The sequence below is a fragment of the Notothenia rossii genome, assembly GCF_949606895.1.
Source record: "Notothenia rossii genome assembly, chromosome: 8".
Lineage (NCBI taxonomy): Eukaryota > Metazoa > Chordata > Actinopteri > Perciformes > Nototheniidae > Notothenia > Notothenia rossii.
The window spans coordinates 35,197,891-35,319,786 of record NC_136906.1 but is presented as its reverse complement, the minus strand read 5'-3'; the positions used below and the strand labels follow the sequence as shown (position 1 = coordinate 35,319,786).

The window sequence follows — 121,896 nt, the reverse complement described above, 5'->3', positions numbered from 1 at the left end:
GTAGTTCTTTCTTTTCCTTTAACTCCCTTTGTATATTGAGGTCTACACTTGGCAATGGGAATAACCAGGGTGGAATGGACGAGATTGGAACTGTGGGGCAATACTGTATTTGATTCAAACATATACTTGCTGCTTTAACATCGCCAATCCATTCAAAACGTATTAAATGTGACTCATTGTGCTCCCAGCTGTCTTTCAAAAATACTTTTCGCAGGATGACTATCACTGTGCCCCTGAAGGTTTACCCAGTATGGCAACATTAACTTCACTCTTCTTATCTTTAAAGGCATTTCTCCCATTTCCACCTGTATTGCTGATACTGGAGATGTTTTAAAAGCTCCACTACAAATTCTCAGGTCCTGAGCTTGTAGGACATCAAGTTTTTTAAGGTTTGATTCTGCTGCTGCCATGAACGCTATACACCCATAATCGAATACAGGTCTCATGAGTGCTCAATATATATTCAGAAGTGATGACCTACTTGCTCCCCACTCCTGTCCCGCCAAACACCGAAGTACATTGTTGACTTTTTTACATTTATTTTGAACTTTTCCTATATGATTGCTCCATGTTAACTTTCTGTCAAACCAAACACCAAGAAATCTTATTTTATTAACCTGTTCAAGAGGTTGCTCATAACATTTTAACGATATAGGAGCAATGTTATGCCGTTTTGTAAAACAAATGACCTGCGTCTTAGCTACTGACAGTTTGAATCCCCATTTATTTGTCCATTTCTCCACTTCCACTATTGCAGCTTGTATTTTCTTTCCAACATATGCTACATTGCGGCCTTTTGCCCACAAAGCCCCATCATCTGCATACAAAGATTTTCCCATACTTGGATGAACTTGATTAAAAATGTCATGTATCACTATATTGAAAAGCAACGGACTACACACACTACCTTGCGGAGTACCATTTCCCACAGCATAAACACTTGAATATTCTGCACCTACTCTTACTTGTATTTTTCTGTCCAGTAAAAAATTCATAACCCAATTATATGCTTTACCACCAATTCCCAATGATTTTAACTTGATTAGTAGTCCTTCCTTCCAGAGCATGTCATAAGCCTTTTCAATATCAAAGAAGACTGCAATCACTACTTCCTTGTTGGTCTGTGCTTTCCTGATGTCTGATTCTAAGCACAATATAGAATCCATTGTATTCCGACCCCTACGGAACCCACTTTGATATGGGGACAACAGAGCTTTACTTTCTAAGATATATGTTAACCTTTCTGTAACCATTCTTTCCATGATTTTGCATAAATTAGATGTCAGGGCAATAGGCCTGTAGCTAGATGGATCTGAAGGGGCTTTCCCTGGCTTTAGAATGGGCACTATTATCGCTTGTTTCCACACTGAAGGAAGTTGGCCAGAATCCCACACCCTATTAAACAACCTTAACACAATGACTAGAGTGTTATCTGTCATGTGTTCCAACATTTTGTAACAAACACCATCTTTCCCAGGAGTGGTTTGACGAGCACTAATAATTGCTCTTCTCAACTCAAACATACTAAAATGCAGGTCCAACTGATCCCCTAACACTTCTACTCTATCCAATATTCTCGGGTTTTCCATGAGTGTATTATTTCTGCACTGCCTGGCTTCCTCTGTAAGGTTATCTGAACTATGAACTTTCCTAAATGTTTGAGCTAGAAGTTCCGCCTTTCCTAAGTTTGTGACAGCCATTTTGTCCCCTCTGCTCAAAACTGGCAACTCATAATTCCTTCGAATTCCCCCCATTCTCCTAATCATGCTCCAAACATCTGCAAGCTGCACTTCTCTTCCAATACTATTGCAATATTGCCTCCAAAAAGTGCTTTTTTGCGTTCTTATTGTTCTCCTTACTATTGCCGGGGCCCTTTGATACTGATTCAAAGCTTCCTGGGAATGGAGTTTTTTGAGTTGCCTGAATGCTTTATTTCTGTCTTTAAAGAGCAAATTCCAGGTTAAAGACACCTGTGAATAAATGTGTAGGAAAATTATGAATACACTAGATTTTCAAAAACATATACAGGAATATACACTACAGTGACATCTGGCGTCGTTTTTGTAAGAAATGTTCACTTCCGCATAAAAAAGCCTCGGCACGTGACCTCCCGCGTGTGACGTAAGATGGGGGAAACAAGGAGGAGAGCGGCCGGTGTAACGTATTAATAAACATGGATCCCAATGCTAGTTTTGACACAGAAGACACAGAAGAAGTTGAACATGAATATTCGAATGCATATGACGGACCACAACCTTATAATTATGAGCCTGCTAGGTGTCCAAGAGACCAGGAGCAGCCAAGGATTAGAAGAAATAACGGCCATCGGAGAGAAATTTAGCTGTGGTGTGAGGAGAACCAGTGGAGAACTGGGCAGCTATCTTGGTGAGTGACCGGCGTTAGCTACAGAATGTAAGCTAACGTCACATCACAACATTGTGAAGTTAGCTATCATATATCAGGCTATAACTAACGTAGCATTGATAATATAGTAACGTTACTGGCAGGACTGTTGATACTGATCCATAACAGAAACTAATGCGCAAGTATCAGCCGTATCTCGCGTTACCTAATGCAACTCCACACTACGGTGCTGTGTACCGGAAGAGAGACGCGAGATACGGCTGATACTTGACGATCTGGCGGAGAAAGGTTGTGGAGCCTCCGTTGATATGCCGTTGTAAATGGCTTGATGGAAAGCAGGTGTGTAGTCGGGCAGGGTGCACAGCTGATTGCAGCAGGTGAGTGGAGGTTGAGCCGGGAGCCAGGAGTGACAGTCACCACGCACACACAAAAAACACAGACAGGGGGAAACAAACAAACACAAAGGAGACGGCTGGAGCAGTACAGCCACCACAGCGTTACCTAATGGAACTCCACACTACATCTTACGGTGCTGTGTACCGGAGGGGAGAGAGAAGTAATACGGTTTCCTGATAAAGCTGTGGAGAGTATGTGCTGCAGGGAGGTGGATGCACAACGCACCCAGGAACGAACGCTAGCTCCGGTCCTTTTTACTGTGGACTCGATGTCCTGACAGGCTGGTATTTGTGCAACCTGCACAAACACAATACTGCACCATGATTACAAATGGTGAAATACAATGTAAAACTACCGAAAAATACCAGCTCACTAAAACACAACCGCTCAACTCAACGCAACTATTAACTATACCCGCGGTCAGAGAGCGGAGATGTTTCCCCTTTGTTATGTAATATGACGCGTTTGACGTATGACCTTAAAAAAAGCCGTTTTTAAGAGCAGAGCTCAAAATTGCTCCTTTCCCTCTGAATTCCTGCCCTTATGTCTCGTAAAACATATCAAATCCTACACTCACTTTTTTAATTGTAATTTTCAAGCAAGTTTAAGCATAAATGTAGAAAAAAAAAAAACCTGCAAGATGCTCTTTAATGGATTTCCTACATTCACCATTCCACCAGGGTACACTCTTGGTACACCTAACTCCTGCAATTTCCGGAATTGTTTCTTTAGCTGAATGAATGATAACCTTAACCAGCTCATCATTGAATTTATTTATGTCATCATAATTTTCCTCTTGAAGTGTTTTACATCTATTCGTACTTACAACTTGGAAGGCATCCCAATTAGCTTTTTCCCAATTTCCATCTAGGAATTTTCTTTTCCTTTTCAAACCTTATGTTGGTCCCAACTTTAATCATTACCGGATAATGATCGTTGCCCACTGTAGTATGCTTTATCACATTCCATGGACTTATACCTGCTAAAGCACTAGATACAAATGTCAGATCGAGCACTGTTTCTATATTCTTCATGCAATTATATCGTGTTCCTTCCCCAGTGTTAATACACACTAGCCCGTGGTCATCTATAAATTCCTCAACTACTGCACCATTTGCATCTGTGCTACTGCTTCCCCATAGCGAGTCATGTGAATTAAAATCCCCACACCATATTACTTTGTCTTGCAGTAAACCCCCAACATCCTCTAATATACTTTGATCTAATTTCCCACACGGATTATAATAATTTACTATATCTATAGGTCCTCTGTCATTCCATACCCTTATAACTATTGCTTCATGATCTGTACTTACATGCATAACTTTGTAACTTATACCACTCTGTATGAACGTTGCAACTCCTCCCCCTCTGCCAGAGTCCCTATCTCGTCTAACTACAGTATATCCCTTCACAATAAAATCCAGTTGTGGTTTCAGCCATGTTTCCTGAATACAAAGTACATTACGTTTCTCTCCCAGGTTTTCAATATATTTTTTGAACTCTTGTCCATTTGCAATTAAACTTCTAGCATTCCACTGCAGTACAACTAACACCATCATGATGATCCAGTCCATGTCTGAGGTTGTTGGACGTCATCATTTAGGATATCTTTCACATTTTCCCAGTGCATCCCTTTCACATCAAGGTACTTTTCAGCTGATTTGACAATTATTTTTGATTCTTTCATTCTGGCTTGTAGTCTGCGCTGAACAGTTGATAATCTCGGCCATAAACAGGACAAACTCTCTTTTACTCACTATCAGAGTGTCCTCCTTCAACTTAACACAGTTGTGGATTTTTCCTGTTTCTTTGCTCTTATTGTTGTTTCCCATTGTAACCTGCGTGCCTCCTGAAACTGTCTTTGCTGCCTCTGCATAGCTTACTCCCTGCGTCACCCTGACTCGCTGCACCTCTTCTGCTTTCTTGCTAACCTCACATCCACGGTAAACTGAGCTATGCTCCCCTCCGCAATTGCAACATTTCAGTTTTGCCCCTTCTTCGCATTTTCCGTATTCATGATCTCCACCACATCTGCCACACCTTTGTTTTCCCTTGCACACTGCCGCCACATGTCCAAATCTCTGACATTTAAAACATCTTATTGGTGGTGGAACATACGGTCTCACATCATAACACATATATCCAATAAGTATCTTTTCCGGAATCCTTTTCTCATCAAAGGTGATCAAAACCGAAAGACTATCTTCTTTAATCCCATTGCGGTTTGCTTTCATGCGTTTGACATCACTTATTTTTGCATTTGTTATATTCTCTTTCACATCATCAGCTGATATTCTGACGGGGATTCCTGTCACAACTCCCCTGACTAGCTTTTTACCACTGAAAAGTGAACATTCCACTTTCTTACCCTCCACGGTACTCATCTTTATTGCTCTCCCCTGTTGCTCTCTATCCCTACATTTGATCAACATTGATCCATTCCTCAATACTTTAGCACTCATTACCTCCCCGATTTCTTTACTGATGGATTTAGTTAAGCGTATAGGGTTTCACACGCCGAACGAAGCTCCCTCTTGCGCAAGTAGCGGCTAGCTAGTAATTATGCTAATGTAGACATCAATCGTTATGTACTTTTATATTACGCTGATGTAACAGGATCTAGTGATATCCAAGCAACAGAGCTGAATTTAGCATGATACTTATGTGGGTTGTACATGAAACCACTTGGTAATATATACAAATATGTATTTTGAATTATGATCAATTGTGATTTAAATCTTTATCTAAAAAGTAAAGCTGATGATGGATTACTGTGGTGGAGTTAAAATAACAATAGCCTATTTCTCTTTGAAATATGATGGAGTAAAAGGATAGTAACTGTGATGATTATGCATGTTAAGTAACCAACAAGCCACTAAAACGTATAATACTTGAAGGAAAGGTGTAAAATGTTTCCATAAATACCAATATCACAGTACAACACCCCTTGTTATTAAATACCAACCATGTATATCTATATGTATATATGCATATGCCACTAAAACTGTAATATAGCTGGCTGCTAAATCCTCCAAACTGTTACAGGATGTGTATTTTGTAAAATGTGTAACTTTTTTATTATAATTTCTTGTTTTTAATCTTTAATACTTTTTTATGCATACTTTAATTAATATTAGGCTTTCTTAGGCTCTTTTCTGCTGTAACAATGTAAATGTATTCTGATTCTGATCTAATTGATATGTTTTTGTCAGTTTGTTTCCCTATATTGAGACACTTGTTTTGTTTAAGATTATTTCTCCTTTTTTTACAGACATCCCCAACCATAGTGGAATGCTGTTGTAAAGGATTGCATTGATCCGTGCATCAATACCTTCACCCAGCTTTGAGGCCTCCAATGAATGAAATCATCTTGTGGCTGGGAAAAATGTGAACAAATAAATCTCACAAAGAGTGACTTTCTGGTGTAATCATTATAATGTCAAAGACAAATACTTCCAGTAACAATATATAAAATCATTCAGCAGCAGAGGTTGGGGTGGAAACAGCATTTCTAACTAAGATGATTAAAATATTACAAGTTAAACATCAAGATGAACCTACTATTATTAATTTAAAAAGTACATGGGAAACTTAAATATCCTGCAATAGGAACAAATGTGCCAAAATATTTCTAACATAAACATAAACTGAGGGCTTTCTTCCTGAGCCGCTGGGAGTAAAGGTCCTCCATGGATGGCAGCTCCGTCCTGGTGATGTGCTGTGCAGTTTTGACCACTCCCTGTAAAGCCTTAAGATTAAGGGCGGTGCAGCTGCCGTACCAGGCCATGATGCAGCCGTGTCCGTGATGGACCCCGAGGAACCTGAAGCTGCTGACTCTCTCCACCGTAGTCCAATTGATGGCGATGGGGGCGTGTCCCTCTCTTTGCTGCTTCCTGTAATCCACAATCAGCTCCTTGGTTTAGTTTACGTTGAGATGGAGGTTGTTATCCTGGCACCAAGATGTCAGGTTTTCGACCTCCTCTCTGTACGCCGTCTCGTCGCCGTCTGTGATCTGGCCGATGACGGTCATGTCGTCAGCACGCAGGCCCATACCAGTGTCTTGAAGTGGCTGCGCTTCCTCCTGGGCCACATCCAAAATTGAGAAGAAAGAGAACAGACACACCACAGCTGGGTGAGGCTGGGGAAAATGAGTGCGGGAAAGACAGAAACAAAACAGGGGGGCTAAGATGAGTGAGGGAAAGAGAGAAACAAGACAGGGGGACTAAAGTTTAAGAGAGAGGAAGAACACAGAATGTGAGTGAACAGTTTAATTCAATTACCCATTTAAAAAAAATAGTGTGAGTAAGTGAAGACATCCTTACAAGGAGGACTGCCCTGTCAAATGTAAAAGTTATTTTTGTTAAATATACATATCCTGTTGAGGCTAGAATCCAAAATCCTGCTTCATCGCTGTGACAAGCTCCACACCTTTGATGTTGCCAAGGTCGTTGCCGCCACAGTGGATGAGCAGGACATCCGGGACTGTTCTTCCTCTCAAGGACTGATAGAAAAAGGGAAGAAGGTTCCTCCACCTCAGACCACCCTTGCCAAACCACCACACACGGCAATTGAGACCCAGGTTGCTTCCCATGCTGTGTCTGGCTCTTTCCCCACGTCGGACGTAGCTGCTCCCTATTATCCACACATTGGGACCTAGATAGAATAGAATATATTGAAAAAGGAAAAAAAAGTGGTTACTGGTGATCATCTTTTAGAAAAAGGTGAGTTGATATATTGTTTTACAAAGACTACAAGTTTAATGTTTATATTATATATAACTCTATAATTGTATATAGAATCATGATGAAACTTTATAAGGATTAAGATTACATATTAATATTACATTAATTAATGCATGACTCATGACGATTGCATGCATTATTACGAAGAAGGATGTATTAAGTCACTGACTTTTTGTGATAAGGTCACAATCAACGTATTTCACTTATCAGATGTAAACATAAGGTACATATGAAATTAAAGGGTATGCAATCAACAAATTACTGAAATAAAATGAATACAAATGCTTTTAAGAATTATACAGCACCTTGTCCAAGTATTGGCGGGCTGCCCACTCTCCTTCAGGATTGTATTGCATCTTGATCCGGCTATTTTTGCCATCTATAAATAAAGTACAAATGATTAGCTCTTCACGCCTCTTTAAAAATAATATGTGTTCTTGAAGATTCTGTATGCATCGTCGTTTACAATGGTAGGGACATTGCATTGGACATTTGTTGTGACAAAGATATGTCATTTTTAGTTTTTTCATCTCACATTTATAGATTTTAAATAAAAAAATATATATAAAACGAATTATAAATTCAAAGTCTGGTTTCTAGAAAGTTAGCTAATGCATACAGAGTTAACATTGCAGAACTGCTGGCATGCATACATTTCTAGCATTTTGGTTAACTATGAAAAGTATGGAAAACTACTGAGCAAACACCCAACATTAGCTTAGCCACAGTAGCGGTTGCTGTTGAGTAGTTTGGCTTATTTTTCTATTTTATATGAGAACATGTTACATTACATACAGACATTAAGGAGGCAGGTTACAAAATCAATATGTTTCCGTCTCTTACCTTTTGGAGCAAACTGTCAAAGTTGTTGATTCATGTGATGTGACACGTCACATAACGTTCATAATGCAGAGGGGAATAACTCTCAGAATAACGTTATTAGCACATTTGTACAACTTGAGGAACGAATGTTTTTAATAAGGGCTATACAAGTGTTCATACTGGGTAGTTTATCTAGTTTAAAAAACATTATCCAACGATTTACAGACCATTCTTTCCCCATGTAGGTCAATGGGAAAAAGTGTTTCCGGGCCTGGCAACCAAACGGAAGTGTAGTACCGCCGTTTGGCCAGCACGAATATTTTCATCTGAGTCCGGCGCACTTCCTGGGGGCTTGGTCTGTAGCCACACTCGCAGCTCAGCGAGGCTCCCTCCTGTCAGATGGAGGGAGTAAATACAGAAGCAAGCTTTGGGACGTACTCCGGCAGAAACAGGAAATGCCGTAATTGTATGTAACAACGGTTTCAAATCAACATCTCTTTGACAAAAAATGTAAATTAATAACTCAAATAAAATTCCAAACATCTTTAATTGAGTTACTTTTTTGTAAAGCTCTTTTAGTTTTAAACCTGATGTTTATAAGCTTCTTAGTTTTTGCAACAGTGTGTAAATATACACAACTTTATAATAAAATGCACACATTTACCTTTTTCTAGACTAAACACTATATGATCCTAAGTTAAAACATTATGAGGTTATCAATAGGATGTTAACATCGCAGTTTATCAGTGGATGTTTGCTGGAACTACTTGTAAACAGCTTGTTTCCTGACGGGGACACACAGCTTGACTCCGGTCAGGTCAGATAGAGACCGGTCTCAAGTCAGCACCGCTGCAAACTCGCTGTTTGAGGGCTTGATAGCCCACTCCTCCTCCACACCACTCCACACTCGTTGGTTTGGAACAGCCCTCAATATGGCGGACCCTCCGCGTGAACGCGCAAACGGAGGGGTAGGGTGTAGGGGGCGGTTTGGGAATGGGCCTTAGTAGGGTAAAAAGCAAAAAGGCCTCTCAGATGCTCTTCCGTTTGCGTGTTTAATAAAGAAAAACAATTGGACGGTAGATACACAGATTCAATACCATGCTCGGCATATACTGTTATTGTCAGTTAATTTGTTCATGCATGTAACATCATAATGATAGCAGAGTAGCCTATACATGGTTGTCCTAATGTAGTTATCTGAGATAATGTCAAATGTTTTATATAACAGTCAGTGAAATTCAGAGAACATCCCAAGACTATGATGGACATGTGGACCTCAAGAAATTCTGGGATGCTGTGGCTGTGGAAGTGCTCAGTCTGGGTTTCATTCGATGTAGGTCATGCAGAATGAAAAGCCAGCTATTGAGACCTAAACGTTTGTCTGAATTATATGCATGTATGAAAATTAGAATGGTTTCTGAAACAATGCATTTTACAATTGTCCCTAAAGATGGTAAGAAGAACCCCTTTGTTGTGCCTCTGAGTTACAACAACTGGGCACCATGGATCGGGCCACAAACCAGGCAGTCTGACCTCATCCTGAACACTGAATTAAAAAAGATCCCTACAATACAATGTCAGATGATAGTGAGTACCTGGAGGTCACTGAGGAGCGGCTTTCTGATGAGATCATCAAGTTGAAGGTGATTATAATGTGAAATAATTTGCTAAATGCACCATGCATGTAATTAAAGTATACTTTATTTGCAGAATTGGCTTACTAATTAATTTCTACAACAGGTAGAGGAAGTAACGGCACTCTGCAAAAAATGTGGTCTGGACACCAAAGGCTCCAAGACAGATCTTGTCCTCAGACTTAGAGATAAGATGTCCAATAGAGTGACTTATAACAAAGTCTTTGAGAAAGTTTGGTTGGCCTCAGGTTAGTGAAATAACATTATAATTATATTCTAAGCTGATTACACCTGTTCATATATCTCACGCTGTTTCTACACGGACCACTATTGCGGTAAGCAGGTTGTAACGTCCGGTTGTTGTTGTCATCTCCGGGTATCCCGTGTGCCTGTTCTGTTGCTGATAGCGTACTATCTTAACTTAATCGATCGTTTTAAAATTCTTGATCACGGCAACTGCCTGAGGTTTTAATCACACGTTACTACAGCTTAAGCACTCACAACTCTCCTTCTCTTAGCGACTGTAACTCCACAGTTGCCTACACTCTTTTCGGGTTTGCTAACGGTAGCTACTTTAGCTTGATAGCTAGCCATGGCTCTTTCCCCACCCTCGGGTGCTATTTCCTGCTCTACATGTCTCATGTTTGGTTACTTCCCTACCTCCTTTACTGGTACCGATACATGTGTTAAATAGTTGTTAGTAGTGATGGCGAGATGAAGCCTCATGAAGCTTTCCAGCCAATTGGTTCGCAAAAGGGTTCATCTCATGAGGCTTCATCATGGGCTTCATTTGAACACAAACCCCCTGTTGGTCAAAGTGTGTAAAACAGGCATATTGGACATCTCAACAGTGTGCTCTATCTCATACCGAGTTCCCAATGAGTAAAGCCTTAGAATAACTCTAAACAACGAACATTAAATTATGTTTTCATGTTAACAATATTGTTTTTATTCCAGTTGAATGATTGTGATTGAAAAGCCTAATGAGCCTGGTAAACATTGCAAAAGAGGGATTTGTATTCCTTAATAATATTCATACACTTAACCATGTTGTAGCCTGAGAAAGGCTAAACCATATCAAAGAATACATTTATTAACTACATTATTTCATTTAGCTGTAGCTTTTATAAACAACAAAAAAGACGTATTGTTCAGTCGTTGAACAGGGGACCCTGTGGTCGTGAGTCAAAGTGCTTTCCAGCTGAGCCACAGCACACGCACTGAATCTCACTGAAAACACTGCACCATGTTTATTCCTGTATTTATTCATTTATAAATTCATGTTTTTATTCCTACATTTATTTATGCTTGTATCTATTTACACTTATGACATGTTCCGACCTCTATATAAGCAGGGTTGCCAACTTTGGGTACCTGGCTGGAGTGAGATTTTGATATCATGGGTTTAATTACACATATGCGCACAAAATGACTGCTATTGTGTCAGCAGCGGGACCTTAGCATATACGTATATAGGATATATATATATACAAATACACAATATTAGACACAGACCATAAAGGGCACACAGTTTCATTCACAAATGAAAGTCAAACACATGTTTGTTTCCACTGTTTTATTGTGTGCCTGTCGCGATAAGCAATTAATTGAGTTATCGTACGATAAATAAAAATGAACTCGATAAATTGCCATTTTCTTGAGGATGTGACTAGCAGTTTGAAAGGATGTACCTGAATTATTATTATATATTATGATTATGTCAGTGGTCTCAAATGGTCATATCGGTGCCGACAATATTATCGTTTATCGCAATAATTTCCGGGAAAATGTATCCAACAAAATAAATTATCGTGAGAGGCCTATACATGAAACACACAAACACAAACAAATCTACAGACTTACTCCAAACTGCCAAATATATTAATTAACACTCTTACTCTCATATACTCTTTGACTCTATTTTGGCCTATAATTTCTACTGGATCTTAGATCAATGCGGGTCGGCAGTTGCGGCTCCAGAGTATTTTTGTTGGGTAATCTATGGTACGGCTAACCCATACAGTGGTGGGGCTCAAGTCAGTATTCACAATGTAATTACATACACGCTCCCCTTGACAGTGAAACGCCACGCGTGAGGTTTAGATTATTTCCCCATCTCAATCCAAATTGAACTGTATGAGATAAAAAGGCACATTTGTCTTGTAGTAAATAAAAAGGGTGACCTGGAGCCAATCCTGCAACTTCCCCACAGTTGATAGAGTTAACATGCTGAAAACCCAACCCCTGCAGGGCGGTCTGGGGGGATTTTCCCCCAGGAGATTTTTTGAAATACTAACATAAAATAAACATTCTGGTGCTCTCTTGAAAAGAAAAGAAATGCATCTATTAGGCTACTACACGACATATTTCAAAAAATGAATGCCATTTTAGTTTTCTGTTACTTTGTTCTGAAAGCTGAACCTGCTGCTCCTCACAGAGAGAAGAGGGAAGAGGCTGTGTGAATTACTTTACATTGTGGATAAGGGCGGATAGCCCCCATTGTTCTGTGTGTCAAAATGAAAGACAGCCCACACACCTATAAATCATCAAACCGTGGGGTCTTATTTCATTACGTGTTGATTTCTATCAACACGTAATGTTGTATCGATGTATATCGAGATGTACTACAGCAAAAGTATTCTCCGTCGGGACTTCCTGCAACAACACCACGCCGTTATCTTGATTCTGATTGGCCAGAAGACATTATCAAAGATGTTTTATTGAGAAGACGATCACTACGTGACAAAAGTTTTCAAAACCGTTTATAGTCTTCGGTATTCTTGTTTTTGGCGTGAGAATAGTTTGGGCAGCGTGAGAGCGTGAGATTGAGAGTGAAAGCGTGTGTCACACGCCAGATGCGTGAGAGTTGGCAACCCTGATATAAGTGAGGGTCTGAATCATAGCCATAGAAGTCCGGCTCCGCATTTTTGAAAGTAACTCAGCTACAGTAAAGCCCATGTTAGCCGGTGCGGACCGGCAAAAGGTAACTCCTCTTAGCCGTCCCCCGGCAACTCCCGAGCAGCAGAGAGACTGGGTGACTGTTCAGAAGGGGCATAACGCGAAACCCGCAGGTCCCAACCCGTTCACGTATCTAACAGATATTCCCCACTCAGCGAGACACCCGCTGAGAAGCCAACTCTGGTTATTGGTAGCTCTATTATGAGACACGTGAATTTAGAGACCGAAGCCTCCACAGTCACATGCATTCCGGGGCCAGAGCGGGCAATGTTGAGGCGCATCTTAAACTGCTGGCTAAATATAAACGTAAATACAGTAGGATTATTATTCACGTCGGTGGTAATGATGTTCGTTTACGCCAATCAGAATGCACCAAACTTAATGTGGAGTCGGTGTGTAGTTATGCTAAAACAATGTCGGACACCGTAATCTTCTCTGGTCCCCTCCCCAATCTGATCAATGATGACATGTATAGCCGCATTTCATCATTTCAGCGCTGGTTGTCTTGGTGGTGCCCAGCAAACAATGTGGGCTTCGTAAATAATTGGACAGCCTTCTGGGGAAAACCTGGTCTGATTAAGAGAGACCGTATTCATCCTAATTTGGAAGGTGCAAATCTCATTTCGGCAAACATTTCAGGGCTTTGTGGACTTAGTCGCAGTTTTACACGCTTCTCTGCGCTCTCTCCTAGTAGGCAGTCATCCATAGGAATCCCGAACCCAATAAAATACCCAATATTAACGGTGTGTGCGTGTCTGCCCAAGGACAATTTAAGGTAAAACCTAATAGAGGTAATAATAACCGAATAAAAGTAAATGTAACAACTACTTCAGTGCAACAAAACAGGAAGATTAAAAGTGGACTCTTAAACATAAGATCTCTAGCATCTAAAGCAAAATTGGTAAATGATTTAATATCAGATTATAATATTGATATATGCTGTCTCACTGAAACTTGGTTGAGACATGAAGAATATGTCAGCATGTCCACCCAGCCATATCAATACTCATATTGCCCGAGGCATGGGCCGAGGAGGTGGAGTTGCAGCAATTGTATTACCAAAATTAAATTATACCTCCTTTGAAAGTCTCGTTTTTAGTCTTACGCATCCGACCTGGAAAACATTGCTGCCAATCTTATTTGTTACAGTGTACCGTGCACCAGGTCCTTATTCAGAATTCTTATCAGAATTCTCTGAGTTTTTATCAACTTTGGTACTTAAAACAGAGTAATTATCATAGGTGACTTTAATATTCATGTTGACGATGATAAAAATAGCCTTACTGTTGCATTTAACTCTATATTAGATTCTGTTGGTGTCTGTCAGAGTGTATATAAACCAACCCACTGCTATAATCACACTCTCGACCTTGTTCTGACTTATGGTATTGAAATTGAGCAACTATTAGTTGAACCGCATAATCCTGCTTCATCCGACCATTTCTTAGTAACTTTTTAAGTACTGTTACTACAAAGCATTAGTCAAAAGCTCCTGCAGCAGAAACCTATCTGTTAGTGCTATAGCCACATTTAAGGAAGATATTCCACCAATACTTAACTCGATAGCATGTCTGCATGTAAGGGAGGAAACTTATACAAAATGTACACCACCCCATATTGATCATGTTGTTGATAGTGCTACAGATGCGCTGCGAATAAAATTAGACTCTGTTGCTCCTTTGAAAAAGAAGAAAATAAAACAACACTGATTAGCTCCATGGCATAATGCCGAAACCCGCAAAATAAAGCAAAAGTCGAGACAACTTGAATGGATATGGCGTTCCACTAAACTTGAAGAATCTAGTTTAATTTGGCATATTACTCTCAATGAATATAAGAAAGCACTGCGTAAAGCGAGAGCAGCCTACTACTCTTCATTAATAGATGAGAATAAGAATAATGCAAGATTTCTTTTCAGCACTAGCCAGGCTGACAGAGAGCCATAGTTCGATTGAGCCTTCTATTCCCATAGCACTCAGTAGTAATGATTTTATGCGCTTTTTTAAGGATAAAATTGTTACTCTTAGAAAGAAAATTAATGACCTCTTGCCTTTGACCAGTATAGTGTTATCAACAGCTCCCGGAAACGTAAGTTCTAATATTACACTAGATACTAAACTAGAATGCTTTTCAGCCATAAACCTTGAACAATTAAATTAAATGATTCTCTCTTCTAAACCATCAACGTGGATGTTAGACCCAATTCCAACTAAGCTGTTGAAGGAAGTTTTTCCATTAATTAGCACTTCTTTATTAAATATTATGAATATGTCTTTATTATCAGGCTATGTTCCACAATCATTCAAAGTAGCAGTGATAAAACCGCTTCTTAAAAAGTACAACCTTGATCCAGAGGTTTTAGCCAAATATAGACCTATTTCTAATCTTCCATTTCTCTCAAAAATTATTGAGAAAGCAGTCACAAAACAATTGTGTGATTACTTAAAAAACAATGATTTATTTGAAGATGTTCAGTCAGGCTTTATACACATGATAGCACAGAGACAGCTCTTGTTAAAGTCACAAATGACATTCTAATAGCCTCAGACAAGGGACTTGTCTCTATTCTTGTTTTGCTCGATCTCAGCGCTGCATTTGATACTATCGACCATGATATCCTATTGCAAAGACTAGAGCACTTAGTTGGCATACAGGGAACTGCCTTAGGCTGGTTTAGGTCCTATCTATCTGAACGCTCTCAGTTTGTACTTGTCAACTATGAATCTTCCATGCAAACCAAAGTTAGCCATGGAGTGCCACAGGGCTCAGCGCTCGGACCTATTTTGTTCACATTATATATGCTTCCGTTAGGCAATATTATAAGGAATCATTCTTTACATTTTCATTGTTATGCGGATGATACTCAACTATATTTATCAATCAAGCCTGATGAAATTAATCATCTAAATAAAATTCAAGACTGCCTCAAGGACTTAAAAACGTGGATGACCTTAAACTTTTTGATGTTGAACACGACCAAAACTGAAGTTATGTACTTGGCCCGAAGAATCTACGAAACAAATTATCTAAAGACTAACTATGGATGGCATTAATTTGACCTCCAGTGAGACTGTAAGGAATCTTGGTGTTATATTTGATCAGTATTTATCCTTTAACGCCCACATAAAATCAATTTCAAGGACCGCCTACTTCCATCTATGTAACATTGCAAAAAATCAGGCATATCTTGCCTCAAAACGATGCAGAGAAACTAGTCCATGCATTTGTTACTTCAAGGCTGGATTATTGTAACTCCTTATTATCAGGGTGTACCAAGAAGTCAGTTAAGTCGCTTCAGCTGATTCAAAAATGCTGCAGCCCGTGTACTAGCCAGAGTTAGGAAAAGGGACCACATTACTCCTGTTCTGGCTGCCTTACACTGGTTCCCTATAGAACACAGGATAGAATTTAAAATTATTCTTCTCGCCTACAAAGCCCTTAATGGGCAGGCGCCATCTTACCTTAAAGAACTCATTATACCCTACTGTCCTACTAGGGCATTGCGTTCCAAGAATGCAGGGTTGTTGGTTGTTCCTAGAGTCTCTAAAAGTACAATGGGAGCCAGAGCCTTTTCTTATCAAGCTCCACATTTGTGGAATCAGCTTCCAGTTTGTTTTCGGGCGGCAGACACCCTATCTGTTTTTAAGAGTGCGCTTAAGACCTTCCTTTTTAATAAAGCTTATAGTTAGGGCTGATTAGATTCAGCCCCTAGTTTTGCTGATATAGGCTTAGTTTGCCGGGGGACATCTTACTTCTTCCTTCTCTCTGTCTATACCTCTCATGTTCCGATTAACCCAGCTTCCCCAAATGTCTTTCTTTTTGGTGTCTATATACGCCGGGATCCGGAGTCATGGATGATCCTGCGGTCCTGTGTCCTGGATCGCGAGCCCTGGATCTTGAGTCGTGGCTGTGGTCCTGGATCATAGGTCCTGGATGGATATCCTCGTGGATTCATCTTCCTATTATACACACATGCATTTCCAAACATTTGGACTACCTATGTTGCAAATGTATTATCTTTTCAATTTACACACGGCATCTATTGCACGTCTGTCCGTCCTGGGAGAGGGATCCCTCCTCTGTTGCTCTCCCTGAGGTTTCTCCCATGTTTCCCTTTAAACTGTGGGTTTTCTCTGGAGGTTTTTCCTTGTACGATGTGAGGGTCTAAGGACAGAGGGTGTCGTATTGTCATACTGATATTCTGTACAAACTGTGAAGTCCACTGAGACAAATGTAACATTTGTGATATTGGGCTATATAAATAAACATTGATTGATTGATTGATATTTCTTGATTTGCATCGTTTTTCACACAGATCATGGAGTTATGTATTTGAATACATTTCATCCCCAAAGATCACTACCCTAATGTTACTAACTTAAACCTCTGCTTTCAGGTGGCTGGGCGGTGATTACTTGCCCATGTGGGGTTGTCTACTCAGTTACATTTAACCTCAGAGCAGAGAGCCCACGGGATTATGTGGATCTTTGGCTGTCGTGGAAACACTTTCCCAATGTCACTGTGTATGACTATTCAAGGGGAGTGGTGGTGCATGGTAACCATCGACAGCCAGAGACATTTCATTCTTTTCAAGGAAGGTTAATGGAGCCTACTCCGGAGAACACGAAGCAGGCTTCAGAGGGCAAGCTTCATGTGAATATGCCATGGTTGAAACACCCCAAAGTTCCAACAGATGAAAATGGCCACCCTCTCACTGGTTCTTCGGAGCATTATGCACTGAGTGATGTATTCCACCAGGGGAATAGCAAAGATGAAAGGGATGTTCTCAGAAGGGTAGAGCTTGTGCCAGAGCTGGCGGGAAGCATAAACAGTCAATGTGCGGAACAAATGTTCTCAGGAATGAGGAAAAACAATTACTTTTTGAACATGACAACACCCTCAACACACATATTTCTGCAAAGAAATATACGACACCACTACAATGTGACAAAAAACAACAAAGCTAGAGAGCCATACAGAAAAATCATCCCAGCAGATATGGAAATACAGCTTGATGTCAATGGGAGGATATCATTAGGTGAAGCATTTCTTAGAATCATTATGTTCTTCTTCTTTTATGTGATTATATGGAGATATCTACTAAAAACTAATATTATTTAATTTCAACAGCTCCTCCTTCACAAGTTGGGATGGCCACTACATTTTCAGAACACCACAGAGATGGTCAGGAGCAACAGGAGCGTAAGTTACCTGCTTGATATTGGCAACTTGTATTCATGCAAATCATACTGTATAAAGACATACATTTTGTGTTGTTGATTTTTGATCAAGTGAATGATGCCAAGGACCAGGGAGACTTTAGTAATATCAATACAATTATGGCAAGTAAAGGTTGCTGGGGACAGGAGCTTCAGGAGGTTAAAAAAAAAACAGTAAAATTAAGTAGTCAGCAGTTCAAAATATTGTCTGTATGCTAAATATTACTTAAAATGTTATTTTTTCTTCCTTTAGCTGGCACAGGTTCTGGACAAGACCCAAAGTCCAAACACACATCTAGCCTCTGTGAGCAAGATGGTTCTCACGCGGTCAGATTTTTGGAGTTTGGGTTTGGCTAATGACATGGATGGGATGGTAATCAGAGTGATCACGCTCTTTGTTTCTTGTACTTTTTCTAACTGATTTTGTTTTAATTGTTGGCATGTTCCATCTACTCTGTATTTTACTGACTGTGTGTTTGTATTCTGCCAGATTATTGAGAAGGTATTGAAGGTGTTCTAAAATATGTAAATATATGTATAAAACATACTATCAGGGCCGGCCCTAGACTTATTTTTCTTATATTTTACAAATCACTCCCCTTTTAAACTGTATTCTTGTTTTGTCATATAGTATTTCACAACTGTTTTTCATTTATTCTCTCTGGCTGTCCATGTCCTAATGTTCAGATAGAAACTAGCTGTCAATAGGAATATCATTCAGAATAATTATAATTTCATGTAAAAATCCGTCACAAAAAGAGGTTGCACAATTAAATGTAGGTGTTGTTATGGCAACATCATTGGCCAAACAGCCACATTTACTGCTGCAAATACGTTCAAACATGTTGTCGACACGTAAAGCAGTGGCATGCCACCATTTCAGCTGACCTTTTCTCAGAAATACTGTCACATAACATCATTTCATTGCTAGGTTGATGCTTAGCTAAGCTAACTATGAAACACTTTAACTGACAGAACTCAGTATCAACTGTGTACTGTAAGGTAGCTTCTAGCTTCATGTCGAACAGTAAGTCAACATTTTCCAGAGAGCTTTCTTTGAAATCACCAGGTAACGCTAAAAAACATTACATTTAGATGTTATGATTAAGTGCTTATTTAAAGTGGACCCATCATGCTATATTTGAATAATATAGAGTAGGACTATAGCTATATAAGGCATATTTATACTTTTTATTTTTCAAAATACCAAACAGATCATGCATTTTAGCCATTCCTCATTTCGCTCAATTTAACACTCTCTTTGCATGGGCTGATTCTTTGAGAAAAGCACCATCTACAGGCCTGGCACATGTACTACAGCGTCTCCAGCGCGTTCGAACGGCAATTTCCGTGGCTGTCTCCTCCTGATTGGTTGAGTTGGCCCAATAGCCGTAGCGCCACTTCTGTGACGTCACAGAAGTGTTCAAATCTGGATCAGTCTGTATCAGATCCGTTGCAGCCCCTTTTTAAGAGATTTGGATATGGAGGAAAATAGAAAGGGTTGTGTTTTCTGACACTTGGTGAGTTCCCTGGAACACTGGGGACACATATTCATGTATAAAAGACGTACAAAAGTGCATTTTGCATGATAGGGCACCTTTAATATATCTGGCTAGCTATAGCTACTTGCTAACGGTTTAGCTTACCCCCGCGATTCAAAGTAACTTCAACGTAGCTGTAATTTATGCTTTGCTTACATGTTCGCATATCTTGGAAGTTTACTGACATTTACATACCATTTACCTAGCTCAAGTGGTGGCTCTGGGGTTGTTGTGTGAGCCACCACTTGAGAATTGTCGTCTTTTTTAAGAAAAGATGTTCTTATGTCCATCTTCAAAAACTCTGAGTCCGACTGACAGTTTAAACATTGTCACAGCTCACAGGATGGGTACCTGTCAGCCAATAAGACAGATGTTTATTTCCATTCAACTCTCTGGTTGGTCTAGTGCAGGGGTCGGCAACCCGCGGCCCACGGGCCGCATGCGGCCCTTTAAGCCCTCTACTCTGGCTCCCTTGAGCTTAGACAAAAATAAGAAGGAAATAAAATAAAAGTATTTGTAGGACTATTTATATTTTGTTGCATGGTTGAAAATGTTTCGTATCTTGTATTTTGAGGTGATACTGCGACACATAAATAAAAAACAAAACGGTTTTAATTAGGTTAACTCAAATATGCGTCACATCCTGCTATGGTCCCGCGCGAGCGGCCGAGCGCCTTTTCCTCCGGGTGAATAACCTGACCCCCGGCTCGATGAGCGAACTATGGATAAATCAAAGTAAAGTACCGGAGGAACACAGGATTTAATTCTGTGTGGACTGAGTTATATGCTTTCAAAGCAAACGATGCTGGTTTACCGATATGTTTGATATGTAGAGAGAGAAGTTGTCAACGGTGTTGCAGCCATACTTGCCAACCTTTAGACCTCAGAAATCGGGAGCATTTTAAAATGCAAAATTTGGGGGGGGATGCTAGTGGATCGCCGGAGCTGTTAGATTAACATTAACATGCTTATTGTAGTTTTAAGTGCACTGCCATGCGGCCTGTAACACCGTCCTTCACGGAGCATATGTGTGGGCTGAACCTGTATTTTACAGGAAACGAGTGAGCAGAGAGTAGAGTAGTTGTCGATTCTTGTTCTGTTTTCTGTGAATATCTGCCTCACCCTCTCAGACTTTGAGTTGAGCGCGCTACTAAAGAGACGTGTTACCATGGAAACCAAACAATGGTGTAGCTGTATTAAAGACCGAGTGGAAACAGTCGTGTGTGATTTGGTCAGAAATCGGGAGAAATGCGGGAGAAATATGACCCCGGGAGGAAACCGGGAGAGGGCAATGACATCGGGAGTCTCCCGCGAAAATCGGGGGGGTTCTAGCGCACTCGAGCTGGTTTCTCCATTCTTAACTACCCTACCTTTAACTCTTTTTAGGGTGCAGCTATCTGTTTTATTTATTTCAAAGTGGGCCGATTTTAATAATATTTGTTTTTCCTTCAAATGTGCAGAGGACTCCCCAAGTGCTGTGTTTAATTTATTTTAAAGTAGGCCTGTGTATTATTTTTAATTATCCTTTTAGGAGTTCTTTGTTTCTTATTAGAGGTTAACAGTTTTATATAATGTAATAAATAGCCTAATAAATGCAAAAAACTGTAGTTTTTGTCCGATATAACAATAAATACAACTTTATTAGCTATCAAGCTATGAAATATGTTTTGCGGCTCCAGACAAAAACATTTTTGGGAAAAAGGAGCACAATGGCTCTTTTGGTCAAAAAGGTTGCAGACCCCTGGTCTAGTGTCTTGCCTCTGTTGCATTCACTGAACACGGGAAATTACAATTCTGCCGTCCTCTCTAGTGTCATGATGAGGTTCAGGTAAAGCATGGTGGATGTATTATATGATTGACTCAATCATATAATACATGACTTTGAGAGTAGGCAATCTAGGCATATTAACACAATTAATTAAACATACTTAGCACGGCGACGATGTACTGAGATTATTATTTTTTAAATGTTATTATTATTATTTTTCTTTTTTGCTAGGGGACCCCTAGTGGCTGCGGGGCCCTAAGCGGCCGCTTATGTCGCTTAATGGGTCGGGCCGGCTCTGCATACTATATTATACTAAACAATTATAAGATATTACATGATGAAACTACATATGTTACAGAGAGTAGATGGCGTCTTTGCTGCCAACAGCCATGTTATAGCTGCCTGGTTTCCACCATCTTCGCTGAATCCGATGCAACAGCTACCGGTATTTTTATCATGATTATCCATGTTGCTGCTCCATATTCTTGTACCAACTCATTACTGTAGTCACATCAACACAACTGTTTTTTTGCTTTTCCAGGAAAATGCAGCAAATCTCCAATGGCTTCTCCTTCCAGTGTGGGAACCTGGACACTGGACTCTCTGTGTAAGTACATGTAGTTCAGTCTTTGCTATTGTTTGTTTACTGTACAATGAAGTTTGCCACGCCGCAAATAGTGTTTCTATCTTTCAATTCAACGCTTAATTTAGTTGTATAATACAGATCCTACAACTTTATAATATAACGTTTGTATGTCAAAGTATACCTGTTGATATTAGAACATGTGATATTAACAGATACTGAGGCCACAAGCTAGGGAGATTTTCTTTCTAGATCCCCTCCGTGGCGCTGGCTGGAGAGATGATAGTCACAGCCAACCATTCAGGTATTTTGATGCACAGTTACATCACATCCGGATAGTGGTAGTTCTGTTTTAGACCACTTGTCTATCTTTTTTTAATCTATGGCTCTGTTTTATTTGAACTAACATACATTGTATTAAATAAAAGGCATTGAACAGAAACATAGATGCCATTTGACAGCGGGGCTGTTCTGTTGAATTAAACAGTGTTCAACAAAGTTGAATTAAATTGTACTTATTCTTAACTTTCACATGCATTGTGTTCACAGAAACCTTGCTCAGATCTTGTGCCCTGGGCCTTGGGCAAGTCTTGGTGTGGATGATGTCCAGGTTAGATATGTTAAAATTATTCTACTGAAGAGTATGATGTAATTGTCATTTTTGACACTTTTGACTTTTCACACTACAGGGCCTACCAAGACAAGGGTTCTCGAACAACTGTGGGGTGTTTGTTTTCATGGTAAGATACTGGATATACAGTATACATACTGTATAGTAGTCCTATTTTTCTGTTTATAATAATGTATACAAATGTATAATGCTTTCAGCATGCTATGCACTCCATTATTGCTCATAGTTTGAGACATGCTGTGATTTATTTATATCCAAAACAACATTCACGGAGGAATATTATTTGTCAATGAACACCATAGAATCACAACAACCTAACATAATATACTATTTCTTTATTTACAGTACGCATTTTACATTGTGGCAAGAGCCCAATTTGATTTCAATGAGGTATGTATAAATAAGGGTTTCATATTTCAGTTTTTCATTGATTTCACTTCTGGATACAAGACTTTTCAGGACATAATGTTGTTGACCCATCTGGTTGTGTGCTTTTTATATTCCAAGACAAACACGCAGCAAATTAGGTACTGGTGGTGCCTAGTTCTCCTCAAACTTTCCCATGCTGTATGTTTCTTTAATTTTACAATTTACATTTGCATTCTTGAAACTATTTGTTACACTGACCAGACTATATCATTTTTAATGAATGTTTTTAATGTTTGTCTTTCATTCACCAAGGTCTGAAGAAGAGAGGTCGCAAGAGTGCAAGAGGCGACGGGAGGAAAAGGCAATGCAGGTAGAAGTTGTTGAATCAAATGATAAAGTCTTGAACCAGTGTGAGTGTTAAACATTTAACCTCTCTTTGTCAAACATATTTCAGGATGAAGAGGTTGTGAGGTTCCACAAAAGAAGCAGGCCATAATTTGAAGGCCGCTGGGAATTAAGATGGGGTCATGAGTGACCGCTGCTGGGGGTGAACTGTTACAATCAGCTGTATTAGGTTCACTAATGACTCAAAATGTATTAGTTGTCACGATCTCTCTATGTTTTATTTTGTCCCGTCTTGTCTGTTGCTTCCTGTCCCTATGTTCAATACAATTGAAAGTCCTGAATTCAAAGTGTTTCTTAAGTAAAAGAATAGAAGTATTATCAGCTAAATGTACTCAAAGAATCAAAAGTACAGTATGCGGAATGGCTCTGTTCCCTGTATTACATATGATATTATCCTGTCAATAACAAATACATGGAAGAGCATGTTCATTTGTCAATACGATGGCACCTTTTTAATATATTTTTTAAAATACTGGTTGGTATATATATATATTAGGAAATACAGTACTATATGATTTCATTTATATCACATGTTTTGTATCTGTAAAAAGTGAGTAAATATACAATATTGCCTCTGGAATGCAGTGATTATTGAAATTAAAAAGGTATACTTTAAAAAACAAAGGAAGGCCCTTTCTTGAAGTCATAACTGATGCAATTAACATGCAAATAGACATTAAAATATGCTTTGAAGGCTGTTAATGTGTTTAATTTGAGTTTAAACTGTTATGTTGATATGATAAAAACATTTGAACTCAAATGTAACACAAACCTCAAGATATCATTATAGGCCTATTACATGATATATAATATAAGATATAATATGTTACTTTTGTCACTGGGTAAGTAGCCTACATAACGCGGGAGTCGAGACGTCACGTGCCTCAAAGGTTGAGAAAGGTTGAGCCCTCGTCCACGTTGAGCTGAGCTCCCGCCCACGTTGAGACGTTGAGGCATTCGTACTGCATTGAGGGGTAGGCTAGCTACTACGCATGTGTCAGGTCTATCCGGATGTATATATTTTCAGCGCATGGTTCAGCGCTGCCCGCTCAGGGTTTACTTTAAGACGGGACTCCAAGAACTTCCCTTTCGGCTTTTTCTATTAAAGGACCATTGTTGGTATTTCATGTGAACAGTGTTACATTTATTTCAAATACCGTCTCAAGTTTTTGAGGGCGGTTTTATCTGGCAGTAAAGGGAAGAGGCAGAGTTTCTTCAAGAGTTTCTCTCAACTTTAAATCCCGGTCTTTAAGCCATGGCGTGCGAAGTAAACGGTATGTCGGGTAAGTTTCTCATTTTTAATGTACAGCTCGAGTCCAAATGAAGTTGCAGAAGTTAAGAATTGTTATTATTTTTGCCTAATTTTTTTATATCGCCCGCGGCTTTCAAAACACAGTAGCCTACTCGTTTAGACAGGGTATGAGGTCATTTGAAAGTAACTATAGCTGTTTTACCCTCCACAGATGCGAGGATAGGAGAAGCCCTGATCAAAGAGTAAGTTCCTTCACTCATAATAATCATTATAATAAGTTGTATTAGAAAAGGCTTTTAAAATATATTCGAAGGCATTTTACATAATAAAACATGTATTAGCAATAAACAGTAACAATAATAACCGCCCTTGTAAATAGATTTTATTCAACCACAGTTAAAGACTTTTAATGATTCAGTTTACAATAATGTTCAACCAAAAAAACACACATTAAAATCAAAACATTTACCAATAAATAGGGCTGATTGGTTGATTAATCATTATGCTAGTTCTGATTTAATAGATATTTTTTTAAATACAAATGTAAAAGGGTCCATTTCCTGCCACCTGTAAAGACATTTTCTACGATCACGCCCGAATGATCAGCATGCTTAACAATAATGATAACTGGTTTTAGCTCTTTTTGTCTACCAGACTGCCATTTTTATATATTTATTGTTATGCTCATGTGTATATATATATATATATATAAATTAAATATTTGGGAAGATGGGGAAACAGCATTTCAGTCTCTCTGTTTGTAAAACACTCAGAGATATTGATAATTGAGTTGACTTTGACTTGTTGCCCTGACCTGTAACTAGTTACTTCCTCAGCCCAGTATCTAAAGCACAGCGGAAAACACTCTTGAAAACATAAAATGTATGTTCATTTTTTAACTTTCACTTCCCTTATTTTATTCAACTCTGCATGTCACCTTTTTTAATGAACAATATAGCATTTTCTACCTAAATCAGTCGTTTAATTCCTTATCCAAAGCCAGTTTTAGTTTCAGTGCACGTTAACAGATAACGCACTTACAGTAAATCACACTTCTTTGAACTTTGTGATCATGACAGGAGATACGAAATGGAATTGGTGTTACACTGTAACCCTGGCAGGATGCACGTTATGAGCATCTTGGTTTATCTTGATCTATTCTTGCAGCTGAACACACAGTCAGCTGTTAAAAACACACCTCACACATCAACATCAAACTCTTCAACTGTTTTAAAATGTATATTTCTACATTTACATGGACTCATGGTAGAGTGGACGACCTAGTACCACAATGTTTACCCCCCATGTCATTACCTGCTGGCACTATACTTACATCACCACCTGCGGCCAAACTCTCTTAGACTCATCAGCATTATATCTTATTCATATGAATACACCACAGTTATACATTGTAATAAACATATTATATATTGTAGTTCAATGTGCACATTTTTACTCTAACTTGTCATGTTAATATGCATATCTTTATTTTATGTTATCTGTTCATTTTAATTTCTTACTTTAACTTCTTGTGTTTATATACATATGTATATTTAAAAAATAATTCTGATTCTCACTTCAGCTTTACTAATAAAGGCAGAAGTAGAAAACATTTTATTTTATACTTTTTTGTATTTTATATATTTATATGTCTATTAATGAGAAATGTTGCATATATTATTAAGAAAAAGGGCAAATATAATCTATAATAATAATAATAATAATATAATAACAATACATTTCATTTATATAGCACACTTTAAAAACAATGTCATCTCAAGGTGAGAATGACAGAAAATGGTCATAAAATGGTGAGAATTGTTGTCATAGCCTTAACAATGACACAGTGTACAATAAAGTAAAAGGAGCCACACATTTGTACTACTTAGCTTTATTCATTTGTTTCAAATAAACACATACATGAATTCAACACAGACCAGACTGCCTTTTTTCCAGATACAGAGTTAAAACGGGGAAACCAACGTACTTGGGGGCGGGGACTGAGTGGGAACGGGACGCCATCTCAAACCACTGAGTTATCCGGCGGCCCCCCAGTGAGATTTTTAACGTCCTGTTCTCTTCCAGGGTCATAGAGGAGGAGCTGAAGGACATGCCCCCAGAGGAGGTCCCGCCCCTCACTCCGCTCGCTGCCAGAGTAGAGAGTGAGCAGGAGCAGAGGCTGGTGACTCAGCTGGCCAAAATGGTGTGCATCATCGGGGACCGGGTCGCAGGCGACCAGGAGCTCCGAGAGTGAGTCTCAGGGTAGAATACTGACAACGTCCATGGAACTGTGTTTTATATGAATTGGTGCAGGGATGATGTATCTCTTCACGCCGGTTCGGAAGTTAGAACTGTCAGGCGTCCCTCAACAAAAAGCAATGGGATTTCTGCTTTGGTTTTTGGAATATGGCAATACAATTTAATATATGGGTAACACAAGTTTATGATACTTAGATAGATTAGATAGATAAATAGATAGATATATACTTTATTCCTACAAAGTTGGTATATTGCTTTGTCACAGCAGCTTTTTGACGGTCAATCGACAAAAATGTCCAAATAATACAAAAAAATATCAAAATAAAAGTATTTTACACATTATTACACATTATAAAATATACAGAATAAATTAAAAATACTCTCTAATATACCAATCTACTAAACATATAAAACATATACAAATATTGTACTATATACATTAAAGAATTGTGCACAGCTTTGAATTGAAAGTGAAATATATCCTGTGAGACTACATTATGTAAGTGCAAATTGTTCATGATAATAGAAAGGGAGAACCTGAGCAAACTATGGAGCAGTGAGTTCTCTGCTGTCAGAGGTGAGGTGTTATTGTCTGAGGCAAGAATGACTTCCTGTGTCTGTCTTTGTGACAACAGAGCTGGAGCAGACTGTTCACATGTCTTGTTCAGCAGGATAATCTCCACATATTAACACCACACTATGCAATCAGCAGAAGTAAAAAGCTAACAGTAGGCATTAAGATGGTCTTCAAGTCCCCATCACTAAGCTAGAGGTGGCTAATGTTGTTGATGACGTATACTAGTCTCATTTAGTCCCTTCTGTTCTAACAAAGAACACGTTAAAAAAAACAGGAAGTGCTAAAATGCTAACTAATTTCCGAGTTTAGGACTCATTCCTGCACCTGTATAACCCCTCCTCTCTTGTGTCTGTTGCAGTGTTATAGATGGGATCGCTGTTTCCTCCGGCTCTAAGCGAGACAACTTTAAGATGGTGGCAGACAAAGTGTTTGAGCATGGGATCACCTGGGAGAGGATCGCTGTGCTCTTCTACGTCGCCGGCAAGCTGGCTGTGAAGGTGGGTTAGCCTGTTAGTGCCGCACATCAGAGTGTTAATAAATGGTCTTTCGAGCACATATGTACAGATGTAGCACTGAATTTCAGACTCCAGCTTACAGCTTCCTGCCTACGACCTGCCTAAAACCAGTATAGAGGAATGTTAAGCCCTCCCACTATTTTCCAAGAGGGCGTTGCCAGATTTTCAATTTCAGGTTTTAACCAGGAGATGGCGCTTCATTCACAAATACAGAAAGACAAGTTTCATGGACTTTCAGTTGTGTTTTGAAGAGCATTTGAACACATCAATATTTTAGATCAACTAAAGTATATCTAATCTTGTAATTCAATAATATATAGTCTTTATATATTAAATAATCATAATTATAATGTAAATGTTTACATTACACTTCTTTATTTGTTATGCTCATACTTTTACCTTTACAATCGTTTGCTTTAATATGCAGTATATTTTTTGTATATTTTTGTGTTTGCTTCCTCCTGCTCCCTTTCGGACACATACTGTATGATTTATTATTATTATTAATATGAAGATATTATTAAGATAAGATAAGATGTTACTTTATTGATTGAACATTTTAGTTTAGAATGTGCTGTCCCACGGTAATTCAGAAGGCTCACAGGTCACATTCCGACCATTATTTAAAACAATAGGTGCTTTCACACCGTCTACAGTTTGATTTGTATAGAGGGAGCTCTGTCAGTTTTCGAATTACCCATTTGCTTTCGGGGAGCCCTATTTTTCAGAGCACATACTGCTACTAAATATGTCACACGCACGCTCTGTTGACTGGCGCAGCAACGCGGATGCGATCAATTGCTATAAAAACACTCTTCTACTAATACAGACGGTGTCACTATGCCGGCGGATGTGGCCGTTGTTGAAGCCTCTTCAGGCTCCGCATCGGCAGGCCTCTCCCTCGGTGTGGAGCTGTCAAGCTCGACCCTAACGCCGCTTACAGCCGGCCAACTAAAAGTTGTTTTCCGTTCACGTTGTCATTTTTAGACTCCTTCGCTTCTTTGCTTGTGAATCCAAAAGCTGTGACGCTTGGCTGTTTTCGTTTTGCCATATTTTTTATTACAAAGCCAGAGTTAAAAAAATATCAATATGAACATTTCAAAAACCGCGCCGGCATCACCGCCGTAACCATGGCAACGTAAGTAAGAATGCAGCGCCACCACGTACAGATGGCAACACCCAGACATATTCACAAATATAAAACAAATATTCAGAAACTGTAATGAACAATAACTATTATTTATTTCAAGAACTGTTATTTACAGAAACTCAACATTTCTAATCTGTGTGACACAAATATGCACGATTGTTTTGGGCTCCCCCTATTTATCTCAAAGTCAGCCTTCAGGGGAGCTCCCTCCCTCTTCGGGGGAGCCAAGCTCCTCCTAGCTCCCCCCCATTTCGAACAGTGCCTGTGGCTGAATGGCCAGCGATTAGGTGTGGCGCATTTATCTTAGGTGATCAGAGCTAACTGCCTGCCATCAGATTTCATTTAAAAAACAGATCTGATTTTAAGACTATTTCTGCGCTCATAAAGAATGATAAGAATAAGAATAATGCGTATTGAACTGGTTTCATTAATTAGTGAGTTTATTTAAAACTAGAACCGCCAATCGGGTCAATTTGTGTGATGTGTGTTGTGTGTGTGCAATGTAACTTTTTTTCAATAAAATATTAAAGTCTCCCAGTCCGTGACTTTTCCTGAAAGTGTGTTATGTAGCACCCTATGTTGTTAAAAATTGCATTCTAATAGCGGGATTCGACAGGTTTAGGTAGGCCTATACAAAAACCTCTGGCGGTTCTAGTGTTAAGGTAATTAGGTACAGTAGAAGCCCTTTTTTATCAGTAACGAATTTAGCAGTTGAACATAAAAGTCAACTAACTGAGTGTCACTTGCAATGAAAGTGTTGTGTCTAACTGTAAGCTTGTCACTCAGAGTAACCTACAGTTAATTTAGCTGCTGGAGAAGAAAGATCAAGGGGGGAGGGGGGGAGAGAGCTGTGGTTGATGGGCCATTAGTTGTGTAAATACACAGCTGAGAGCTGCCGTTTCATTCAGACTGTTTAAAAAACGGTAACAACGGACTATTTTTCTTAGCGGATGCATGTCAATTTAAATCAATACATACAACTATTTTTTAAATCAATACAACTATTTTTTAAATCAATACAACTATTTTTTAAATCAATAAAAACACTTTCTAAATCCATAAAAGCATTTAAATTAATATTGGGAGTCATGTCGTTACTTTGTTGAGAATGTGGCCGTGTAATAAGCGGGATAATTTGGAGCGACTTGTTCCTTATGGGGAAAATAACACCCTTCATGTGTGTGTAGAGGTGTGTGTGGTTAAAACACTTTCATGAAGTGAAGGAATTTCCTTCTATAAAACAGCTGTGGGCAGCAGTGAGTGTCACGGACATGAATTCATAGATCAAGGCAGACTGGTGCACACACTCTCCTGTCCTGCCAGGCGACACGCCCGTTCTAAGCCGTGTCCCTCACTCCTCACATCCCAAGCATCCCCACAAGTGTATTATGTTGTTACATCGTTTCAGATGTTATGTTTCAGTTGTGCTCTGTCTATGTTCAGTGATGCAAACTTGTCACCTTTCGGCGAAATTCGCCGCTTTGAATCCAAAATAAGTCGTTTGTGTGATGCATGTAGATCTGCAATACAAATATTTTTGGGGTATGGGGGGGTCTGGGACCCGGAGTAATCTGCGGCCGTGAGCTGTTATGTGCCATCATGACACGCATGGTGTTCTTTTTTTATATATTATAATGAAGTACGAGCTGTGTGCTCGAGTCTTCCTGCCTGTCGGCTCTGCTCATGGATGTATAATAAGGCTCTGCTGCTCCGAGATGATGGTCTAGCTTCAGCAGCTACATTACCTACGGGTGCGTTCGTTAATATTAACTGCGCGTCCGGAGTCACTGTGGCACAGACTGGACCGCTGGTGAACAGCTGTTAGAACGGGCCGTTCAGGTGTCAGAGCAGAGCTCCCTGTCGGAGCGGCAGAGCGTGATGTGAACTGAAACGTTTTTCTGTGGCAATATTATTTAAGGAATCGTTGAGCTAGCTAGCTAGCATATATTGTCACTATCTGCTAACGTTAGCTTTAGCCTTCTATTTCTAATACATTTTTTCATAGGCTATAAACCGAGGTGGTATAAGTATATATATATTGTACTTGAGTAAAAGTAGAAGTACTCAGATCTTGTACTTGAGTAAAAGTAGAAGTACTCAAATCTTGTACTTGAGTAAAAGTAGTAGTACTCAGATCTTGTATTTGAGTAAAAGTAGTAGTACTCAGATCTTGTACTTGAGTAAAAGTAGAAGTACACAGATCTTGTACTTGAGTAAAAGTAGAAGTACTCAAATCTTGTACTTGAGTAAAAGTAGAAGCACACAGATCTTGTACTTGAGTAAAAGTAGTCGTACTCAGATCTTGTACTTGAGTAAAAGTAGAAGTACTCAAATCTTGTACTTGAGTAAAAGTAGAAGCACACAGATCTTGTACTTGAGTAAAAGTAGAAGTACTCAGATCTTGTACTTGAGTAAAAGTAGAAGTACCAGAGTGTAGGAATACTCTGTTACAGTAAAAGTCCTGCATTCAAAATGTTCCTCAAGTGAAAGTAGAAAAGTATTCTCATCAAAATATAGTGAAAGTAGCGACAGTAAAAGTAGTCATTGTGCAGATTGGTCCATTTCAGAATAATAGATATGATATGTTTTATAATGATTGATCATGAAAGTGTTCTCAAAGCTGGTAAAGGTGCAGCTACTTTGAATGACTTTGTATACTGCAGGGTAGCTTGTGGATTTACTCCAGGTGGAACTAAAGTCTGATTTAACACTTGATTACATTTCACATCATTCATCCACATCTGTAAAGTAACTAAAGGTATTAAATACATGTAGTGGAGTAGAAGTACACCATGTACCTCTGAACTGTAGTGGGGTAGAAGAACAAAGTAGCAAAACATTGAAATACTTAAATAAAGTACAAGTATCTAAAAATTGTGCCCATGTACAGTACTTGTTGAGTTTATGAACTTAGTTACTTTACACCATGTGGCTATAAAGATAAAAAGACTTAAGCCTTGCACAGAGGCATGAAAATACATTTTCAAAATGCTCAACAGTGCTACCAAAATTATAAACTGACTGCTAAATTAAAATAAATGCTTTTATATATTTCTATTAGATGTGACTCTTTGGCGTTTCTGTTATTATTAACACTGCTGCTTTAGTTGTTCTGACTGCTAAAATCCTCTGTCATTCCGTGGGGTGGGGGAGCCGGGGGCTCGGATCCTTGTCACCTTTTTCATACCTGATGAGTTTGCATCCCTGTATGTTAAAAAGCCTCAGTCACCTTAATTCATGTAATAAAAACATCTCAGGTCAGTAACACTCAAAGCTAAATGTGCAATACCATGTTCAGCTATGTTACTATTTATAATGTTATTGTTGTTAGATCAGAAGATGTACATATTGGAATGATTTCTTAACTTACAGTAGGCTATTTTTTACAATGTGTGTTGGAAGGATTTATTAAATTACAATGAATATTGTCATTGTTGAAGGCTTTTAGAGAAGGGTGAACTATAAGCCTGAATTACATAACATTTTATACTTAAAAACATAAAACACCAGCTTTTATGGTGTTGTTACGTCACTAACTGTAAGCTTGTCACATACAGTCTATGGTCACTCAGAGTAACCTACTGTTAATTTAGCTGCTGGAGAAGAAAGATCAGGTGGGGAGGGGGGGAGAGAGCTGTGGTTGATGGGCCATTAGTTGTGTAAATACACAGCTGAGAGCTGCTGTTTCATTCAGACTGTTTAAAAAACGGTAACAACGGACAATTTTTCTTAGCGGATGCATGTCAATTTAAATCAATCCATACAACTATTTTTTAAATCAATAAAAACATTTTCTAAATCGATAAAAGCATTTCAATTAATATTGGGAGTCATGTCGTTACTTTGTTGAGAATGTGGCCATGTAATAAGCCGGATAATTTGCAGCGACTTGTTCCTTATGGGGAAAATAACACCCTTCATCCAGATGAGGATCCCTCCCCTACACTTTGGGATCCTGATCGACCGACGAGGCTCCATTAAAATATACATATTTTTCGTGAATTACTGAGTTTAGGCACGTTCATAACGTTTTATTGAAGTTGAATACAGTATATTCATATGTGTCAGTGATTTCATGTCAATTCGGCGAACATAAACATAAATGATCGTGGTGAAGATGATGATTAAATTAGGATTAAAAATCGAGAGCCGGGCTGCATTTCCTCCCGTTCGTTTTTTTCGAATAACAAAATTATTTTGTTAAATAACAACATGTTGATGTTTTGTAAATGATTACATGTCTCTTATTTAGCACAGTAGTATGATATCCGTGACATATGGATCTTAACAAAGTTCCGCTGTACATCCAGCGTACTGTATCTGACTTTATTTCAGATGAGCTCCAGTGTGGAAACCGACTGCACCCCCTGGTGGATCAATGATCCATTGCAGCTGGCTTCATTATAATTACATTTATCTATCACGGGGGCGGTCTCAAGTCAAGCTGGAGGTTTTCCCTTGAGCAAGGGCAGATCACGTACCAATCACGGCCCTCGCGTTTCAAACTGTCTGAAATGAATCGCTACATCTGTATGCACCACATATACCAAAGAAAAATCCTTGTATGTGTTCCTCGTATGTGTAAACCTAATTGGTAATGAAACCGATTCTGATCACCTCTTGAGTGATTTGTTATCAGAGGAGGCTTTCAGTACCAAAGCTTACTACCAGAGTATTTTAGGTTCTCACTTTCTATGCACTAAAGGATTTTTCTACTTGACACCCTGTGTTTAGAGGGAACAGGTATTAGCTTAGCTTGAAGTGACTATCCACCAAAAACCTAGCTCTGCTGTACTATTTAGCCTTTTAACTACCTTTCTCTAAAATAAGTGAAATTGTGTTGACTCTACTTTTTAAAATATATTATTTGCGTTTTTGTATATGTTTAATAGGATGAGGATAGTTATTCTTGATCAATAGAGTTCTGTAGGACAGTGGTTCTCCACTGGTCAGGCCTCGGGACCCTGCACTTTTTCCTTTGTCAATAGATCGCGACCCAACATTTTGAACGACTCAAATCTATTCAACAAAAAATTGTGCTGTAATATATACGCTTTTCAGCATACAATATTAATGAAAGTGAAGTACCGTGCTTATATCCCTTATATCCCTTCACATAACTAAATAATGCTTTTAAATAAGGTTCAAGATTTTTAGAAATACTAACATATAAACTATGCATTCTGATACACTCTGAGAATAAATAAATACATCTATTACTACCTGACATATTAAGAATATTTTCTGCCATTGTTTGTTTGTCACTTAGTTCTGAAGCTGAATTTACTGCTCCACACATAGAGAAGAGCAAAGAGGAGATAGTCTGTGTGAATTACTTTAAATTGTGGGTAAGGGTAGATAGTGACCTGTCATATATCAAACCGGGGGTCATGTTTCGTTATGTGTTCATTTATCAGAAGTTGTACCCATGGATGTATAAAGAAGAGTTCTACCACAAAGTTATTCTCTGGGGACTTCCGGCCACAATCTTCGTTCTGATTGGCCAGAAGACTCGAAAAATCATTAGCAAAGATGTTTTATTGAGAAGATGATCACTACGTGACAGAAGTTTTCAAAACCGTTTATGGTCTCCGGTACTTCCAGTCCAATGCCTACTGCATGCACAGCGTTAGAAAATCGGGCCTTCAAAATAAAAGTTTGACTTTTTTCAAAAAAAGAAAAACAATTTAAAAAAAAAAAGGTTTTTCTTCACTCACACATCTGCGACCCAGTCGAAACGGGTGACCCACCAGTTGAGAAATACTGCTGTAGGGATCACATAGTTTTATTAGAAGGTTCTCTTGTTCCCTCTGCAAAATAAATTGAGGTAAACAAGCATTTATGATATTTACAATTCTTTTTCAGCAAAATGATGCTCAAAAATAAAAGCAAATGTTGTGAATGTTGCGTAAATGTAATGTCTAGCAATAAAAAGCTTATGCTAGACTATTAACAAACTACATCCAGTGCCTGACATTAAGGATTTTGGGAGATGGCCCTGTGGGCCATCTAAGCTAATTTACAGATGGCCCTGAGCCCAATAGAGATTGCCCTGAAAAATGCGCGCGGACGAAATGACGCACGAAGGGTTTGGGGGGCCTCCCCCTAGAACATTTAGATTTTTGCAGGTCTTAGATGCTGTCTGGTGCATTCTCTAGACTGAATTATAAGATGAACCACCACAATATTACATTTCAATTGTATTCTTCATTTCACTTGTTTGTGTTTGCTCGCTTGCATGCCCTGCATAGCTATAATAAATACTTAAGTTGTTTTTCAAGACACTTTCCATCTGATGAAGGCAAATGCCTTCCCAGATGTAAAAAAGTAGAAAACATTACATGCAGCTATAACTGCCAAAACAAACATTATTTACGCTATTATGCCCCCTGTTAAAAATGTTTGTAATGTTATCTACTGTAAGTTGGTCGAAGGAATGCCTCCTCATCCAGAAGCTGACCGAGCAGACCCGAGCAGCCGAGTGCATCCGCGAAGCACACACAATGGCGACGTCAGAGTTCCCGTTAGCAAGCAAATCTAAATCTCTTCGGTCAAAATGTCCGGTCAAAAATAATTTCCCTTTAGCGCAATGCCGCTTCAGTTGCGCCACTTATGTGACAGACAAGAAGAGTATGTGACAGACAAGAGTAGTCCATTCTAATGTGTAACACTTAATGTGGAGAAAGAGATGTGCTGTGTGGGTTGATTGTGCGTTGATCTGTTGGTAATGCCTCGGGGTTCCGGTAGGCATGTAAACAAATGCATAATGCTGCGCTATACTTTGTGGCCTCACCCAGTTGCATAGCGACACTTATTGTATAGGTCACGGTTTCTTTTAATAAGCAGGTAGTCATATCATTAGCTAGAACTAGCTGGATCTGATCGATCTGGACATAAACGCGAGTGAAGTCTAATCTGATGGGAGAGAGAGATCAGCTGCTGCTGACGAGTCGACACGCAGCTCTGCATGATCACATGCAGCGGTGAGCGGACAAAACACACACTTCAGGTTAGAATATCACACGTAGCTATTTTAATCACCTCTCAAACTACCTTAACTAGTTATAGATATGTTTAGTTTTACTGTCGGGTCACTCATTACTGGATCCGCGAGCTGCATGATACTGGTATAATAGATTGCCCGATCGGGCAACCAGCGGGTGAGGCTTCATTGCCCGAGCTAAATACTAGATGGCCCCGGGCCATCGGGCAGCCCTTAATGTCGAGCCCTGTACATCACACTCCCATGACTTGACATTAACATCACTAAGCTAAAGGTGGCTAATGTTAGGTTTGATGATGATAAAAACATCACACATTATTTTGTTCAGCAGTCTCAATTAGCTACTTGTTGTTAACCACCATTCTTTAGAGACATAAAAGCTTCTAAATGTATGAGTGGGATATTTACTGACAAATGTACGTCGTAGAACAAAACATTTGACTTGCGATAACCGAAAACCCATCGGCTTCCACACGAGGGAACTGGAATTGCAAACATCTAGAATTATTTCAAGGTTTAATTTAGAGACTTTGCAAGTTTGTTTGTGATGGTAGCATTAGGTTTAGATTAGCATGATATTAGCTAGCATGCTAAGCTTACCATCGATGGTTATCAATGATCCAGCAATGTCATTCAAATAAACCACAGTTTGGCAGCCGCTTCACCTTGTGTATGTACTTTATCTGTGTGTGTGCATCAGATGGTGGAGGCTCACCTCCCAGAGTCAGTGATGGAGATCCTGAGATGGACTGTGGATTTCTTCAAAAATAATCTACTAGCCTGGATTCGGGATCAAGGAGGATGGGTATGTCAGAACTTCATTTCTTCCTTATTTCTTTTAACTTTTTGAGGATTTTCCCTTTCCTGTACAGGGGTAGACATTAAGGGTAAAATGCCACTGGCCCTCCGGGTCGGTGGAATTGTATTATCACTGGCCCCACCATTGTAAATACTGTCCCGGAGCATTCGTCCAAAATAAATCGACTTATAATGAAGAAAATTAACACATTTGTTGCCATAGTAATGTATGCACTAACTACATTACTACTTGTACTACAACATTTTAATCATCAGTTCTTCCTCATTTTCCTCAATTGTTCATATTTGGTTTATTAAAATAAAGATATTGTGGTCATTGTTAAAAAATGTCTGCTATTATTATGAGTATTATTATTTGTATAATGCACTTTCTGCCTTCCTGTCATTAGAAGTTGGAAATCTAATGGCTATGTAATAGATTAGATTAGAACCTTCATTATCCTAAACTGCTGGGACATTTCCCTATAGCCAATACCTTTATATTTTCTACTCTTCACTTACTTGTCAGCATAGGTCGACATTGATGTACAGAGCCGACAGAAGACCTTGTTTATATTGGCATCATATTGAGAGGTGCAGTGACGCGTCATTTAACCAGGAAGTAAGCTGCTGGTTCCCTCGACAAAAAGCAATGGGATTTCTCCACAGGGTTTTGGTAAATAGCTGGAAATAAGATCTGTGGAAAACAAACCTGTTTGATAAATGCACGTTTTGTTCAGCCGGATAATCTCCACATGTCTACCCTACTTTTATAATTTTCGAATCATAAATCTAATCGATAGATTATAAAAGGGTTTTAGGACGCGTCACTGCACTAGAAGCCAACTCCATCGATCAATCTGGCTGAAACTTTCTCTCCCTCTTCTTCTCATGCTCCCTGTCACTCTCCTTTAACTCCTCCGGTGACTTTCTTTTATTTGAAGATAGTTTTTTGCCCGGCTACCGCTGGTATAAAAACATTTTGGCGAATGGTTAGGTGGCGCGATAGTCTGTAGTGAAGGAGCGCGCTCCCGCTCACGGGAGCCTGCTCGCGCTGCGCTCCCGCTCACGGGAGCCTGCTCGCGCTGCGCTCCCGCTCACGGGAGCCTGCTCGCGCTGCGCTCCGCAGCAAACAGCTGTTTGCTTTTCACCCAACAACGACAACCGACTCACGAAACGCTATGTTGTAGCGTTGATAAACGAAACAATTTAACTAAATTGCTAGTCAAAATACCAATACCACAGGACCATTTTTAAAAAAAAGCAATATATTTAGTGGCCCGAGCGGGCAAGTGTAATTTACGTTATGCTGGCCCGGGGTGTCTAAATAGTGCTTCCGGGCCAGCGGGCCATTTATAATGTTGAGCGCTGCTGTAGTGTGTTCAGTGGTGGTTCTAAAACAGGGGTGGGGAACCTTTTTCCTCTCAAGGGCCATTTCAATTTTTTAAACATCCTCCGAGGGCCGTACAAATTATTGACCTCTGCTTAAAAATACTAAAATCACAGCCCATTCATTTCGCCTTTCTTTCATGCTGTGCAAAGAAACAGCAAACTCTGAATCCAGATATCTCACCATGACCCGTGCATGCATGCACGTGCACGGTTGTGGCATGACCACCAAAACAGAAAGATATGGACACAAGATGTGTGCAAATGCATTTAGTATCCTATCCATGTGAACATGATTTAAGTGGGGGGGGGACCGAACCTCCTCTAGGGGTGGTCCATCCTTCCCCGGGAAGATTTTTTTTTTAAATGTTGAAGTTAAAAGCATCAATCTGGTGCACTTTGAGAGCAACATGAAGAGATCTATGGATACATCTCTCAACACCCATATGAAACAGAACTGTAAGCAGATTTCTTTTTCTTTATGGATATTTTACAAATCACTCCCCTTTCAAACTGTATTCTTGTTTATTAATAACAACTTTTTTTACTGTCATATAGTATTTTATACCTGTTTACTTTATTCTCTTATTTTTTTATAACTATAATGATCATATAAAGATGTGCCTTTACCTCACTGGTTGGAGAAAAAGCTTCTTATATTCGTTAGCATAGCTAGCTAACCAGATGCTAATAACTAGAAAGTTATTGACTGTATGATCAGTATGACAGATGAACAGATCGCCTCTTGGCTTTCAACTAAAGACACAGCCACCGAGCCACACAGAAACTGCAGCATGTGTTCGGCTCCTTATGGGTAGGCCTACTGCAATTTGTGAAGTGTTGGAGCCGTGTTCTGGTGCTCTCCGTCAGAACTGCACTCCTGTCAGACGAGATATAGATCACGTGATGACACGTTAGGCTCGTGTTGTGTTCAAGGACCCTGACCTTGGCCAGGAAAAACAGGCACTTGCTTGTTTAATTTTTTTTGCGGTCTAGATTTCTTTAATTTTTTTATTTTTTTGCGTGTGTTTATAAATTATCTCGAGGGCCGTACCAAATGGTCTCGCGGGCCGTATACGGCCCGGAGGCCGGAGGTTCCCCACCCCTGTTCTAGAACATTTTACATGGGGTGGCAAAGGGGGGTTAAGAGGTCATGCCAGGGTGGCATGGGAGGACGGACAGTACGTGGTATTTGATACTGTATACCAGTGGTTCTCAACTGGTGGGTCGCGACCCAAAAGTGGGTCGCCCTGTCATTAAGCCTGGCTTTAGTGACAGGGCGAGATATAAATATATGGTTGATACTTGTCAATGTCTCTAGGTGTGTAAATGTAGCCCTGTAAATACGATGTCCTTTTGTGTTATCTGTTGTTTTATTTTCATGTTGTAACCTACTTGCTGCCATGTTAGACAGGTCTCTCTTGAAAAAGAGATCGATGATCTCAATGGAACCACCTGGTTAAATAAAGGTTTAAAAAAAAAAAAGTGTTTAAATTTTTTTTTTTTTTTTTTTTTTTAAATCGTGGTAGATTTTGTCAGTCTCATGACGGTATTGGAAAGTTTATTTACCGCGATATTCGGTATATCGTTACATCCCTAATGATGACGCAATAGCCCCGCCTCTCCCCACCTCTGCTGCTCACCCCCGCATCAAAGTAAACTGCACACTGAATTCAGATTATTTATCTTTCTCTCGATATGGACATAAATGCGAGTGAAGTCTAATCGGACAGGACGGAGACACGCAGCTCTGCTCACCTGCAGCTCCTCCCGCTGTGATGCAGCGGGGAACGGAGCAAAACACACACTTCAAGTCAGATCATCACCATTAGCTATTTTAATTAACTCTCAAACTACCTAAAGTAGTTATAAATATGTTTATTTTTACTGTCGGCCGGGTCAGTCATTACTGGATCAGCTGCTGCATGAGACAGACACTGACGCTGTCTGAAGAGAGGGAGGAAAAAGAGAGGCTCCGTGTATTTTATTATTATATTATATAGAGTCGTTATTCATTTGTGTTAAAGCTCAATAAATAACAAAGAAGACCTTTGACTGGCACTTTTATAATTTTGTCTGGAAGATTTAAACTTTAATACACGTTGACTGGCGAAAAACTCTGCCCGGTTCCCTCGGCCACCACCGCGGAGAATAAACAGAAGGGCAACCATGACAACCATGCTTCTTCGCTGCTTTTGTGGAGGAAGTTACAGCGCCACGTACAGGCTCCTGCATATGTACTGCAGCTTCTCCAGCGGTTGGAGCTAAACGGAGCTGTCTCGTGTGGACAGACACTATCCGGTGAATATTGCGTGTGGACGGAAGCTTTTTTGCGATTGCGTTTGCGTTAATACTATGCGTTTAGCCGTATGCGTCCTCGTGGGGCCGGGGCCTCAGATTTGTCTTTTTGTTGTTGTTGAATCACTCCAGCTACTCTGGCCTGCAAGAGTCTACTTGTGAAAAGCACTGGTACTAATGCTTGTATAACTTTACACGTTATGGCCATGTAGCTGATAAGTAGCATAGCCTATAATAAATATAAAATCAGAAAGTATTTATCAAGCGCACACAGGCAGCTGCGTTTAGATCCAGTTTGATGGTAAAGGATGTATCCTGGTTTAATTTATCTGGCCTCATTGCTGTGATGTGTAATTTACGTGGATTTAATAGTAGGCTACCGGATAGTTTAGCAAATCAAGTGATCGATCTCCCAGCTAGCGCTGTCTGCGTTGTATTTTGTAACGTAACGTCCCAAACAGCGATCGTCTGTTAAACGCCATCGATTCAAACGGCAGCGTTTTATTAATATTTTGTTTCAAGCTTTCGTCCTTATTAAAAACAAAACCAGTCGAAGGGGAAATGCTCCCAGGGGAAGCTGATCCACCTTCAGGTGCTGGGACAGCTCGGTCTCTCTGCAGCTGTGTGAGCCGCGGTCTTTGTGAACGCCGCTCCGCAGTTTAATGCAGGGCCGTAGCTACGCTTTTAACGGGCGTAAGATGATATTTTAAATGATTAACTTTTAATTAATGAACTGCTTGTTTCGTTGCTTGAGAAGCTTGTGGACATAGTGTAGGTTGTTTCTACAAGTACAGTTTTTTTTTTAGGGACACAAAAGTTAGGGGGGCAGCTGGGGGGGCAAGGCTCTACAGTGGGGGGGGGCAGCTGCCCCCCCTTGCCCCCCGTAGATCCGCCCCTGAGTGTGTTATAGGTTTTAGTGCATGTAAATGGTCTGCAAAGACGACAATCCCTGTGGTCCCTCCAGAGGAAGTTTCTCTCCCACATACTCCCCCTGCCTGAAACGCCTCCATTGGACTCCCTTGTTTACTTACATCACTATGTAACACTCGCATTTCTATTGGCTATTGCTCCAACACATTATACGTGATAGGCTAAGGGGCGGGACATCACTAAGCGGTTGACCAATCACAACAGAGCCGGCCAGCTAACCAATCAGAGCAGACTGGGCTCTGGTTTCAGACAGAGGGTGAAAAGAGGTGCCGCAGCACAGGCAGTATGAGAAAAACAATGGACACATGTCCCAGTAGAGACACCAAAGACTGATATGAAGCTGAAAATGAGCAGAATAGGAACACTTTAATAAATACAAAAAATACAACTTGTTCACTTGTATAATGTAAGTATATTTTACCAATGTTTATATAGTTTGTTTTAATAATAAGTTGGTCTATAACAGTGTATAACTTATTCTGTATTTTATATTATGTTATCTAAAATAGTCTCTTGATATATAAAATAAATGTTTAACCCTGTTTATGTATATCATTATTTTTATAAACCAATTTTCCAATTTGGAATCAGATTTTGAAAGTCAGTTAGTTGATACATTTTCCGAATCTGATCTTTTCTAAATATGTTCTCCCGAGTCATTACGATGGACCACAGTATTGAACCTGTCTCTCACAGATTTACAGCTTCCCTGAGCTGGCCCAGTTGTCGATGCAGAGCGTGTCCATGATGAGCCCCCACAGCTACGGCCTCGTCGTCATCTTCGTCGCCGGCCTGGCTATAGGAAGCATCATCACCTGGAGACTAAGCAGAAACTGAGGCACACACACACACACACACACACACACACACACACACACACACACACACACACACACACACACACACACACACACACACACACACACACACACACACACACACACACACACACACACACACACACACACACACACACACACACACAGACACACACACACACACACACACACACACACACACACACTTTGCAACATCTTCACTGCAAGACCGTTTGAGTGTGTGTGGACGGGGTAGCAAGAGGTAGGTCACAATAGCGTGATGCAGTGATAAGTCCTAAACCCACAAATCCAATTTGAGCACTTTCAGGTTCCCTCGTCTGTTAGTCAACGTCTTTTTAATTCATGTTTGGTTAGATGCCTTAAATGGGGCGAAGCCTGCGAGCTAGTTCAGGCAGTCAACTCGAGCACTAATGCTGCATTCATACATAACGCCCCTTGCCACTCTACAACCAACCAAACAGAGTTCTCCTAATACACCGCTCTATTTAACCTGCCAGATATATCTCTATGCATTGCTTGCTGCTGCTTTGCTGCAGCTACTTCACATCGCTGCTGCTTGCCTGCCCCACCACCACCCTAGCTTCTACCCCAGCTTCCACCTGTAGGCTCGGAGGTTAGTTATTTAATCATCACTCATGGTGCTATGTAAATCTGTGGAGTGATGAGGCACGCCCGAGCCTTGTATATGCTGCTTCTAATAAACATGTTAAAGAAACACGTGAGTTGTCTGACTGAAATAATATCTGTGATTAACACAAGCTGAAGAGATTTTTTGCTCTACGACCTAAAATACAAAAGTAACTATATGGTGAATGTCTGAAGCTGTTACATTTCTTGAAAATGGTAGTTGCTATCGAGTCGCTAAATGAGGCTCCTAAAAGCAGAATATTAGCACGCCTTTCGCTTAGTCCTGCGACAGTGTAGTTCTGAAGTTTATTAGCTTTTTTTATTCTGTCGATTGCGTTTACGCTTCAAGAATCATAAAATGGTTTTAATATGTGGAGATTATCCAGCTGATTAAAACGAAATGTTGTGTTTTCCAGTGTTCTTATTTTTTGCAATATTCAGAAAATTGAGCCATTACGATGCCTACTTCAAGTTCGGCCTGCAAAAATACGTCATCACTGCATCACTCGATATTGACACTAAAGTAATTCTGTCCTTTTGCCAAATAGATCAGAGCGGTTGTCATATCATGTCCTGATCGCATGTTGCCATGAGATGCCATCCACACAGGCTACCTTCTCTAATGTTCATCTATTAGACCCTCCAGAAAAACGCGATTCTGCGATCGCAGAATTTACCGCATAATCAGCCAAATGGCGCAGATTTTTAAAAAGCCGCATATTTATCAAAAGGCCGCATAATCCCCGCATTTTTCCACACAAAGTTGAGAAGAAAAAAAAGTTAACTCGTCTTGACGTGACGTCATCAGCTCGCGCATCACAGAATGTAAACAACACTGTATAGAGCTAATTTACCAACGAACATTTCTACTAAAGACCGGGCAAAAAGTGGGGCGAAACTATTCTGCACCCCGTGCAACTGTGTGTTGCAGCATAAGAGAAAATCGACGGTGGCGACCCACTTTGATTCATTCAAACATTCGAAAATGCTTTCTGCTGCTGCGGACAAGAAAGCCATTCAACTCCCGTTCACCGAGGGATCAACCTCCAAAACCCTTTCGAGGGCTACAAGAAACGAAGTGAGTAGCCTACAAGATTGAAGCTGGTCAGATAACGAACGAGTAAATGAAAACAGAATGAGGCGGAGAAGTGTGTGTGTGTGTGTGTGTGTGTGGGGGGGGGGGTGGTGTGTGTGTGAGATTAAATTAGCCCAATTGCTTTTACAATAAATAAACATTGAATGTGTTTAATTGAATAGTAAAGGGGTTTAACGTTAGTGGCAGGTTGTGTGTGAGAGAGAATAAATAAGACAGCCCAATATTTAAAAAAATTGTTATTCTTTTCCCCCGCCTATTTAGCATATTTCGCAACTTTCCGCATATTTCCTAACGTCCCGCAATTTCACCGCATAAAATCACATAAAACCCTGCATGTTTAATCGCATAATCAAGGATTTTAGCCCGCATAATCAAGGAATTTAGCCCGCATAATCAAGGATTTTTGCCCGCATTTTTCTGGAGGGTCTAATCTATGCAAACTTGAAATAATCAGTATCAGAATGTCAACACCACCCTGAAGCTTTATACCAGACCAAATAACACATCCTACTCAGGTATCTCATGTTAAGATGTTTCTTTTTTTTCCTAATATACAGAAGGCTTCCATCTTCTTGTAGAGATGTGGATCTTTAGTTTGGCTGAGTGACAGCAGTTTATTCAGTAATAAACATTTCATTATCTTAAGGGAGCATTTTCATTCAGTCACGTATAAAACACTGTGCCTCAGGTAGAAACTGTATTCAATGTTAATGATAACCTGGATTATTAAATAATATAATAAGAATAATACACAAATAAAATATCAGTGAAAGATGCAAATAATTACTCTGTTCGCTAGAGACAGCAGTAAAGTCTATTTTTGACATATAGATTTAATGTTTAACGCAAATAATCTTAGTCCTTGAAAAATGGTGCCCTTCAATAAGTAAACCATGACGTAAAAAAAAAAATCCTATTTATATCTTCTGTATTCCACTGGTTTACTGTTATGGTGATTTTACAGTTTATTTGCACAATAAAAAACCTCAAGTTAAATTACTTTAACACGGGCAGATACAGGTTCCTTCTGTCATTGGAGAATCTTAAGAAAAATTGTGTGCATGTGAACTTTTACATTTAACAAGTGTGAATTGCACTTGTTGCCTTTGTATGGGAGCTTTGGTGTAAAGTAACTAAGTATTGTATTGTTGTATTGCATAACGTGTACTTTTACTTTTGGTACGTTTGATTCTTATACTTTTGTACTTTTAGTTGATTCCCAGACTTTGACTTGTAACAGAGTAGTCTTATTTTTCAACAAGTACAAGATCGGAGTACTTGTATTGTACCTCTGTATTGGAGATTACAAATAAAATCATGGACTTCAAAGATTCTAAATTCTTTGTGTAGCACACTTATTTGTATTGGTTCTGGTTTTATTTAATGCAATTATTAGGGTCTGAGACCTAGGTCGGCGAAGACCCTATTGAAATTGGTCGCTACGCGACCGATAAACCTGCGAAACACACACAAAACAGGGAAAACGACCGGCAAAAGCACAGAAAAGGTTCGGAAATCATGACGGGTGATAGGCCGCGTGAGCCCAGCCACTGGCAGTCACGCGAAGCCCACGTGACTGCAACTCGCATGATTGATATCGGTAGGATCAATTTAGTCGCTCGCAATGCGAGCGATAACCATGCAAAACCCACACAAAACAGGGCAAAAGACGGGCAAAAGTGGCCTAAATCATGACAGTAGGTAGCCCACGCCAACCGAGTCACATGGGCGCTCGCATGCGCATCAGAAGTCGTGAAAATAGCGATGTGTAATTGGTACCGGAACTTTGCGTAAAAAATTGCGTAGACCACGCCCACTTCCGTTTTTAACGTTAACTCCCCCTACTTTAACTTTCACGTAAACCAACGAAACTCGCTACGCATATCTAGGGTGCGGAGACGAGCAAAAAAGCCTCTTGGAGGGGTATAAAATAACCTACAGCAAGTCGGCCATTTTGAATTTGGCGTTGGAAAAACGCGATTTATCGCGTTTTTCGTCCACCGCACTTTAACGAACTCCTCCTAGGGACTTTATCCGTACGACTCCAAATTCGTCTGGTAGCTTCTCGACAAATGGGCGATCTAAAGTTATCACGGAACTTCTGTTCTTTCGCACGGCGCAGCCGTGATTTGGCGCCAAAGTTCGCGTTCGCTCGATGCTAGGTCATCCCTCGCCATGGAACACGATGATGTCATAATTCAAACTGACATGCTCAGAACGCCACCAAAATTCACATGATGATTAACACTGCGGCCCTGAACAGCTCTACGTCAAATCCGATGTTACTTAATATGGCGTTACCATGGCAACGGATCCCTCGCCATAACACACGGTGTCGTTGTAACTCCAATGGACACGGTCCCATCGTCCCCCAATCTTCACTTTTATATCACCGGTGAATGCCTCAACAGCTCTACATGAAATCTGAGATCTCATCGTATGCCGTTTCCATGGCAACGAATCCCTCGCCAAAAAACACGATGTTCTGTTAACTCAATGGAAAATCGTCCAAACGGCACCAGACTTCATATGATGGGTGATGGTCAGGCCCTAAACAGCTCTATGCCAATTATGGGATGTCATCGTATGCCGTTTCCATGTCAACGCATCCCTCGCCATACAACTCTATGTTGTCGTAATTCAATGGAAAATCGTCCAAACGCCACCAGACTTCATATGATGGGTGATGGTCAGGACCTAAACAGCTCTATGCCAATTATGGGATGTCATCATTTGCCGTTTCCATGGCAACGCATCCCCCTCCATAAAACCCAATGTTGTCTTAACTCAATGGAAAATGGTCCAAACGGCACCAGACTTCAGATCACAGTTAATGGTCCGGCCCTCAACACCTCAATGTGACAATAGTGAGTTTTCCTCAAAAGCTGTTGCCATGGCAACGCATCCCTCACCGTTAAGCACGATATTGCTAAAACTCCTGTTTAAATGTTCAAAAAGTGTTCAAATTTCACATGTGTTCTAACGGTCAACCCCTCGAGACATATATGTGTCAGTTTTGAGATTTCGTCAAATGTCGTTGCTATGGTAACTAAATGGTCGCCGTGAAACACGGTTCTCTCATAACTCCAGTTAACTTGCTCCAAACGGCCCAAAACTTCACAGGTTTGATAACGATGCAGCCCTCAACACATCTAGGCGTATTATGGGGTGTCATCAAATTCCGTTGCCATGGCGACAGATCACTCCCCATCAAACACAATGTTTGTGATACTGCTGTAACTCCTGTGTACGTTGTCCGATCGGCCTGAAACTTCCCACGTTTGCCAACGGCCGAGTCCTCGAGACATCTGCCTGACGTCGACGTGCGGACAACAGCCTGCGGAGCGTCGAAGACCCGCTCAACGCTGCTCGCAGCTTTAATTATTATTATTCTTATTTGAACATTTTGCGCGCACTTTTGACGCCCGCAACATATGTGAAAACTCACCAAATTTTGCACGCGCGTCAGAAGTGTGGCAACTTGTAATATGTAATTGGTTCCGGAACTTAAAGTAAAGCCGGCCACTTTAACTTTCACGTAAACGAACGAAACTCGCTACACATATCTAGGGTGCGGAAACGAACAAAAAAGCCTCTTGGAGGGGTATAAAATAACATACAGGAAGTCGGCCATTTTGAATTTGGTGTCCTCCGTACGAATTTTGTATCACGTTCGGGACTTTATCCAAACGACTCAAAATTCGTTGGGTATTATCTCGAGACATGGGCGGCAAATTGTTATCACGCAGTTTTTTTTTCTTTCGCACGGCGTAGCCGTAATTTGGCGCCAAAGTTCGCGTTCGCTCGATGCTAGGCGGTCCCTCGCCATGGAAAACGATGATGTCATAACTCAAACTAACATTCTCAGAACGCCACCAAACTTCACGTGATGGTTAACACTGCGGCCCTGAACAGCTCTTGGTCAAATCTGATGTTATTTAATTTGGCGTTACCATGGCAACGGATCCTTCGCCATAAAACACGGTGCTGCTGTAACTCCAATGGACACGGTCCCATCGTCCCCCAATCTTCACTTTTATATCACCGGCCCATGCCTCAACAGCTCTACGTGAAATTTGAGATCTCACCATATGCCGTTTCCATGGCAACGCATCCTTCGCCAAAAAATACCATGTTGTTGTAATTCAATGGAAAATCGTCCAAACGGTACCAGACTTCAGACTATCATTAATGGTCCGGCCCTCAACAGCTCTACGCCAATTATGGGATGTCATCATATGTCGTTGCCATGGCAACGCTTCCCTCGCCATGAAACATGGTGTTGTCGTAATTCAATGGAAAATCGTCCAAACGGCAACAGATTTCAGACTATCATTAATGGTCCAGCCCTCAACAGCTCTATGTCAATTATGGGATGTCATCATATGTCGTTGCCATGGCAACGCATTCCTCGCCAAAAAACCTGGTGTTGTCGTAATTCAATGGAAAATCATCCAAACGGCACCAGACTTCAGATGATGGCTAATGGTCCGGCCCTCAACAGCTCTACACCAATTATGGGATGTCATCATATGCCGTTGCCATGGCAACGCATCCCTCGCCATGAAACACGGTGTTGTCCTAATTCAATGGAAAATCGTCCAAACGGCACCAGACTTCAGATGATGACTACTGGTCCGGCCCTCAACAGCTCTACACCAATTATGGGATGTCATCATATGCCGTTGCCATGGCAACGCATCCCTCGCCATGAAACACGGTGTTGTCCTAATTCAATGGAAAATCGTCCAAACGGCACCAGACTTCAGATGATGACTACTGGTCTGGCCCTCAACAGCTCTATGTCAATTATGGGATGTCCTCATATGTCGTTGCCATGGCAACGCATCCTTCGCCAAAAAATACGATGTTGTGTTAACTCAATGGAAAATCGTCCAAACGGCACCAGACTTCAGATGATGGCTAATGGTCCGGCCCTCAACAGCTCTACACCAATTATGGGATGACATCATATGCCGTTGCCATGGCGACAGATCCCTCGCCATGAAACACGGTGTTGTCCTAACTCAATGGAAAATGGTCCAAACTGCACCAGACTTCAGATGATGGCTAATGGTCCGGCCCTCAACACCTCAATATGACAATAGTGAGTTTTACCCAAAAGCTGTTGCCATGGCAACACACCCCTCGCCGTTAACCACGATATTGCTATAAGTCCTGTGTATATGGTCAAAAACTGTTCAAACATTACATGTGTGCTAACCGTCAAGCCCTCGACACATATTTGTGTCAGTTTTGAGATTTCTTCAAATGTCGCTGCTATGGTAACAAAATGGTCGCCGTGAAACACGGTTTTCTCATAACTCCAGTTAACATGCTCCAAACGGCCCAAAACTTCACAGGTTTGATAAAGATGCGGCCCTCAACACATCTAGGCGTATTATGGGGTGTCATCAAATTCCGTTGCAATGGCGACAGATCACTCGCCATCAAACACAATGTTTATGATACTGCTGTAACTCCTAAATACATTGTCCGATCGGCCTGAAACTTCCCAAGTTTGCCAACGGCCGAGTCCTCGAGACACCTAGACACACATGTCGACTTGCGGACAACAGCCTGCGGAGCGTCGAAGACCCGCTCAATGCTGCTTGCAGCTTTAATTATTATGATAATCAGGTGCAGGGTTTCCATCTCATGTTTGTCCACCAGAGAGCGCTGCCATGTTAACTTTACTGTAAGATGTCCTGTCACAGTCATAGACTTAAAACATACTAAGGTCACAATCCATAAAAAAACAAACTAAAAGGCATTTTTTTGAAAAACCTGTGTCAATATTTGTTTTTTTATATTATTTGTTAACAACCAATTTGTAACCCTAACTCTTTAGGGACTCACTGACAAGGAACAACTGTAAACATAGAAATATAAAGACGAAAATAAATAAAAGTAATAAAGTAATTGAAGGCAAATTAAATACATAAAACAAATATGTAGCAAATGTATTTATGTAGTTATTTTAAGCTAGGTCATTCAGGGTGATTCACATAGCAACCTCTAACCCTTAAAGAGGACCTATCATGCAAAATGCACTTTTTTATGTCTGTTATACATAAAGATGTGTCCCCGGTGTGTCGGGGAACTCACGCAGCGTCAGAAAATAAAACCCTCTCTCTTTTAACGGGGCTACAACGGAGCTGATCTGCGTCCGATATGACGTAATATCGGAAATGTAGGCTGGCTTTACGCCCACTGCCCTATCAGAAACAATGCCCGACTGTTTTGGACGTAATATGGTCGTATACGCAGGAAATAAAAAAGGAACTCACCTCGTGGTATAACCAGCAAGAGAGAAAGCCTTTGAGTTCCATACTGTTTCAGAACTAATCCTTGATAATCCATGATATGGCGTTTCATCACCGCAGTATCTGCCGGTAGCATCTCCCGCATGGGCTCAGCACCCTCTTTTTTTTATCAACTTTCTTTTAAAAAAAAAAAGCTTCATACCCCAAATTAGCACTTTTGAAACAGGAAGTGAAATGGAGGGATATGAGGCATGGCTAGAATGGGTGATCTGTTTGGTATTTTGAGCAAAACACTTCATAGACATGTTTTGTCAAGATGACGGCACGCTCAGACGCAGCGGCTCACAGCTCTCTGTTTTGGTTGTGGACTGTTTGTTCTTTGTTTGTGTGCGTGAACGCCCAAGAACAGGCGAAATACATGTATAGTCGCATGGACTTATTTGACATCGGGATGAGTTGTCGCTCTGACATCACAGCCAATTTCCACCGGACTAACAACATACCGGAGGACATAGCAAGACCACTCGGGTCTCCCTGGATTGTTTTCGGGCCTGTGAAGCAACGCAGGCGCCGGAGGGAGAGGAAGCAGAAGTGAGGATGCCTTGCAGGACTGCTTGCTAGGCTAAGGAAGCGGCCGCACCGACCACCACTACCAAGCCTCTTCCTCGCAAATGCCAGGTCCATCGTCCATAAAATCGACGAACTGGAGGTACTATTAGCTGCTAACACAAATGTCCGTGACTGCTGTGTGATGATCATCACAGAATCCTGGCTACACTCGCGGATTCCGGACACAGTAGTGCAGCTACCAGGCCGCTCTACCCACCGCTACGACAGGAACAGCGCTTCCGGTAAGAGCCGAGTGGGTGGTCTGTGTGTTTACATCCACAACGACTGGTGCATGGACAGCAGGGTCACACTACACATTAGTATCCCGACCTGGAAGTAATGTCTATTATGTGCAGGCCCTTTTACCTGCCCAGAGAGCTGACGGTGGTGATAATCAACACTGTTTATATCCCACCTGATGCTAACGCTAGCATTACACTTGACCACCTCCAGAGCTTAATAAATAAACAACCGAGGTCCCATCCCGACAGAGTTCATATTGTAGCTGGAGACTTTAATCATGCATGTCTAAAAAATGTGCTTCCCAAATTTGTACAATATGTACGATGTACCACCAGAGGAAAGAATACACTGGACCGGGTGTATTCTAACCTGAAGAATGCTTACAGAGCGGTCCAACTCCCCCATTTAGGACTATCTGACCACCTCTTACTGCTTCTCATCTCAGCTTACACCCCCCTCAGAAGTAACACCATGCCGGTGGTTAAATAAATCAGATCCTGGCCCGAGGGGGCACTCTCACAACTGCAAGACTGCTTTGAATACACAGCATGGGACATATTTGAACAGACAGACATGGAGGAACACACAGAGGCTGTCTTATCCTACATCAAGTTCTGCACAGACACTGTAACTGTGGAAAAACGCATCCGGGTCTACCCAAACCAAAAACCATGGATGACTAGAGCGGTGCAGTCTCTCCTGAGTTCCCGTGACACAGCCTTCACGTCGGGGGACGCAGCCCAGTACAGCATGACAAGGGTGAATCTGAGGAGAGGCATCAAGGCTGCGAAGGAGGACTACAAGGGAAAAGTGGAGGAAAATCTCGCTCATAACAACACACAGTGCGTTTGGCAGGGCCTTCAACAGCTAACCAACTATAAGGACAAAACATCTGGCACTACTAGAGCTGACGCCCACCTTGCAGAGGAACTAAACCACTTCCTTGCCCGCTTTGAGGCTAGCAGACCCCCCCACTTTTCTACCCTGCCCCTGTCCCTGCCAACTACCAGCTCCATACCAAAGAACATCAGGTGAATCAGACGCTGAGGTCTGTGAATCCTGGAAAAGCGGCAGGACCCGATGGAGTACTCGGCAAAGTATTCAAAGCTTGTGCTGACCAGCTTTCAGGGGCCCTGACCAGTATATTCAACCTGTCCCTGTCACACGCTAGCATTCCATCCTGTCTGAAAACGGCTACCATCATTCCTGTCCCCAAAAAGACACCAGTCAGAGAGCTCAACGACTACAGGCCTATAGCCCTAACATCGGCGGTGATGAAATGTTTCGAAAGACTGATAGCCGACTACATCAAAGCCAGCCTCCCACCCTCCCTCGACCCTCATCAGTTTGCCTATAGAGCCAACAGATCCACGGATGATGCCATCGCCACGGTCCTTCACACAGCTGTGAGCCACCTTGAAGATCCAGGCAACTATATCAGGATGCTGTTTGTCGATTTCAGCTCAGCTTTTAACACCATCATACCTGACATACTAGAGGAAAAACTGTCAAGCCTACGTTTCCCCCCCATCATATGCGCCTGGATAAACAATTTCCTTACAGACCGTCCTCAGACAGTAAAAATAGGCCCTTTTTGCTCCTCCACCAAAACCCTCAGCACTGGCTCCCCGCAGGGCTGCGTGCTGAGCCCTCTACTCTACACTCTCTACACACAACTGCTCTCCCATTCATCCCTCCAACTCCGTTATAAAATGTGCAGATGACACCACTGTGGTCGGTCAAATACATAAGGGAGACGACGAGTCGGCATACAGAGACGAGATCCTGAGCTGTCTGCGTGGTGTTCAGCAAACAATCTGTATCTGAACACAAGCAAAACAAAAGAAATCATCATAGACTTCCGAAAGCACCGTCTAGAACACGCCCCCCTTCACCTCAATGCAGAGAGAGTGGAGAGGGTCTCGACCTTTAAGTTCCTGGGGGTACACATTTCAGAGCTGGACAGCACACACCACTTCAGCAGTTAAGAAGGCCCAGCAGTGACTACACTTCCTGAGGGTGCTTCGGAGAAACTGACTGAACAAGAAGCTGCTGGTGTCCTTCTACTGGGCAACCATCGAGAGCGTGCTGTCATACTCCATCTCGGGGTGGTATGCAGGATGTTCAGCTGCATAAAAGAAAGCCCTGCAGAGAGTGATTAGGATGGCAGAGAAAACCGTCGTCTGCCACCTGCCCTCTCTGGAACACATCTCCACCTCCCGCTGCCGCAGCAGAGCAAATCAAATACTAAAGGACAGCTCTCACCCAGGTCACAGACTGTTCTCTCTCCTGCCTTCTGGGAGGAGATAGTAGCATGATAGGCAGGGGTGCACACAACTTTCTCAGTGAGGTACTCAGAAGAGTACCTGGAGGCAGTGTTTGGTACTCACAATTCTGGCTCCCCTCAAAGTTCCCATGAAGCCCTCTGTATCGCAAATGTCAGCGGGAGGGGGGCGGGTGCAGAGCTTCGTGACCACAGAGCTTGTGAACGTTGTGATCAGCTGTTTTAGCGCAGTGCTGCTGTACAGACCGACGTTAACAGCAGCCCTGTCTGTGCACACGGAAACCGACTCTCTCGTCCGGTGATCTAACCGCCTTCTGGAAAAGCTTCACAAGTACGTCGGTACGCAAATGCGCTTTGTGACACAAGTGACGGTACCCATTTCAGATTGTTGCCGCGCATGCGTACCTGCGTACCACTTATGTGCACCCTTGATGATACCTTTAATTATGATTATTATTATTATTAATTATTATATTAATTATTATTATAATTTTACCTTTAATGCTCAATTCGGACCATTGGAGAAACATACAAATGTAGGTGTTTATTCCACTAACTTTGTCTTTTTGTCAGTAGATTTCTTCTATATTCACCAAAGGTCAGATAGATAATTCATCTTTAGCATATTTAAGCATACTGTACACGAAAAAGTGACATCAATTTCAAAAAGGTTTTGTCTTCTGTTCTTTGTTGACGTCCTGATGCTCATATTTAACTTGTAGATGTAAAACGATCCCGATATTAATCCATAAACTCCTGCAGTAGACATACAGACAGCTGTAGCTCGCAGGAGGAGACCTGCTCAAACTGACGTGGATGTTTCAAATGTGAACGACAGGCGCGTACAGTTCTCATTGGCAGGTTTCTTCGATTATGTTTATATTAACCAATCAGGAGTGTTGTGGACTCATTCCAAACATGCCTGACTTGTCTGCCGTGTTTTGGCTGAATTCTATTTCAAGTGCCGTTGCTCTGGCTGTCGGCCAGAATCCGAAAACCGTACATTATACTGCATGTATTACTGTATATTGACCAATGGAAAGAATCACAGCAACAGAACACATAAATAAAACAAGGATAACTGTGACTTATTGTTGAGTAAATAACAGTGTGTGTTTTAAACCTTGGTCCTCCCTGCAGAGATTTCTCCACTTTCTATGATTTTTATTTTTTTTAATGATATTGTCAACTGTAGATGTTTACAATATAGTAAGTTAGGAATTTAATGAAAACATATGTATTTACTTTTGTTTCAACATTGGATATTTTGTGTTTGTGGTGGATTCAATCCAATATTGAGAAAATGATTTATGTAAAAATGTTTTACTTGCATTTATTTATTTTTTTGATTTGACGCTTTTTTTTTACAGTTTTATTTTTACCTTAAAATTACAAAGAAATATCTTAAAGTCTTATAATAGTAATACACTTTTATATTAAGAGTTACATATTTAATTAAAGATAATAATTTTTATTTTACGTACATCTGCATGTATTTTCTGAAAGTGCAAAAATACTGTAAATATTATATAGTACATTTACTGTAAAAAAAAAAGGAAATAAACGTTATTTGTTGTTATTGTCAAAATACTTAAAATAATGTTTTGGGTTGTTAATTTATAGTTAATATCTGTCATTTTACAGGATTTTGCAAGTTATTTAAAAAAACATGATAATTACTATAAAAATATACAGTTATTTCCTGTAAAATTACGATCTTTTTTTGCAGTGTAAGCAACAAACAAAACACAAACCAACCAGGAACCACTTTTGTTGACAAACACACACAGGATGAAGGAAAAGCCTTTAACACACATACACACACACATACACACACACACACACGCACATGCGCACGCGCGCGCGCACACACACACACACACACACACACACACACACACACACACACACACACACACACACACACTGTGACGACCCCTGCTTCACTGCCTATGCTGGTGTGGGTGTGCCTTTGTGTGTGGGTGTGTGTGCTTCTCTCTCCCTGATTGTATCCAGGTGCAGCCTCTCTCCAGGTGCTCCCAATCTGATCAGCGCCTCCATAAAGGATCTAAGTAGGCTGCAGTGGCTCTCGCTCTGCCCGGGGAACGTAGGAGGAAGAGCAGCCCGGAACAGCTATCCTCCTGCATAGAGCTTGTTAACCCTGTTTGGTGGTCGGTTGTTTTGGGTAGTGGGAATAAACTCCTCTTTTTTCCATACTCACGTCGTCATCGCTGCGTTTGTTATGGCTGAGAGCCAAGCCGTGACAGCTGGGGGCTCCTCCGAACCGGTAAGATAAGCTTGGGTGCGTGTGAGTTAGTTCGTTATTTTGTGTGGGGTTTCTCCTGATAGGTGGTAGCGACGGTTCCCTTGGTACCCTTCTGCGGGGTGTTAATGTTGTGGTGAAAGTGGCTGAAGCTTCGGTTTGGGGGCATGGCCGTGGTCGCAGTATTTTGGCTAGCTTGCTAGTCGCTTTGCTCGGCCAGCGGTCTTTAGTGCATAAGTACCCGCCGCAAGTAACCACATGAAGACCAGGGAGGAGATTAGTTAGCGGGTGTCGTAGTTAGTGGGGAAACGCCGATCAGTTTTTTTTTCTTTTCTCTCTTTTGTCTCACTGTAAGCTTGGTGTTGCGTTGTAGTATGGCGGAGGTAGACGCGTTTATCAGTGCTCCCTCTCAGGAAGCCCTTGAAAATCTTTCAATGGAGCAGCTGCTCGTTATTGCGGAACATTTCTCGGTGGAAGTTGTTGGCGATAAGAGGCTAAAAAGCACTATAAAAATCTCTATTGTGTCGGTATTACGTGAAAAGGGAGTGCTTCCGGAAGTTGAGGAGGGGGTGTTAAAACCTCTGTTGCAGGCTAGTTCACTGTCCTTTGAGCAGCAGAAGGAGCTGTTGTTGTTGCAGCTGAGTCATGACAAAATGAGGTATGAGATGGAGTTTGAAAAGGAGATTGCAGTGGAGAGGGTGCGGCAGGAGACTGAGAAAGCCAAACTTGATATGGAAGGACAACGTCTTTCCATAGACAGAGGTAGTGCGGTGTTGGGTGAGCGGTACGGTGAACAGGTGCCCAGGTCTCCTCAGCGGTTCGATGCTAACAACTTGCGCTTGTTGCCTCAATTTAATGAAAGTGATCCTGACACTTTTTTTTGCTTTTTGAACGGGTGGCTAAAGCTAGGGATTGGCCGGATGCAGACTGTGTCCTCATGCTTCAGTGTGTACTCACAGGAAGAGCACAGTCCGCATATTCCGCGTTGTGTTCGGAGGATAGCTCTAGCTATGTTAAAATAAAATTGGCGGTGCTTAGAGCTTATGAACTTGTTCCAGAGGCTTATCGACAGCGTTTTAGGTCCTTGGAGAAAAAACAGGGTCAGACTTATGTGGAAATGGCGAGGGATTTGTCTGTTCATTTTAAATATTGGTTAGCTGCTATGGAAATCACTTCCTTTGACAATTTGGGTGAACTCATGATTTTGGAACAGTTCAAAAACATCCTTCCTGACAGCATTGCAACCTATATAATAGAACACAGGGTAACTTCGGCATCCGAGGCTGCAGTAGCATGAGTTTGTGTTACTGCATAAGGGCCGGTTCGGAGGGCGTGCTGGAGATCTACCTGTGTTTGGGGGAAGTGGAAGGTCTGTTGATGTTGGGTCATTGGGGATGGATCTAAAGAAAGTGGCTTGGGAGAAATCTGAGGATACTTGTAACTATTGTGGTGAGAAAGGCCATTGGAAACCAGACTGTCCGGTGCTTAGAGCAAAATCCAAGGGAGGAAGATTTGTGGGTAAACCGGTTGCGTTCGCTGCTCCTGTGATTAGCTGCTGTGTTGACGAGGTGCTTACGGACCACTTATGTGGACCTGAGGTTCTGGCATCCTATGCTCCTTTTATAAGAGACGGCTTGGTGTCATTGGTGGGTAGCAATGTCAAAGTTCCAATTAAAATTGAGGGATACAGGTGCATTTGACTCCATTATCGTTGACTCGGTTCTGCCTTTGTCTGAGGAAAGTGACACTGGTGACACGGTTCGGACTCGGGGGATGGGATTAACGTTTTTTCCTGTTCCTGTTCATAGGATGTATCTCGACTGTGACCTTGTTAAAGGGGATGTAGCTATTGGGGTACGTCCAGATTTTCCAATCGAGGGGATACATTTACAGGCAGGTGGTAAACTCTGGGCTGATGGCCCTTCTGTGTTGTTAGTCACTGGTGGTCTGATTGAGTCAGCATCTGAGAAGCGCTCTCCAGTGGTGCCAGACGTTACGGCCGCCTGTGTGATCACACGGGCTAGGGCCAAAAGGGATCAGGACTTGCTATCACATGGGAAGTCAACTGACACAGTGGAGGTTCCATCTTTGTCTGAGTTTTCGGTGTTACTTACACACCATGAGGTGGGAGAGGAGCAACGTCAGGATGCTTCGCTGAAAGGCCTTTTTGACTGTGCTGTACCAGTGGCAGAGAGGGAAAACGCTTCAAGTGGATACATGTTGCGTAATGACTTGTTGTTTAGGAGATGGAGGGCTGTTGATGGTGCAGGGACTGAAGTTTTCCAGCTGGTGGTGCCAACTAAGCTTCGTCCTCTTGTCCTGAAAGTCGCACATGATGAGTGTGGACACTTTGGGGTTCGGAAAACATATTGGAACATCCTGAAACACTACTTCTGGCCACCTCTTAAGACAGATGTGTCGCAGTATATTAGAACATGTCATGTGTGTCAGCTGACAGGGAAACCGAACCAGAAGATCAAACCAGCACCACTACAGCCGCTACAAGTGGTAAGTGAACCATTTACACATCTCATTGTGGATTGTGTGGGCCCTTTACCATGTTCAAAGTCTGTTTGCAAATATCTGCTGACTGTGATGTGTCAAACCACTAGGTATCCAGCGGCTTATCCTTTGAGGTCGATTACAACTAAGGCTGTGGTTAGGGCCTTGTTGGAGTTTATCTCAATATTTGGTATTCCTAAGGTCGTTCAGAGTGATCAAGGCTCCAATTTTTCGTCTCACATGTTTGCTCAGTTGTTGAAGCTTTTGAAGATTAAGAAGAACCAGTCAACAGTTTACCACGCCCAAAGTCAGGGTGCTTTGGAAAGGTTTCACCAGACATTGAAATCCTTGTTACGTGCTTACTGTACTGAGCTAGATGGAGACTGGGAGGAAGGTCTTCCTTGGTTGATGTTGGCTGCAAGGGAGGCGGTACATGAAGGTACGGGGTTTAGCCCTAATGAGTTGGTTTTCGGACATGCTGTACGGGGTCCCTTGGCAGTGCTGAAAGAGGGTTGTGTGGACACTGAGCCACCACGGAGCTTGGTGGATTATGTGAATGGCTTCAGACGTCGTTTGATTGTTGCTTTAAGTATGGCACGGGAAAAGTTGTCAGTGTCTCAAAGTAAAATGAAGGAGTTGTATGACCGTCGTTCGGCACGACAGGAGTTTAATCCAGGTGACCAGGTTCTATCACTTATGCCTATTGTTGGTTCCCCATTTCAGGCTAAATATTCAGGTCCGTACACTATCATTGAGAAAACTTCTGATTTAAATTATGTTTTGGCAACACCAGAACGAAGGAAGACTAAACGCCTCTGTCATGTAAATCTTCTGAAATCCTACCACAAGCGGGAGGTTAACACGGACAAAGAGGTGGAGAAGGATGAGGTGCAGCCGGCTGTTGCGGTGACACATGGTTTGACGCATGAGGGAGATGTAGTGCCTGAACCTTATGATAGTTTACTCTGTGGTCATTTGAGAAATTCGGAATCGCAAGATAATTTAGACGGGTTGTTGTCTCATTTGGCGGAATCAAGACGTGAGGAACTCTCAGCATTGGTACACAAATATCTGTGTCTGTTTGGAGACACTCCGTCGCAAACGACTGGGCTGAGCATGATATTGATGTTGGGGACGCTCAGCCGATTAAGCAACATTTTTATCGCATGCCACCAGTTAAGCGCAATCGGCTGGATGCAGAGATTAATTACATGTTGGAGAACAAAATTGCTGTCCCATCAGCATCTAGTTGGGCGTCTCCATGTATTTTGGTGCCAAATCAGGATGGGACACCTAGATTCTGTACTGATCTAAGAAAAGTGAATGCGGTGACAAAATCTGACTCTTTTCCTTTGCCACTGATGGATGACTGTATAGATCAGGTGGGGTCCGCAAAGGATGTTAGCAAATTTGATTTGCTTAAAGGGTATTGGCAGATCCCCTTGTCCAAGCGGGCACAGGAAATAGCGGCATTTATCACAACATCTGGACTTTGTTCATATAAGGCAGGGGTCGGCAACCCCTGGCACGCGTGCCAGCATTGGCACGCGGCACCGTAACCAGTGGCACACTAGGAATAAGTTGAATAAGTGTGTAAAATATTTAAATTAATTTTCGGATCCTGAACGCGAGACCGCCGCCAGAGCGCGTCTCCCCGTTACCTGCAGAAGGAAGCCATGCACGCAACGCAGCCCCGCTCTCTTTATCTCCAGGTGACTTTCTGCCGCTTTCCTCCGTGGTGCAGTGCTGATCGTTTCACCACGGAGGAAAGCACTTCACTAATTGCAGTACCCATAAGGAGCTGTACAAATGCCGCAGTTTTTGCGTGGCTGTGTTTATTTAGTTGAAAGCCCAGTGGCGATCTGCTCATCTCTCATCGAAATAATATGCTACAAAGGGGCGGACTGGCCAACTGTGTGTTGAACTTTCCTGTCGGCTCTCAGACCGTAGTCGAGGAGGGCAGAAGCAACAAGCTTCAGGTTCAATAACCAACTTTAGCTTAAATGACTGGAGAGAGGCGAGCTCTTCTCGGGAGGCCGCTGCATTTATTTAGCTGTTCTTCTGTTTCACAAAATACATCACAGACCTCTGTTTTTCTGTTTTCCCGTTTCACTTCCAGAAACATACACGTTCCCTCACTGTCACTCTACCATCCACAAACACACAGCGATCTCATCTCACTCTGCATGACCCTAATATCCTATCACAGAACGGACGATCGTCCTTATTATTATGGCGTTTAAACCAATTATTTAAATGTGTTTTTTAAATTCGGCATCATAAGTTGCGCTGACAGGTCCACACACTGCTTCCCCGCAGCGAGGCTCCCCCGCCCTCCTGCTGATAGTTGACAGGCGTCAAGCTCCTCACCCCCCTCCCCCCGTTGATAATTCTCGATCGTTGGCACGCTGATATATTATTATTTTTTAAATGGCACTTCATATCAAAAAGGTTGCCGACCCCTGATATAAGGTAATGCCGTTTGGGTTAAAAAATGCTCCTGCTACATTCCAACGTTTGATGAATCGCGTGGTGTCGGGTTTAGAGGGTTGTACGGTGTATCTAGACGATTTGGTAATTTGCAGTGACACTTGGACTGCTCATGTTCAGCGCATCGAGAGGTTGTTTGAATGGTTGACGGAGGCACATCTGACTATTAATTTGGCCAAATGTGCCTTTGCAAAGGCAACAGTGACATATCTTGGCCATGTGGTGGGTCAGGGTTGTGTGGCTCCAGTTCTGGCCAAGGTCAGAGCAATATCTGAATACCCACAACCAAAAAGGAACTCCAGAGATTTTTGGGTATGGTGGGTTACTACAGGAGGTTCTGTGAACATTTTTCCACTACAGTGTTTCCTTTGACTGAACTTCTTAAGGCTAAGGTAAAATATACTTGGTCGGTCGACTGTCAGAGAGCGTTTGATAGGGTTAAGTCTCTGTTGTGTTCCTCTCAGGCGTTAGCGGCTCCATGTTTTGATCGTCCTTTTAGTCTCCAAGTAAATGCAAGCCAGGTGGGAGTCGGTGCGGTTCTGCTCCAGCTTGACAAGGGGGGGTGGAGAGACCCGTCAGTTTCTTTTCAAAGAAACTTAACAGTTACCAAAGGAATTATTCGGTGATTGAGAAGGAAGCGTTAGCACTCATTTGGGCGTTGCAGCATTTCACTGTATATGTGGGAGCAGGAGGACCAATTTTGGTTTACACAGATCACAATCCCCTGACCTTTTTGCATTCAATGAAGTGTCCTAACCAAAGACTGACGAGGTGGTCTTTGTTTCTTCAGGCTTACAACCTTGATGTCAGGCACATTAGGGGATCTGACAATGTTATTGCTGACGCGCTGTCACGAGCCCCATGGCACTAAGTATGGTTAGGTTTTACCTTAATGTATATATATTGACTGTCATACTGTGATAAATCTTTCTTGCTCTGCCCATTCTTTTTAAATAGTGCTTCTCAGATACTGGTGTTGCTAAAGGTGTGGCTGGGCGTTGAAGGAGAGGATTGCTGTGTGAAGGTAGTGTTTTTTGTTGTTTTTTTCCTTGGGGACCTGGGGGAGTGCCATATGTGGGGTTTTGTTTTCCATGACCTTTTGCTTTGGTTTGGGATGGGGTTGGTTGGTGGTGCCGGTGGCCCTGGGGACACCGACTTTAAGGGGGGGGGGGTGACGACCCCTGCTTCACTGCCTATGCTGGTGTGGGTGTGCCTTTGTGTGTGGGTGTGTGTGCTTCTCTCTCCCTGATTGTATCCAGGTGCAGCCTCTCTCCAGGTGCTCCCAATCTGATCAGCGCCTCCATAAAGGATCTAAGTAGGCTGCAGTGGCTCTCGCTCTGCCCGGGGAACGTAGGAGGAAGAGCAGCCCGGAACAGCTATCCTCCTGCATAGAGCTTGTTAACCCTGTTTGGTGGTCGGTTGTTTTGGGGAGTGTGAATAAACTCCTCTTTTTTCCATACTCACGTCGTCGTCTCATCGCTGCGTTTGTTATGGCTGAGAGCCAAGCCGTGACACACACACACACACACACACACACACACAAATTCTCTCTCCCTCTCTCACGCTCAGGAGTTTGCGTCAGTGAAAGCTTGTAAGCCACACACGCACACACACACTTTGCGACATCTTCACTGCAAGACCGTTTGAGTGTGTGTGGACGGGGTGGCAAGAGGTGAGGGGGTAGCAGCTAGTATAGACCAGTGACATCTTTACAAACATTTCGGCGCATGAGGGCAAAGATTCGCAGTCACGTGACATGCTCTTTGAACTGAAATAAACTAAAGTCCTCCTCCTTCATTTAATTTTCCTCCATTCCCTGAGCTAAAAATAAACTCTATGAAGTTCATGTGTGATTTGGCTTAACATAATTATACCCTTGCACCGCTACCTCTCTTATCTCCCCCCCTCTCTCTAACTCCCTGGTGTCTCCTATAAAGGGTAGACAATTAGCAGGGACGGCTAGCTTAATAATGAGCCAGTAACAAGGGACGAACAAAAGAGGGATTGAATGATGGATGGAAGGATGATGGAGGTGATATTAATATAAGATGTTTGGGTTTCAGAGTTAACATTTCCACTGTTTTTAAGGGTATAGTCATTTAAATACAGAACACATCAGAAGAGAGAAATGGAGAGAAATGCTACCAGAATCTAAATCAGAATTCCTTTATTGTCCCGCAGCGGGGAAAATAGAAGATGTATAGTCCAGATAAAGTAAAAATACAATAATCAAATGGATCAAATTATTCTCAAAATATCTTTACAAACAAACATAAGTATAACATCAACACAGTATCTTAAACTAACACAGCAGGGATCCCCTCGGAACTATACAGACATTAAGTAAGGTCTACAGCAGCATATTGCATATACTGCAGTTTCTCAGTATAAGATGGTATTCCTACTGGGCCTTACCCCCCGGGCACTTTGTATGCTGAGATAAATACACCAAGTCTCTCGCCGTTCCTTTTATTTGTCTGAAGTTTTCAACGTAGGTCCTTTTAGACAAGTCCCAGATTATCGCCATCTTTCTAGTCATTCGGTGGCGTCTTTGTCTAAATGACCATTCTTCTGCAACTTTAAATGTTTGTTTCTTCCGTTTCACACCAGTCACAATAGAAACATTTTACAAACTCGCCTTGAAGAATGCCTTGAGAGTTAGTGGCTCTATTCACATATGAGCCCGAATTGAACATCACAGAGACGTAGTACTGTAGGGAGCTGGTTGGGAAATGTTATCCGATGGCAAGTTACATTTGATAAATATGAGAGTTTAAGTTAATTAAACTATCATACCAGAGGCCTAGAATCTGGTGGCTGGCAGGAGCACGTTACAATGGCCCAAAACACACTGCAGTTTGAAAAAGGATACAAATATAAAAACACAAATCACTGCGAGGTCTCTAACATCCGACAAAGTAAACATCTTTGTGTCCAGTCTAAAGGACGTTCAATGTTTTCAGGACAGCCTGTCCCTGTATAAAGGACCTTTGAATGGGTAAAGTCTGAAAGAGTGCTGTGTTGTAGCTTGGATGTGTAGGGACCCAGACTGCCTGCAGGACTTGAGTGGGGAAAAGAGGCCAAAAGAGGATAGAGATAGAGGACATCCAGAGCGACATCGATCGTGGTTTATTTCTGGTCTAGTCAGCGCTGGGTCCTGTCTCTATCTGCCTGCAGATGAGGCGGGACAGGGACTCATTCTCAGCCAAAGAGATCCCAGGCAGTATGGTTATTTGGGGGATTCTTGATTCAAACAGTGTTACAAGAACTAGAATATTACAGTCCCAGCCTGTGAGCAAATCACAGAGAAGCTGGTTGTACCAAACTAGAACTAGGCAACATCACCTCTCTCAGGATCATCCACTCAGAGGTGAAGGAATTTTGTGCTGAAGCAGTCCCTGAGGCTGACAACACTTCCCTGCATGATCGGTGGATCGAGGAGTGATTACAGTTTGCCCTCTCTGTTAATCACACCGACTGCAGGCATGAGGGATCAGGTCAGCTGCTGAGCACTTTTTACCGCACGGCCAGGCATGTGGCGCCCATTTTCACGTTTGCTCGATGCTAGGCGATCCCTCGGCATGGTACACGATGATGTCATAACTCCAACTGACTCAGAACGCTGCAAAACATTACATGATGGTTAACACTGCTACCCTGAAGATCTCTACGTCAAATCTGAGGTTACATAATGTGGCTTTTCCATGGCACACATGTATCCCTTGCCATAAAACCCGATCTAGCTGTAACTCCAATGGACACGGTCCGATCGACACCAGACGTCAGACTATCATTAACACTGCAGCCCTGAACAGCTCTATGGCAATTATGAAGTGTCGTCATATGCTGTTTCCCTCGCCATAAAAAGTGATGTTGTCAGAACTCCATGGAAAAGTGTCAAAACAGCACCAGACTTCAGACGATGGTTAATGTTTAGGCCCTCAATATGTCTTTGTGCCACTTGTGAGTTTTCCTGAAAAGCCGCTGCAATGGCAACGCATCCCTCGCCATAAAAAACGCTATTGCTATAACTCCTGTGTAAATGGTCAAAAAGTGCTAGAAATTAACTTGTGTGTGTTACAAGTCCGCTGTGCAGAGCTGGTCATCAGATAATAAGCCTGTTGAACAGAAAAAATGGCAGGGGTCCTGCCAAGCCTATGTCCTGTGCCGTTGGAGGTTCCGCTTGGGGTCCTGCCAACCCTATGTCCTGTGCCGTTGGAGGTCCCGCCGACTACTCTTTTGCTGGGGGTCCTGCCAACACCATATCCTGTCCTGTTGGGGGTCCCGCCGACACCTGCTCCGCCGGGTTTCCTGCCAACACCGTGACCTGTCCTGTTTCGGGTCCCATCGACACCAGCTCTTGTTCCGTTGTGGGCGCCACTGACACCAGCCCAGGTTCCGTCCAGGGTCTCGTCTACGTCTGACCCGCCAGGGGTTCCACCAGCTCCTGCCCGTCCTTGTGCCCGGCCCCCTGAGTTCTCCAACCGTGGGGAGGCCGGCCCCCTGAGTGCCACGGTCTTCGCCCTCGAGCCCGGCCCCCTGACTTTCCCGGCCACGGTCTTCGCCCTCAAGCCCGGCCCCCTGAGTGCCGCGGTCTTCGCCCTCGAGCCCGGCCCCCTGACTTTCCCGGCCGCAGTCCTCCCCCTCGGACCCGGTCCCCTGACTCTTCCAGCCGCTGCCTTCGCCCTCATGCCCGGGCCCCTGAGTGCGCCCGCTGTGGCCTTCGCCCCTTTGTGAACTCTGCCTTGCCCCCGGGCCGTCCGCCCGAGACCCCCTCCGTGGACTCTGCCTTGCCCCCGGGCCGTCCGCCCGAGACCCCCCCAATGGAGTCTGCCTTGCCCCCGGGCTGTCCGCCCGAGAGCCCCTCAATGAACTGTGCCTTTCCTGGTGTGTCGATCCAGACCCGTCCTCCAGACCCCCTCCACCCACCCCGTTGGAGATGTTTGACTTTATGTAGGGACGTCTGGAACCCGTCCCTTGAGGGGGGGGGGGGGTTATGTCAGGGTTTGAGTTTTGTTGTGTCTAGTTGTGGGGTTATTTTGCTGTTCTGTTCTCCCTGTCATGTTTTCCTCCTTGTTTCTTGTCTGGTCCTTCTCCCTGTGTTTTCCTCCCTGTCGTTACTTTCCCTGGTGTGTCTAATTGTCTGATTGTGTTGACCTGTTGCCCTTGTGTTTCTCCTTCCCTGCCCGGCTGTTTCTCGTCTCGTGATTACCCCTCCCTGTAATCCCTCTTGTCTCTTCCTGTGTTCGGTGTCGGTTCATTGTTTGTTTTCCCTTTCCCCCTTCATGTTGGTCACAATCTTTTTTGGGTATGTTATCTTCCTCGTGTGACCTATGGATTATCCTTGCAATGTTTTTTGTTGATCGGCTTTTTTAAGAATAAAGCTTGCTTTTGTTTATAGATCTTTATCTTTTTTTTTTCTAGTCTGAATTTTGGGTCCTACCTCTTTCCGATCTAAACAGTGACCGTAACACAGACTCGAGCGGCCCGCTAAAATTCAAGTTGTTGCAAAATATTCATACAGTTTTTGATTTCTAAAAATAAATCAGCATTTTCTGTGTTTGTCAACCTGTTTTACTGTCAAGAAATTATTAATATTATTACAGTCACTCAATCTGTTGATCATTTGATCAGTAAAAGTGTGATTATGTGACTGATAAAAAGGTCTGGGTTTGAAATGTTGAGTTGCCACTAATTTCATAAAAACTCAGTATAAATAAAGCTGCATTTATTATTTGTTTGGGGAAAGGGAGACTGAATCAATGTAAAAACGTGCTGTAAAACTAAGAGCTAAATCCACACGTTCTCACTCCCAACCCGTCACATGTTGACGGACAGTCAGGGCCCCTCCCCGTCACTCTATTACGGACAGGGTATCCCTTGGAAGTCAGTTTTCAACGGGCAGGGCGTCCCATTGACTTGCATAGAGCTCCCTGAATGTTGGTAATAGAGGAGTTGGGATCGCGGCGAAATGCTCTCCGCAGATCCATTCTCACAGCGTTTATCAACCTTTTTCTTACTCAATATCAAGCCACACTTATTGTTTTTAATTCTTTATTTTAATTGAATAATGTAGGAGTTTTGTTGCAGTCAGTTATGGGGAGAGTAGGGGCTCGGAATACTGAAATTGGTATTGTTTCATCGTTTTTTACTTCTAATTTTGTATTAGTTTCTAAACCACACACTGTTATTTACTCAACAATAACACATAATTATCCTTGTGTTTATTTATTTGTTTGATTAATAAACACAAGTTGGAGTCCGTCAGGACCGAGGGTCGGAGCAGCTCATAGCAGTTGCTTTAGAGAATTTTATACCCGGAAGTAAGTATTCTCTCCGCTTCGCTTGACAAACCCCGTGATAGTCCTCAAGCTCTGTGATTGGATGTTTGAGTGTGCGCCGAGGGTTACGCCGAGCGTCGAACAACACTTTGAAATGGAATGGAACCACGGCAGACTGTCCAAAACTGGATTTGAACGGGTCCAAAGCGACTTACAATAAGTGCGTTCGACCAACAAGAAAACAGAATCATATAAGTACATCAGGTTTCATAGAGCTAAAGCATTTCAAGTGCTACTCGACTGGCTTTAGATAAGCCAGTCCTTTATTAGTATATAAGTGCTTTCTTAGTAATTATATCGCTCGAAGTGGAGTCAAAAGAGATAAGATATACTTTAGTGATCCTAAGTTGGAAACATTTGCGTTACATCAGCATGTGTAACAGTTGTACATATGCAGTGGTGTTTATTTGTAAATCATTTAGTATACACAAATTCACACAAATTCTCTGTTTTATATTTAATAATTCTGTGTTCTTTATTTATTGATTGTTCAATACCTAAAAAGGTTGGAGATGAAAAACCTGGGTCGCAGGTTCCTCAACAGTGCATTACAAGACATCTATCAATATGTGTGTGTACCTCCACCATTAAACTTATTCTGCACATTTCTTATACTATCTACATACATCTTATAAGAGTATAATACATATGTATAATATCAGTTAAAATAAGTGCTTCGGGTCATTCCAGAATTGGAGGAAAATTTAGACACCAACATTTAAAAAAAAATGAACCTTTTATTTTATAATTTATTTTTATGTATTTAGGAAAAACAGATAATAAACCATCAAAAAAAGTGATTTGCCCAGCTAAGGCATCAAATGTATATTTTCCAATGAAGAATTCCCCCTATTACTCTAATTATAGTAACAGGGTTGAAAGTAACAGGGTTGAAAATCAATGTTAATTTGAGCTTTAACCTCAGGAATGATTGCTAGTAATGTCATGCTACTTTCAAGGCAAGGACAAACTTGGATATCTAATGAAAGAAAGATAACTTTGAAATGAATATGCTTTATTCTGATAATATGAGTAACAGGGTAGAGTGGGTCAGAGTGCCACACTCTTTTAAGACTGAAAAGATTGTAAAAATCTGAAAAATAAAAGAGAGGACTTAGTTTTGGTCTACCCATGGCACTAGCACATGATTTTCTGATGTCCTTTCCACTGTGTCATCTGACTTACAGTTTTTTCACTTCCTCTGCCAATCTAAAAAGGTTTGGGCAACAGGGTTGAACGCATGTTGAGGGACACACCTTCTGTGCAAAATTACTGTTATTTAAAATATGTTTATGATTTAGCAAATTGATTTTACCATTACAAGAGACATATATCAATAGAATAATACCAAAAAAAGTAAATAAAATCCCTATTTTAAATGCTAAATTTGACATGCAAGTTGGTCACCAAGAAGCGGGGACAAGAGAAAAATGCCATTTTAGGGGATGTTTGAGAGCTATTTGATAATTTAAATAATATTTTGAAACCACTTTTTCTACAACTTTATATACATGTTGTCTCAAGACAAGTATGTTTAACACAACAAGTGCATGTTTTAGCTTTTTGGGCATGGATTATTAGATTTTTTCATATGGGGGACATGAAATGTCCTCCAATTCTGGAATGACCCAGTTAACATTGCAGGAAAGCAATATATCAGTACTTTGTCAGGCTTAATATTTATACCCCCAAAGCTTTTTTCTTATTCAAAATAAGACCTTAACCTAAAGTATTCTTTAATGTTTAAATAAAGCCTTATTAGTTTGTCTGTCTGTGTCTCCTATTAATATCTAATAATTAAAATAATACATTTCAATAATGTGCTTTAACCACCAGGTGTCCCTTTCTATCAGCTGTGCACCGTTATGGTGTACATATACCAATATACCGATTGGATCAATTATAAAAGTCAGCCGAATTAGTATTGATACTGCAAGGAGACGTATTGTGTGAAAAGAAATTGAAGATTTTGTTTGATTGCTGATATATTTATGATCCACGTCACATATTCAGTTTCGGCGGCAGTTATTCCTGTTTGTCTAGAAGTCCTCTCATCAGGGCTCTATAAATAGCGAACTACGGCAGATATGTCATATTTAATGCAGCCGAACCGTGTATTACAATGCCGTTATGTGATGACCTTCAAAGAGAAAAGCAAGCAAACTCGGAATAAAGTATTATTTTATTTTTAAAAAATGTTTTCGGATTTCACATCAACAGGGAGTCCGGTTAACTATAATGTCCGTGCGCAACAATATCCCAACCCATAGAACCGCGGGTGAATAATAATCACTACATTACACACATCCCTTCACATTTAAATGAAATGTTTAATTTACATTAAAGTATTTATTGAGGCCTTCTAAAATGTTTTAAAATATAATTAGGGTTGTAGTTGAAGAGTTTGTAAATTATTGCGTTGCGCAATCGCACAACGGCACGTCCATTAATTCCACAACCACACACATGGATTAACATCGATATAATACATTAATGTAGCCTTTGTTTCTGCTAAAAGAGGTGTCGACCAGCTGGGACAACAAGAACATCGGCGAAATCGAGTGTGACTATAACAAAATAAATAATTATTATATTAATATAACAACCGACCGTCGGGGTAGCATTTGCCGGGGGGCGTTCTCATGGCGTCTATTATCAACGCTATGGGAGGTCTATGAAGGTCTATGGGACGCCCTGCCCGTTGAAAACTGACTTCCAAGGGGGTACCCTGTCCGTAATAGAGTGACGGGGAGGGGCCCTGACCGTCCGTCAATATGTGACGGGTTGGGAGTGAGAACCTGTCGGCTAAAAAGCTCTGATTTAACCATCTTTATTTATGTTGAGTCTATTTTTATATAACATTACAAGACTGATTCTTATTATTACATTATATGCTTATTGTGCTCATGAGATTGCTATGAATATAGAATAAATAGACACAATCACTAATCCCAGGTTCTGATGGGTTAGATACCAACGAGGGGAATAGTCAGAAGAAAGTTTAGCTTGCAACATTGAAAGTAGCAAGTTCGAGTGCAGAGACTGAGAGAACACAAAGAGGTAGTCAGAACAGCACATCACACCGGCCTTCACTCTGTATGGGAGCCACGCTCCCCCGCAAAGCTAGGAAGCAACATTATGGTTTCCCATTATATCTGAAGAAACGTTAGAGAAAACAAATTAGTATGATGGTGCCAGAGTAGGGAGGGACTTCCACAGGCCGGCCGAATGCTGATTGGAGGATCGTGTTGCCAAGAGACTCTATCTGAGTCTGCGCACCAACCAAAGAGAACCAAGTCTAAACCATGGTATCTCTTCAGCTAGTCTTGACCAATCATAAATGTACGGGCAACGCCCTGTGTAATCAAATGTATTGCCCCACGAGGTTCGAGGCTCTTGACGGATTCGGTGGTTACAGATTACAGCTTTGCTGCTTGTGATTCCCAAAGACGTGATGAGTCCTTGGCCAAGTGATATATATATTTTTCTCTTTTTACAATAAATAGTTAAACTTAGAAGTTGTCTGTCTTTTCTGGAATTCTGAACCCAACAAAATGGTGACCCACGACGTGGTTCGAGAAAGACGATTGGGAACTCCCGTCTTCGAGTCCGAGGGACTGAAGGATGGCGGAGACCTCCTCCGGATTTCTATCAATACTCACAGGGCCAAAATCAAAGGTAAGCAGAAGCCTGTTGTATAACTACCAAAATTCTGCATAGGTAGAATAGGACTGTTAGAACTGTGAGTATTGGTGGATGAACAGAGGAGGTAATGTAAAACATAAGAGACAACTGAGGTGTTGGGGGAGCAAGGGATATATTTCTGATAAGTGTGCACCTGATTTAGGTGTCCGGCACCTATGACAAGAATTGAAAATCAACATAGGAGTCTGGGACCTATGTTAAGAATTGAACATAAACATAAGAGTTTGGTACCTATGTTAAAAAATTCAACATAAGAGACTGGGACCTGTGTTAAGAATTAGTGATCAACATAAGAGTCTGGGACCTATGTTAAGAATTAAAGATAAGAGTCTGGGACCTTATAGATGAATTCAAGATAAGAGTCTGGGACCTTATAGAATTAAAGATAAGAGTCTGGGACCTTATAGATTAATTAAAGATAAGAGTCTGGGACCTTATCAGAAAAGAGATTAAATCCTCCGCCGTGAGGCTCCACCGCTGTATGGAGGCTGTGGGTTGGGGGAAACGAAGAATAGGGCAAGTGATTGGATCTAAAGTAAGATTTTATAGTGAGTGAAGACTTTTTACGGAGAGCCCGTCAAGACGGCATAGGTTTAAAAGGGTGATTACGTTAGGTGAGTGACGACAGCTTAATTGTGTCATTCCTTCCTATGGACTTACTATATTATCCTAAAATGATGGCAGGGACAGCTTAGGGCATTTCAACAGAAGATATAGCATTTGGTTGCTAAAAATACTTTTTACAGGGAGGCGTGTGGTGCAGTGGGTTGTGCGTTGGTGTTGTGATCAGGGTTCAGGTTCAAACCCCACTGCAGTCAGCATGTCGTTGTGTCTCTGGGCAAGACACTTCACCCCAAATTGCTCCTGTGGGGTTGCACAGTATTGAGTATGTAAGTCGCTTTGGATATAAGTGTCTAACAAGTGACATGTAATGTAATACATTGCTAAATTACCAAGACTTGTTACGTTGTTTTGGTGTAAAAGAACAGAAAAATAGATGAGAAAGTTTGGAAAAAGCTTATGTGAGAATAAAAAAAAAAGGGAGTCGAGGTATTGTGGCTGAAGTGAAGCTTATTCCTGGTCAGGTGCCACCATCTGGTGGCCAACAGGGTGTGGCACAAAATAAAGAGAGATTAATTATAAATTGAGGTTTGGCTCCATCTGCTGGACATATTGTATAGTATTTTAGTCAGAATTAGAACCACTCTGTTCAAATTTAGAACTATTAAATGTAACACATATTTGTATATTTAAAGCAGTACACAAAAATAATTTTGATCAGAAGTACAAAAGGGATTAGTAATTAATCCATAATAATTTAAAGAATCTTTAGAGTGCAAACAGATAGGGAAAAACACATTTTTACACTCAAACAATTTGCATGTCTGGATTATGGACAGGGCATTTAGATAATACGAATAAGTGTTCACTAAAAGTGATAATATTAATAATTATAATAGAAAGAAAACTTAGGCCTACTCTTGAGTCAATGTACATTGTTGTAATCTGTTAGTATGCTCTCAGCTGGTTTTTACTGTTGTTCTAAGTAACAGTAGGATTTAAAATATTGGAGAATATGTGGGGATTTTCTTCTTGTGTGAAATATATGGAGCTTGAAATATGTAAGTATTTAATTTTATAGGAGAAAATGGTTTACTGAAAGGGTTGCTTTGAGTAAATATGTTACAAATGGTGGAAATATTTTTTTTAAAGGAGTTCTGTAATATCATTAGGAGACATTCATTTTGTTGTTAAAATGGCATTTAACAACCAAGACAGATAGTATGATTACAAAAAGACAGAGTGGAAAGGGTGGGATTTATTTAACCTCAGTGTGCTAGAATTTCTATAGGTAATGCGTCCCCAGACCTGGACTCTCTCTCTCTGCCTGTCAGACGGCCAAGACCCCGACCCGCCTGAGCAAACAAAGACCTAACCCAAGCAGGAGACTCCTCCTTCTCCATCGAACAGACAGAGAACCAGAGCTGAACCAACAACAACAACAACAACAACACTGCATCCAGAATTGCATCCAGAACTATCTCCACCTTTGGCAGCCAGAACCAAAGCTCCATAAAACAGCAAAGAGACTGTAAAGGAGGATATGAAATGCAAAGCAGTACAAGAACAGTGGCATGATGTGGGCTGCAGATGAAACTGGGCAGATGGCTGCCTCAAAGAGTTACAGCGGATGGATTCAAGAGCTGATGGACAAAGGGGGAGAAGTCAGAATCAGAGGAGTTGGTCAAGCAGAATGTGAGGAGATAAACCAGAGGAGACGGGAAGGGAACCGGAATGAGTGAGTTTGCACACACTTATTCATAAACGCACATACAAATAACCAAATTTTATGAAATTGAATTGACTTGATAAATAAGTAAAGATAAAAATATGTATTACCCATGAATTAATCAATTGGTAAATTAAAAATAGCAGTAAAGAGTAAACTATTAAAGTAAAATGAGGAAATAATCCTGAAACACACTGAGGGTACTGTGGGGTAAAGGGGGAGACATGATAGAAATATTCACTACACTGTAAGCAGTGGGTGTTTGAGTTAGGAGTACAGAGTAGAAAAGATTCTTCAATCTTTTCATCATGTTTACAAATTATTCTTTTAGAGTTTTTATTCATGTGTGAATTTGGTGGTGTTTTAAGTTATTACAGTATTCATCTACAGTTTAAAGGGAGAGTTTTAGTAACCACTCTATAAAATCAGACACATATTTATTTATATAAGTCATGTTGAAGGGAAAGCTAGTTCTAAGCAAAATAATAGTATTTCAATTTGAGGTATTGGTTTCACCATTGTAGCATATATTACTACAGGAGAACTTTTTATGGGGAAATAACTGTTGTTTGTCGTCCAAAATGTAGAGTTTAAAATTAAATGAAAATTAAAAACAGCTAATTTAATTTTGAAAAAGCAATATAATTGGGAGCAGGGCCGGCCCTGACCAATTTGCTGCCCTAGGCGAGATTTTAGCTGGCGCCCCACACAACCCCCCCCCCCCCCCCCCCCAATGCAGACACTCACTATGACTCGCACATGCACGGTTGTGGCATGAGAAAACAGAAAGATATGGACACAAGATGTGTGCAACTCTATTTAGTATCTTATCCATTTGAACATGATTTAAGTGAGGGGGGACCTCACCTCCTCTAGGGGGGTCCGGGGGCATGCACCCCCGGGAAGACTTTTTTTTATATTGAAGTTAAAAGCATCAATCTGGTGCCCTTTGAGAGCAACATTAGGAGATCTATGGATACGTCTCTCAACACCCATATGAATCAGAACTGTAAACAGATTTTCTTTTTCTTTATGGATATTTTACAAATCACTCCCCTTTCAAACTCTATTCTTGTTTATTAATAACAACTTTTTTTTAAGGTCATATAGTATTTTATACCTGTTTTTCATCTATTCTCTTATTTTTTATAGCTATAATGATCATATAAAGGTGTGCCTTTGCCTCACTGAGCTGAGGTTATCTGAGCCGCTCAGTCTTTCAGGAGAGAGCTCTCTAAAGCTGTCCCCCCCGCGGACGCTTACACAGTAAATTCCAATGTTAATAAAAGCACACAGAAGCTGTATATGTTTTTTGGGAGTTTGATTTATTTTAAATTAAGACAAATACAAAATTAAAACCTATAATTGCACACTAAAACCATTATTTCAAAAAAAGAACAATTTCACAGAAACCTCTGGTTTTTACTGGGGCTGGGGCAGTTCAATTTGATTTTTTTGAGGGGGGGAGGGTGTGCTATAGTTTATGGGCGCTGTATGCAATATATGCGTAGTTCTGTTAGTATAAGATAATCATAACATGTACTTTGTTGATCCAAAATTGGGAAATTGTGTTTTAAAAATCTAAATTAAATTGTTTTTTTTTTACATTTCTTACTTTTTTCTTTTTTTTTTCTCCCCAATTTTTGGCGCCCCCTATGGGTTGATGCACCCTTAGCCTTCGCCTATACTGCCTATGCCGAGGGCCGGCCCTGATTTGGAGTAAACAAATGTGGGGCCTTGGATCACCCATTGTAAAGGTGCATATTATTGACAACCAATAGGGAGAAGGGGTCACCCAACCCACCCTGCAGTGGTTTTTAAATCTTATTTGCAGCTTCACAGGGAGCGCAGGGCACCAGATTATGAGTTTAAAAGACAAGCGTCACCACCTCCTAATGGTCATCCATTTAATTAGTAATGACCTGAAATGTATAGATGTTAAAAAGTAAAAACATACCTACCATAAGTGATAATTCCTAAATTCAACTACAAACCATTGATGAAATGACTTCTGTTTTTAAATCTTTGATAAAGGAGGGAGTGATTGTTACATGTTGATACACCCAAGTTTCCACGCACTGTTAGGGAGGTTAAACGTTTTTCTTTAAGTAGAGCGGAATTGAAGATAAATTAATATAATGTGTTATGAAATACATGGCAGAGCTTTACAGATCCTAATAATGTTTTGACTCAAGAAAATAATTATATGCATATATATATGTTTCTGAAATAGATCTATTAGACATTTTAATATAGATTAGGTGTTAATAAACTGCAGTAGTAGTACTATAAGGAAGTTTTTTGGCTAACAAATTTCAGGAAATGTGGGAAAAACAGCTGTCCCAATGAAAAGTTAGAGATATCTTGAAAATTATAGTTGTGATTGTGAATTAATAAATGATGGCGCTCGATATATGACATATTTTTGTAGACAAAGGATACTGGCCTATGCTGAAAAATCAAAGTCTCTGCAGAGCACGACACATGGCCAAAAAGACTGAAACCAAATGACCTTTGACCCTGACTGACAGTGTTACTTGGGAAAGGCACTGTCAATGAGTGACTCTGGGGTGAACCTGACCAAACTTGACTTTACAACCAGACAATGTGAGTGTATGTCTGCATGTGATCAGTGTAACTGCATGATTTAAAACAATAACTAACAAGCATGTTTTTGGACGAACACATTATTCTGGGGCTCTGTGGGAAATGAGAGGTTTCCTAAAATTCCACAAAATTGGAAAACCGCACATGTAACACGTTTCTAATCTACTTGATGATATTGTACTCCCACAGGCAGTTGCGGTTTGCAAAATGTGAAGCTCAAACTAAAATCTGAAGATTCTGTTTCTTTTAGTACGGAAAGATGGAGAGGAACACTTCTTTTCACTGGAGTGTTTACAGAGTAAAAATAATGGATGTAAATTAGTGAAAGATGTTTGGTATTTTCTTAGAATCAATGGTTACCTGAAGGTTTTCTTCCCATACAGGATTTTGTTACACATGAGTTCATGTGTAAAAAGGGGGAGTGTGTGTATAATGTATTATATCAACATGGCTGTCAAATTCACAATCTACATTTTTCATTTAGGGACTGAAAGAAACCTGCCGCCCCAACTCGGATGTTCAATCTGACCATTGATTGACAGTTTTAGAATTAACCTGTTCCATGTCTATAAGATACGGTTTGATGAATGTTGCGTTTCTAAATATTGATTGAGTTATAACAGGTGACGCAGATGTTGAATCAGTGGCCAAGGGGCTACTGTGAAAGATGTAAGTCCAGAATGGCAATACCAAAGAAGTTGACCTGTGATGATGAAACAATTTTGTAATGTGGATATTTTAACAGATATTAGAGTAAGTGGGGTTTGAAATGTAGTAACGAACATATTACAGTTAATTTAAGCTAAAACATAGTAATGTAATGAGACAGAATTTAATTTAGACAACATCCTTTCTCTAGCCTGGTAAATAATTAGAAGTAAAAGCCATAGACTTTATTATTTGGGTCATTATGGGGATATAAATTAAAAGTTAACACAAGAGTAGTTTCACAAGGGCAATTTAAATTCATAATAGAAAGACATTTGATGACAGTATGTTGGAATTCTGTATTCATTTTCTCAGCTTGATAATATCTCAGCACTGACAGGTAGAAGCAGTATCACCAGGAAATCATTCACTTTGACAGTATCATGATTTTAGTTGTTTTTGAATCCATAACATTAGTGTGTTTCTTTACCAGAAACATTAGCAGTTCATTATTATATTTAGATTTGAAATAGGATTTCAAGGACTTGATTTAAGAATAACACAGATGCTTGTCAGAAATTCAGAGCTATTGAAATATGTGATTTAGTTCACCTAAAGATGTTGAAGTTGAATTTTGTTGGCACAGTCCAAGTATTAAGATTCTAAAGCTGCACTGGCAATTAGGAGGTCTACAATTAACTTAGAAAACATTAACATTAGAAATAATAAGCACATAAGCGTGGTTTAAACAGAAAATTAAGATGAAGAGAATGTGAGATTTAAAGCGAAAAGTGTAAATGAAAGAGCATGTGTTTGACATGTGAAAGTATGAAATTGTACTAGAATATCTAATGAACAATCAAAGGGCTGTAACTCAATCTTAAATCAACCATACTCACAGAACGCCCCACAGACAGCAGAACTAAATGGTCAAAGGAGGGAGTTTTTAAGCTAAAGACAGCATTAGGTTGCCTCCTGATGAGTTTAAAGATAGAAACAAAATATCAGCGGGTTTTGAAGTAATATTCCTCTGTCCCACAATCAACAAGGATGTAGATGGGGTGACCTAAATCTAGTATAACCAGCAGAGATTCATAAATTACACCAGAGGAAAAATAAATGTAGATTAGATTCACACCATAAAAGGTGTGAAAGGAGGGATTTGTGGAGTCTATTTTTATATAACATTACAAGACTGATTCTTATTATTACATTATATGCTTATTGTGCTCATGAGATTGCTATGACCATAGAATAAACAGACACCATCACTAATCCCAGGTTCTGATGGGTTAGAAACCAACAAGGGGAATAGTCATAAGAAAGTTTAGCTTGCAATATTGAAAGTAGCAAGGTCGAGTGCAGAGACTGAGAGAACACAAAGAGGTAGTCAGAACAGTACATCGCACCGGCCTTCACTCTGTATGGGAGCCCAGCTCCCCCTCAAAGCTAGGAAGCAACATTATGGTTTCCCACTATATCTGAAGAAACGTTAGAGAAAACAAATTAGTATGATGGTGCCAGAGTAGGGAGGGACTTCCACAGGCCGGCCGAATGCTGATTGGAGGATCGTGTTGCCAAGAGACTCTATCTGAGTCTGTGCACCAACCAAAGAGAACCAAGTCTAAACCATGGTATCTGTTCAGCTAGTCTTGACCAATCATAAATGTACGGGCAACGCCCTGTGTAATAAAATGTATTGTCGCACGAGGTTCGAGGCTCTTGACTGATTGGGTGGTTACAGATTACAGCTTTGCTGCCTGTGATTCCCAAAGACGTGATTAGTCCTTGGCGGACCCGGTGCCACGAGGGGGCAAAAGGGGGCATTTTCCCCAATATACGTTACTATGTTTGGATCAGATATGTGGGCAGGCAGTCAAGCAACGTGTAAAAAAGCCTCAACCCCAAGTGAGCTTGTAGTCTTAATTCATGTTAGCGTGTGTGCTTAGCTGTAAACACAGTCCACAGACCAAAATGTCCGTTTTCTGGGCAAAGTCCCCGTTTTCGGTGGCCGGTACCCGGTTGAAACTCCGGAAAAATGCTCCCGGTTTTGAATGTGCATTAAAAAACATAAAGCAAGGTGAAATAAAATGTTAGATGTCAGTAAAAACCACTCTATGGTAAAAACAGAGTAACAGAGTTGTGCCTGTTTGTAGCGTTAGCGTATTTCTTCTTCTACTACCTTTTCTTCTACTTCTTCTTCTTCTACAGATGTAGCACTTCATTTCAGACTCCAGTTTACAGCTTCCTGCCTACGACCTGCCTAAGACCAGTATAGAGAGGCGAAGTCCCTCCCCTTCCGGGAGCCTCCATGGGACCCCGGAAGCAGAAAATTATACATAGAAGTCAATGGAGAGAGAAAACGTATCTTTTGATCCCGTTTGAATTGTGCCACGAATGACACATATGATGTTTGTCAATTTAAAAGAACATTTTGCAAGTCAAAAAAATTAAAATGTGTCGTAAAACTGTGAAGTAACACATTTTTTTGTGTTAAGCCGCTCAGTGAACTACATGTCTCTGGTCCCGCACAATACGCGTCACCAACACAAAGATGACCGTCACATTGGCACATTTCACCTCATTCTTTCAGAATGAGAATAAAAGTATAAAACGAGGTGAAAATCACTACAAGTCTGGGCACGTTGAGAGCTGTACATACACGAAAGGGGAGTTAGTCGGTTCTGTAAGAGCCAGCATGCGGGACCGGCTTTACAAGGTTTCGGTGAGTAATATGAGTGCAATGTTAAAGGTTAATGTCAGTCAATAAGGAGGAGAATGAAAAAAAAGATGATGAACCACAGACCCGGCATATAATGACTGCAGTGTGCAGGGCTGTTTTAATTTATGTTACTGTTATCAATAGCATTAGTTGACTGAGAAAACCGTCAAGAAAAAAAGTTTAGCGATGTTACGAGTCGACTAGCATAATATGAACCACGGCTGTGATTGACAACCTGGACAGCCAGTCAGAAGCTAGAATGCCAACCTAGAGAGCCAATCAGAACCTAGAACGGGTGTACTGTATACGGGTGTGTATGCTGTGGATAACATTAGTGTTCACAAGAACAAGGTACACTCCCGTGTTTTGTTTTATTTGCTCTTCAGATTGAAGCGGCCAGTTTTATATCGACTATATGTGTGATCTCCTTTTTACATCTCGTTGTGTCATTTGAGTTTATTTGCTGTGTGTAGATTCAAGGATTTTGGTTATCTTGTCAATTTGTTTGGTTATCTAGGCACAGCTGTGTGTGACTCCCTCTGGTACACTGGTATGTTTTCCTAATGTAGAGAGCATTGATTAATTCATAAACTACACACTGAGTCTAGACCCTGACCAAATCCTTTTTTGTTGATCAAATGTTTTTCAAAAATGTAATACACATTTAAAAAAATACAATGTAAAATCACAACCAATACAACACAAATTACAAAAAATTCAGAAAAAACAAACAACAATCAGACAAGAGGACAAAACTATGGAAAAATAAACCCTCCCACCCCCAGATCTGGACCATCCTTGTATTGCTCATTCAATCTATTATAGCATGTTAACAAACATGGTACTTACTTTATTTGTACAGATCTACATGGGAGAGGATGGCGTGATGCAGAGCGCCGTCTGTGGTTGTGCACGGGGGATGTACAAATGCAGCCACGCTGCAGCATTGGCAATATTTGCCATGTGGCAGATCAGCTCCACAGAAGTCGAGTGCCAGTGGAGGAAGCCTGGCACTTCAAAAGTAGTCCAGCCGGTGTCTCAACTCTACCAACAGCAAGAGGAGACATACAACCCACTGGCCAGAGACATCGCCACTGAGGAAGTAGACTGGTTCAGGTCTGCACTGAGGGGCGCAGCGTGGCATGGCATGGCTTTTGTCACCTGAGCCGGAGCTGCAGCCTCAACATCAGGCCATTTTCAACGTGCCGGAGCTGGTGAAGGAGCGTGGGGGTCGGGGGCTTGAGGCAATTCTTGCCTCAATGCGACTGAGCAGAGACCAGCAAGCTGCCATCCAGACAGCCACCGTAGGACAGCGGACAAATCCTCAGTGGCAGTTACACAGGCAGGGCAGGTTGACAGCCAGCAATTTTGGTGCTGTGCTGCAGTGGCGTCAATTCAGCCAAAGCTAAGGTATGGCAAGGTTACTAGTCACATGACTTAACTACAGTATCAATCAATATACATGCCCAGCAAATAATCATAACAAAAGTGACAAGTCTGCTATGTAGCTTTTCTGTGTGGTTAGGAAAATTTGAACTTTTTCAAATGCAGCCTCACTCACATCCCGCTAGCGCAAGTAACTATGGACACAAACACTTAACTACGCACGTCAATCAATCAATTCAGTCAAATGCGCCGTTACGCATCCGTTTTCAGCACCATGGATAGCAAGCGGCAGGGTTAGACAGCAGTAATAGCCTTTCTGACACAATTTCACTCTTTCTGTTCACTTCATTCACTATGTAATTGCAACAATATCACGTGAACATACCAGGTAAACTGCTGTAAACTGTTAAAGTCCAAATATAAAGAGGAGAGGGAGGGAGGGAGGGAGGGAGGGAGGGAGAGAGGAGAGGGAGGGAGGGAGAAGAAAAGAGAAAGAGAAATCATATTAATAAGATGTTTGGGTATCTTACTTTGAGATGAACTTTATTAATTATTCCACAAGTGGATAACGGCGGGTCCTCAAAGCAGCAAAGTTATTGACGAGTTCATCTGCGTCCAGGGATTTTACGACAGCAGGCTCAACAGCCATCAACATGAGGTTTGTGAGCCTGTCATCGCTCATGGTGGTCCGCAGGTAAGTCTTGACTCTTTTTAAAACGGAAAAGAATCTTTCGTTGGATGCAGTGGAGACAGGAATTGTTGCTGCGATCTTGAATAGCTTGATGACCTCTGAAAAAGCGACAGACATGGTCTTCAGTCGTGTCAAAGCCAGCATTATGTTTTTCTCCTCCTCCACGTCCTCCTTCATCTCAAGTTCAAGGAAAGCTTTTGCTGTGTGACACTGGGAACTGAGAAGGGTGGTGTCGATCAGTTCATCATAGAGTTGTGCAAACTGTTCCATTTTAACTACATCCATGAAATGGGGAGATGAACAATCAAATGCCTGGATAGCATTAAGTAGCTCATCATTATCTGTAAATCGGCGATCTAACTCAGAGATGAAGCGGTCGAGTGTTTCAAAGTATAGTCTTTTTTCTTGGTCATCTCCTGTTTGTCTCTGGCCACTGGATGATCCGACAATAAACCCTGCCAAGGCTTTGGACACACTCCGTGCTCTTGCTGGTCGCAGAGGGGCAGTGTCGCTGCTTGGGAGGCCGAGCTCTGTGGAAAATGCCTTGGCTCTGCTCAGTGTGTCCTGGTACTCTTTATCTGACCTCATCTTTTCCAGCTGGGCCTTAGTACTCCGTATGAGGTTGGAAGCCATCGTGATTGCAATGTCTTTTGTCTGAAGCTGTTCAGACAGTCCATAAGTGAGATTTAAGATTTTTTCTAGGACATGAAGACGCACAACAAAAGTGACTGTCAGCATATTTGTCCGAAGTCCAGCAGCTTCAGTTGAACCCTCTGCATGAGCGTCAATAGTGGCATCTAACACAGCTAGTATAGCCTCGTAGCGCAGTTTTATCTTCTGTAGAGCCCTATACCAATACAGCCACCGAGTGGGACAGGTGCGCTCCAAGTGCAGTATTTTGTTGTGTCCCAACTTCTTTTGAGCCTCAATGAAAAGCATGTGTCTGGTATTGCTATTTGCAATACAAGTATATAGTGTTTGAACAACACCAAAAAACTCTGCCATCTCTGGTATTTCAGTTATCGAGCTCACAAGCACAAGATTTAGTCTATGTGCATGACAGTGTATATACGCTGCATGCGGCACTTTTTCACGTATTAAAGCCTGCACTCCACGCACATTACCCCGCATAACACTTGCACCATCGTAGCATTGTGCAACACACAGCTGAATATCTAAACTCGATAATTCCTTTATTATTTTCTGGGCCAGGGATTCAGCTGTCAGGTCCTTCATGTGATAGGTTCCAATGGCTCTTTCCTTTATAATCCCGTCATGTACATAACGGATCAAAATGGCCAGCTGCTCCTTCTTAGACAGGTCTTTCGTTTCATCCACTAACACTGAAAAGTACCGTGCTTCTCCTACTTCATTTATGATTATACTTCTGATATTTTCCCCAATAACTCTCACCATATCATTCTGGGCTTCTGGGGAAGAATAGTGCGCATACCTGCGTTCCTGTTTGCTTTTCACGTTCCTGTCATCTGTTGCAATAACGTCCAAAAGTTCAAGGAAATTTCCTTTATTTTCATCCTCATCTCTCTCGTTGTGGCCACGGAGAGGGAGGGCCTGTCTTCCCAGAAATGACGTGATTTTGAACAAGGATTTGACGTGAGCCCGGTTCTCCTGCACCTCATCTGTCCTGTTTGCGTCAATCCGACTTGCGATGGATTCCTTATGTCCGCTGATCACAGCCTTAAAGTTAGACCACACTAATGCAGCACAATTGTGTCTACTGCTCCCTTGATGATCCCGGAGATTTTTTTTCATGTTCTTCCAACATGTGTATCCAGTGTCTATGAACACACGCAGTCCATGCCTGTCACCTGTTAAAGTTGAGGCTCCTCCAAAATGACGGCATGCAAAGCAATAAACTGCATCTTCTTGCGCAGAATATTCAACCCAGTCATATTCCTGATACACACTGACATTAAAGCGTCTTCCATTTCTAGTTGGGAAGTGGGTCAAACGAGGACGCCTGAGTCCGTCTGTTTTACATCCACTAATATCCTTCTTCTCTGCTCCAGTTGACCCAGAGGCTGCTACTGCTGCTGCACCCGGGCCTTGACCTTCCTTATCGCTGTCCACGTCTGATCCAGCTCTTTCAATCTGAGAAATTGGTGGGGACTCAGACTCGGATTCAATTCGAGAAGTCGGTGTGGACGAGTTCTCAGCCTCCATGCATGTAGTCTCCGTCTCCCTGTTAGCATCTGCATCCCCGGCGCAGGTGCTGGAGTGGCTAACAGCCTCGTTAACAGCTTGAATCCCACCTTCACTACCTGGTCCTTCTCCCTCTGCTGCTGGGGCAACATTGGAGCCATCACCTTCACCTGCCTTTTTTTTGATAAAAAAAGATTCTAAAGTTCTTTGCTTTCTTTTCATTTTAGTTAATTAGCTTAGCCGAAAAATAAAAAAAACCGCGATAACATGACCCGCTCTGACCTCCGGCGGCTTCTCGTCAGGAGATACCACATTTCAAGATAGGGAGGGGGGATACGTTACGATAAGTATTGGGAAAGATAATATCTAGACTAGAGAAATCGATTGTGTTGTTCTGATTTTCATTTGTATTTAATTTATATGTATTAAATAATAGAATAATCAATACAAATTGACACAGAGTAATTCCATAAATTTATTTTTTTAAAACGAACATTTACATTTTCCCCTGGAGCCAAGGTGTGGCAGCTGCCATACCTTGCCATACCCAATTGACGCCTCTGCTGTGCTGAGGTCGGGACTTTCATCCACTCCATGCGCGTTCCTCATGAAGAGGGTGCTTGGGGGGTACAATTTAGACGGAGTCATGGCTGTCAACTGGGGAGTTGTAAACGAGGTGTGTTTGGCCTTTTAAGTGTGACACATATGTAGTGATAAATGCTTCACCTGACCACTGTTCCTAAATAAAAAAAGTTTTCTGCATCGTCAGTCATTTTTTCCAAATAATTACCAATATTTCACAAATTCTTCATGTCAACTTAAGAGCACAGCTGTATGTTGGGTGTCAGCTTTGCTTGGTTCATCTTACTGGGGGGCAGCTACATGGATGTCGGTGCAGTCCACAATCATTTTGCAGTTGAAGGCAGAATGAATGTATTATTGACTCAGAATGAAGCACAACTTCATGTCATACAATACATTGACTTTATTTGTAACTGTGTAAAAAAATAAAGCATTTATTAGCAAGCAGGACCTGCAGGAACAGAGAACGGTGATGGATGGAGCTGGGAAGAGAGAAGAATAAAGAAAACAGATCAACTTTATTATCGGATATTAAAAATTCAATTTCAAAACAAGTTGCCGCTCCTACAGTTTTCTAGAATGTAAAGATGATTTCACATGACCTATGCAAAATATCACACTCAATACATGTGTCTCTCTGGGGGGTGCATTGTGCCTTTGATGTATATAAATAATATACCATAACCAAATACTATTACGTACAGTGGAAATCAGGTTGCCAGAGCAGGTCAGTGTGCATGTTCCTCAGGGTCTCAGCAGTTACAGGTGAGGTAAAGACAATAAGAGAAAAAGGTCAGTAACAACACTTTAAAGTAACAACACTGAATAATTATCTATTTTAATAATTTTCTCTCAGTAATCACTCAACTACTGTCTTTCCAACAAACAGATTGACTCACTCTCACTGTCATCACAATGAAACACGTCCAGAAGAATGTCATGCAAAGATCCCTGCCTGCCTGCGTTCCTTCGACTCTCCCTGAACTGCTTCCTTAGCACCCGGTGGAGGGCGCAGTAGGCCACTCTTCAAATGTTTCACGATATACTTACCATGATGACTACTCTTACTGTTTAACATTTTGGTGTACTTCATGTAATAAAATAATAACTTAATGGTAAGGCTACTAATAATGACAAGGCTAAGTAATGTAATGCTAACTAACGTGCTCGCTACTCGTCGCTACTAGCTAGGTAGCTAACTTGACTATGTTCCATGCACAACATGTATATTACCTATGATATTACCTGATATGTCTGATCCAGCGACTCCTGGTCCTTTCATAAGAGGGGAAGCGATAGAACGAGCAAGTGGTATGATCACTTTTGTGATTACAACATGGTACAAAGCACACAGGCATCTTGTAAAAGTAAATTTATTGGAGCAATCTCTTATATTTATTGGAGGGAATAAATCAGTTATGAAACCGGAAGTAGATGGGCGTGACTTCGCCTCTAGGCGAAGTCACGCCCATCTACTTCCGGTCCATGGGACCCCGGAAGCGAAAAATTATACATTGAATTCAATGGAGAGAGAAAACGTATCTTTTGATCCCGTTTGAATTGTGCCACGAACTACACATATGATGTTTGTCAATCTTAAACAATCATTTCCATGTCAAAAAAGTCACATTTTGTCGTAAAACTGTTGAAATATAAGACTATGAAAAATACGCGACTACAAAGACTACAAATCCCAAATCCCATTCTGGGTCGCGCATGTAATGTCACAGGCGATAATGCTCCAAGTGGTTGCGAATCGTAATTAAAGCGAAGAAGAAGATTTCATAACTGATTTATTCCCTCCAATAAATATAAGAGATTGCTCCAATAAATTCACTTTTATAAGATGCCTGTGTGCTTTGTACCACGTTGTAATCACAAAAGTGATCATACCACTTGCTCGTTCTATCGCTTCCCGTCTTATGAAAGGACCAGGAGTCGCTGGATCAGACATATCAGGTAATATCATAGGTAATATACATGTTGTGGATGGAACATAGTCAAGTTAGCTACCTAGCTAGTAGTGAGCACGTTAGTTAGCATTACATTGCTTAGCCTTGTCATTTTTAGTAGCCTTACCATGAAGTTATTATTTTATTACATGAAGTACACCAAAATGTTAAACAGTAAGATTAGTCATCATGGTAAGTATTTCGTGAAACATTTGAAGAGTAGCCTACTGCGCCCTCCACCGGGTGCTAAGGAAGCAGTTCAGGGAGAGTCGAAGGAAGGCAGGCAGGCAGGGAGCTTTGCATGACATTCTTCTGGACATGTGTCATAGTGATGACAGTGAGGGTGAGTCAATCTGTTTGTTGGAAAGACAGTAGTTGAGTGATTACTGAGAGAAAATTATTAAAAGAGATAATTATTCAGTGTTGTTACTTTAAAGTGTTGTTACTGACCTTTTTCTCTTTTATTTTCTTTACCTCACCTGTAACTGCTGAGACCCTGAGGAACATGCACACTGGACTGACCTGCTCTGGCAACCTGATTTCCACTGTACGTAATAGTATTTGGTTATGGTATATTATTTATATACATCAAAGGCACAATGCAGCCCCCAGAGAGACACATGTATTGAGTGTGATATTTTTCATTGGTCATGTGAAATCATCTTTACATACTAGAAAACTGTAGGAGCGGCAACTTGTTTTGAAATTGAATTTTTAATATCCGATAATAAAGTTGATCTGTTTTCTTTATTCTTCTCTCTTCCCAGCTCCATCCATCACCGTTCTCTGTTCCTGCAGGTCCTGCTTGCTAATCAATGCTCATATGTTTTTACACAGTTACAAATAAAGTCAATGTATTGTATGACATGAAGTTGTGCTTCATTCTGAGTCAATAATAAATTCATTCTGCCTTCAACTGCAAAATGATTGTGGACTGCACCGACATCCATGTAGCTGCCCCCCAGTAAAATGAACCAAGCAAAGCTGACACTCAACATACAGCTGTGCTCTTAAGTTGACATGAAGAATTTGTGAAATATTGGTAATTATTTGGAAAAAATGACTGACGATGCAGAAAACTTTTTTTATTTAGGAACAGTGGTCAGGTGAAGCATTTATCACTACATATGTGTCACACTTAAAAGGCCAAACACACTGGCGAAACACACCTCGTTTACAACTCCCCAGTTGACAGCCATGACTCCGTCTAAATTGTACCCCCCAAGCACCCTCTTCATGAGGGAAGCGCATGGAGTGGATGAAAGTCCCGACCTCAGCACAGCACCAAAATTGCTGGCTGTCAACCTGCCCTGCCTGTGTAACTGCCACTGAGGATTTGTCTGCTGTCCTACGGTGGCTGTCTGGATGGCAGCTTAATGGTCTCTGCTCAGTCGCATTGAGGCAAAAATTGCCTCAAGCCCCCGACCCCCATGCTCCTTCACCAGCTCCGGCACGTTGAAAATGGCCTGATGTTGAGGCTGCAGCTCCGGCTCAGGTGACAAAAGCCATGCCATGCCACGCTGCGCCCCTCAGTGCAGACCTGAACCAGTCTACTTCCTCAGTGGCGATGTCTCTGGCCAGTGGGTTGTATGTCTCCTCTTGCTGTTGGTAGAGTTGAGACACCGGCTGGACTACTTTTGAAGTGCCAGGCTTCCTCCACTGGCACTCAACTTCTGTGGAGCTGATCTGCCACATGGCAAATATTGCCAATGCTGCAGCGTGGCTGCATTTGTACATCCTCCGTGCACAACCACAGACAGCGCTCTGCATCGCGCCATCCTCTCCCATGTAGATCTGTACAAATAAAGTAAGTACCATGTTTGTTAACATGCTATAATAGATTGAATGAGCAATACAAGGATGGTCCAGATCTGGGGGTGGGAGGGTTTATTTTTCCATAGTTTTGTCCTCTTGTCTGATTGTTGTTATTGTTTGTTTTTTCTGAATTTTTTGTAATTTGTGTTGTATTCGTTGTGATTGTACATTGAATCTTTTTAAATGTGTATTACATTTTTGAAAAACATTTGATCAACAAAAAAAGAATTTTTGGTCAGGATCTAGACTCAGTGTGTAGTTTATGAATTAATCAATGCTCTCTACATTAAGAAAACACATACCAGTGTACCAGAGGGAGTCACACACAGCTGTGCCTAGATAACCAAACAAATTGACAAGATAACCAAAATCCTTGAATCTACACACAGCAAATAAACTCAAATGACACAACGAGATGTAAAAAGGAGATCACACATATAGTCGATATAAAACTGGCCGCTTCAATCTGAAGAGCAACTAAAACAAAACACGGGAGTGTACCTTGTTCTTGTGAACACTAATGTTATCCACAGCATAAACACCCGTATACAGTACACCCGTTCTAGGTTCTGATTGGCTCTCTAGGTTGGCATTCTAGCTTCTGACTGGCTGTCCAGGTTGTCAATCATAGCCGTGGTTCATATTATGCTTGTCGACTCGTAACATCGCTAAACTTTTTTTCTTGACGGTTTTCTCAGTCAACTAATGCTATTGATAACAGTAACATAAATTAACACAGCCCTGCACACTGCAGTCATTATATGCCGGGTCTGTGGTTCATCATCTTCTTTTTCATTCTCCTCCTTATTGACTGACATTAACCTGTTAACATTGCACTCATATTACTCACTGAAACCTTGTAAAGCCGGTCCCGCATGCTGGCTCTTACAGAACCGACTAACTCCCCTTTCGTGTATGTACAGCTCTCAACGTGCCCGGACTTGTAGTGATTTTCACCTCGTTTTATACTTTTATTCTCATTCTGAAAGAATGAGGTGAAATGTGCCAACGTGACGGCCATCTTTGTGTTGGTGACGCGTATTGTGCGGGACCAGAGACATGTAGTTCACTGAGCGGCTTAACACAAAAAAATGTGTTACTTCACAGTTTTACGACACATTTTAATTTTTTTGACTTGCAAAATGTTCTTTTAAATTGACAAACATCATATGTGTCATTCGTGGCACAATTCAAACGGGATCAAAAGATACGTTTTCTCTCTCCATTGAATTCAATGTATAATTTTCCGCTTCCGGGGTCCCATGGAGGCTCCCGGAAGGGGAGGGACTTCGCCTCTCTATAGAGGAATGTTAAGCCCTCCCACTATTTTCAAAGAGGGCGTTGCCAGATTTTCAATTTCAAGTTTTAACCAGGAGATGGCGCTTCATTCACAAATACAGAAAGACAAGTTTCATGGACTTTCAGTTGTGTTTTGAAGAGCATTTGAACACATCAATATTTTAGATGCTATACTAAAGTATATCTAATCTTGTAATTCAATCATATATAGTCTTTATATATTAAATAATCATAATAATAATGTTAATGTTTACATTACACTTCTTTATTTGTTATGCTCATACTTTTACCTTTACAATCGTTTGCTTTAATATGCAGTATCTTTTTTGTATATTTTTGTGTTTGCTTCCTCCTGTTCCCTTTCGGACACATACTGTATGATTTATTATTATTATTATTAATATGAAGATATTATTAAGATAAGTTAAGATGTTACTTTATTAATTGAACATTTTAATTTAGAATGTGCTGTCCCACGGTAATTCAGAAGGCTCACAGGTCACATTCCGACCATTATTTAAAACAATAGGTGCTTTCACACCGTCTACAGTTTGATTTGTATATAGGGAGCTCTGTGGCTGAATGGCCAGCGATTATTTGTGGCGCATTTATCATAGGTGATCAGAGCTAACTGCCTGCCGTCAGATTTCATTTAAAAAACAGATCTGATTTTAAGACTATTTCTGCGCTCAAAAAGAATGATAAGAATAAGAATAATGCGTATTGAACTGGTTTCATTAATTAGTGAGTTTAATTAACACTAGAACCACCAATCAGGTCAATTTGTGTGATGTGTGTTGTGTGTGTGCAATGTAACTTTTTTTCAATAAAATATTAAAGTCTCCCAGTCCGTGACTTTTCCTGAAAGTGTGTTATGTAGCACCCTATGTTGTTAAAAATGGCATTCTAATAGCGGGATTTGACGGGTTTAGGTAGGCCTATACAAAAACCTCTGGCGGTTCTAGTGTTAAGGTAATTAGGTACAGTAGAAGCCCTTTTTTTATCAGTAACAAATTTAGCAGTTGAACATAAAAGTCAACTAACTGAGGGTCACTTGCAATGACAGTGTTGTGTCTATTGTAAACTTGTCACTCAGAGTAACCTACAGTTAATTTAGCTGCTGGAGAAGAAAGATCAGGGGGGAGGGGGGGAGAGAGCTGTGGTTGATGGGCCATTAGTTGTGTAAATGCACAGCTGAGAGCTGCCGTTTCATTCAGACTGTTTAAAAAACGGTAACAACGGACTATTTTTCAAGATCAAGATCTATGGCGGCAAAATCTCTGTCATAAATCGCGAGGGCATATGAGATCCACGCGAGCACAAGTCAAGCAGCCGCGGACATATATTATTTTCGCGAGCACTAAAACGGCTCTCGCGCGAGAGCAATATTGAAGCCTGCAGGGGAGAAACATGCCTTGAGCATGTACAGCCTCTACATGAGCTCTCCTTGGTCTCCTGCGCTCTCGCGAGCAATTCCTGCTCTTCGTGAAACTCTGGCCTGCTCTCGCGTGCGAAGAAATGTTAGGAAGTGGTCGTACCGTGTCCAAGTAACGCCAAATCTAATTGGTTACACCCCTCCTCTTTTATGATTGGCCGTTGTCTGGATTTAAACCTAAACCAGGAAGTCCCTCCAACCTCCAACGTGATGAAATATGGCTGTGGAAACGTCTCACGTAAGTTACTTTACTTTACTAATGATTGTTTTTAATAAAAGGCATGCTTCTGTATTCTGTGGTTATTCCACAAGAGCCGTCCTTACTTATAAATGGATTGAGTTTTTTAGATAATACATTTTTATACATATTTTTCAAAAGTATTCAAAAAATTCTATTATAAAAATAAGAACCAATTAACTTTTCGGTCTTGACATATGATAATATAAAATGTAGCTTTCAAAAACAGAATTTGGAATTAATCATTTAGATTACTTTAGCAAAATATTTTATTCACAAATGTCGCTTTTTCAAAATGTCCCCAGTTTTTATTGCCTTTCTCAAATAAATAATACTATACAAAAAAAGTATAAAATGATGCAAATGTAAAAAAGCCCAAGAATTTTGCAAGTTTCTTGGCACTTTCATTTCTGAATGACCTCTTTTTTTTCTGTTTAAATGCCCTCAGCTTATTTTTTGGAATGTTTATGATGATGTTTATGTGCCTTATTCTGAATTTGACATAATTGTTTCAATAAAGATTTACCACATTTCTTAAAAATATAATTAAATAGTATTTAATACTTTATTTTTCTTCACAGCATATTCTGAAACGGCAGATCCTGGAGAGACTCGTCGAAGTTTGAGCTTGCACTCATTCGAGCACCACTTGACCTGGGTTTCCTGGAATTTGCATGTCGCCAGGAGCTGTACCTCCTGCAAGCACTTTCGAGACATGTTGACATACCGCAAGGAATAATCCAAGCTCTTCAAGAGCTGTTTGGACTACTTAGGCAATATTTAGATTCAAAAGCCCCAAATACAGCAGTGGGATCAGTTATTAGTCTAAGAGGACGTCCTAAGTTTGAAATTGAGAGGCAGCAGTTGGTTGAGATGTTGGGGACAAACCTATCGGTGCCTTGCATTGCTAAGCTGCTAGGTGTTTCTTCCAGCACAGTCTTTAGAAGGATGAGAGAGTTTGGCTTATCTTTTTCAGAAATATATAGCTCCATCAGTGATGAGGAGTTGGATAACGTGGTCATATCCATCAAGAATGACATGCCCACTGCTGGATACCGAATGGTCAAAAGACGGTTGTTATCCATTGGTCTACGTGTACAATGGACAAGAATGGCTGCCTCAATGCATCGAGTGGATTCCATAGGCATCCTCTCCAGACTGGCTAGTCTGGGCTGTGTTGTGAGGAGAACATATTCAGTGTGAGGGCCTCTGTCGCTTGTGCACGTGGATACCAACCACAAATTGATACGGTAGTGGTATTTATATTTCGCTAAGTGATTAAGAAATAATCTCTTTGTAATGTCCCAGTTTTGGAGAATCAGTGTTTCAATTCCAGAGTGCTATAACGGTTTGTTCTTTGGTTTTCCAGTTATAACATTGTCTTATTTGGTGGAGTGGACGGGTATTCGAGAAAGGTAAGACTGCATTTCACTTCAGTAGACACACATTAAACAAACATGTATTTTTTGTACGAGTTTACGACTAGCTACTTAAAACCACAAAAGAGGTCCCAACGCTGTGTCCTGGCTTTGCTTAAGGAATTTTGTCCAAATGGAGAAAGTGTATGGACTAAAAAGGAAGCAGCAAAGTCAAAGTAGATATAAAGGAGATTTTGTGCATTGCCTATTTTTGGTACACAAGTATTATGAGTCAGTATACTGTATGTCAGTATTGTTTGCTTATTTCTATTGCAACAGGAATTCTTTCATCTCTGCCTTTTTTCCCCTATAATACACAGTTTAACAGAATGTTGCCTAGTTATTGTGTGTAATTGCCCTATTCTTAAATATTCTCTGCTTTTCTGCAGGTAATGTACTTGGGTGCTTCGACCAACAACCGTGCGTCAACAGCCTATGGCTTCTTCTTAGAGGCAACACAAAGACATGGAGTGCCTTTAAGGTGAATTCACAGAAAAAAGCACTCTTTGGAGAACTAGATCAATACTGTGACACTTTTGGATGAGTATTTTCTTTGACAGTCCTTTGGTCAACTGTGTACATTTCAGGGTCAGAGGAGACCAAGGAGTAAAAAACGTACAGATCGCGAGATTCATGTTTTCGGTTCGTGGCACCGACCGTTGAAGCTTCATCTCTGGTAAAAGTGTTCATAACCAGAGGTAAATTGCAGCATCTTTAGTAACTCAATTAGTGAGGTGAACTTATCTGATGTGTAGACCAAGCACCTTGCACTTAACCCATGCTAGGCCAGCATGAAAATAGATCACTTGAACTGGTTTTCCCTAAACCATGTATTTTCATCCATAGGATTGAGCGTCTTTGGCGTGATGTACGAGTCATTGTCATCAACAAGTACTCTGCGATACTGCTTTCCCTCGAAGAGGATGGTCCGCTCGACATCTCATCAACAGACGACCTCTTCTGTGTGCACTACATCATTCTTCCCCGACTTCAGATGGACTAGGGGATTTTTACAGAAGGCTGGAACCATCATCCACTCAGCACTGAACGGAACCAATGTCCAGAGCAGTTATGGCAACTTGGACTGATGCAGACAGACATTGATCAGCCGGAGAGCCCAGAGGTATTGATCTCGTTTCAGTATTACATTACATGTCACTTGTTAGACGCTTTTATCCAAAGCAACTTACATACTCAGTACTGTGGGCAATCCCACGATAGTAATTACTTACCATTTACTTTGTGTAATATACATTGTCAAAAGATTACTTTCTTTCCCTACTCTTGACATGACCATTTTCTGGGCATTTTATTCAGTTTGTGTTATTTTAACTGCAAAAATAACACAAACTATTACTTGATGTCATTGTTCCACATTGTTTATAAGACATTTATTTCACCAAAGTGTTCAAAACCTCTGTTATGGTTATTAGGAGCCAGATGTTGACTGGGAAATTGCTGCTGACCACGATGGAGAAGAAGAGGATGCAGGGATTGTCGTCCCCGAATTCGACTGCCCTTTGAGTCAAGGAACTCTGCCGTGAGTATGTAGCTGAAAGATGTGGCTCTTAAGAAATACAGCTCCCTTGAATGACACAGATGAGGTAAAAGTAAAATTCCTGTGTTCAAAGTGTTACTTAAGTACCAAGAGTAAAATAAGTCATGATGCCGATTTCAGGATAGAGTAAAGTTACTTGGCACAACTGGTGACTGGGTTTTTATTGCATTAAATTGAAACAATTGACACAAAATACAGCTCAAAACTATAATGGTTCCCCAACTTCACCATTTGTTTCCAAAACATTTTGACTAGAACAGTATGTCACTTGAAAGTTTGACTGTATTCTCATCTTGAACAAATGAAAACAAATGAAAACCTTGTCAAATAAAGTGCAATAAAGACTGTCTAACTCTAACCCAGAAAACATCGATTCTATGACTCTTATGAGCGGCTAAACTCCCTGCTACTCATAACAGCCTGTGTTATGATGCTCAGGAACTCTGGATATGAGCCGAGGTGCCTTGTCGGAAAGGTAATGGAGTTGGAGCATGCATTCACTACGGGAAAGCATATCGTGTGTGTACCATAGCGCACGCTGCAATCATGGTCGAACTCAATTAAGATTTTAAACATCTCTCTCTCTGTTGAGGTGATGGGGACGTGTGCCTGCCCCCCATTGAAGGAAGCAACCAACAGTGATCTTGGGTTTTTCCTTAATCTCCTCTTCATCTTTTGCCGCTTCACCTGTAGACTCTGTCTCTCTTGAGTCTCTTTCATCACTCTCTGTTATCTTCACAGGGGTCCCCCTCTCTTCAACCACGAAGCTCTTTTCTTCCTCTAAAAACAAGTTGAAAATGAATACAAAGAAATGCATATATTCACCTAAGCAATGTCAATAAATATGGCTATTGTTTTTAAATTGTTTTTTTATGTGGATATTTTGAAGAAGAAAACCTCATTAGCCAGTCCTGCTTTAGTTATCATTGTTTCATCGCAACCATCATGATGCAAAGTTGTGTTTAAACTGAGACATGTAAACATGAATAAAAAGGGTATGCAAAGCTGTCATTGAGTTGGCTGTCGTAATCGGGGGTAAAATTCAAGAACAAATACGTTTAGAAAATGTCAGGGCAATAGTATCACCTTCTTCTTCAATGTGTTGGATGAAGTCTTGTAAAAAGTTAACAATCTTTGATTCCCTCTGGCGTCCCAGCGAGCCCAGCTCGCTGAAGACTGGAGATATGGCTCCCATCAGGAATTCAGCATCCGGCTTGGAGAGAGGAAAAAACAAAATGATGTATGCTCAAAGTTGGATGAGCTTAACCCTTTAATTGCCAGACCAAGAAAAAAAACTATGGAAAAATTATTTGTTTGCATTTTTTTATCAAATGGGACACACATAGCACATTTAAAAAAAAAAAAGGTATCAATATTGATATTGATATAAAAAGTAATGTTAAGTGTTTTTCATAATAAAAAAAAAACGTGCTCATCTTACCGCAGATGCTGAATTGGCCTAACAGGAAACCACTGGCCTAACAGCAAATGTCTATATCCTGTGTTTGCCTAACTTGCTCATCTGTGTGCAACTTTGGGCTGTATGCCATGCATGAAGGCTGCTATATAAATTATTATCACTCTTTCACTCTGAGACTCTTAAGGCAGTATAGATGTAGTAATAATGTAATATAAGTAGGGATGCACCGAATATTCGGCCGCCGAAAATTATCGGCCGAAAATGGTTAAAAAGGCCCTTTCGGCCGAAAGGGTTCTAGCACCGAAAAAATATCACCGAATGTCAGAGAACAGGGTTACGTTGGTAAGCTAACGTGTTGTTGTGATGACGTAATCCAAACGCGGCGACAAGCACGGCGCGCGACCATGCTCGCGGCTGGCTCACAGCCAACATGTCTGTCGCTTGGAGATATTTAAAAATATCAGAGAAAGAGGCGCGGATTGCGATTTGTAAAACGTGTTCAGCTGACAATTCTCGAGGGGGTGTAACTGCAAAGACTTTCACCACTTCGGGATTACTCCACCACTTGAAATCAAAACACCCGGACAAATATGCGGGGCAAGATCAAATCACAAGCACTGACAGCGAGAGACTGTTCAGCGCTGCCTCTCATGTGCTTGATGAGAAGAGGAACAGACTTATGGCTGATGAAGCTAATGGTCATTAAAAAGAACCTCCCACTTTTCCTTAATAAGTAGACAAGGTTGGCTTATCATAAGCTTATCTAGTTCTACATGTCTACTCTATACCCACTTTCCTGACCAATTTTCATTGTGAGTTATAATTCACCATCTCAGGTTATCATTAGGGGGAAATGACAGCAGCAGTGTTCAATATATTGTACTTTCGGTATCTAAATGATACAATGTTGTTTACATTGCTCATGAGGACAGACCACCTTATTTGCAGATTCTTGAAATTGTAATTTAATTTGTAATTGATTGTGGATTTTGTATCCAGTTTTCACTTTATGTATCTTTATACAATGTTTACTACTTTGCTTATGAGGAAAAACAGCCTTATTTACAGATTCTTGAAATTCAATTGTAATTTCATTTGTAAATAGTTACATTCATGTGGATTTGTATGCATGCACTTATAGGTGCATTTGTTGTTGTTGAAGGCCTGGCTGTTACAGTCTTTATTTACACTATTTTGTAGTAGGCCTACTGGCCTAGATTTTTATGCAGTTTTAAAGCACCTTGGCTTTGTTCTGAATGCACTTTGTTGTAGTTATCCTACAGAGAAAAGAAAATGCACTTGACTTGGAATTAATGTACTGTATGCATTCAAAAGTGCTGAATAAATGTTTTATGGACCCATAATAGTGATTATTATTTAAGTTAAGTTTTGCCATAATCATTTATTTTTCCATAATCAGGCAGCTGAACAACATTGGTAAAAAATGTATACATTATATATATATATATATATATATATATATATATATATTTCTATTAATCATTTTCGGCCTTTCGGCATTCGGTTTTCGGCCAACTGTTTCCTATTTTCGGTATCGGTTTCGGCCAAGAATTTCCCATTCGGTGCACCCCTAAATATAAGATGGAGTAATATTACCATGAATCTATCTATTTACCATATTGTATCGGGAAACATCTCTGAAAAATTTACATTGCTAGTTTAGTTTGTTAAAACTTTTTTTGTGCATCAAGTTATCTAATTATGTTCAGTCAGTGCTCTGACATTAAAATATGTCAAAAATGATATGGTTACCTTTCAAATGTTGACCAAAAAGAGTGATTTCTTCAGCAGTGATTTTTTAGCATACCAACTTTCTCAGTGGAAAGCTGAATGGCTTTCTGTTCTAACCACAGTGACATCTAGAGGTTGTTTTGTGCATAACATGTCAACCAAATGGTAGAGATGGCTGAATCAGGTAGAGTTAAACTTTAAAAAAAAAAATTCAACAGGATATCAAGACACAAAATGTGCTCTACCAAATGGTGGCGCTGGCTGTTAAAGGGTTAAGGTTTGAAATTCAGTGGTAAAATCAGCTAGAGACATAATACTGACCTTTTCATGAAGGCCAGCGACGAACAGATCCCTGAAATGCTGTGGTTGTTGTACTATCATCTCACACAAGCCATACAGCTTCATGCCTGAGCATATCTGCTGCAGCATTGGTAGAGTGCGGACCGATGAGTGCAAGATAATTGCCCTATAACTCCGTAACAGATAACAGCACTAATATAAAATCATACATAAAAAAGGGAAAGAGTGACTGCACACTCAATATGAAGTATGAGTGTAAAGGAATAATTGATTGGTTTTAAACATGGGTTGTTATGGGTTAAATCACTTAGCATATGTACATACTTTATTATGTCTTCCTTCCTCTCCCACGTTGCAGGACCACTGTACCCGCATGCTGTTATCCGATCCAGAAGGTCGTACATAAATAGCTTCAGGTTCAGCTATCTCAACCTTTGCAATTAGAAAAACAGTATCACACAGTAAGTCATGGGAGCCTTAGCTTATTTTAAGAATTAGAAAATATTCACACGACAAAGAGGTGTGTCTGTCAACCATACTAAAACAAACGTCATGTTATATGAAGGAGTATCTGAGGAGAAGACAAATATTACCTCTTCCATAAGCTGGCTGAGCTCTGGATCAGTCACATCTTCCTTGGAAATGGAATCTCTATCAATCTCCCCAGTGGATATGTATCCATAGCACCACTCTCTGAAAAAGTTAGGTGGAGGACCACCTTGTAATATACTGACTGCCATAATCTCTCCAGCTGTCCTGCATTAACAACGTTTAATCAATGCATAGACATTATTAATAAATGAAATAAACATCGAAAAGACATTGCAGAACACAATTCTACATACTTGAAATGCTCTTTGTGGTAGTCAGTAATTGAGTACTTGGGGGTTTTCCCTGTACTCCCTCCCTGAAAAAACTTCCTTTCAACACCTGCCATCATTTCTATAATTGAAAGGAAAAGTGGATCAATCCATTGATAATCTCAATTAGACCACTGTATATGTTAAAGAACAGCACGCGTCATGCAAAGCCCTTAACCTGTGCAAGCACAGAAATTGCATGCAACCAGAGAACCGCCACACACTGAGGAATATTTTCATTTATTATAAGGAGGTCAACATATACCTGTTAAGAATTCTTTCCTGAGAGCCCCATGGTCAATTCCAGACTCTCCAATGAAAGACACTCGGAGGTTTTTTTTGGGAGAAGACCTCTTCTGACGTCTCCACTGCCCTAAACCCCTTTCAAACATGTCCTCCCTTGTGACACTAACATTAAAGAGTGTCGTTGTGTCCACTCGTCCACTAAGTGTTTCGATGGCTTCAGCAGGACTTGAATGAAACAATTAGAAGTTGATTAGACAACTGGATCCAAAACGTTTTCCCTTAAGAGACCCCTTTTGTATCATTGAGTAAACTGACGACCCCTGACTGATGTAAAGTGGCGTCTTTTAAATGATATTCAAGGCATAACAATAACAATGCAGGGCAATTGATGAACAGTACAATTAACACAAATAGTGAACAAAATAACTGCAGGACGTTTTTGTTTAAAATAAGCAATTACAGGTGCATTTTAAGCATATTACCTTTTCTCTCGCCCTGTCAGTTCTTCACTGGCATGTTCTTCCAAATCGATAATTTGTGTTGACTGCAATGTACTGATGAGGGAAAAAATATTTCAATGGGGCATGCCTTAATCATGGTTTACAATATCTAACTCTGCAAGAAAAAAGTATATAAAGAATGTGCATAATAGGAGAAAAAAAAACCTTTCTCTACAAGTGCTGGCATGTATTTCAACCAAATACTCAGGAAATAACTCTGAGCACAATGGACAGGCCACCTTTAAAAATACAGAAAAGCAGAGCAAACATTCAAGTGAATTACTGAGACGCAGAAACCTTCATCATCTGCAATAATGTAATTGATAAATAATGCCCTGATTTTACCTTAATATCGATTTTAGAACAGGAGGTCCTACACGGGAGCACACTTGGAGAAGCCTATAATAACATGTAGAAAGACTGCCAATTAATGACACATACAATGAAAATTGTTTAGAAACAAACACCTACAATATTAGTGAGCTTACATTCCCAGGATTGCTTGTAGCTGGAGACTCATCTAAATCTGGGTCCAGATCCTGAAAATCGTAACCAGTTAAAAAAGCTGTCGATTCAGGATGATAATGATCCTGCATAGTTATTTGTGGAATAACATTACCGGTTCCAGATCCATGCGGTCAGAACAGCTGCTTGGTTCACACTCTTGTGTATGTAAAGCCAACAGCTGGACAGGCATGCTTAGATGACACGTGGCACATCTGGCTTTTGGCATATTTTCGAACTCCTTCGATGAGTAGGGCAAGGGGGAGGTGTCCAAAGTGTCCTGGATGGGCATTATATAGAGACAGCCTTTTCCACCTAAAGCTTTGGCAAGGTAGGCCCCCGTGTAACCCTCTGCCTCAGGTGCCAAAACACTTAATTTCCGCTGACCTGATACTCCTATGTGGGAATACAAACAAGTTGATGTTATTTAATGCACAGAATGTTCTAGGGGAGGCAGTTGATTTTAACAAGATGCACACTTGCAGTGTTAGGCTTTCTCATGGATTGCTAAAAAAAAGAGGGTAGGTAAATATGCTAACCATCAAGGGCATTAATGAGCTATTATAAGAGCAGCTATTGTAGGAGAAGATAGAGGGTATAAATAGGATTTAACTGCAGAAATACTAGACCACAGTTGAATTTAATAAGGGAGATTGTATCTTACCAGCAGCTTTATGTAGCATCCAGGCCCCTTCCAATGGTACCATTTTGGAATATGATTCCATAAGTATATATGATATCTATGTGGGAAGAGCAAAACAAGTGTGCAGTTAGAACTATAACCCTCCACACATGTCACCACTGTTGAAGCTGATTTGTGACCAGTAGTACTTCAGTGGATTGGGAAACTACAGTAATACATAAAAAATGTCCCCAAATTTGGATCAATAAAGTGCTTCTTATATTATCTTGACTCCTTCCCTTATTATTTGTTCTATCTTACCTGGGAGTGGTCAGCATTTTCGGGGATATTGAGAGTCCTCCTGCCAAGTCCAGCCTGGAGAAGGACCATTTCATCCGATGACTTTGGTGTTCTTTCTGTGCTCTTATTGAGCAGAAAGAACTGGATTGGGGTTGACCTAACAGCCCTTCTTTTGGGAGATGGGGTATAACTTTTACCCGATTTGAATAGGCCGGGGAAAGCCCTGAGGAGTTGAAAACAATGTGTAAGAAAGGCATTTAAGAAGCTGTTATACAATATATTCATTCTAAACAATCTGAAGAGCGTTAATTTCTATGAAAAAATACCCTGAATTATAGTCAATTGCCGAGTTATTACAATGGCAATTCAGGCTGTCTGTTGCCCACCTCCACCTGCTCTCCCTGAACCTGTACTTCATCTGTGAACACAATTTAAAGATGTCTATGATTCCCTAGAATCTAAATAAACTTATTTCAATGGGGACAATGCACATAAATGAACACTTTAGACAAATAACGCTTCAAGTGTAAATGGATCATGTCTTCCTATACTGTCTATACTGTCTTGCTGTTTTTAAATTATTGTCTTGTTGTTGCGCACTGGCACTTTGACTTTGAGTCGATGTCATTTCGCTGTACTTGTTACAATGAGAAATAAAGTATCTATCTATCTATCTATCTATCTATCTATCTATCTATCTATCTATCTATCTATCTAAAACAGACACAAACAAGAAATAGTCAAATTGATTGTCACAATCACAGTGCAAAGACATGTCGTCTTGTTTATCCAGATCTGCTCACAGTTAACTTTAGCTAACTTTTATTATTGCGGGCAGACAGCTGTGTCACTTTCTTCTTATACCGTGGCTTGTAAATAATGCAATGTCAATATCTTAAATGCCCGTCAAGCAGATAAAATTATAGTTATGTTAAACCATTGTTTTCTATATGCATAGCTAAAAGTACCGTGTTTTTGTACGTACCTCCTTGTCGTCAGCCATTCTTCTTCTGCGGGGCTTTCCCGCTCCGATATCCCTCTTCATTTGAAAACGGCCAATCATAAAAGAGGAGGGGTATAACCAATTAGATTTGGCCTTACTGGGACACGGTACACCCACTTCCTAACATTTCTCCACGCGCGAGAGCAGGCCAGAGTTTCACGAGCAGAAGAGCAGGAATTGCTCGCGAGAGCGCAGGAGAGCAAGGAGAGCTCATGTAGATGCTGCCCATGCTCAAGCATAGACGTCGGAACTAGGGGTGCGGGGGGTGCGGCAGCACCCCCTCCCGTCAGCCTCAGGAATCACAGGATTAGCCTACGTTAAAAAAATAAAAATAAAGATTCTGAATTTAAACTCAATTTGTCTGACTTACATGTATTTCTTAATACAGATCTTTTGATGTGATATGCACCCTGCCTGGCTCAATACAGCAGCCTGGCTGGCATGGCATAGCTGTTGCTATGCAGACTGCATCTGACAGCTCACTGTGACGTTGGCCTATGTGTAAAAAAAAAAAAAAAAAAGTAGCGGGAATTTTTTTTATGTTTGCTGTGTTCGCGGCTCTCATTTGTTTTTAGCATATGCATAGGCTACATGATTTGAGTTCAACTACGCCAGCTAGAACTAGCCTATGTCTCAAAAACGAATTTCAGATTTTTTTACAAATCCGCCCGACCCAGCTAAACGTCCGAGAGAGACACCTAGAGGCTGTGTGCCAGCAACCGGACAGCAGCAGCAGGCAGCCGAAGGGCCCGGCGGCCCTCGGCCTCGTCCTCCCTCCCCAGCGCCACCACCAGCACCCGGTGCTAGCCAAGAAGAGGCAATATCATGCAAACCACCACAGGATTACAATTTTCCTGCCAAGAAGTTGGGTGAGAACTTCACTCGTTCCTGCAAGGCCGCCTGGTTCAGAGAGTGGCCGTGGCTGGAATACATCGCGGTCAGTGATGGCATTGTGTGTGGTGTGTGCAGGTCAGCTGTCAAGCGCAAGTTGGTCGGGTCAGAACAAGCTGACAGTCCGTTTTTGAAAGATACGGGCTTTTCAAACTGGAGAAAAGCAAAGGAGAAAATCAGAGACCACGAGAAAACACGCATTCATTTAGATGCGACTCAAAGATTGGCTGCATTGAAAACTACGCCAATTAATGCGCTTTTGTCTGAGGCTGCTGCTAAAGAACAAATAACAGCCCGGAAAATGCTGGAGCTCGTTTTCAGCAGCGTGAGATTCCTGGGGCGCCAGGGACTCCCTCTGAGAGGAGCTGCAAATCGGGATGGGGTGTTGTGGCAGCTAGTGGTCGAGAGGGTACGCGCTGATCCTGACCTGCAAAACTGGATGAAGAGGAGGGACAATTGGATGTCGGGCAGCATCCAGAATGAAGTTCTGGAGCTGTTTGCCCATGACATCCAGAGGAAAATCGGAGCCAAAGCATCCGAAAGTCCTTTTTTCGGCTTAACTGCTGATGGGACCACCGACGTCAGTGGAAAAGAACAGTTCTCATGCAGTATACAATTTGCAGATGACAATCTTGAAGTCCAGAATTTCTTTCTGGGCTTTTACAACGCTCCAGACACAACCGCCGAGATGCTTTTTCTGTGCATTAAAGATGTCCTTGTTCGGCTAAATCTGCCGCTGGAGAAGCTGAAAGGCTACTGTTTTGATGGAGCCAGCAACATGTCAGGGAGGTTCAAGGGAGTGCAGGCAAGATTAAAGGAAACATGTCCTGACTCCTTGTTTGTCCACTGCGCAAACCACTCTCTGGATTTAGTGTTGCAAGAAGTGGCAAAAGAAGTGCGCCTTGTTGCCGATACACTGAACTTTGTTCGGGAAGTCACAGTTGTGATTAATGATTCAGCAAAGAGAAAAACGTTATACCAGTCTCTTTTTGGATGTGGAGAAGTGATCAACCTGCTTGCCCTGTGCCCAACTCGGTGGTGCGTCAGAGTTGTGGCACTGTCACGGTTGCTGGCATGCTATGGAGAGATGCTGCAGACATTTAGGACCTTGGAGAGTGACAGGATTGTCAAGGGGGAGACGCGTGCCAAAGTGGCAGGATTGCTCAAAAAGGGCACCACTACGCGCACAGTCTTTGGTTTGTTTGCCTGCGTTACCATGTTTACGCCATGTGAATCCGTGGCTCGGTCACTGCAAGGCACCAAAGTCACAGCCCTTGGATCAATGGAAGCTGCCAAACTTCTTTGCCAGCGACTGAACACACTCAGACAAGATGACACCTTCGCTGACCTTGTGGCCAAGACCAAACAATACACAGAGCGCTACAACTTGAAGCCTCCTCATCCAGTGCGCACCAGCAAGACCCCAGCGCGTTTTCGCCATACAGCGGAGGAGGAGGAACGGGAGTTGGAGAACGAGGGTAAATAAATAGGCCTAAATAAATAAATAAATAATGCCAACAGTATTTTAAAATTAATCATAAAGCTCATCGGTCTGTAATGTTGAAAGAATGCAACAAATACGCACACAGAGCGTGCTCTCCAGCATTTGTGGACAGATTTGATCTATCCATAGAAAACGATATCATAGTTCATAATAATGTACTACATCCATGTACGCTTATTTGCGAAATTAGCCTGCAATTAATAATTCATTACAACGGTATCAACTGACTAAATAACGTATAGGCCTACTTTCATAACAAACCATATTCATAATTTGAATTTAAATTGAAAATTTAAGGTTGACCCACCCAGCTTAAATAGGCAGCCCATATGGAAACTATTTGTTGGTTGTTGTTTAACTGTTATATTTAACTATTAAAGAATATCCAAGCCTGTGGAAGAGGGAATTGTTTGAGGCCCTGGACTTGGTGCGCACAGAGGTGGAGCGGCGCTTTGACCAGGAAGGACTCCGCGTAGCTGCAGGGCGAGAGCAGGCAGTTCTACAGGCGGCCCAAGGGAAACGAGTGGATGTGGGTTCCCTGGAACTGACTTCCTTTTCAAGAGAGCAGCTAAGCCTTGAGCTGGACATCCTGAGCGACGTGTGTAGGGGGCGAGAAGTGAAAACCATTCAGGATGTATTGGCCATTCTGCACACCTTGCAGCCCCAATCCCGCTCCATGCTGTCGGAAGCGGAGAGGCTCATAAAGCTCTGTCTGGCTCTGCCCATTTCTGTCGCGGCATCCGAGCGCTCGTTCTCGGCGTTGCGCAGGTTGAAAACGTGGCTGCGCAATACTATTAAGCAGGAGAGATTCACTCATTTGGCCATTATGAATGCGCATAGCGACCTTCTCGATGAATGCGATGTCTCGACCCTGCTTAAAGAATTTATCAGCAGAACAACGGAGAGAAGGTCTACTTTTGGAACAGTTTAAAAGCCCTTACGAGCGCAAAGTAAACCGTTATTTTTCTGAATGTTCCATTAGGCCTATGTTCGTAAAGGCTGTATTATTCTGTGGATTTTCTGAATGCTGTAGGCCTATGTTATCGCCTATTAGGCTACAGTATGTTCCTTAATAAAGGCTTGATTAATTCATTAATTCATTTTGTTTCATACATTTTCGTAACAATTAAGATGCTGCGTGTGTTTATGTAGCCTATATCTGTTATGTATAGGCCTAGGCTATTAGGCCTACGTGTCGAGTTCGTTAATCATTGATAGTGTGAGTTTCCCCCCCGACCCTCCCAGCAAAAATCCCGCACCCCCCCCCCCCCCAGAAAATAGTTCCGACGTCCCTGTGCTCAAGGCATGTTTCTCCCCTGCAGGCTTCAATATTGCTCTCGCGCGAGTGCCGTTTTAGTGCTCGCGAAAATAATATATGTCCGCGGCTGCTTGACTTGTGCTCGCGTGGATCTCATATGCCCTCGCGATTTATGACAGAGATTTGCCGCAATAAAGATCCCTCCGCTACGCTTTGGGATCCTGATCTGCCGACGAGGCTCCATTAAAATATAAATATTTTTAGTCAATTACTGAGTTTAGGCACGTTAATAACGTTTTAATGAAGTTGAATACAGTATATTCATATTTGTCAGTGATGTCATGTCAACTGTGTGTGTGTGTGTGTGTGTGTGTGTGTGTGTGTGTGTGTGTGTGTGTGTGTGTGTGTGTGTGTGTGTGTGTGTGTGTGTGTGTGTGTGTGTGTGTGTGTGTGTGTGTGCGTGCGTGCGTGTGTGTGTGTGTGTGTGTGTGTGTGTGTGTGGGTGTGTGTGTAGAGGTGTGTGTGTAGAGGTGTGTGTGGTTAAAACACTTTCATGAAGTGAAGGAGGTTTTCCTTCTATAAAACAGCTGTGGGCAGCAGTGAGTGTCACGGACATGAATGCATAGATCAAGGCAGACTGGTGCACACTCTCCTGTCCTGCCAACACTGGCAGGACAGTAGGCGACACGCCCGTTCTAAGCCGTGTCCCTCACTCCTCACATCACAAGCTGCATCAAAGTGTATTATGTTGTTACATCGTTTCAGATGTTATGTTTCAGTTGTGCTTGATGCAAACTTGTCGAAATTCGCCGTTTTGAATCTAAAATAGGTCGTTTGTGTGATTCATGTAGATCTGCAATCAAAAATATTTTTGGGGTATGGGGGGGTCTGGGACCCGGAGTAATCTGCGGCCGTGAGCTGTTATGTGCCATCATGACACGCATGGTGTTCTTTTTTTATATATTATAATGAAGTGCGAGCTGTGTGCTCGAATCTTCCTGCCTGTCGGCTCTGCTCATGGATGTATAATAAGGCTCTGCTGCTCCGAGATGATGGTCTAGCTTCAGCAGCTACATTACCTACTACGGGTGCGTTCGTTAATATTAACTGCGCGTCCGGAGTCACCGTGGCACAGACTGGACCGCTGGTGAACAGCTGTTAGAACGGGCCGTTCAGGTGTTCATAGCAGAGCTCCCTGTTGGAGCGGCAGAGCGTGATGTGAACTGAAAAGTTTTTCTGTGGCAATATTATTTAAGGAATCGTTGAGCTAGCTAGCTAGCATATATTGTCACTATCTGCTAACGTTAGCTTTAGCCTTCTATTTCTAATAGTTTTTTTCATAGGCTATAAACAGAGGTGGTATATATATATATATTGTACTTGAGTAAAAGTAGAAGCACTCAGATCTTGTACTAGAATAAAAGTAGAAGTACTCAGATCTTGTACTTGAGTAAAAGTAGAAGTACTCAGGTCTTGTACTTGAGTAAAAGTAGAAGCACTCAGGTCTTGTACTTGAGTAAAAGTAGAAGCACTCAGGTCTTGTACTTGAGTAAAAGTAGAAGCACTCAGGTCATGTACTTGAGTAAAAGTAGAAGCACACAGATCTTGTACTTGAGTAAAAGTAGAAGTACTCAGATCTTGTTCTTGATTAAAAGTAGAAGTACTCAGATCTTGTACTTGAGGAAAAGTAGAAGTACCAGAGTGTAGGAATACTCTGTTACAGTAAAAGTTCTGCATTCAAAATGTTCCTCAAGTGAAAGTAGAAAATTATTCTCATCAAAATATAGTGAAAGTAGCGACAGTAAAAGTAGTCATTGTGCAGATTGGTCCATTTCAGAATAATAGATATGATATGTTTTATAATGATTGATCATGAAAGTGTTCTCAAAGCTGGTAAAGGTGCAGCTAGTTTGAATGACTTTGTATACTGCAGGGTAGCTTGTGGATTTACTCCAGGTGGAACTAAATTCTGATTTAACACTTGATTATATTTCACATCATTGATCCACATCTGTAAAGTAACTAAAGGTATTACATACATGGAGTGGAGTAGAAGTACACCATGTACCTCTGAACTGTAGTGGAGTAGAAGAACAAAGTAGCAAAACATTGACATACTTAAATAAAGTATCTCAAAATTGTGCCCAAGTATACTGGTTGAGTTTATGAACTTAGTTACTTTACACCATGTGGCTATAAAGATAGAAAGACTAAGCCTTGCACAGAGGCATGAAAATACATTTTCAAAATTCTCAACAGTGCTGCCAAAATTATAAACTGACTGCTACACAATTTAAAATAAATGCTTTTATATATTTCTATTAGATGTGACTCTTTGGCGTTTCTGTTAACACTGCTGCTTTAGTGGTTCTGCTCAAATCCTCTGTTATTCCTCATTTTAAAGCCGATATTCCGTGGGGTGGGGGAGCCGGGGGCTCGGATCCTTGTCACCTTTTTCATACCTGATGAGTTTGCATCCCTGTATGTTAAAAAGCCCCAGTCACCTTAATTCATGTAATAAAAACATCTCAGGTCAGTAACACTCAAAGCTAAATGTGCAATACCATGTTCAGCTCTTACTATTTATAATGTTATTGTTGTTACATCCGAAGATGTACAAATTGGAATCATTTCTTAACTTGCAGTAGGCTATTTTTTACAATGTGTGTTGGAAGGATTTATTAAATTACTATGAATTTTGTCATTGTTGAAGGCTTTTAGAGAAGGATGAACTATAAGCCTGAATTACATAACATTTTATACCTAAAAACATAAAAGCCACAATAAATAAATCACAATTATTGTAGTTATTTTGACCTCCCGTATTGCTTTCAACCCACCAGCTTTGATGGTGTTGTTACGTCACTAACTGTAAGCTTGTCACATACAGTCTATGGTCACTCAGAGTAACCTACAGTTAATTTAGCTGCTAGAGAAGAAAGATCAGGGGGGGAGGGGGGAGAGAGCTGCCGTTTCATTCACACTGTTTAAAAAACGGTAACAACGGAATATTTTTCTTAGCGGATGCATGTCAATTTATATCAATACATAAAACTATTTTTTAAATCAATAAAAACATTTTCTAAATCCATAAAAGCATTTAAATTAATATTGGGAGTCATGTCGTTACTTTGTTGAGAATGTGGTCATGTAATAAGCGGGATAATTTGCAGCGACTTGTTCCTTATGGGGAAAAAAACCCGTCATGCAGACCAAGATCCCTCCGCTGCGCGTTGGGATCCTGATCTGCCGACGAGGCTCCATTAAAATATAAATATTTTTAGTGAATTACTGAGTTTAGGCACGTTAATAACGTTTTAATGAAGTTGAATACAGTATATTCATATGTGTCAGTGATTTCATGTCAATTCGGCAAACATAAACATAAATGATCGTGGTGAAGATGATGATTAAATTAGGATTAAAAATCGAGAGCCGGGCTGCATTTCCTCCCGTACGTTTTTTTCGACTAAACAACATTATTTTGTTAAATAACAACATGCTGATGTTTTGTAAATGATTACATGTCTCTTATTTAGCACAGAGTATGATATCCGTGACATATGGATCTTAACAAAGTTCCGCTGTACATCCAGCATACTGTATCTGACTTTATTTCACATGAGCTCCAGTGTGGAACCCCACTGCACCCCCTGGTGGATCAATGATCCATTGCAGCTGGCTTCATTATAATTACATTTATCTATCACGGGGGCGGTCTCAAGTCAAGCTGGAGGTTTTCCCTTGAGCGAGGGCAGATCACGTACCAATCACGGCCCTCGCGTTTCAAACTGTCTGAAATGAATCACTACATCTGTAGTTGTAATTCAATGTAGGCTGCCTGCCCGCGAAATATATTATAAATATTGACATAGTACTACAACAAAGCTTTAAACGAGGTAAGTTACAAATGTATGTTCTCAATCGTCAAGTGTGGGATTCAATATTACATTAGTTTAGATTCGATTTTTACTATAATAATAATAATAATAATAATAATAATAATAATAATAATAATAATAATAATAATAATAATAATAATAATATGCTGTGTATGATATAAACCGTATTGATACAATGAGCGACATCTAGTGACGGATTGTGGAACATTGATTCGATTTTTTGGTACCACTTTAAAATAAGACTACCCTTATAAAAGTTTCATAAATAATTAGGTTATTTATTAAGTTGTAAACACTTTATTAATCATTAAGAACCATTTATAAACCAGTTCTAACATAGTTTTCATACGTCAACATAGGCTCACTATTTGGCAAGATTACTAAGCCTTATATTGGCTAGCTTACTTCGTCTTCTTCATCAGCCAGCATCCTTGGTATCTGTTGTTCAGTGAGTTTATTCCCCCCCTTCAATCAATCAATCAATCAATGTTTATTTATATAGCCCAATATCACAAATGTTACATTTGTCTCAGTGGACTTCACAGTTTGTACAGAATATCAGTATGACAATACGACACCCTCTGTCCTTAGACCCCTTCCATCTTGATGTTTCTTGGCATCTCCTTATGACCATTTATTTATGAGTTACTAACATTTATAACTGCCAAAAGGGAGCCTTATTGTAAAGTGTAAAACATATTCCCATTTATTAATGAGTTACTAACATTTCTAATACGGCTTAGCAGTACAGATAAATGTGGGCTCACTATTTGGCAAGCAACCGGTCACAGTTGCCCTGTTTATCTCAAATCTTATAAAAGCTTATTAATGATTTATAAGTTTTCACAACTTAATTAATAAATGAATTACAAACTATTCGTAAACCCTTTATAAGGGTAGTCTTATTGTAAAGTGGTACCAATTTTTCTCATGGCAGTTTGACTCTAGAGACAAACCAGGGGGCTTTGCTTTTAATCTGTGTCTGTCCATTTGGTGTAGTATTTTATCCAATATTACATTTGGTTTATATATTAGTCCCTTTCTTATGAAATGCCAGGTTTTAGGCCTTGGTTTGAACATTCAATTCTGAAAATAAAAAATTGACCATTTAATGATGATTAATGATTCCTTTTTCTTTAATCCTGACGTGACTAGTGTAGATAGTAATTTAGTAAGTAAATCTGTATAGGAAGACGAGTTAAGGGATAGAGGAGAAAAGGTTATGGTATAATTACAGAGCCTGTCAATTTATGAATAGGAGGAAATCAAAGTTAGTCTAACCAAAGTGCAGCCATCTAATAATGTACTATCTGTTATTAAAGATCAGAGGAAAAGAACAGAATGAGAGGGGTAAATCCAGAATAAAGAAGCAAAGAGATTGTAGAGCAGTGAGAAGGAAAGGAAGAAAGAGAAGACACGTTTAAGTCATGATGGATATCCGAAAGTGGTTGTCCAACAAGAAGGCTGGTAGTTCTGGCAGCAGCAAAGATATTGTGGAGGCCGAGCTTCCACAGAGGGATTTAGTTCAGAGCGAGTTAACTCCACCAGCCAGAGAAGATGTCCCGGCGGCGGCCAGAGCATCTTGTTCCACAGTAAGCACTAGAATGGCTCAACAGCCGCCTCCAGCTCCACCTTTTAATGCCACTGCGCCTGACGATCTTGGGACAGAGGGGCCAGCCCAGGTTATCCTGCAGTCCTACCCTGTCTGAATAATTAATGGCCAAAAACGCTTTACCAAGAATTGGTTTAATGGAAGAAAGTGGCTGGAATATTCAGTTGTGGCTGATGCTGCATTTTGCTTTCCATGTAGAAAATTTAACATAGGGTGTGGTGCTAATGCAGACAAAGCCTTCACACAAACCGGCTTCTGTAATTGGAAATGTGCAACTGATAGCACCAAAGGTTTTTCAAGACATGCATCCAGCAAGGAACATTTGAAATGCAACGCTCTCTGGATCGAATATGGTGCTCGTAGTGCTACAGGATCTGAGGTCTCCACGCTTGTTAATGAGGGGCAACTGGCAAGAAATCGCCAATATTTAAGTGCGATCGTGGACATCATTGAGTTCCTTGTGTCACACCAGCAACCGCTCAGGGGGACGTTGGATGCTGTGGAGTCAAGAGATGACGTGGAAAGTGGACTGTTTTTGTCTATGATGGAATATACACTGAGGAAAGACCCGGCCTTAGCAAAGCCATTCAGCACTATTCCGAAAAATGCCACATACACATCACATGACATTCAAAACGAAATAATAGGGCTCATGATTGAAATAGTGACCAGTGAAATAGTTGAAGAAATAGGTTGTGAAAATGTGTCAATCGTGGTCCGTTATCTAAATAAGAACAATGATATTCGTGAGAGACTGCTGGTAATGGCCACTACGAAGCATTGTGAGGCCCTAAGTCTGACAGACCTTGTCATTTCTGAGCTAAGAAAGGCAGGCTTAACAACAGACAAAATCCTCAGCCAGTGCTATGATGGTGCAAGTGTGATGTCAGGGAAAAGAGGAGGCGTACAGAAAATACTGCAGGAGAAAGTTGAGAGAGAGGTCCCATATGTGCATTGCTTCAATCACCAATTACATCTGGTGGTTATTCATGCCATGTCCTCAGAGAACACTCTGCAAATCTTTTTTGATGTGTGTGACATGCTTTATCGGTTTCTGAAAAAACCAACCGTGTTCGCAGTGTACACAGGACAACGCCTAAAAAGGTTATTGGACCAAAGGTGGACCGGTCACCTAGGTACCGTGTCAGTCATAGTCAACAGTTATGACGCTGTCGAGCAGTTCCTTGCGGAGATTGAAAGCGGTGGCCTTCCCACCCAACTAAGAGTAGAGGCAGCAGGTCTCCTAAAAGCAGTTCAAGAGCCCCACTTCAAATTTACTGCGGTTATGGTCCACAAAATCCTCGCCCTTCTGGACCCTCCTAACAAAGTCTTGCAGGATAAAAAAACAGACCTCTACACTGGAGTGAAGGTTGTTAAAAGTGCGTTGGATTGTGTGGAGCATCTCAGGAGTGACTCAGAGTTCAAAGCCATTTGGGCACAGTGTTCCACTGGCAGCTCAGCTGATGCATCAGAACCAGCAGCTCCTCCACCAATGAAGAGAGTTCGCCAAGTCCCTACACACCTGAAGCAGTACGTGGTGGAGAGTACTATAGGTCAGCAGGACATAGGAAGTGAGACAGAGTGCAAGCGGCTCTTCTTCAGCACATTGGACAGTGTCATTGGGGAAATTAACAGGAGATTTTCTGAACGAAACAGCCAGCTGGTCGAGGCGCTTTGTGCCCTTGACCCAGAAAATCCTCACTTTTTGGATGTGCAGAAGGTGACACCGCTGCTTGAGCTCACGAAAACCACTTTGGTGGAATCTGAGTTTGCTGTAGCTCAAAACCTTTTGCAGTCTGAAATGGCCCGCTCTACTGAGAATGTGTGGACCCCCACTTCCATCCTGCAGCGCTTCTCCAGGCCTCTTGCCGCTATGCCAACCGTGCTTACCGCACTGAAACATGGAGTGACTTTTGGGGCATGTCTTCAGTCAGCACAGACGAAGCATGCTGCACCCAAGAAAAGCCTGCATGATACAATTGGCGTGTGAGGCCGATCTCACAAAACAATCTAGGGAAAAAGACTGGAAGGAGCGCTTATTCAGAAAGTTCAATAAGCAAACAAGGAGGCTGCAACTTTACTGAAATAAGGTAAGATACAATTCTGCAGATTTATCTTGTTAAAAAAATGTGTCAATTAATTACATTGCCAGTATTTTTCGTTGTTATGTGACGACCCCTACTTTACCTGTTGTGTGTGTGTATGTCCCTTTAATGTCCAGCACTGATTGAGGGCACCTGGCTGTCGGTACGGTCATGAGGAGTGAAAGGCCCGAGCCAGAGACTGGCTTGCTCTCTCTGTTGGAGGATCTGTTTTGGAGAGCAGCTACCTCACTTATGATTTTGTTTCCCTTCACCTTAGTTTGGCATTCAACACTTTGCACGACCACACCATGTTCACACACCCACACATACACTACTGATCTTACTGATTAACACAGCCCATTGTGGTAGCTCTGTTTAGTTTAATGATAATAATAAATATCTTTCCTCACACTTTCCGCGCCCGTTCCACATTTTTGTTATGGCCAAGAGCCAGGCCGTGACAGTTGTGAAAAAACAGTTGCCCCTTCTGATTTTTTAACAGCCCCCTCAGTCATTTCATCCTGGAGCCTGGCCTGGTCCTCGGCCAAGTGATATATATCTTTTGCTCTCTTCACAATAAATAGTTAAACTTAGAAGTTGTCTGTCTTTTCTGGAATTCTGAACCCAACATTTACAAAATACTGAATCATGTAAAGGCTTCTCTGTCCACTCTTTGTTATAAATGTATTATTCCAGACTCATAAACGTCTTTACCAAACACAATGTCTTGAGTAAAATTCCAATTGGATTTATACCAAAACACCTCACTTCAGATCATATTTACACACTATGAAGGTAGATATGGTGCAAAATGCAAGAGCTTGTAAAACCGGATGTGAGCACTTAAAATGGGAGAACTTGCAGAAAATAAACCTGAGTTTGTGTGCATACATTTACACTTGTATAAAATATCCACGTATCTGTGAACCACGTTTTTTTAGCTTGTAGGAAAAAAATGAACTTAGTGATGAAATGTTTACTTACAGAAAAATAAATATTTTTAAAATATATTTTCCTTTACAACTGCAAATTGGTTATTACAACCTCTCAAATCAGCCATTACAACTTCATGAATCTGCTCTGTGGCAGTATAAATAGACGAATCTGCGGCCTTGACTTTTGCTACACTTCTTGCGATGAATGTGTTGCTAAAGTAATTTTCACCTGTAGATGTGGGGGGAGGGAGGGAGGAAGGTTGGAGCAAAGGGGCGGAGCTATGCGTTTAGAACGAGGAGGCGCAAACTCGGGTCAGTCACACACATTCACAGATAGTCAGGTTGAGTCGGATGACTGCGGGGCCCCGCATATGCCCCTTTCACACCAATGCGATTTATAATTCGAAAATGATAAAAGTTTGTTTTCCACAGACACAAATGCATATTAAAGCTCTCAATAATAAAACATATCACATTATTGTGGTCACACATCCCAGGGGTGCCACATACCACACACTCCCCCACAAACAAAAGTGGCTCCTGACGCTTTTTAAACAGTTCAACTCCCTTGGTCATATACACTCTCAACCATATACAAAACATTTAACCCTTGTGGGATACCCAACAACTCTGAATACTAGAAACCTTAGGCACCCATGTGTGAGTGTCTATTAACCATTCAATAACAGTAAATAGGATATGTGTATGGTAGGTATGTGGGAGGAATGATGGGTGTGTATTGAAATGAGTGAAAATATGGCTGTGAGTGTAGACTGTGGGCTGTGTCCCTATGGTATTTATCATGACACGTGGCTGGTAGGTCGGTTGACCTAGGGATGTGTATGTGAGCATCTGGCCAAGGCGTCGGTCTCTGGTAGATCTTCTTTGTGCAGGCTGAGTCTCTTGGACATCTCTTTCTTGGTCATCAGACTGACACAGAACTTGCTCATTGTAAGGCTGAGGCTCACCAGCGCTTGGCACTTGTTCATCTTGTCTCTCTTGTTCTTCCTCAATAACACTTTCAGATTCAGGCTCACTGTTTCCTCAACACAAACTTCTATCTGCTCAGGCGGGTTTTGTGTCTCACAGCTAACCCTTAGATGAGGCCTGGCTTGTTAATTTCTTGGCATACATAGCCAATACCGTGGAGCTTCATCTTCATCTGATTCACTTGTGTCATCATCATGTCTTTGTTCAATCGTGTTTGATGGTCTTGTTGTCTTGACGTTTCTCTTTTGTGGTTTGGCTGGTGCGTTTGTGACAACTGGCTCTCCAGGTAAGTCGTTTACTTAGAGCAACAAGTTTCTATGGAGAGTGCGGATGCGACCTCCCCCTGTCTCTGGGCTCACCTTATAGACGTGGTTATCAGCAAGTTGTTCTCTGATGACGTAGATTGTCTTTTCCCAATAGGGCTTTAACTTGAAAGGACCTCCTCGTTCAGTGAGATTACGGACAAGGACCCTATCTCCTGGCTGAAGAGTCACACCTCTGTTTTTCTGTCATAATAATGTTTGCCTTTAGCACTCGACTGCTGGCTGTTGGTGCTAGCTATCTTATATGCTTCGATCATTTTCTCCTCCCAATTTTCTGCGTAACTTCTGTCTGTGCTTGGTTCGTCTTCTTCTACCAACCCGAAAAGTAGGTCAACAGGAAGTCGTGAGTGACAACCAGAGATGGAGTATTCGAGTGCCGATTTTTGGGACTCGCGACCCAACTCGGACTCGCGTACTGATTGACGCGGACTCGACGTGGACTCGACGCGGACTCGACGCGGACTCGACGCGGACTCGACGCGGACTCGTGAATTCTCGCGCACGATGACTCTGAATTGGACTCGAGCAAGTTTTGTCTCGAGTCAGATGTACTCTGTCCTAGCGTGTGCACCTGCCAGGCGAGTTCACTTACTGGGCCCCGCTATTCCAGTCTAAAGATGTCTAGAGACACACCCCGCATCGTGCTGTATGCTTTCACACATTCTGCTTCCACATTGGAAAAAGCAGCGCAAAATGCTCGTTATGCGGAAACAATATTGAAGCGAAGGCTCTATAACACATTACTCTAAGTATCAAGTTCAGACATATAGGCTGTCTTGAACACTATCATCAGAGTAACGTGATCTGATCAATAAATAAAGATTCAGCTGATAACACGAAAGCACATGGCTACTTAACATGAAGAATGTCGTCATTTTGCATGCTAATTAGCCATGTGCTTTCTGGGGCTTAATCTTTATTTATATAATTCAAACATTCACTATAATAATTGTAGCGTCCCCAGCTGAATGACGGTCAGACTCTCCAACTGATGGTGTCTGTTTATTGCACACCCTTGCTTTTATACAATCATTACCAACGTAATAACCCTTATCAGCCAGGTACTAAAAACCGAATGCAACTATTTAGTATATGTTAATTTTATTCGTCATCTATCCATCATTATACATGTGTGTTTACACTGCTCCGTTGTCCATTGACTTCCGGTAAAAGTTCCTTCAAAATAGGAGTCCCGATCTTATTACTATCAAAATAAAAGTGCAAAACGAAAACTTTACCATAAGAAAAAATATTGGCATACAAATATAATCACTTCTCTAAAAAGGTAACTCATTTGAAATATAGTTAGACATATTAAAGGTCATTTACAATAATACAAATAATAATAATAATAATAATAATAATAATATTAATAAGCTTTATATTTGTATAGCACATTGTATACAATAATTGTAGCCAAACTCGCTTCACAGCAGTTCAATAGACAGATTAGTATAACATGACAGGATAAAAGCAATGTAGAGGAGCAGCTACATTTCAGCAAATACATCCACTAAGATTAATACATGAAGACTTGTGTCTCTGACTTGACTTGGACTCTTCTTGGGTGACTCGGACTTGGACTTGGACTCGGAATCGAACACAGGTAATGATGACTCGGACTCGACTCGGACACTCCTTGGGTGACTCGGACTTGGACTCGACTCCGACTCTCCCTAGGTGACTCGGACTTGGACTCGGACTCGAAAAGTGGGGACTTGAGAGTGACTTGGACTCGTGAATTGTTGACTTGACTAGAATACTGGTGACAACCATCCAACAGATAGTGTGGGGAGTAACCCGTCGACTCGTGCTTGTTACAGTTGTATGCATGAACGACATGATGCAGATGATCTTTCCAGCTCTCTCTCTCTTTCTCGCCCAGTGTTCGGAGCACTTGCAACAGGGTTCGATTAAACCTCTCAGCAAGGTTTCCTTGAGGGTGGTATGGGGAGGTCCTGGAATGGCTAACACCAGAGAACTGTTTGAGGGCTCTGAAAAGCTCATTTTCAAACTCCCTTCCCTGATCATGGTGGAGTTTAGCTGGATATCCAAACCGAGGGACAAAGTCATTGAATATTTTGTCAGCACCCGTCTTGCCTGCCTTGTTTCTTGTGTGGTATGCTTGGACAAACCTGGTGAAGTGGTCGACAACCACCAGAATGTACTTGTACCCTCCACGGCTGGTCTCAAGGTGGAGAAAGTCAATACAGTTCAAGAGGTGAGCTTGATGTTAGACTCCCCATGGGCGCTCTGTCATGTAAAGCTGGCTTCTTCCGCTTTATAAAAATGACATTTCCTGCTTATGTAATCTTCAATATCCCTTTTCATAAAAGTCCAATAAAATATTTCTCTTGCAAGACTCAAGACTCTCTCTATACCAACATGTCCCATATTGTCGTGCAGGTGAGTAGGTAGTCGGCAAGACTAGCTGTTTGCGACCAAGCGTCTTCCTATACAGGAGGCCATTTTCCAAATACAGCCTGCTCCACTCTTGAGATTTTTTTGGTCGATTTGTCCAAAGTCCTGCATATTTCTTCAGTCATTTCTGTGTTGTTCTCTTTTAATTGCAATATTTTCCCAATGGCAGGATCTTTCCGTTGCTCGATTACCAGTTCATTGTGGTCGATTACTGGAAAAGGTTCCGTGTTTGTTGTTGAGATGAGATGTTCAGTGCTGCCACCAATGCAACTTCTCCTTTTTGGGCTGTCCTGCTACCTTCCCAGGTGGAACAAACTGCTTCTTCTGACAGTTTATCCGTAGGTGTTAATGTCAAGGGGGCAACAAGAAAGAGTATCTGCGTTGACGTTGAGTCTGCCTGGCTTGTACCTTATTTCAAAGTGGAAGTCTGCAAGCTGCCCTACCCAGTGATGACCCACTGCGTTGAGCTTAGCAGTGCTCATCATGTAAGTCAAGGGATTGTTGTCAGTATAGACAATGAAATGTTGGGCATATAACAGGTAGTCTATAAACTTATCACATACAGCCCATACCAAGGCCAGGAACTCAAGCTTTCCACTGCGGAGATGGTAACTCTGTTCGGCTGGTGTCAGTGTGCGGGACCCATAGCCAATCACTCTCATCTTTCCATTCTGGTTCTGGTAAAGAACAGCTCCAAGACCTAGGTGAGAGGCATCTGTGTGGAGTGTGAAAGGACTTTCGAAGTCTGGATACGCCAACACTGGTGGGTTGGTTAGGATGTGAATGAGACGTTCAAGGATCTGCTGGTGCTCTCTGTTCCACTCTACTGGGGTGCGTGAAGGCAGTTGAGGGCCCTTTGTTTTACCCTTGGTCGGCTTGGTTTGGGGTGAGTCAGACTTTATCTGGAGCAGCGTGTATAGTGGTCTTGCTATTCGTTGTAGCGATTCTGCCTGTCATACCAACACACACAATCCCTCCTGTTATACAAAACCTACCCGCCCACTCCTCCACAAGCCATTAAAAATGTCTCGTCAGCTGTGACAAGGCAGGTCTATAAAAGAGGCGAGCAAACCAAAATGGAGGAGGTTGTTTTGAGGAAGCGGAGATGCTGATGGATGTCGTGATCATCACAGGGGGGGAAAGCTGGTGCTATGCCCTGTTGAATCGCTGTTTCTCTGCTGCTGAGAGCAGCGCAAGGAAATATAAATAGAATGTCGGCAGGCACTGACACTTCCGGGTTGGGAGTATAGCCAGGGAAGAAGGCATAAAGACCCGGCCTGGACTTTGTACTCAGACCTGACTACACGAAGCAGGGTAATCTGTATTTATTTAAAGTGTAATGTGGGAGAATGGGGAAGTTACACAAAGATGTGTTTTCCGTGGTTGGTGAACTTAACTGAAACTAATACGATATGTGGATTATTGTTTTGGAATAACCGTGGACTGTACTAAGAAAACCTGGAATGGAGTTTTGTGGATTATATTCAGGGGTGCACATAACTTTTTTGGCCTGGAACTCAAAGGAGCACCTGGAGATGTGACTTGGTGCTCACCAAATATCGCGACCCGTCTCGCAGAATGAATAAAACAGGGATACATGGATAACTTATTGCGATATAAAATGTATTCATAAATAAATATGAATTAACACATTATGGTGTGTGTGTTAGTCTGTATAATCAGTAGTGTAGGTGAGTGGATGTGTGCAAAGTATGGTGTGTGAAGGTGTTGGATGGAAAACAAAATAAAATAAATCAAATTACTGCTCTTGTAATTAACACTGTTCTAAAACACACTGAAATCAACTGACATCCTCACATCAATCATCTCTTTAAGCATTGAATGTCTGTTCTTTTAACACTGAAATCAACTGTCATCTTTTTAAGCACTGATGAAGAATGTGACTCTCTATTCTGTTAACACTGAAACACTGAACAATAACTCAAACTGACTGCCCTTTAACCACTGCAATTAAATGTTGGTTCTGTAAACACTAGAACAAACACTGAAACACTGAAACATAACTTAACTGACTGCCCTTTAACCACTGCAATTAAATGTTGGTTCTGTAAACACTAGAACAAACACTGAAACACTGAAAAATAACTTAACTGACTGCCTTTTAACCACTGCAATTAAATGTTGGTTCTGTAAACACTAGAACAAACACTGAAACACTGAAACATAACTTAACTGACTGCCCTTTAACCACTGCAATTAAATGTTGGTTCTGTAAACTCAGGATAAAACACTGAAACACTGAAAAATAACTCAACTGACTGCCCTTTAACCACTGCAATTAAATGTTGGTTCTGTAAACACTGGAACAACTGACTGGCTCTTCTTTCAGCTCAGTTTAAAGCTACAATCTCTCCATTTATCTTTTTATTCTACAAGCTGGACATCATCATCCTCACTGCTCTCTTGACTGCTGCTATCACTGTCCTCAATTTCAACCATGGCAGTTGCTGATGTAGGCCTACTCCTCTCCCTCTGGTTGAGCCTACGATCAGCTGTTTGCATCCACAAGTCAATAGCCTGCTTTGGGTCAAAGGTCTCTGTTGTCAACTTAGACAGGTGGATGTGCATCAGGGATGACAGGCGACAGTCTGACAGGCGGGATCTGTACTTGGTTTTAATAATGTTAAGGTGTGAAAATCCTCTCTCACATGCAGCACTGCTTAAAGGCAGTGTAAGGGACAACACAAGGACTTTCTTAATGTTAGAGTAATTCTCTGGATTGCCTGTCTTCACAATGTTGACCAAGTCATACACAGAGGAGGCTGCTAAACGTTTTCCTGCTTGCTTTAAACGCATCCATTCACTTAGAATGGAGTCTCTGTCAACAGACATGCTGGCCTCATAATTCTGGAGGATGCTTTTAAGTGTTGTGTTGCCAAAACTGTGGAGGTCTTTCCTTTCCTGAGGCCAAGTTGAAGGATCAAAAATTAGAAATTGGTCACATGACTTGAGGGATTCATATCTGGTTTCAAACTCTTGAATTAAACCCCTCAGTACATTATTCTTGTCCCTGTCAGCATCAGCATTTGCAACACTTTGTTTCCTGTACTTCCCATCATCACTGTCAAGCAGAAGTGTCAGCTGGCCAACAGCTACCATGAGCTCATCTTTGCATTCACCGATACTCAGCTGATCTCGCTGGAACTTGAGAGAGAGCCCCTGTAATATCTTCCCAATATCAAGCATGTTGGCTAGGAAACAGTGAAAACGCTCTGTGCAGACATGCTTTAGGTCACTGTCATCACTTTTAGCCAGTTGTATTTTAATGGCAGGTAATAGCCTCCATATTTTTAACAGAGTCTCATGTCTCCAAGCAGACCATCTAATGTTGTGAAACTTTCCCAGTTTTACAAAGTCAATGCCAGTCTCATCACAGTGTTTCTTTAGTTGTGCTGTGTTAGCGGCACCCCTCTTTTGCAAATAAAAGCGTAGCAAACTGACAACGGAGCGATTAAAAGACTCACAGTATGGCACCATGCGATCGGCTGATTTGGCGCAGTTCTCCAGGGTGTGGGCTGTACACAGAATATGAACCAGGGAATCCCCGACGTCCACTATCCGGCGTAGTTTAGGGATGACGCCGTTGTATACTCCCACGTTGACAGCTGCTCCGTCTGTACACACCGAGACCAACTTTGTCTTCCACTCATCCGCTAATCCACATGCATTAAATAGTTGCACAAGTCCGTCAACAATGTCCTGTGCTGATCGTGCTGCCCCCAGATTAATTAATCCAAGGAAATTCGAGTTTAACTCTCCGTCGCTTGACACAGACACAATGTACACGATTTCCTGCTCAGTTTTGTTGATGTCTTCTGATCCGTCAAAGAGCAGACCCCAGAATTCTGCTGCTTTTAATTTTTCAAACAGTTCCGTGCTGATTGTCTGTGCAATAGTCTGCATGATGCGGGATCCTCCTTCTCTTGAATGATACGCAGTCCCGACATCAACTCCAAGCCTCTTAAACAGAGGAATGTCCTCTTCATACGAGCGCATCGGCCGTGCGTGTTTAGCTTTATGAAAGGCCAACAGAAATATATTACTGAGTGCCTGACGCTGTTCTTCGTTAATTTTGTCTTGCCACCTATCAAGAGGGCGACTCCGACCCTGTCTGCTGCTGTTTTCAATTGTTTTAATGATGTTCACGTGCTCTTTGCTTTTCTCATGTTTTTCGAAAGGTGGGTGACTGAAATTATTTGTCCCAGTATAAAACGCGCTGTTTTTATCTGCCAGATTAGGATGCTCACGGCATAATTTGCACCACATGTCGGTGCGTTCATCATTGGATTTAAGCCAGCCCACCTGCTGAAGCCACTTTTCAGAAAAAACACGTTTTCTTTGCGAGTCAGGTGGTGGTTCAGTGTGTTGTCTCTTTGGTGGTGGCGGTCCTGGAAAACCAAAAAAGTTACTCAGCGTTGCTTGCTTTTTGGACATTTTAACAAGTGCCTGCAGATAGTGTCACGATTTTCCAAGTGCCGCTCGCTGCAGAGCCGAGATCCAGGGGCGGGGCTGAAGCGCTAGGTCCAGGGGTGGGATTTTCAGGAAGAAATTTCCTCTCAGTGGCCCCAGCAGTTGGTGCGCAAAAGCGTTTCCCGGGGTTCATCTGGCAGCGCATCATTCAATTTCGGTGCGCATGCGCACTGGCGCACCAGTTATGTGCACCCCTGATTATATTATTTTTGTTGGACTGTTTTTCATGAACTACAGTGGGGCAAAAAAGTATTTAGTCAGCCACCAATTGTGCAAGTTCTCCCACTTAAAAAGATGAGAGAG

At 41.3% G+C, this 121,896-nt stretch overlaps 4 protein-coding genes and 2 long non-coding RNA genes across 13 annotated transcripts; 4 read left to right on the top strand and 2 right to left on the bottom strand.

Annotated features, from left to right (window-relative positions):
• Nucleotides 1-5,918: 5,918 nt before the first annotated feature.
• On the bottom strand, nucleotides 5,919-8,753 carry LOC307014202. The gene is made up of 3 exons (XR_013801191.1): nucleotides 8,349-8,753; nucleotides 7,811-7,884; nucleotides 5,919-7,416 (listed from the first exon to the last, which is right to left on the bottom strand). It is a non-coding gene; the product is annotated as an uncharacterized lncRNA (long non-coding RNA).
• Nucleotides 8,754-9,108: 355 nt separating this feature from the next.
• On the top strand, nucleotides 9,109-24,014 carry LOC307014199 (uncharacterized protein). 2 transcript variants are annotated; one of them, XM_079642014.1, is made up of 14 exons: nucleotides 9,109-9,660; nucleotides 9,778-10,209; nucleotides 17,316-17,957; nucleotides 18,050-18,121; nucleotides 18,392-18,511; nucleotides 21,806-21,892; nucleotides 21,989-22,054; nucleotides 22,246-22,334; nucleotides 22,580-22,640; nucleotides 22,720-22,770; nucleotides 23,007-23,051; nucleotides 23,169-23,228; nucleotides 23,343-23,400; nucleotides 23,485-24,014. In XM_079642014.1, the coding sequence occupies exons 4-13, from the start codon at nucleotides 18,101-18,103 to the stop codon at nucleotides 23,346-23,348; spliced, it is 606 nt and encodes a 201-aa protein (XP_079498140.1). In that variant the 5' UTR covers nucleotides 9,109-9,660; nucleotides 9,778-10,209; nucleotides 17,316-17,957; nucleotides 18,050-18,100; the 3' UTR covers nucleotides 23,349-23,400; nucleotides 23,485-24,014. The 2 variants fall into 2 exon arrangements, with proteins under 2 accessions (XP_079498140.1, XP_079498139.1); XM_079642013.1 differs by lacking the exon at nucleotides 17,316-17,957 and having other exon boundaries at nucleotides 9,778-9,970.
• A 428-nt stretch (nucleotides 24,015-24,442) lies between these two features.
• LOC307014200 (apoptosis regulator BAX-like) lies at nucleotides 24,443-66,393 on the top strand. Of its 2 annotated transcripts, none has more exons than XM_079642016.1 (6): nucleotides 24,443-24,709; nucleotides 24,899-24,929; nucleotides 26,773-26,937; nucleotides 27,882-28,020; nucleotides 36,892-36,996; nucleotides 42,303-66,393. In XM_079642016.1, the coding sequence occupies exons 1-6, from the start codon at nucleotides 24,691-24,693 to the stop codon at nucleotides 42,441-42,443; spliced, it is 600 nt and encodes a 199-aa protein (XP_079498142.1). In that variant the 5' UTR covers nucleotides 24,443-24,690; the 3' UTR covers nucleotides 42,444-66,393. The 2 variants fall into 2 exon arrangements, with proteins under 2 accessions (XP_079498142.1, XP_079498141.1); XM_079642015.1 differs by having other exon boundaries at nucleotides 24,443-24,718.
• A 24,289-nt stretch (nucleotides 66,394-90,682) lies between these two features.
• On the top strand, nucleotides 90,683-93,685 carry LOC307014204. 2 transcript variants are annotated; one of them, XR_013801194.1, is made up of 6 exons: nucleotides 90,683-91,949; nucleotides 92,069-92,114; nucleotides 92,507-92,598; nucleotides 92,705-92,815; nucleotides 92,964-93,240; nucleotides 93,551-93,685. It is a non-coding gene; the product is annotated as an uncharacterized lncRNA (long non-coding RNA). The 2 variants fall into 2 exon arrangements; XR_013801195.1 differs by having other exon boundaries at nucleotides 90,683-92,114.
• Nucleotides 93,686-93,821: 136 nt separating this feature from the next.
• Nucleotides 93,822-100,486, bottom strand: LOC307014194 (uncharacterized protein). 5 transcript variants are annotated; one of them, XM_079641994.1, is made up of 14 exons: nucleotides 100,201-100,474; nucleotides 99,922-99,997; nucleotides 99,373-99,653; nucleotides 99,242-99,292; nucleotides 99,099-99,152; nucleotides 98,919-98,992; nucleotides 98,736-98,807; nucleotides 98,273-98,478; nucleotides 97,993-98,089; nucleotides 97,741-97,903; nucleotides 97,472-97,579; nucleotides 97,169-97,313; nucleotides 94,762-94,888; nucleotides 93,822-94,455 (listed from the first exon to the last, which is right to left on the bottom strand). In XM_079641994.1, the coding sequence occupies exons 1-12, from the start codon at nucleotides 100,462-100,464 to the stop codon at nucleotides 97,230-97,232; spliced, it is 1,530 nt and encodes a 509-aa protein (XP_079498120.1). In that variant the 5' UTR covers nucleotides 100,465-100,474; the 3' UTR covers nucleotides 93,822-94,455; nucleotides 94,762-94,888; nucleotides 97,169-97,229. The 5 variants fall into 5 exon arrangements, with proteins under 5 accessions (XP_079498120.1, XP_079498121.1, XP_079498123.1 ...); XM_079641995.1 differs by having other exon boundaries at nucleotides 97,741-97,840; XM_079641997.1 differs by lacking the exon at nucleotides 100,201-100,474 and having other exon boundaries at nucleotides 99,922-100,100.
• Nucleotides 100,487-102,374: 1,888 nt separating this feature from the next.
• Nucleotides 102,375-104,508, top strand: LOC307016177 (zinc finger MYM-type protein 1-like; the record flags this gene model as incomplete). Its single annotated transcript, XM_079645214.1, has 2 exons — nucleotides 102,375-103,551; nucleotides 103,958-104,508. The coding sequence occupies 2 exons, from the start codon at nucleotides 102,375-102,377 to the stop codon at nucleotides 104,506-104,508; spliced, it is 1,728 nt and encodes a 575-aa protein (XP_079501340.1).
• Between the last annotated feature and the right edge of the window lie 17,388 nt (nucleotides 104,509-121,896).

Coding starts and splice junctions, on each gene's coding strand:
- LOC307014199 (XM_079642013.1), top strand. CDS start 9,902: ATGTCAGATGATAGTGAGTACCTGGAGGTCACTGAGGAGCGGCTTTCT. Junction 9,971..18,049: donor ATGAGATCATCAAGTTGAAG/GTGATTATAATG, acceptor TAATTTCAACAG/CTCCTCCTTCACAAGTTGGG. Junction 22,335..22,579: donor AGTCACAGCCAACCATTCAG/GTATTTTGATGC, acceptor TTGTGTTCACAG/AAACCTTGCTCAGATCTTGT.
- LOC307014200 (XM_079642015.1), top strand. CDS start 24,691: ATGGCGTGCGAAGTAAACGGTATGTCGG. Junction 24,930..26,772: donor GGAGAAGCCCTGATCAAAGA/GTAAGTTCCTTC, acceptor GTTCTCTTCCAG/GGTCATAGAGGAGGAGCTGA. Junction 28,021..36,891: donor CCGGCAAGCTGGCTGTGAAG/GTGGGTTAGCCT, acceptor TGTGTGCATCAG/ATGGTGGAGGCTCACCTCCC.
- LOC307014194 (XM_079641994.1), bottom strand. CDS start 100,464: ATGAATATATTGTATAACAGCTTCTTAAATGCCTTTCTTACACATTGT. Junction 98,993..99,098: donor GTTCTAAAATCGATATTAAG/GTAAAATCAGGG, acceptor GTATTTTTAAAG/GTGGCCTGTCCATTGTGCTC. Junction 97,904..97,992: donor TACCACAAAGAGCATTTCAA/GTATGTAGAATT, acceptor TTGTTAATGCAG/GACAGCTGGAGAGATTATGG.